The sequence below is a fragment of the Lepidochelys olivacea genome, assembly GCF_965140295.1.
Source record: "Lepidochelys olivacea isolate rLepOli2 genome assembly, chromosome: 19".
NCBI lineage: Eukaryota > Metazoa > Chordata > Testudines > Cheloniidae > Lepidochelys > Lepidochelys olivacea.
In genome coordinates this window covers 9,006,345-9,150,204 of record NC_140429.1, presented here as the reverse complement: position 1 = coordinate 9,150,204, position 143,860 = coordinate 9,006,345, and the positions used below count along the sequence as shown (strand labels likewise).

At 43.0% G+C, this 143,860-nt stretch overlaps 5 protein-coding genes across 10 annotated transcripts; 2 read left to right on the top strand and 3 right to left on the bottom strand.

Annotated features, from left to right (window-relative positions):
• Positions 1-33,054: 33,054 nt before the first annotated feature.
• Positions 33,055-85,116, bottom strand: MACO1 (macoilin 1). Of its 2 annotated transcripts, none has more exons than XM_084652236.1 (11): positions 84,984-85,116; positions 67,345-67,486; positions 65,146-65,272; positions 62,686-62,809; positions 59,191-59,369; positions 55,651-56,149; positions 43,473-43,631; positions 42,153-42,335; positions 38,676-38,796; positions 36,311-36,485; positions 33,055-34,939 (listed from the first exon to the last, which is right to left on the bottom strand). In XM_084652236.1, the coding sequence occupies exons 1-11, from the start codon at positions 85,094-85,096 to the stop codon at positions 34,737-34,739; spliced, it is 2,025 nt and encodes a 674-aa protein (XP_084508362.1). In that variant the 5' UTR covers positions 85,097-85,116; the 3' UTR covers positions 33,055-34,736. The 2 variants fall into 2 exon arrangements, with proteins under 2 accessions (XP_084508362.1, XP_084508363.1); XM_084652237.1 differs by lacking the exon at positions 84,984-85,116 and adding an exon at positions 84,299-84,497.
• A 35-nt stretch (positions 85,117-85,151) lies between these two features.
• On the top strand, positions 85,152-107,670 carry RHCE (Rh blood group CcEe antigens). Of its 4 annotated transcripts, none has more exons than XM_084652240.1 (11): positions 85,152-85,409; positions 86,295-86,448; positions 92,402-92,588; positions 96,049-96,199; positions 97,317-97,464; positions 102,198-102,364; positions 102,717-102,854; positions 103,075-103,205; positions 104,065-104,144; positions 105,982-106,055; positions 106,627-107,670. In XM_084652240.1, the coding sequence occupies exons 2-11, from the start codon at positions 86,436-86,438 to the stop codon at positions 106,651-106,653; spliced, it is 1,116 nt and encodes a 371-aa protein (XP_084508366.1). In that variant the 5' UTR covers positions 85,152-85,409; positions 86,295-86,435; the 3' UTR covers positions 106,654-107,670. The 4 variants fall into 4 exon arrangements, with proteins under 4 accessions (XP_084508366.1, XP_084508367.1, XP_084508365.1 ...); XM_084652241.1 differs by lacking the exon at positions 85,152-85,409 and adding an exon at positions 85,423-86,255 and having other exon boundaries at positions 86,346-86,448; XM_084652239.1 differs by lacking the exon at positions 85,152-85,409 and having other exon boundaries at positions 85,423-86,448.
• A 4,436-nt stretch (positions 107,671-112,106) lies between these two features.
• TMEM50A (transmembrane protein 50A) lies at positions 112,107-119,923 on the bottom strand. The gene is made up of 7 exons (XM_084652196.1): positions 119,626-119,923; positions 118,225-118,336; positions 117,293-117,405; positions 116,466-116,533; positions 115,345-115,437; positions 113,363-113,423; positions 112,107-112,529 (listed from the first exon to the last, which is right to left on the bottom strand). The coding sequence occupies exons 2-7, from the start codon at positions 118,315-118,317 to the stop codon at positions 112,484-112,486; spliced, it is 474 nt and encodes a 157-aa protein (XP_084508322.1). The 5' UTR covers positions 118,318-118,336; positions 119,626-119,923; the 3' UTR covers positions 112,107-112,483.
• Positions 119,924-120,151: 228 nt separating this feature from the next.
• Positions 120,152-127,713, top strand: RSRP1 (arginine and serine rich protein 1). The gene is given in 7 exon segments (XM_084652195.1): positions 120,152-120,470; positions 121,572-121,633; positions 123,301-123,924; positions 124,303-124,457; positions 125,692-125,775; positions 126,367-126,404; positions 126,406-127,713. Coding segments are annotated over 7 exon segments (1,155 nt in total). The 5' UTR covers positions 120,152-120,381; the 3' UTR covers positions 126,509-127,713.
• Positions 127,714-129,783: 2,070 nt separating this feature from the next.
• Positions 129,784-134,519, bottom strand: SYF2 (SYF2 pre-mRNA splicing factor). Of its 2 annotated transcripts, none has more exons than XM_084609707.1 (7): positions 134,416-134,519; positions 133,959-134,069; positions 132,836-132,961; positions 132,260-132,377; positions 132,026-132,116; positions 131,569-131,667; positions 129,784-130,335 (listed from the first exon to the last, which is right to left on the bottom strand). In XM_084609707.1, exons 1-7 carry the CDS (start codon positions 134,449-134,451, stop codon positions 130,170-130,172), a joined length of 747 nt encoding a protein of 248 aa, XP_084465833.1. In that variant the 5' UTR covers positions 134,452-134,519; the 3' UTR covers positions 129,784-130,169. The 2 variants fall into 2 exon arrangements, with proteins under 2 accessions (XP_084465833.1, XP_084465834.1); XM_084609708.1 differs by lacking the exon at positions 134,416-134,519 and adding an exon at positions 134,298-134,393.
• Positions 134,520-143,860: the final 9,341 nt, after the last annotated feature.

Here is a 143,860-nt window from a genome sequence, read left to right as displayed (position 1 = left end):
AGGTGCTGGAATAAGGGGCTTGGGGGGGGGCTGCCACACCCCCTGGCTTGAAGTGGTTTCCATCACATACAGGGTTTACAGAGCACTCTAGGTTTTACTGTAATATTAATACAGTTTGATTATACTTTAAGTAATAAATAAATGAGATAAAAGCAAACAATTAATTCATGTTCTAGGTGCAAAATAACAACAACAAAACAAAAAGACAGAGCCTTTTCCTACAGCCCTTACTCACAAAAGCAAATAGCCCAATTGATTTTATTCATTGCTTGCATGGGTAAGGATTTCTCATGGAAGGATTTGCAGAATCAAACCCTTATTTAAAAAAAAAAAAAAGGCTTTTATCCTCTTCTGATTTACTGAAATCAAGACCCAAAGCAGACCCTATCTCCCGCTCACCTCACATCCTTTACCACAAGTCAGTCCACAGCAAAATTTCGTTGCCAAGTTAGGGACCCTCTGAAAAATGGAATTTATGGCGCAACTGCGGATGGAGTTCATTTAAATAGTGTAAAAAGCCCCAGTTGCTCATTCTAATAATAGCTCCGAGGCCAATTCAATCCGTTCTTAATTATAACCATTTTTCATCGCTTCCTTAAGCAAACTCTCTCCCTTTTTGTCTGCCCAGCAAAACTGTCTCTGTCCTGTCATGTGTTCAATTGATACACTTCTTGGATGCTATTTCCACACCGGCACCACAGCCTGATTCATGGCAGTCAGTGACACGTTGCCGGGCTATCAGATTTCACTGCTGCTGTTGTTGTTTGTTATAAAGTTCAGATTGTACCAGAACTTCAAATGCAATGTGCAGTCAGGAACAAAACCTCAGAGGCTGTGTGGATGTAACAGAACAGATGGGCAGTGACTTGCTGCTCTAGTTGCTGAGACTTTGAAGCTAATAATAATTGTAACCATCCCTTTTCATCTCGTTTTAATCCTGGTAATCTCTTTACGCTGCATTCAGATTATTGTTTTCTTTGTGGGCTGGGATCACTCTGCCCAGCCAGGCGATGCGCTTTTCCCTTCGCAAAGGGGCCATCCAACGCCAAATTTTGTTATTAGAGCTTTATAACCAAACTAATTCCACCCCCCTCAACTAACGAGAGGCTGAGCTGGGTTCTGAGGGAAGATTTAGACCAGGGGTTCTCCAACTTCATTGCACGGTGACCCCCTTCTGACAACAAAAATTACTACATGACCCCAGGAGGGGGGACCGAAGCCTGAGCCCACCCAACCCTGCTGCCCAGGGAGGTGGAGGCAAAGCCGAAGCCCAAGGGCTTCAGCCCCAGTTGGGAGACCTGTAACCTGAGCCCCACCGCCCTGGACAGTGGATCTGGAGCTTTGGCTGAGGGTGGTAGGGCTCTGGTGTTGGCTTTGGCCCTGGGCCTCAGCAAGTCTAACGCCAGCTCTGGCAACCCATTAAAATAGGGTCGCGACCCACTCTGGGGTCCGGACCCACAGTTTGAGGACTGCTGATTTAGAGGGATGATGACAGGTTTAAAAAAAACCTCAGGATGGAAGCATTAGCTGGGGTTGCAACAGGAGAATGGGAAGCAGGAGTCTCTGATTCAGGCCCCAGCTCTGCAATGGATTTGGTTTGCAAATCTTGCATGGTTTGTGGTGTTCTACATAAAGCCCCTGCTCCCAGAGTCATGTTATTATGTGAGCTTTCAATGGAACTCCCCTACAAAATCAAGTTTCTGGCTCTCATTGTTGAAGATAAATGCTTGAAAATGTGGCCTCTAAAGGCTTACAAAACCAGCAGACCAGTACAAAGCCTCCTCCCGCCCCCCAATTTTGTTATTTTTAAAAATCTCATGATTTGGGTTCGGGGGGGGGGGCTGAGTCATGATATTGGATTGCTTGGTGTTAGTAATCCTGGAATTTGGTCAAGTGACTGAGGGCCAGGAGCTGCTGGGTGCTCAGTGCTTTTGAGAATCTGGCTGTTATTCCTCTTTGGGACTTGATTTTCCAAAGTGCGGAGCACTCCCTTCTGCAGATGAAGACAATGGGAGCTGCAGGCCCTAATCAGGCCCTCTGTGCATCCCCCACCTGGAAAATAATCCAGATCCTTTCCGGGTTGTTGTGAGGCCAAATTAATTCGTGGTTTTAAGGTGCTTTGAGATCCTTGGATGAGAGATGTTCTAGGACCAATTCTCATCACTGGTAATGAGCCAAATTCCCAGCGATTTCAGGGGGGTGTCAGGGTTGTAACAGAGAACAAACTCTACTCTTAAGGAAATCACTAGGAATTTTCACTGCATCAGGATTGCTGCACTAGCCCCTTGTTGGTTCCCACATTGAGCCATCCTTGGTGTGTCTAATAAACACGTTTGCTCCGAGTCTTCCTTTTTTTAATCCAGGTTCCCAGTCACCTGACCACATGGCAGTGCCCAGCATTCATCTGTGTCTCTGAATAACTCCTCCACAGGCTACAATACCTTTCAGACCCTCACCCCACCTGGCCACGGACAGCGTTTATCTAGTTTCTGACTTCACATTGTACATCATCCTGCCCGCAGTTATGCAGAATCAGGGGAATTTCTTTGGAAATCTGTTTACTTTGAACCCTACCAGGAGATGTAACGAGCCAGACTGAGGGGATGTTGACAGTTCAGGGTTAATAACTGTAGGATTAAAGATCACTGTCCTTGAGCAAACCGTTACCATGCAAGACCGGTGGTCTCTCAGGAACGGTCTCTTGCTTTGTGTGTGGACAGCACTTGGCAAAATGGGCTCTTGGTTCCGAGTGAGGCCTTTGGGGGCTCTGCTTGTACAAATAAATAAAAACAACCTCCAAACTTTGGGCCTGATCCTCCAGTCATTGAAATCAATAGGAGCTTTGCCACGGACTTCAGTGGGAACAGGACTGGGCCTCTGGGAGCAATGGGTCTTTTCTGCCCCTTTATATCTGTCACAAACCTGAGACACCAATAATTCATCTTACTGCTATTTCTGCAAATTCCCATTGCTATAAAAACCCCTGTTCCCATAGGCCTAGGGTTTCCTGTGGATCCCTGGGATCTGCCAGGACTGGGGGCAGGCCTCGTGGGGTTTTTCATGACACAGGAGTCTCAACCTTCCACATCCTAATGGGATCATGGGAGATCCCCTTCTCTGGAGCCCTCCCTGCCGTGAGCCATACTGAAGGTGGATGGGGGATGATCTGGACCATTGTAAGCTCTTTGGGGCAGCAGATGTCGGCATTATGTACCACTGACATTTACGGTGATGAATAGTAATCATATAATCCAGCAAGCGCGTGGTCACCCTAGCAGCCAATGTGTTTTTGATTTGCAACTTTAATTTGAGATAGCCTGTGCTTAGAGCAAGCCAATTTACATTCTGGTCCATAAGACTCTCTGCCGTCTGCCTTGGCTGGTTCAGAGTACTGTGTGCGAGTGCTGAGAGAGATTGATACACCCCTCCGGGCCCCATCCATGCCTTTCCCCACCCCAGCCCCGAGCCCAAACCTCTAAGGGAGTCTCTTATAGGAACTACGGCATGGAAACATCGTTCCAGCTGTGTCGGCTGCATGGTTCCTAATCTGCTGAAAACAGATTATTGCTGCTGAACGGTCTGCGGGAGCTGGCTGTGTATTTATAAACTCCATTATTTCTGTTATAGGGTATTTCCAGTCTCCCCTCTGCCACGTTTGTACATAAAAATAAGAGAACAAAGGGAGGTTATTGAAAAAGACAACAGCAACAACAAAAGCAGCTCATGAAAAGGGCAATCTTACAGCAACGGGAGGTTTTAATTAATCAGATGTAAATTGGGACACATCTTAATGTAAGAACTTCTCGCAGCAGTGGCATATCAGAGGGCTGATTCACATTTCTTAAGGGGAACAAGCATGTGATTTGTGACTTCTCTCTCCTGCTATGAACCTACTTTCTTTGGTGGGGTAAACAGGCCATGAGCCACCTTGCCTTTAAAGGAAAACGGCTTACTAATAGAATACACTGCTGTCATCCTTACGTTTGATTATAATGCAGAGTGAAGAACTGAATTGTAAGTTGCGTAGGGTATGTCTGCTGGAGGTGTGATTTCCAGCTAGGGTAGACATGCCTGCCCTACGCCTGACTGAGCTAGCGTGCTAAAAATAGCATGTCGCTATGGCTGCATAGGAGCTGGGATATGCTAGCAGCCCCGAGTACGTACTTAGGATCTCCGATGGGATCAGACTTGGGGCAGCTAGCCCATCCTGCCACTAGGGTTGCTAAGGCTCCAGGATTGGCCTGGAGTCTCCTGGAATCGGCATCGATCTTGAAAACCATCCAGGAGATTTGTAATAGGATATTTTAAGAAAATGACATTACGTCATGTTGGGGGGAAAAAAAATCTCCCCGAAAAGTTTCAGTCAAAGTTGGCAACTTTACCTACCACCCTGGTAACGCTGTTATTTTGAACACGGTAGCTCAATCAGAGCGAGTGCGGGGATATATAGCCGAGCTGCGAATTTCATGTCCAGCGCCAGTATGGACATACCCTGAGACCCCACAAATCAGACCACTCAGCAGAAGTGGCAATCTCAGGCATTTCAGGAATCCTGTGTCCGTCCCCGAGCCTCCCAAAGTGATTGTTTTTTAAATAATACATTTGATTTGCCTGCTGGTTTCTGAGCCTTTAAAGCTGCGCTCAGGCCACCTTTTCAGTCTTTTCTCCACAACCAGAAGGGCTGGAAACTTTGAAATGAAAGCTGCGATTCTCACGGGATCACGGGTCCCCAGTAACAGGGAGGTCAGCGAGAACACAAATCTAATGCAACTCTTGCTAAAGTTGTGCGAATTGGCTGCAGTTTCACAGCAGTCGGATTGTTAGTCACTTTGAGAGCCTGATGACGATCCAGTGGATTATGTCTCAGGAAATCAGGTGACTATTTAAATCTCAACAAACCAGGCAATGCCCAGAGCCAAATCTGAAATTGACAGGTACAAATTTCACACCATTTCAGCACCAGGATGATTGCCCTGTGCAAAATATCATTTGTGGCTGAAAAGGCAGCAGTTAAACCCCTAAGCACCTGGCTCGGGGGTGCTCACGTACGATGCATGCACAAAACCGAATGCTTGTCCAGGGACAGTTTGGCTGGGAGGAATTAAATGCTCAAAAAAAAAAAAAGAAAAAAAGGCAGTCTGCAAATTTATGCCTTCAGTTTGACAGGCTGGGTGAAGTCTCCTTGAGAATGTGGCTTTCATGGTTACTGCGAGGTAAGTTCGGCTCTTTTTACAGTGGCTGATCTATGATTAGGTCCCTACCAAATTCACGGCTGTCAAAAATGCGTCACAGACCATGAAATCTGGTCTTTTACCCTCTACTTTTACCCTCACTGATTTTACAGATTTCACAGGAGAAACCAGCATTCCTCAAAAGGGGGGTCCTGCCTCAAAAGAAGGTTGTGGGCGGATGGGTCGGAAGATTATCAAAGGGGTCTCACGGTATTGCCACCCTTACTTGTGCGCTGCCTTCGGAGCTGGGAGGCCGGAGGGTGGCAACTGCTGGTCAAGTGCCCAGCTCTGAAGGCAGCGTCCCGCCAGCTGCAGCGCAGAAGTAAAGGTGGCAACACGGTACCATGCCACCCTCACTTCTGAGCTCCTGCCTTCAGAGCTGGGTCAGGACTCTTACAGTTACACCACCATGAAATTTCAGATGTAAATATCTGAAATCATGAAATGTTTGATTTTTTTAAATCCTTTCACCATGAAATTGACCAAAATGGACCGTGAATTTGGTAGGGCCCTATTAATGATTATTTTTATTACCGTAGCCCCTAACACCCCTCGTCATGGACCAGGACCGCACTGCGCTAGGTGCTGTACAAACACAGAACAAAAAGACAGCCCCTGCCCCCAAGAATTTACAGTCAAGCTTGGGGAAAATGCTACAAAACAACAACTTGCCTTGTAACCAACCAGGAAGTCCTTGTTTCTCCTGCATTCAGATGGGGGCGGAGTTTCTGGTGTCCTACTCTGCAGCGTTAAATTGAGGGCTCATGCTGGGAATCATCAATACAACTCTCACTGGGAGGCCATTCACGGTGAAAGAGAAGGCAGCATTTGGCTATTGTGAGCTAATCACTGGAGCTTTGCTATAAGATCGGCGGCAGAGCCTGGAGCAGAGGTGTATGCTACCTTGTGGGTGGTTTGCTTCATGTCTTACAGCAAAATGGTTCTGAAGAGGGCCCTGCTGTGAGGAAATGGTTTCATTTCAGAAGCCCTTCCAGATCCTGCATCTTTCCAGTACTTTGCTACACTCGCTGTCTGTCACCAGTTCAAATCTGGTCTGGGTCCAAAAGTGATGGTTGTTTGAGGCCTTGGGTCAAGTGAGCGTGGTGGGTCTCACACCACAGCCCAGAAATCACCTCCGTGATGGGGCCTGCCTGTCCCTCTTGTTGGCAGTCCCATCAGAGAGGCCAAGGCCTGAATGGGCCATGAAGACCAGCCTCCCCTCTCCCTCCAGGGCAGGGCGGAAGGACGTTGGGCCTTGACTGCATTAACCACCTGAGGGGAGCTCTTTCCCTGTGGCAGTTCTCTCAGTGGTAGCAGCCGTGGGTGGCATAGCTCAGAGAAGGCTCAGGCATTTGCTCGGAATAGGACCAGATGTCACAGTGGTAAATATGCCTGTGCCCCCATCCCCTCTCCCTGCAGTGCTACCGACCGGTGGAGCTGCCCTAGGGATAGCGCTGCATTGGGAGATTTCCAGCAAAGGCCTGGAGGGAAAACACCTGTGGGCCGCTACGGTGCCTTTTCTGTGCACAGAGTGCTCCGGTCTCCAGAGCTGCCAGTCAGGCACCTTCCCCCAGCACTGAGTTAAAACAAAACCAGGCTCCCTTCTCGGCCCCGCAACTGAGTGACACTTCCTTTGCCGGTGGCCCAACACGCTGGCCCAGCACAGAGTGGGGGCCCAACGTCCTGCATCGGGACAGCAGAGAACGGCAGCGCTAACCGTCACTGCAGGCCCAAACCCTCTGTCATTTCCAAAGGTGCCTCTTTGGCTGGACAGGGGTGGGAAATTAGGCAGCTCAGCAATAGCGAGACCTCTGCATGTTGTCCACCCCCAGCCTACCTGCCTTCCTTTGCTCCTGGGCAAATCCATCTTCTGGGGAGAGCGTAGGCCTGGAGAAGGGTCGATTAATCGAGGTGAGTAAAGCAAAAGCTTTGAAATACATCGGCCTGGGTGGTTTAATTTAATGGGCAAGGAAATCCAGCAGCTGGGAAGAGGCCCCGGAAAACCAAGGAGGGACCAAGGCATGACAAAGTTGCAGAGCGCCCTGCTGCTTTCCAAGCAGGCCCAGACGGATTAGCCCCAGTCTACAAGCTCTTTACATTCAGTAAGATCCCTGGCATCAATTCCCTAATTGCTGCTTTGCACATAACCCAGGCTATGCGCAACACGGTGTCCTGTGCTCTCCAGGGGATGATGGCTCAGACCTAGCCCCAGACGCAAGAGAACACGCAGCTTCTTTCCCCAAATGGTTTATTTCTGACTCTGTGTGTGGTTTGTGTTCATCTGTTGTTCCTGCCAGACCTGGACCAGGCTGAAGATGTTGGGATCTGATCCTGAGTGGTGCTGAGTGCCTCTCTGCCCCAGCGTCAATGGGGACTTGGGGGTGTTCAGCACCCTGCTTAGCAATTTGAGACCAGTTTCTTGTCTAGACGGATTTTCAGGCTTTCCTTTCAAGATGCGTTAATAGCGGCAATGCACTTGGCGGGCTCCTTTCATCAGCAGAAATGGGCGCCAACCACCCCATCTAAACCCAAGCGGCTTGTCCAATGTCATGCAACATGTCAGCAGCGGATCGAGGAGCAGGACCGAGGTCTCCTGACCACTGTTCTCCTTCTCTAGTCACTGGCCATCTGTTCCTTCCCGTCTGTGGGCCTTTGCACTTGTGTAGGATCCACCCTGGTGCAAACGTCTGTGTAGAGAAATGTCGTGCTCTCTATCAGCATTACAAGAACCTCTCAAACAGCCTCCATCAGCTATAGTGCCGGTCCACTAGGTTGTCATTCTAGTCTTCTTAGAAGACCCACAGCCGCGTTGGGAGGCACACTGGCTCAGTAAAATCAGAAGAGGAATCCATGGTTCCAGAGGAAAGACACAAGTTATTCCCCACCGCCAAAAAAAATCGAGGAGAATCTAAAGAATTTCTAGACTCGCAAGGAGGAAAAACAAAAATCCAGGGGAACGAGGGTGAGGTTACAAAGCAATCTCAGAAAAAGGAGATGTTCGAAGGGTCTGAAAATAAGAGATTGCATCATGAGTTAACTCCCTTTTCATCTTCTAAGTAATGCAGCTCAGATAGCCTAAGAATGGCCTGTGGTGCCTGCAGACCTAAGCAATCCTCCTTTATTTGGAAACATGACAGCTTGTAACTTTCGCTACAAACAAAAGCGTGGCAGCAGTTGATGGAAATCCCAACTGGGGAGAAGATTTTTTTTTCCCCACTGAGGCCTTAATCTCAGGAGAACTGGCAGTGAGACAAGAGGAGAGGTGATACAGCGATGCACTGACATGTCTACCACTTGCTGCTTCCCATCAGTCCAGCTCCACTTCTCTGCTGTGCAACGTTTCAGCTGCAAATCTTCTGAGATCACTGCCAAAAAATGGGTTTCAGAGGAGCAGCCGTGTTAGTCTGTCTTCGCAAAAAGAAAAGGAGGACTTGTGACACCTTAGAGACTCACCAATTTATCTGAGCCAAAAAATGGAAACCCAGAATCCATGGCCAAGAGGAAATTGACTGTGCGGGAGAGCATGCTCCATGTCCAACTGCGGACGAGGGTTGCTCTGGGCTGTCAAGGTTGCCTCCCCACTTTGGAAGACACACATTTCTGAGCTTTGTGGAGGAAATGGGGCAAGGGGTGTTGATACCTGCCAGGTGCCAGTCTCCCATTGAGAAGTCCCTTAAACTCCTATCTATGCCTCAGAAAATCTCCCTCTAAACCATCTTCGGGGCTCATTGAATTATCCTCAATAGGCAGGAGGCTGTGAACTCTTGGTGGCCTATCAATCTGGAACCATTTATATTATTATTTGTATCACTTTACAGAGCCCCAGACCATGCCAGGCAATTCACAGAGCAAACAGTGGGATGCGAGCTCTGCCCCAAGAATCTCCCAACCTAATTTTAGAGTTGATATGATGCGTGTGGTTAGCAGTCTGTAAAGGAAGGTACAGGTGAAGATGAATGAGGTGATAACATGTCTGCATGCTTGCTTTGCTTAGGCAAGTGCACATACTGATGGTTCAGTTACCCTGTACTGTTAATATTGACTCAATTCTAATGAGCAACGAGGCAGAAGTGACTTGTAAGGAAGGGATTTTGGTGGGGAAAGGGTGAGGCAAATCACACTTTTCACCCAGAAAGATCCCACAGCACTTCAGGAAATCACTTCACCCCAGCCCTGAAATGCAGCTGCCTCTAGGGTGGAACATGGCAATCATTTGAGAATGAACAGCAACGATAGATGACAACTTGGGAAGGAAGTGAAAGAGACTGCTCTATTCCATTTGAAACGGCAGGGGGAATTTGGGTAAGCAGAATGTAATTAGCTGGGGCTGGAATTTAGTTACAGTTCTGGAATTAACACCACTGCGCCATGGAATCTTTAAGACGGCGACTGGTTGACCTTTCATCCAGCATACGGCATTTTCAGCCGTACAGGAACTCTAACGGACACTGTGCTGGGGTCAAGAATCAAACCTGGATCTCCTTCATGGTCATAAAGAACCAAGGGACCAGTGGTCCACAGTCAAGTGAAAAGAAATGAAGGGTTAAAGTTTGTTCTGCCATATGTCACACCCCGTGCACTTTGCTCATTGCAATACCTTCAGCGTCTACTTCCCTGCAAACTTAGTCACTAACACATTCAGTTTGTAAAATGTGGCTTCCTGACCGGAGAGATGACATTACCCATAAAACAGCTCAAATTATCCCTTGGATTTAACTACGGCCTGCTGCATAAACCATCTTTTATGAATTTCACTTAAGGCTGACAAGCGTCCCTCCCCCTGTTCCCCCCACATCCCTTTAATAACATCAGCGATCTGCACAAAGCCCTTAACTGCTCTCCTTCGGGAAGCAAATAGCCTTAAGTGCACTTTTGTCATTATTAGTTCTCACCAAGCAGTTTCATAGGGGATTGTACTGCCGAGTTCTCAGGCTCTTGATACGACCTGATCGTTTTTGGAAAGCGTCTCGGGGTTCTGTTTCCAGCAGGTTTGGCGGAAGGGCACCAACTCAGGAGACTTGTCCTTCAGATAGTGCTTGGGGCATCAGAGAGGACAATGACCTTTTTCATTCCACCCCAATGTCAACCTATGGTGAAATCCTTGCAGCAGCTGGGACAGAAATCTGCAAGTCGAGCTTTATCATGGGGAATTGAAGAAAAGCTCAGTGTAAGCTCAAGAGCTTGATTCTCTCACCAACAGAAGTTGGTCCAATAAAAAAAAAATGTTACCTCACCCAGCTTGTCAGGGTGACCACTGACATTTATAACATAGAAGAGTCAGCAGTGGAAGCTTCTCGCCTCCCACACACGGGGACCTCAACCTTGGAACTGCCCCTGGAGAACTGAGGGTGGGCAGGGAAGGGGGTTTACAGCCTAGGCAGAAACACCTCCCCCTACACACACCTGAGCCCAAAACAAACCAGAATCCAGCCATTCGGAGCCATTGGTTACATCAGTGGGTGCCAACCTCTTGCATAGAGTCATCAAAATTCCTTGCACTGGTAATTATCCCAGTTCAGCTCGCGTCGTGCTCTTTATGACGGGGCACGTTCAGTGACTTCTACCAGGGAAGATGCAGAGTGTAGAAGAGACCCGTGCAAAGTTTTGAAATGTGTTGGGTAATCATTTGTAGTAACTGTAATAACGCTAATGGCATACAGTGCCCGTCTCCAAATAGCGATCATCCCAAAGTGATTTACATTCAGGCGGATAAGCCGTAGAGAAATGGCTTCTCCCTGCCACAGAGATCCAACGACTCTGGTAGCTGTTTAGGACAGGAGGGGAAGAAGCTGACCGGAGCAATTTGAAACGGCAGGAGGAATTAAGGGAGACAAAATACAGTTACCCAAATTGGAGCCCGGACACCTTTAACAGCCAGCTCGTACAGAAAGAGCTTTGGCCTGGGACTCAGGAGACCCGGGTTACTTTTCTGGCTGTGCCTCTGGCCTGCTGGATGACCTTGGGCATGTCATTTCACAGCTCTGTGTCTCAGTTTCCCCGTCTGTAAAATGCAGATAATGCTATTTTGCAGCGCACTCTGAGGTCTACCGATGAAAGGCTTTCTGTAAGGGCTCGGTATTAGTAAGTCATCATACATAACACCGATTAACGCATCTCCCCCAGAAGACTTTACATTACCTCCAGTTGCACAGCACCATGCCGGGACATCGGTTTGGAACCAACTCAAAGGCAAAATGTGCGGCTAGTGTCTTGAGGGGGGAGGCGGCTCCTTTGGGAGTCTCCCTTCCAAGTACAGACCCAGCCTCACCTTGCGAGAGCTGACTTGAGCACAGCGTCAGCCGTACTGCCAGCAACAATAACTGCTGAGTTTATCGCCCAGTCGGGGCCTTGCACCCGCTCATGGCCAGCTCTGCAAACTTTCCCATCACCTGGCCACTCAGCGGAAGTTGGGTCTCACCAGTTGTTGCCGTGTGACGGGAGGAAATGATGGAAGGGGCAGGGAGCTTTTTTTGAAACACTCAAAACTCTTGGAGTTTTTACAAACCTCATTATTTTAACATTCCATCAACAGCCGTAGCAGGCAGTGCTTTCCTCCTGCTGCTCAGTTAAAAGGTTCCCATCTTGGCATTAGCTGCGAGAAGTTGTTTTATCAGAAAAATTTTGCAGCTGTAGAACAATCGCTTTCCTCTGAATGCCCCTGGGCTCTCAGCCAGACAGCCGGGAGCTTCGTCAGCGGGTGGCCATCTGTGCCCTCCCCCCGCCCCCGAGCATTAATATTTCCGGCAGCCCTTTCTCGAAGACGATTGTGAGGTTGCAGCCTTCAGCCCCCGAATGGGAGAAGTTGGGTTCTGAGATCCCAGCTGTGCTTCACCAGTTTGGAGCCTCAGGCCCCAGCCTTGCAGTTGCAACCACGGTCTGAGCTACCTTCAGCAGCAAAGCCAGGGAGAAACGTGGTTCTCTGGGCCCTACCTTCCTGCAAAGGTGCCGAGTCAATGGGACCTTGAAGTCAACGGGCGTTGTGGGTTTTGACACCTCCCAGGAGGAGGCCTAGAGGATACATACACTGCAGCTGGGTGGTGTGATTCCCGGCACGGGTAGACAGTTTCACCCTAGCTCAGCTGGACGCAGGGCACTGCAAAGAGCAGTGTGGCTGCTATGGCCCGGGTGATGGCTTGGGCTAGCCAGCCCAGTCCAAGCCCCCCTCACCCCCCGCTTCTGAGCTTGGGTGGCTAGTTGGAGCAGCTGCCAGCATCACAACTTCCATGCTGCTATTTTTAGCATGCTCGTTAGTGTGAGTCTGTCTACCCGACCTGGGAATCCCACCTCCCAGCTGCATTGTAGATGTACCCAGAATGACAGCCTGATTTGGTTTGATTGTTTTTTGTTCACTACCAGAAGCCCACCTGGCAGCTGTGCGGGGAGGAGGGATCTCTCCCCTGGAGGGAGGGAATTGGCTGGATGCTGGGTGCCAAGTATAGCTGTTAATTGGATACAGAGCATGACCCTACGAAGCTTTGAGGAGGGTAGCGGGTCAAGGTGATTTTGAGGTCTCGAGAGGATGAAAAGAGAGCCGAGCTGCAGGGGGAACGAAGGCAGATCCTTCTGGAATGGGAAAGGACTGGTGGAAGGGAGCCATGCCAGAGTTCAGACAGCTCTTTCCAGAGGGAGGCGACCCTTTTAAACTATGAGATCTCTGGCTATTGTCCCAGAGTCATAGAAGAACGATTCCATCAATATCTCCCGCCTCGTGCTCACTCTCCTCACCAGTGTCCTAGATGAGTGTGTTAGCCTGGCACAGATTGGACAAATCAGGGGTTACTGAACTGCTAGACGCAGGCAATGCAGTTTCAACATCCTGCCCACCAGTCACTGCTGGAAATGAAATACATTCACAATGAGAGGCCAGCGTGCTACGTCAGAGCTTTCTGCTTTTCGGATGGGGCTGCAGCTCTGTAGGAGGAGCAGGCCAGCCAATCAGTTCTCTGTTCTCATCCCCTTTTTAGGTAGAATTTTAATATCTCTGTAGGTCTTCTCTGCTATAGCCAATGTCAATCGGCGCCTCTCCAGTTTAAATTAGCACCCCCTGTTGATCACTCGGGAGGTGCAGATTCAACACATCAGGAGCAAGAGACAGACAGATGGAGGCTAGCACCAGCTGCACTGGCAAAATGGACAGATGGATGCTTTTAACAACCGCAAATGCTATTCTTGGTGCTGATGAGGTAGCGGTGAGAATAAGATAGAAGAGGAGTTAAAATGAAGCAGCGAGAGCACTTACCTCCCATCTATGCTTGCCTGCTGCCCCCTCGCTCTGATCACACTATTAACGCATAGCCGTATCCCTCTAACTGGAAGAATCGCTTGATTTAACAGCTGGACCGTTGTAGCACTCCTTTGTGGTTGCTCCCATTACGAGTCACTTAATTGCCAAGGGTTTAAACCTGGTAAAACAACAGCCAGCTCAGACACGATGGGCCTGCTAAAAACAGAGGATATTAGTTATGCTATTGGTGGCCTCAGTAAAAAAAAACAAAAAAAACTTTTAATGGCTCACATGGCATTTTAGAACAGCTCAAATAGAGAGAAGGTGAATTTTGCAAATGCAAAATCTTATTCCTGGGTTGGTATGTTCCTAGTCTTCTAAAAATCTGTATGTCAAATTTATAGCCATTTTGACAGATGCGGAAACTGAGGTATAGAGAGATGATGTAACTTGTTCAAGTTCACCCAGCTTGTGCAGGGCAGAATAGAATCAAGCTGATTGTTAAACATTTATATTATGGTAGCAACTAATCAGGATTAGGGCCCCATTGTGTTGGGTGCTGTACAGACAGAGAGAGACAGTCCCTGCATAGCAGGCTGACTATCTGAAAGCATCTCCAGCCTCTAGCTCCTAGACCATGACCCCGCCAATATATATAAACCTAGTTGGGTTGTCTATTATTCTTTAAGGTTCCAGCCAAAGCCCACTCAAATCAGTGGAAGAGATTGGATGGACAGGGGCTCAGGTCTTAGGAAAGGAGCTCTTCAATTTGCATTGAAAAGAGTAAGTCCAGCGCTCCATTTCCACCACAGCCTCCTCACTGCAGAACCAGCCATAAGGGCTTGTCTTCACAAGGGGAAAAAAGGCGTGTTTTACATGCATTAACTAAAGGATGTTAAATCCTGGCGTAGACAGGGCAAGTTGCGGTTGCAGTGGGTTCCCCCTGGGATTTGCCCGGACCAGCTAATGTGTTAAAATGACGAGTTGCCTGTTTGAACATTAGTTAATGTGTTAAAAATACACTTTTTCCACTAGTGTCGACACGGCCTTCTAGGGGACAGGCCAACTCAGACTTCCTGGCTCTTACCAGTCGGTGTGTCTCCGCTTTACAAGTGTGACAAAGTGGGGGTTTATTCATCTTGTTATGCTGCATGGGAGTCTGACTGTCCTATACAAATACTGTGTGTGCCTCGGTTTCCCTGTGTACTGCACCAATATTTTGGGGGTGGGAATTGGGTGTGTGATTTTTGCTGTGGCCCTTGGGGCAGGTGAGGCTGCCCAGCTGTCTGCACGGATGCTATGGCTGGTGCCCTTCGTAACCTGAGACCCAGGCGGGGGATGCGACCAGGTGACACCTTTTGCCCAGGAAGCAGGACAAAGAGGAGGAGAAGGAGGAGGAACGGGGGCGTCAGAGGTTGGGTCACTGGTAGCTTGGCAGTCTGCTTGGGGAGACTGGAAGACTGGGGAGTCCAGGCCGTCTGGCCCAGGACTCCCCAAGGTGGACTTGGCTGAAAGTCACTGATCTGTGTGATAGCAAGCTCTGTTCTACACTGTGTTCCTGTCAACTAATAAACCTTTGTTCTACACACTGCCTGAGTCACTGCTGAGTGCAGGGGATGGGGGGCAGGGCCCTCTGGCTTTCCCAGGAGCCCCACCTGGGCAGACTCCCTGCAGGAAGCACACCCTGTGGAAGGGGATGCTAAATGCTCTGAGGTCAGACCCCGGAAGGTGGAAGCTTCTTGCCCTGGAGACAGTCTGCTCAGAGAGAGGAGGCTCCCCCAGAGTCCTGCCTGGCTTCGCAGGGAGTCGTTCCAGAGCCCGGTAACTCCGTGACAACAAGCTTTTTCATATTTGCATTCACTCGGTCAGCACTGTCTATTCTTAAAACTACCACTTACCTCATTTCCTCTCTCTCACCTGAGCCTTATTTATTATATTCATCCCTCTAGCCAACCTTAGCTGTTGCTTCCTCTCTTCCTACTCTAACCCTTTTTGGGCGGGGACCTGCCCTCCTAGCACACCCAGAGCCCCCAGGGATCAGGAGCTGGGTGATGGGATTTGGGATCTGCTGCCCCACAGATCCAGAGGCACAGCAGTTGATAGGCTGGAGGGAAGGCTGCATGGTAGCTCTGGTCCCTTTCCCCAGCTTCATGTGTCAGTTTCATCCCCGCCTCACAGGTCTCCCACCCCCTGCCTGGCCCCTTGGTGTGGGTTTCAGCCAGGTGGCTGCGGAATGCAGCCCCCGAGGGCAGGGATCATTCACACGACCCACGTTGGGCGTGCGTGGAGCAGCCACGCCGGGGATTTACCTGGGTCACATGAAATAGTCACGCTAATGAATTAGCGAGCAAGAACTTTTTGGGTGGGTTCTGGCAGCTGTGACACGGCGGGGACACAGCCTGGGACAGGCCCATCCTAGCAGCCCAGCTGTCCCCAGGGTTTGTCACGTAGCCATGGACGCTAACTGGGTGCGTGGGTGCGACCCTATTTTATAACCGGGATTGGCAGATGGAACCCGGCAAAGCAACAAAAGCCCCACCCATGCAGGTGAGGGAGGGGGGCCGCAGAACCCAGAAATCAACCAATTACAGGGGGACAAAAGATGCGGAAATAGAGATGGGGGTGCAGGTCACAGGGTTGAAACAGGGGACGCACAGCCCAGGAGATGGAAATGCTGCGTTTTGCTGGTGAGCATTGAAGCGTGAGAAGAAACTGGTGTGTCCGCAACCCATTCATTACCGCGCCTCTCAGCTTGGACCGCCTGCAAAGGGGCCAACGAGGTGCAATAGGTACAGATGTCAGTGGGAACAGGCTAGAAACGTGACTGTTTCTAGAGGTGGGAGAATAATATGGAACAGATTTATAAAACAACCTCCCCCCCCCCCCAAAAAAAAAAGAAATCACAAAAACAAACCCCCATTTTTTCAATGGCAGATGGTATGTGCCTGGTTCCTGACTGGATGAGTCTAACTCTTAGAAGCAGGTGTCCCGATTGCAAATTCAAATATCGATATTTGTGTGAATATACAGCTACTCAGGAACTGTACCCAATGTGCCTCCGGACTGATGCTGCATTATATGAAAAAACTATCCTTATGGACAAACTCTGCCTTCATATATTCCTATTCAGGCTAGAATTTGGTCTATAATGATTAGGAAGAAGCATCAGAGAGATGACAAACTTCTTGTCAGTACTAGCCCCCTTATCTTAAAATGTGCCATTTGACTTTCAGTCGGGAACTCCTACTCAGAGGTCAGCAAAATTTGAACTTCACTAGCAGTAGAGGATGTTTTTCGTTCACAGGATTGGGCCCTACAGTAATTGTTTGTAACACTGGCCAGAAAGAAGCTGTCATGTTAATCTCCAAATGGGGATATGAGAGCATAACTATCACACTCAGGATCAGATTCCAAAACTGTTGTCTAGGGACAACAGATTTATTCTATATCCATTGCTTTGTTTTGGTCTAAGGCAGGACACAGAGAGTAACCTGCAAATCCGACCACCCACAGTCCCTTCCCCACCACCAGAGTCCGTCAGGGCCCAGTGTTCAACTTCTCCTGGGCGAAGTGGATCAAAGTACCAGCTGCCTTCTTGCTGCAATTGCAATGATAAAGGCAAAGCTATAATAAGAGCCTGCAGCCATACCACCTCGGGCTGTGATCCACTCAACTTTCATATGCTAAACAGGTTTCAGAGTAGCAGCCGTATTAGTCTGTATCCGCAAAAAGAAAAGGAGGACTTGTGGCACCTTAGAGACTAACCAATTTATTTGAGCATAAACTTTCGTGAGCTACAGCTCACTTCTGGTTAGTCTCTAAGGTGCCACAACAACTCCTTTTCTATATGCTAAACAGGAGCAGGCTTAGTCAATACTTGGATGGGAGATCACAGAGGAAAACCCGGATGCTGCAGGTTGCAGCGTTAAGAGAACATGGAGGTGGTGCTTTGCCTTCTGAACCATGGCCCTAGAGTAGGGCAAGGAGCATTGGCCTTTCAGAGGAGACAAAACCCAAGGATTAAACCCATTCCAGTCATTGACAATCCCATGGCACTTCTCACAAGAGAAGTGCGAGCCGCAGTCCCCTGGCCAAATTCCAATGTGGGTAATTATGTTCTGCCAACCTTGATTCCCCTGCTGTTTCAATTGGACATGGCCTTCAGAGGCAATTCTCTGCCTAGACATTTTTTTGGCCTTTTTTTCCCTGCTGACTAAACTCAGAAAAGAAAGCTGGCTGTGAAGAATGGCTCAGGATAAGCCTGAAAGGCCCCAGAAAAAGGAACCCTTCAGAAATAAACTCCAGCGGGCGGGAGCGTAGTCTTGTGGCTGAAGCACTCCAACGGGAGGCAGGAGTTCTGGGCTCTGTTTTGAGCTCTATCCCAGACTGAGTCGCCTTGGGCAAGCCACTGTGGCTCTTTGTGCCTCATTTCCCCATGTGTGAAGGATTGTGTGTTTATTTTATATTGCCTTTAGCATCTCCAGGTTGGCCCCCGTTGTGCTAGGCGCTGTATGAACCCATTACAAATGGTAAAGAGCGTACCATCCAAAATATTGACCTACTGCACGGAGTGTTGTAAAGTCCATTGAGATCCACAAAGGACAGGCCTCTCTGCAGCACAAAGAATTACTGAAGTGCAAGCCAAGAGCTCTGCCTCCCCTTCCTGACCTTGCTGCCTCACGCCGAGTGAAATAGTTGAGTTCAGGCTGCTGCATGATCAATGGCCAACGTAAATTAGATCAGAGAGAGGGGGGGAGAAAGAGACAAGAACCTGAAGCTGTGCCTAGGTAGTAATTTAAAGAGGGCTGATAGAGGCTAAAATCAAACCTAAGGAATGGACGGGACGGGCGTTATACTTGCTCCCAAGCTCATGGTATTTACAGCTATGAAAAAGAAACCCACTCCCCTCCAGCTCATGGAGGCAACTGATTTTCCAGTGCCTGGATAATGCCATTGCAACGGAACCATTCCCACATGCCTATGAATTATAGCAAGAAGAGTGCAGATAAATCTCAACCGGGCTGCTTTAACTGTGTGTATTTTTAATTAAAAACTGCCACGACTTCCATTTATGGTGTGCACAAGATCTTGCCACAGGGAGGATGCCTTTTGAGCTACTCCACCACACTGCCATGACCTTGCACACGCAGTGTGTGCAAGGGTCACACTATGGGGGAGGAGGCAGGGCGCACTTCAAAACGGTGTGGTCCTTGTGTAATACCGGGCAATGCCACATGTGATTTTGTCTCAGTACTGGACAGGGGACAAGCCATAGAAAAACAGGACTGTCTGGTTTAAAACCAGACGAGTGGCCTACATCCATTCTAGCTGCCAGAATCCATCTGGAAGTTTCTATTTAACTAAGACAGGGGCCTGTGCACCTTGGATTCTATGTGATTATTCTTTGCTGGCTAGGTTAAAGTCATGGAATGAGGAGGCCAAGTCAGAAGGGGTTAGAGCTGCCTGGTAGAGCCTTCTTATGAACAGCCAAAAGGTTAAACGAAGAGATCCCCAAAGGTTTTCCAACAATTTCACTGGCAATCCATCAAGGGCAGAAGCGTTCCTCGGCTGAAGGGAGTTTTCATTCTTTCCCTGCTGAATGATCTCTCCTGGATTGATGCAGCTTCTTCTAATGTCACATGTCAAAGGAGATGCATCAGGCAGCTTCATCTGCTGTCTCCTGGGGTGCACTGTTTCCATATTGAGAGCTTGGGAGAACCTTATTGGTTTTGACTGGTGGGATAACAGCATCACCATGCTTTTAGTGGAAGACTTCGTTGTCAGCAAAGCTGTCCCTTGTGCCCCTTTCTGATTCAGGCTCATACACGGATTATCCTGCTTAGGGCGAGAAAAGGATCAAAGCACTGAGTTCCTCCATGATGATTATTCATATTGCGATAGTGCCTAGGAGACCCGTTGTGCAAGGCGCTGTACAAAGACAGACAGCTCCTCCCCCAAAGAGCTTCCAATCTTATTTCATAATGATTATTTGCATTCCTCCGGCACCTCTCCTCCTACGCTCTCAATGTGCGTTACAAGCGTTGGTGGGTTAAACCTCAAACCACCTGTGTCTCTCACATTTTACATCCGGGGATATTGAGGCAGAGAGAGGCGAAGGGAACTGCCCAAAGTAACAGAAAATCTGTGCTCATGTGGAGACTTCTGGCTTCTAGGACAACAGCACCAGAGGTCCATAGCGCCGGGTGACCACACTGTACGGCTTTATACTGGGCGCCTTGGATTTATTACTGAGCTGGTGCAGCCAGGTGAATCTTGGGTGACTTCCGCCAGTACTTGACCGAGCAGCGTCCTCACCCGGCTTCACAGCTCGATGTGCAGGAGGCAACATAACTCAAAAGGTGCTGGCTGGCAGTGACCAGCGATGACGTCAGTGTTCTCGAGGCCAGATCTCACTAGCCTCCCGGGCTAGCGCGTTAAACCGCAAGACCAACCTTTCCACTGTAGGCAGTCATTCTCTGCAGCGTGGGTCATTCTTGCTCAGGAAAATGGAAACTTCAGTTGCTGAAATTTAGACCCTCTCCTTTGAATTCTTCCAGTGGGAGCAAAGTTTGTCCTTTATGGAAGCGGTTAAGCCTTCCCCACCTCCCCCATAACCCAGATATCCAGGCCTCAATTTGGAGGGCCCTTGCAATGCCACTCCTAGACAACATAGCTCCTCTAGGAGCTGAGCAATCTGTGGCTTCCCTGATCACAACTCTCTAGGGTCAGGTGACGGATTTTTTGGACGATGGAGAGGGAATTGGTTGATCTGCCTTAAATTTAGGCTGCTGATCTTGGTGCCTTTGCGGCTGGGGAGATGAGCAGAATCTGGTGGTGCCCAGCTGGTCCCCTCCTGGAGCTGGAACCCCATTTTCAGGTCCCCTTTTACCCAGAGCTGTGGCAAGGATCTGCATCTAGGCAGGTACATGCCCTTTTCCTTTCAGAAGCAGCTTCTCCCATCCCCTTACTGACAGCTCATTGCCAGCACACTCTCACCTCTTGAAGTCCATTCTATTATTAGACTTCCTCTCGCAAAACACACTGGCTTCATCTCTCAGCTAAAATCAACATAATTTGGGCTTGCAAGAGTTTGTAACATCATTAACACCTAAAACCAAGCAGTTCAATGCAACTCTCTGTTCTAATGTGATGAATCAGGGAGTTAAACAGCTGTTGTTGGGAGCAGGGGACCACCACCAGAACTTGGAAGCTTTAGAATAAAGCCTTTCCTGAAAGGACCTCAGAATGCTTTCCCCGTAGTCCCATATTACCACCCACCGTTTACACAGCAGACCGTTAAAGTAGGGAAAGTTAAGTGACTTGCCGGAAGCCAGGCAGTGAGTGAGTGGCAGAGGCAGGAATAGAACCCAGGTGACCATCCACCATGCTCTATCTGCTAGGGGCACCAGGTTTTGTCTCAAGAAAATCAAAACCTTGAGCTAGCTTCTTGCTAGGTCTAAAGGCCCTTTCAATTCACCTTCAAGAAAAGAAAACAGTCAAAGAAGAGTTTAAGATATTGAAGTACTATCATGAACTGACGGCTAGTCTGTATTTGCAACCTGCCCTTCACAGATGGAATCAGACCAGCTTAAACTACATGTTATCAGCCCCATAATGTTAACAGAGGAGATTCTGTTGTGAAGTGACAGCTGAAGTGACAGGCACCTGGACTTTTGGAGGAGGACTCCTGCTATTGCCAAGATGTTCTGAGTGGCCAGAGCATGCAGCATGGTGACAAACATCAAATTCCTAGGTGGGCAGATGTCGGCGTAGGTTTTTATACCATAAGCATCACCATAGCAGAGGAGGGCCTGGATTTGTTACAACAGCTAGAGAAAATTGCAAGGCATTTCGAAGCTTTGGCTGTTTCCGCACAGATCCTGGCTGCGAAACGCGACGTCTGCTTGTGTCTTCTTCACTTCTGCAGCCGAGGTCTTCTTAAACCGAGGTCTTTGGAAGTTGCCTGCTTCGCAGCCATTCGGGGACACGTCTGCAGCTGCCCTGAGCTTGCAGTTCATGTCCAGGTAGGAGTGCAGAATGAGGCTGCTCCCGCTGCTGGAGGCACATAAGCAGATGTAATTGCTCCCACCTAATTAAAAGGGTGACCTTTCGAGTTGCCGCTGGCTTGTGGCAAAACAGCTCTCTTTCGGAGAGATCATTGTTCCGGAAGGTGGATGATATTCAGGAGACTAGGGAACCCTGTGAGAGGAGCCAGCAGTCGGCAGGAGGAAAAGAAGATAACTGTGCTCTCACCTGCTATGCCAGAAACAGGTTTTTGCAAATGGACCTTCTCCAATCAAACATTAACTTTGCAGCAACACAATCCTGAGGGAGCATTTGCAGCCTTTAATAATTGACACTTTTATTAATCCACAAGCTCCATTTCCAATCACAAGTCTCTCAAATTAATTTCATTGCCATTTCTGCTCCGTCGGGGAGAAGCCATTTCAAGATGGAGAAGGGAAGGGAGGGGGGCAGCGACAGCCCACTGCGTTTCCTAAAGGGACTGGATTCGCTCCTAGAACTGTAATTGTGTAGCTCATTAACTGAGCCGCCAAACATAAGGGCAGGGATTTCTGAAGCAGAAACTCAGAGAAAGGAGCACGGGTAGCCACAAACTTTCAGAGATCCGAAGCTTCATCAGTCGCTTATTATCAGCAAAAGAAAGGGAGACAGAGGGGGACATCAGCACCTGGGGGACTAATGAGCTCCTCTAGGAAGAAGGGTAGAGTCTTTTTTTTACAGAGCAAACAGAGTGGAGAGAGAAACACCCAAATGTATTCTGTTCACGTGTGGCACAGGTAATTCCTACCTGCAGGGTGGCAGATAGCCTGAACTAAGCAAGAAAAGGATTTCACTACTTAGATTGCAAGTGTTTCCAAGCAGGGACTTTTTTGGTCTGTGTTCGTGCAGCGCCTGGCACGACGGGGTCCTGGTCCGTGACAAGGGGTTCTAAGGGCAGCTGCAATACAAATGTAAAAGCAGTTTAATGAGCTTGTAGAGAGGGAATCACTTAGCCCTCCCTTCTTGGAGCTGAGATTGGGCAACAAATCTCCACCAGTCATCCCTGCGCTAGACCCCTTCTTCACCTCCCTAGGGTAGCCCATAAAAGGCCCCTTCTTCTCCCACTAAGACAGACCAGCAGCAGGGACAAGTCACCTTCTCCCGGCCCATGGCAACAGGGCCACTAGCAGCCCCTCCAGGATCACAGTCGGGTGCACATCAATAGTTGCCAGGGGGTGGCCAATAACCGAGGTGAAGGGAGACGCAGCTGGCTGCGGCCCACCCCAGTGACGTCCACAGAACCTGCCTTCTCTGAACAGCTGCTGCACCTTTCGCAGTGGGCTTGGGAGCAGGCAAGACAAGCAAGGACCAGGCAGAACGCAGCGATGCTCATCTTCCCTGCCTACGGTTCTGACCTCACTGCACCACCCTGCTCTTCTAGAACCCCTCCACCGGCTCCCTGTTCTCTACTGCATCAGGCCCAACCTCCTTGACTCCCCCCACGCCCCCCGGAACTTCAAAATTCTGTCCCTCCCCACTTATCTACCCTTGTCTCTTATTATCACCCCCTCTTTCTGCCCAAGGAGCTTGGCTGCCCCATCATCCACTTCCACTTGACTCTTCTATGTTGCCCCCTGAATGTGGAACCCGCTGCTTGAACTGACCTGTAAGGCCGCTTGCCCCCGGCTCACTTTTTCCACGATGCCCACAAAAAATTGGGGAGTAGGTGGAGGGGCCTTGTTCTTTGAAGTGGAAACCTGTGGAGTGGGGAAGCCATCTGCTGAAAATTCTCCCTCTCATTTCCTGCTGCTGTCAGGCAGAGCTGAGGTGTGTTTAACAACAAATCAAAAAAAAAAATAGTGACTATAAAAACCGGGCACTATTCAATGTATCCACTTTCCCCACCTTGTCACCTAAAGATATGTCGACACAGCAGTCAACCAGAGGTCTGACTGCAGCACCTGTAGACACAGCAAGCTCAGAGCTAGATTGGCTAATCAAATAACCATAGCAGGGACAGCCCGGGCTAGCCCCTCCAGTGGATACCCAAAGGTCTTCTGCAGCCCTCGCTGCCATGGCTTCACTGCTATTGTTAACAGAGCCAGCTAGATCAAAGGTTTCAGAGTAGCAGCCGTGTTAGTTTGTATTCACAAAAAGAAAAGGAGTACTTGTGGCACCTTAGAGACTAACCAATTTATTTGAGCATAAGCTTTCTGAGCTACAGCTCACTTCATTGGCTATGTAGACTCCCTCCTCCGGCCCTACGCTACCAGCACTCCCAGCTATCTTCGAGACACCACTGACTTCCTGAGCAAACTACAATCCATGAAGTGAGCTGTAGCTCACGAAAGCTTATGCTCAAATAAATTTGTTAGTCTCTAAGGTGCCACAAGTACTCCTTTTCTTTTTGCGAATACAGACTAACACGGCTGCTACTCTGAAACCTACAGTCAATCGGTGATCTTCCTGAAAACACCATCCTGGCCACTATGGATGTAGAAGCCCTTTACACCAACATTCCACACAAAGATGGACTACAAGCTGTCAGGAACAGTATCCCCGATAATGTCACGGCAAACCTGCTGGCTGAACTTTGTCCTCACCCATAACTATTTCACATTTGGGGACAATGTATACCTTCAAATCAGCGGCACTGCTATGGGTACCCGTATGGCCCCACAGTATGCCAACCTTTTTATGGCTGACTTAAAACAACGCTTTGTCAGCTCTTGTCCCCTAATGCCCCTACTCTACTTGTGCTACATTGATGACATCTTCATCATCTGGACTCATAGAAACGAAGCCCTTGAGGAATTCCACCATGATTTCAACAATTTCCATCCCACCATCAACCTCAGCCTGGACTAGTCCACACAAGAGATCCACTTCCTGGACACCACGGTGCTAATAAGCGATGGTCACATAAACACCACCCTATACCGGAAACCTACTGACCGCTATTCCTACCTACATGCCTCCAGCTTTCATCCAGACCACACCACACGATCCATTGTCTACAACCAAGCTCTACGATACAACCGCATTTGCTCCAACCCCTCAGACAGAGACAAACACCTACAAGATCTCTATCAAGCATTCTTACAACTACAATACCCACCTGCTGAAGTGAAGAAACAGATTGAAAGAGCCAGAAGAGTACCCAGAAGTCACCTACTACAGGACAGGCCCAACAAAGAAAACAACAGAACGCCACTAGCCGTCACCTTCAGCCCCCAACTAAAACCTCTCCAACGCATCATCAAGGATCTACAACCTATCCTGAAGGATGACCCAACACTCTCACAGATCTTGGGAGACAGGCCCGTCCTTGCTTACAGACAGCCCCCCAACCTGAAGCAAATACTCACCAGCAACCACACACTACACAACAGAACCACTAACCCAGGAACCTTTCCTTGCAACAAAGCCCGTTGCCAAATGTGTCCACATATCTATTCAGGGGACACCATCATAGGGCCTAATCACATCAGCCACACCATCAGAGGCTCGTTCACCTTCACATCTACCAATGTGATATATGCCATCATGTGCCAGCAATGCTCCTCTGCCATGTCCATTGGGCAAACTGGACAGTCTCTACGTAAAAGAATAAATGGACACAAATCAGACGTCAAGAATTATAACATTCAAAAACCAGTTGGAGAACACTTCAGTCTCTCTGGTCAGTCGATTACAGACCTAAAAGTTGCAATACTTCAACAAAAAAAAACTTCAAAAACAGACTCCAACGAGACTGCTGAATTGGAATTAATTTGCAAAGTGGATACAATTAACTTAGGCTTGAATAGAGACTGGGAGTGCATGGATCATTACACAAAGTAAAACTATTTCCCCATGTTTATACCCCCCCACCCCCCACTGTTTCTCAGACGTTCTTGTCAACTGCTGGAAATGGCCCACCTTGATTATCACTACGAAAGGTTCCCCTCCCTCTCGCTGGTAAAAACTCACCTTAAGTGATCACTCTGGTTACAGTGTGTATGGTAACACCCATTGTTTCATGTTCTCTGTGTATATAAATCTCCCCGCTGTATTTTCCACTGAATGCATCTGATGAATTGAGCTGTAGCTCATGAAAGCTTATGCTCCAATACATTTGTTAGTCTTTAAGGTGCCAGAAGTAGGAATGGTACCTACATCGCAGGACTTTGCAGACCTATACTTTAGCCCCTAGATAATTCTGCGTTTTTAGTATGAAAGTTGATTGGGAACATGTCCGATAATTATTGAGCAGCGACTAACCTTTGCCTTTGTGTTGAGACACATTTTGTCTTTCTAAGTATTGTTGCCAGTTAGAATCATAGCATGAGAATCAGGATTGGTAATGCATTACTTCAAGTCATAAAACCAGAGTCAAACTCCTGGTTTCAATTTCTCCAGCTTCTCCCCTGTCAGTACCTAAGTGGGATTCCTGCTGTTCTCCATCACATTGCAGCATTTCCTTCCCTCCTTCTTTTGAGCTATCGTAAATCAAAAACAAATTAAAATAGAGGCACCAGAAGGCATCAAACTCTTTTGCTAATATATAAATTTAGGTTTTTTTTCTTCTCAGTAAATTTTTTGCTGCTGCCAAGTCACATCACATGGGAAAGCCAAGTAGTCTTCATCTTCAAGGGAGATAAATTCCCTCATGTAGACCAGTATACAATCCCTCGTGCCTGGTTTAGTAGAATACCACCTCATGAATACTTAGCACTTACCCAGGGTTCTGAACTTTTAAAGTGCTGGACAAAAACATTAACTGATCTTCCTAACATCCCCAGCATCACCTCTTCCCTCCCTGCCCCCCCCCCCAAAAGGCAGGAAAGTAAATAAGATTCCCTTTTTACAGATGGGGAAACAGATACAGAAAGGTTAAGTGATTTCCCTGAGGTCACCCAGTAGTCAGCGAGGGAGCTGGAATTAGACTTCAGAAATTCCTGGCTCCTAGATCTTATTAAATGTTGAATTCAACGCTCTGCAGCCCAATATGTAACCAAGGAATTATAACAAATCCAGAACAGATTGGACATCATAAAAATGGATTTTTAATTATAAGTCTATCGGATGAGATGACATAATGCTAAGGACGAGATTCCGGTTAGCTGAACCACGTATTTCAACAATTACAAAGGATTCTTTTAATATATATTTAAAAACAAGGCCCTATTTCAAACACCTGTGTTATGCAGATATGCACAATGCAGGCAGATCTCCTTTATCTATGTATTTGTAGTGCATCTGGATACCATGGTGACTGGCGCTCTAGAAATATATAGGTTTATATATACACAGACTAATGGCCCTTGACTGCATTCTGCATAGCTGAACGCCATGCACTTGAAAAATGTTCTCCCTGAAAATTAACAGAGCTGCTTGTATTTATCACACCAGCTTTGCTCAAATAGAATGAACTTTAAGGCCTCACCTTGCTGGTTCTATACAACACAAGGGTGGGGCTCAGAGATTTTTGCAAATATAAGTCAGTCAGTTTTTTACATATGCACACACACTGCTACACAGAACACTTCACAGCAGGACACACAGACGAATGGTGAAACATGCTACTAAACTCGGCTGTGAATTTAATTCCCAGCTCTGCCACGGACTTCCTGTGTGAATCTGAGCAAGCCACTTAAGGCCAGATTTTCAGAAGAACATCCAAGCACCCAAATAGATGCTGAAGCTCTTCTGACAATCAGACCACCATGGTAGCAATTTTGTGCGGAGCTCTTTAGAAAGATCTGGCAGTGTCTCAGCACCTCAATTCCCAATCTGTCAAATGGGAATAACTATTGCTTCTTTTGTGTGTCTTTTCAGACTGTTTTACTTTTCAATGCACTTTCTCTCTCTGTGTACACATACACCACTTGGCACAAAAGAGCCCCAGTTTTGGTTGAGTCCTAATCAGACATGCACGGCTGTGTTGGTGTTGCACTGAAAAGGTTTTGAAGGCATGAGTTGTGCACGATTGCAGTAAGAAGCCAGGAGTGAGCAGATGTAGATCACTCCCACAAATGCCAATAAAACCATCATACAAGAACTGTGTGTATTTTTAATGCTTTCGTTGGAGACTATTTTTGAATTGTTTTTAAAAAAAATCTGTACTTTTTGTCTGCTCCACCTTGAAAGCTGATTATCTTCATTAGCATGAGTCCAACTGTACAGATCTTGAAGGAAGAAAATTAATTAACCATGACAAATGTTTGAAATGGGTCTAAAATAGCTTTTCTGTATAAGTAAATATGATTAAACTCAATTATCCCTCAAAGCTAGAGAAAGTGCTGTATCCCATTGCAAATGGAGGAGATTCCCAGCTCCTTTCCTCCTGTTTCTAGCCCTCAAGATGCATGAGCTATTGGGCCTTTAAACTAGTCACTGATGCTGGATTAAATATTGTCCATTTGCACTTCTGAACAGTAACTTCCTTCTGGGGAGGGGGCCACATTTTTATTGAAACAGCATTAAGGCTGGCGGGTTTCAACATAGCAGCAGCTCCTTGAAAGCTGCCTATGATTAGGGGTTTGTAATGCTACAAGTTGTCCTGAGGGCGATAGATAATGGGCAGAATGCAGCTGAAAAGGGCAGAGGTGCAAAATAAATGTAATTTATCATATGGATACTACCACTATATATGGGAGACACGTTTGAAATTCGTCATGCACATATGCAGCAACATATAGTTACCTGCATCGATAGTAAGCTTCAAACAAGAGAGTCTACATTTGCTTCCGTTGCTTTAAAAGAAAGCTTCTGAATATACCGTGGGAAGCAGTTTTTAAATAAGTATATAGCCGCATTCATAAAGGAAAATGTACTTATAACAAAAATATAATCCATACACAAATCAAGGCACGTGTGCATGCCTGTACTGAATTTGACACTCCATCACATCAAAAGTTTCCGAGAAATAAAATTTTGAGATGCCTGTTTAAAAAAAGAAGGGAGTTTTAAAAATATTTTAGCTATTGAATAAATGTTCATGTTTCACATTTTAATCAGAGTGTCTCGTCTACCATAGGTGTCATGGGCCCTCTTGTGGTTATTTCTGCAAAAAGTACATTTCCTTTCTGCAAAAAGTACATTTCCAGTAAAATCCCAGGTTGTTTTCATGATAATCAGAGATAGATACGAACTGCTAGATTTAGATCCCAGATCCAAATTTACTCCAAGTTCAGAGATGTTCAGATCTGGGGTTTTGGTTTGCGCTAATCTCAGATAGCCAACTACTACTGCTGAGCGCTTCTCTAACATTTTTCATCGGAAAATCTCAGTGTTTTACAGACAACTAAGCCTCACAATACCCCAATAAGGTAGAGCAGTGTTAGACTCATTTTACAGATAGGGAAACTGAAGCAGAGAGTTTAAGTGACCTGACCTAGGACTCACAGGGAGTCAGAACGGAACACAGGAGTCCTGAATCCCCACAGTTGGCTATAACCACTAGGCAAACAGTCCTTTAGTATCAAGATCAGTTTCAACTTTTCCCAAAAGCAGTGACTCTCTAAAACACAGAGTACAAAACCAAACATTAAAAAGACGTCTCCTTTTCCTCCTTCCGTCTTCGAAAATGTGTGTGGGTCCAACTGGACAGGAGAGCTCACTGAAGCGAAATCTACAGGTAAATTTATCCTGCTCTTACTTCTGCTTAGTCTTGACCCTTCAAGATTGGGTAAGCAATTAGATATTGGTTGGGATTAAGTCCAAGTAGAATACCCTTCCTTCCCACTGAAATAATCTACCAAATCCCACAGAAGAAACAGTTTGAGTAAAAGTATTAGAGTTCCATACTGTAGCTGTATGCTCTAAATGTTAAATGTTCACTGGATGTATCAACATTTTCTGAAAGCAGAAATCTTTCTTTACTAATGGGAATAAGTCTCTGTAAGGTGTCCTACCTAGTCAATTTGGTAAATTCTTTGATATCTGCAATTACAAGCAGACTTTAAAAGTCTTTTAATGCTAAAATTGCGTGCAACCATTCTATATTGCATTAATTCTTTTGGAGGAGAATCTAAGCAGAAACAAAGCTATTTAGAAGGAATTATAGATCAGCAAATGCTTGGAAAATTAAGATGCACCTGAAGAGTCTAAAAAAAATTAGGAAGACTGCCTGAAAAGAGCATAAAGAGATCGATTGTTTAATTAAGATTATTGAAAATTAGGACACAGTAGCAAATATGGCAGAAAATACAGTCCAGTTTAAGCCAGCAATTATAAAAAGAATGGGAGGTTTTGAAAGTGCTAATTAATGTACTTGTAAGAATCCCTTTGCTTCATTATGGTGTCGAAGGAGATGATCTGGTGAATTTGAAAGACTTCCCAGACATTTGCCATAGGAAACATAATCACTGGATTTTGTCCCAATGGCCTGCCAGACATTTTCCATAAGAACCACCAGAATTGGACTTTGTCCCAATAGACAGATACTCAGGAGAAAGCACAAGAGAATTAATCTGGATCTTTCTGTGAGACCAAGGCAGTTGATCATGTCAAAGTTGGTTTGTTGGGTAAGAAAGAGATGTTTATTAGACAACAGAGGCTTAGGTTTATACTTCAGGGCTACTACATGAAAACCTGAATTCATGGTAAAAAACAAATTAATATTCTTGGAGCATTTCCAGATACCTAAAGGGAAAAGAAAGCATCTATCTCCCTGAAACTTTTATTTTGTGTAACAGAGCCATCATTATCCAAACCCAGATAAATTCTAAGGGAAATAACTGCATTTTAATTATACAAGGATCGTAGACCCAATTTAAAGAGAAAAGGAATTTTCTGTAAGCAGTAATGAGGATTTACTGAACATGACAACATGCCCCTATAACTGAGTCCAAGTGCCACACACACGGAAAATTATATATAAATGAGCCACTTAACTTCCAATTTGATTGGATAGAGTTCTCTCCTTCCCCCCCTCCTTTATGAGAAATGATTTGCTTGAATGCTTTTGCGGTATTGCTACAGCATATTATAGCAGCTCTGATTCAATTAAGATATAAGACATCTCAGATTCCCTTTTTGTAATCTATTATACATTAATTCGTATTGCAATTTGCGTAAGTTCTCTCTCTCTCTTTTTTTGGCTTTGATTCTAGAAATACTAATAAAAAGCAAGTGCAGTCAAAGGAAAAGAGCCGCTTTCTCTCCCACGCACTAGGCAAGAAGCACTTCTATGTGATAAACTCTGACACCGTTTTGATAATGAACTTCATGACTATGACTAGCAGGTATGAACCTACTGCTGAAGGTATGAAGCTACGTGCTGCCAGACTATGCCACTGGAATGCTGGCAGTATGCAAGCCCCCATGGGCGATGTCAAATGAGGTGGGTTTTTTGGGTGTAAGAACCTCTTCCACCCCATAGTGGCTCTCTATAAAGTTTAAGGGTCTTAGTCCTCATCTTGGAAAGTCTCATTCTCCATGGCAATCAAAATAAATAATAAAAGATGCTACAGTATTGGGTACAGGAACCTTGGATTAAACTCTGAGGCCAGTGGAAGGCCTTCTGTGGAACTCCTTACTAATTGAGATCTGAATGAGCCCAACTCTCGTCACCTTGAAGCGAAAAGCCCCATCTCTGCAAACACCTTTCACCAACAGTGGCAAATATAGGACAGCCAGCTGCCAGAGATGGCCAACTACAATCCCATTGAAGAAAGCAGTTTAATGAGGAATGGTTGGAAAGTATGGTCCTTTTGGCTTTAAAAACTGTCTTATACCTAGATATTAATGTGATTGGCCCCTTAGAATTGCCCAGATCAAGTGTCAGAGACTAAGCAACTTTCCAACCTGCTCTGACCATCAGAAGAAACATCAGTTTTTTAACATTAAATATTTTCATGAGGTACCGACATTAAGTTGGGTAGAAGTTTGCTTACAGCCACACATGGAAGTTCCATACTGCCGGGTTCACAAATTAAGTCCCATTTTCAGCGGCCCATAAATGGTGGCTCAGCTGAATCAACAGCTTTTATTCCTCAAACTCCTCAAGGTTAGCTGTTTAAGGCAGTAAGCCGGAATTCATTATGTCTGGCTCCAGAAAAAGAGTTTTAAAAAGGGAGCTATAATTTATCCTAATAAAATTAGTGCAATGGCATCTATGAATCAAGGAGGATAATTTCTTTCAATATGCAGTATAAAATTATGTATTTTGTTCAGATTTCATTTAAAAATTCAATCAATGAGGTGCTCATCCAGTCCTGAAGTACTTAATTAAATGTTACAAATAAGGTTGATAGTGATTCTTTCTTCACATGATTTGGTTTCCAAGTACAGGTAAAGTTTTGTTTGGAAGTGGTTAGTGGTTTCAGGAGAAATATTACATTTTACTTTAGTAGATCTCTTTAGATTTATTTACCAAGTGCTATTTCCAACTGATTTGTTAGAATCTAAGCCCCTTCTCTAGTCTTAGTTTCTTAAATCCACTGCACATTAGTCTTACAAATACCATTTATGATCAACCATTAAGATATTCTCCATTTCAAGCAGTTAAATATTTACAGCTCAAAGGTTGGTCAATATAAGTTTTGACGGTTTAAAATGAACTCATTCCACTCATACCACTTATCTTGGTTAAATGATATAGCTGGCAGACTTCCGCAAACAATTTCACCTTTAAGTAATTATTTTAAATTGGAACAACGCAAATTATCCTTCCCAATCATCCAGAGGGAGATAGTGGAGAATCCATCTTCCACTGCAGCGCAATGTGATTTTTATCACCACAAGTTTACCTAAAGTATATTTATAAACTTCTTTTCTTTGCACACTTTCACAGAAAAAGCCCTAAAGGAATGAGACATCCCCTGTCATATGAAAAGGAAAATGGATCAGAATCTCCTCCAGGAATAAGGGGGGTATATTGGCATTGCAGAATGTAAAGGACCAAGGCAAGTCTCTCTGAGGAGACCTAACTGCTGAGAATCAAAATGGGACCAAGAGCGGGAGCTCAAAGTTTGAGGGGCCTAAAAAGAATTTCCAAACTAGGATCACCTACCACAGCAGCCAAAACGAGAAGATGTACTAGACAGACAGCTGGCTTTCCTAAAAGAAACTAACAAAGGCAGATGAAGAGGTCTCAATATAGAAGAAGCGAGCCTATGGGTGAAAGCAACTGAAGATCCAGTAGCAAAGGACTCCCCTCAAGCAGATATAGCCAGAAGCTGGGGGGTTGGTTCTCTTTCATATCTTGTCCTAGACAAGGACGATGATTATACTTCAAAGTTTTCTCCATGTGTCTGATGTCAGAGAAGGAAAAGGACTATAACAGCAATGGGTTGGATCTGCCACCCAACCTCACAGAACATGTTGTTTTGATTCTAAAGAGATAATGGTAAAAAAGCCTCCACACACAGAAACGATATGCTGGGTTTATATGGCCTATCAGGATATAAGAAACTTATGCTCTTCTTTCTGCTTTATAACAGTGAAGTCATACTGCACAGATGAATTCTTACCTGGAGTAGCAGAGAAATAATGTGCAAAAAGATTAGTTACCAATTTTAGATAACTCTTTAAACAAAATGAACCTGTCATATCCGGCTAATCAGGTCAGTCAAAAAGGCAAAGTTTGTTTGTTTTTTTTATCTGCAAGAAAATGTTTATTCTTTGTAAACCCCACAGAAAAAATAATGCAGCCAAGACCAAGTATTTAACGAAAGTAGTGCCAGAAAGGCAGCAAAATGGGGGAACCTCAACACAAAAAGTCAGTGACAATATTTCATGTTTTGCACAAAGATGAAAAACCTATGACATTTCTGAGTAACACTTTCATGGTGACAATTACACAAGATGATTCAAAAATGCAAATGACAGCAACATGCACACCTGGCTAAAGCTAGAAGTTTTATCCCAAAAGAATAACTGTGATTAAAATGATGAATCTTTAATACTTCTATTTGATTGATTTTCTTGTCCTACTTCATTTTTTAAATGAGGCATACATGCCAATTAACACGAAACCTTTAATTTTTTTTTTTAAAAGAAGAACTTTGTCCTTCCAGAGTCCACTGCAGGTTTGCAAAATCATAATGTTTGGTTTGTAATTTTGCTAGTTTCCAATACAATTTTGCTTCCCCCCTTCCCCACCCCAATCTTAAACCCTTCAGAAGTTGCCAGTGCAAGCACTTTCTACCAATGTATAATATACATTTTTACTGAAATCTTTGTGCAATTTATGAGTTGCTTTTAAAAACTCTTTAAAACTCCTTGGCACAACAGCTGAGAAATATTCAACTCCATTTAAATTGTCAAATACAAGATGTTGTAAATATAAATCACAGCTGAATAAAATTAAAAAAACCCCCAGAACTGCAGATTTATTAGCCAGCTTTGCAGTCTCTTGTATACAATACATTGCACAATTCTGCCTTCACAATAACGCTTCCTGTATTAATATTGTGCCTTCTCAGATGTATTATAATCAAGGCAAGTTACAGAACACTGCTGATTTTGTATCAAAATAAACAGGAGATGTAGCCATGGTTTTTAATGAACATCCAAATTACCATGAACAATTTGCAGTAGACTCTGTAATGAGCTTGATATATATATATGCTAGATGACAGTGAAGGGGGAAAAAATAGTTTAACTATCAAGTTTCCTCTTGAAATGTCTTCTCCCAAGGCACTGTGAACAAGACTGTTAGCAATTCTCAATGACTAGAAACACCAATGGGAATATTTATATTTCACACAACAACCACCGTCACATCATCTATTCTCATTACTTATTCTTTCCCTTAAATGATGCCCCTTAAATGTGTTTGGTCCTTTGAGGGGTAATCAAATTATTTTCTGCAACATGACATACCTTTATTTAATACATCTATAAATCAAAGCTTTGTTAGATTATTTAACCCTTTCACTCTAAAAACTAAAGAATTTTCATCATTATCCCTTCTGACTCTGATTTGCAATTTTAGCTTGATTATTAAAAAAAAAGAAAGGGTTCAGAATCAAGCAAAGCCCTGTGTTTTTCAAGAGGAAACCATGCAAGAGTACATAAAAAGGCAAAATCGGCTACTTGAAAACCAAGAGTTGTTTTTAATGCATTGGCCAAGAAAAATAAATTGCAAAGTTCTGTGAGGTTTTCTAAAAATTTACAAGAAAAAACAATGGGCAGTTCTAGTCAAATATTGATGTTCTTTTTTCCCCCTTTCTGTTTTAAATGACAAATACAGTCTCACACAATACAATTTCATCTTGACTGCAAGAGATACTCCTGTGCGATGCCTTCAGTTTGACAAAATTGTTGGGCAAAAAGAAAGTTGGCATTCATTTTTTCAAGGGTTGATAAACGGAGGCATTGGGATCAAGTCCAGAAGGGCTGGTCTCCACAAATTTGGAAGAGTAATGTGGGGAAACAGGACTCAGGGTGCTGGTGGCTGCATTGTATGTTATGCTGGGCATCACTGCCATAACTTCTGCTATCCTCTGTTTTAGGTCCTTGATTTCCTGGTCTTTTTGAATGATTTGCCCTGGAACAGCAAAGAGTGTCACTTAGAACAAGCAGCACATTTTCATCCACCACTGGCAGCCCGCAGACGATAGTTTGAGAAAAGCGGAGAGAGAAACTGACCAAGCAAAACAGCCAAAGGAAATTCAGGGTTCTAACAGCATCTTGGCAATCCACACAAAGACTGGTTTATTAAAATTGAACAAAAGTTAATGTCGATTTGTACTCCTCCATAACGACGGTCAGAGTTTAAACTATTAGAATTCAGTAGCAGAAACAATCTTTCAGCACAACGTTATCATCTGGATGTCCACACTTCCTCAGTTTGCCCTTCACTAGCACCCAGATGGAGCAAGAAACGTGAAGGGACTGGTTTTTTCTATTTTAAGTGTAGAATATGTTTATGCATCCTTGCAAGACCATTCTGACTATAAGCCCAGGCAAAAAATAACCCCACAATGACTGAAACCTAACAAGTATCTACCTTACTAGTATTAAAAAATAAAAAAAAAAAAAAATGCAGCAGGCAAGTAAACTTCCACAAGGCTGCTCTGATGAATATTAAATGGAAAATCCAATGCATTTTTCTTCTTTGTTTGCACAGCAGAGACAAGTAGCTATTAACACAGGTCTGGGAATGGGCTGGTTAGTTAATGTTTTGCTCCCTCTTCTGGCTGCAGTGGCAGACTACAACAGTGCACGCATCCTAAAAACAGTCTCTGTTCTTTCCCACTCCTCGAAGATATCATGGTGGGTTTTTTTCTTCTTTTTAAATAACTAGAGAATATTTGCCACAGTTATTAAAATATTATGGTAATTAAGATGTGAGAACTGGGTATTAAAGTATTTGACAAAATTCCTTTTGCACTTTCTAATTTTTTTTATGAGAGACAAGGTGGGTGAGCTATCTTTTATCGGACCATCTTCCGTTCTTGAGAGAGACATGCTTTCGAGCCACAACGAGCTCTTCATCAGGTTTGGGTAATGACTTCTTTCCCAGACCTGAAGAAGAGCTCTGTGTGGCTCGAAAGCTCGTCTCTCTCCCCAATGGAAGTTGCTCCAATAAAAGATATGAGCTCACCCACCTTGTCTCTCTAGTATCCTGGGACTGACACGATTACGACTACAACTACAGTGCAAATAACATTCTTTGAAGCTTTTTGTTGCTCTGGTTAGAGAGAGAATTCTGCAGTATGAGGAACATATGCATTCAGATATAACTAACACACGCCAACAGAGGACTTTATTGTCTTTGATTCAACAGTAGGGGGAAATGAGGTGAATCCTCTAGGCCATCTAATTCATCCCTACAGATAGGACAGAGTAATCCCTACAGTATATTTTCTACTGTTTCAGTTAATAGTAGTAGGTGAATAAAACTACTGTACTTTACCTTGGGCTATCTCAAGCTGCCGTTTTGCATCTCCTAATGCAGAGAACAGATCCAACTTAATTCTTGTCTCTGCACTCAGGCTGTTCTCTAAGTGCTGTGTTTTATCTTGCATGGCTGAAAGTGCTGACATTAACACCTCAGTATCCTTCTCATTTTCCTTGTATTTCCGCAGTTCCTGAAGAAGTAATTAAGACAAAAACGTAAGTCATGTGGACTTTAAGCATGAGATGTATAGACAGATCTTTCTTTTTTCCCCCTTAGCACACCACTGGGCCTAATATGCTGTCAAATGGTAGTTAATTATTGCATGTGATATTATAGTACCCTTAATTACACGTGGCTTTGTACAAGTGAATAAGAATACTGTACAAACATAATGCAATGATGTGAGAAAAACCCATTTACTCTCCCCACCCAACCCCTCAGCTCTATGTTACTGCAACCTTTGCTCTCTCTGGAGCTCATCACCAGCCTTGGAGTGCCAGCTGGGGAAGTAGGAGTTGCTCACTGTGGAACATGAACTACTGCGGTTTGGGATGAGGAAACAGAACCCCCAAAATTGAATTTTATATAAAGAACTTTAGATTGCTAGCTGAACTGATGTAGATAAATGGACAACAAAAGATCTGCTCCCACTGTATACCGTTTAAAACGGTAGTTCTCAACCAGGGATACATGTACCCCTGAGGGCACAAAGAGGTCTTCCAGGGGGTACATCAACTAGCCATTTGCCTAGTTTTAAAACTGACTAGCAAAGTCAGTACAAACTAAAATTGTATACAGACAATAACTTATTTATACTGCTCTGTATACTATACACTGAAATGTAAGTACAATATTTATATTCCAATTGGTTTATTTTATAATTATATGGTAAAAATAAGAAGGTAAGCAATTTTTCCATAATAGCGTGCTATGACACTTTTGTATTTTTACGTCTGATTTTGTAAGTAGGTTGTTTTTAAGCGAGGTGAAATTTTGGGGTATAAGACAAATCAGACTCCTGAAAGGGGTACAGTAGTCTGAAAAGGTTGAAACCTATGGTTTAAAGTGACAATGAGTAAATGTGACACACTGAGCTATTACAGTTGCTCAGGAAGAACCAAGAGGTAACCACACTTCTAAATTCACCTGGGAACTGTTCTGGGCTTTCTAACTATTTCACAAATCCAGAACTCCATCAAAAGAAAAAAATAATTACTTTGCACAGAGACAACCAACCAATAAGGCTGGAAATACAAATATAAATATTTCACAATTAAAAAAAAGAAATATTAAAAACTAGTATTTTTAAACAGAGAAATGTGTAAAACAAAATATGGAGAAAGGCTCTGCAGAAAAGGTATTAATGCGACAACAAAACTTACATAAAAGTAACAGTTTGAAAAACGCAAAAAAAAACCCAAACCCCAGTCATGATTGGTAATGACTGCTTATTTTTCAAAACAAACATTCTTGTAAAACAGACTGTGCTTGGTTTTCAGAATACCTATTTTGGCAATCCGATGGAAAGCTGGGATGTATGTGCTATTTGTAAAAAGTTCACAGTCAGATCATGAAGATTAAAAAACATGTCAGAAGACAGTACACAGTAAAAAAAATATCCCCATCTCAAAGTTAAGGATCTGACAAACAAATTCTCAGTTCAATATCTGACTGTGCCCTTAGAAGCATGTGTTTTAAAGGGGAAAAAAAAATCTCACTCATTTGAACTTTTTTACCCACTTTTGTTACAAGCAAGATAAGTGTGTGTAACAAAAATTAAAGAAAACAATATTATTTCAGTTTTACTTCGGCTGTACTGTGTCTAATCAGTTTCTGTTTGTGTGGGACTTTCAAGCAGCAACAGGGGAGAGGAAAACATAAATAATGGGAAACCATTGACTGCAAAACAACAGAAATACCAGGTAGGTTCAGGGAGAGATGTAGCCTCAGACTCTGCTTTCAAAGTTTTTTAAAGCTGAGTTGATTTCAATCTGTTCCTTCCAACTTTTCCACTTTTACCAAACATTATTTAATCGTAGTAAGAACCTTATTCCTTATCAGGGAAGAGGAATCTTACAAGGGCTTCTGGGCTGGCAACGTGTTCCTAGATAGGGGCATGCAGGGTTAGAATTTTGAGTTAACTTATCTGGATCAGCTGGTTTAGGGGGAAAAAAACCTACAAGTAAACAACAAGGTGGTGAGGAGGTAAGAAACTATTAATTTTCCTCACCCCAAAACCCTAATGTTAGACGTGCACAACACATCTGAAGGGCTCAATTGTGCAAGATGCCGAAAGTCTCCTAGGAAGGTCCACCAATTTAACTGAGGGTGGAAGCACTCAACAGATTGCAGGTCTGAGCCCTGAGTGCCTTCTTATTACCTGAACTTTCATTTCTAGTTCTCGTATCTGGTCTTCTTTCAGCTTTATATCAATTGTTAGCTTCTTGCATTCGGTCTCCAGCTCTCTGATACGATTCCGTAAAGTTTCAGTGCATTCTCCTCTGTGAAGAAAGTGTTATCAGAAAAGAGAGTGAAACAAAAATGACTTCTATTATTGTCCCTGAAAGGTTCAGATCAGCCAAGTTACTATGAATATTCCTGAATAAAATGAGAAAGGAGAATAATATTTTTTTTAAATGAGAGAATTTCCCTTGTGAAGTTAAGACAAAAGGATGCAAAAACATTACCCAAGGTTATGCCTTAAACATTAGGAAGTTTGGGACATTTGTGAGCCATGTATAAATGAAAAAGCAGGAATTAGTATTTCAGATATTTGGGGGCTCAATGGATTAAAGCCATCCTATGTTTATGCAGTGCCTTTCATTTTGAAGAATCCCAAAATGCTTTCCAACTATTTATCTGTAGCATCACCAAAATGCAGCCACCTCTGGAATGGAGAGTGGTAACCAGCCAGAGCATGGCACCTTGGGTACAACAGTGGAGGTCTGAGATAGAGAAGAAATTTTTGTCAAGGTTGCTGGATCAAACCTTGATTCATAGAAAAAGAACTCTAGTGTCTTTAATATCCATGCAGAACAACAGGTAGGGCCTTTGTTTTTTAGGTATGCACATAACGCAAATAGTACAATGACTCTGCATGAACCTGATCAATGTAAAGCATATACATTACCAGGATTCACCATCTTGTGAATTTACTATAGCTGGGTGCTAAGACTCAACACCCAGAACTACATGAGGAAACATTTCCTACTTCCTCCCACTGCTTTTATGCAAAAAAATTACATAAACTAAGATTCGATACCATGACAGATATTTGATTCCCCTCCCACCAAAAAACCGAAGTCAGCTCCCTGGAAATTCCCCCTTTATGTAGAAAAGAAGAAAGGCACGTCAGTGGCAATAGCTATAACTCAGCTATAGTCTACAATATCTTTAACAGGGCTCGTTTTCAAGCCTTAGATATTTTGATTAATTCTCTAGAATCATGAAAAATGTAGACTTTAAAAGTTGTTTCCTAGTATGGGTGAAGAAAAATTACACAGAGGATGCTAATATAACTGCTTTGTCTTCAAATTTTATTTCACCCATTAAAACGTTAGCTTTGTGTTAGGGATGAAACTCTAAGTTACTGTGAGAAAGATTTTTATTATACCCATTTTCATATGCTTATTCAGCACACAAAGTAATTTATTTCTAGACACTTGAATTCACTAAGACATGTCTACTGGATAGTTACCAGAATGATAAAAAACACAGTTGCTGAAATTTATGATTCTGTTTTATGGTACAAACTAATAATTTTGTACTAATGGGTCATGTCAGTACCAGACATTTAAATTAAAGCAAAATTCCCCTTGTGGAGTTCCCCAGATTTGCCTTTTGCCTCTAAAAAGTCTCTTGTATCAATGATCTTTCAGGTATACCTAGTTGCCCTGAAGCACTTCATTAACTTCAAGATTCTCCTTGCAGGTAGTCTGGTAGACCAGGTGGCTGCTCTCAGAGATGCTATCAATACCATTTCATGGCAGCAAATGGTTATATGATACTGTCAGCATCTCCCTTGACAACATAATCCAGTGCTGAGCACATAAATCTTCAGTGGGCCCTACAGGATTTGACCCTTAGGGACTAAGTGCGATATCTCAGTGACTCACTCAATTGTCTTCAACCCAGAGACCAGAAGTCCCAAGTGATCAAAGATTTACTTTTAGCTCATCTCAAAGAATCTGCCAATATACTACCACTTCTTTCCTCCCCCTCATCCATTCCTACATGATAGATTACAACAACACATTTTCTATATTTTAAGTGAAGATGGAGTAGGCCATGCAATTACAGTCAATTGCTTTGGCAATTACCCTATTCACACCAAACTTTTCTTGGACATTTAGCAAGCTAGAGGCCAGCTTCAATTTAGCAAGATAGTTCTTCAAAAAACGAATGAGAGCACAAGTAGAGCACCACTGAACCTCTGACCAACGGTGCTTTCTTGAATGTGTGCAACGATTCCCTTTGTGGTTTTTTTACCTTCAGAAAAAAAGCAATTTCCCATTAAATACTCTATTAACATATGCCAAAGGTCAATATGTAAATTACTTTTTACATACAAACCAAGCTCATGTAAGAGTTATAGTATGATAGTACTCTGCACACCTAAGATCAAAATAAGTGAAAACACAGTGGGATTTACGTAAAATATTTTAATTATTTTCAGAATCAATTTACAAAAACAAATATTCTTCCTTTCATAAACTATATAAATCCTAAAACAAAAGAAGTTCTCTTCAAACAAAGAAAATATAGTGATAAGCTAGCAAGTTTGTTATGGTTTGCAACTTAAAGGGGCACCACCAACAAGAAATCTGGTCTATTTAATAATAGCTAAAAAAGTCAGTTTTTACATCCGTCATCACACATCCCATGCCAAGTCCCCTGGCCATTTTCTCTCACATCACATTTTCCTATTTTTAATCATGTATTTCTCTTCCCTTTTGCTTTGTGAAAGGGCCCACAACTGACAGGGCAAACTGTATATTCAGAGGAAACTGTAAAAATGCTCACACGGAAGTGCAGTTTAATGCACCATATAAACAAAATGAATAAATCAGGGAAAATATTTTGCCCTTTCATCTTGCAACTGTAGGAATCTTTGGCCCCAATCTTGCAAGTTGCTCTACATGGGTGGACCCCTGTGCCTACATAGGGGCTCACTGATTTTATGCTCCATGTATTTGCAGGGATCTGCTGTGCAAACCAGTTGCAGGACTGGGGCCTTAGACATTACTTTTAACTTTAGCCACTGCTGAAAAAAAAAGCACACGAAGTGAGATCTTTAAGTTGATGGTGTCCCTTTAATATCTGACTCTCTCTCTCTATCAAAGGACATCTTGCTTTTGTGCGTAGAATAATCTAAAGCCTTTTCAGTTTCTTCAATCCCAAAGAAAAGCCTATTAAAGCAAAAGGTAGGGCAGGTCTACACTACGAGGCTAAGTCAACCTAAGTTACACAACTCCAGCTACGTGAATAACGTAGTTGGATTTGACGTACCTTAGGTTGAACTATTGTGGTGTCTACATTGCGCTGGGTCGACGGGAGAAACTCTCCCATTGATAGGCTGACCAGATAGCAAGTGTCAAAAATCGGGACAGGAGGTAGAGGGTAATAGGTGCCTATGTGAGAAAAAGACCCAAAAATCGGGACATCTGGTCACCCTACCCATTGATTTAACTATGCTTCTCGTTCCGGTGGAGTATCGGAGTTGACGGGAGAGCAATCTGCAGTCGATTCAGCGGGTCTTCACTAGACCCACTAAAATTGACCCCCGATGGATCAATCGCTGCAGCGTCGATCCACAGTAAGCGGAGACAAGCCCAGAGAATAAAATAGAGGTAAGTACCTGGTAGCAGCAGCAAATGCAACAGCACGTGCAGCAGTTGCTTCTTCCAACTTCTTTCTTTTCTTTTCCTCCATCAACTGTTTTTCTACAAAGGCTCGTGCCTCTTGCTCTGCTTTCAGTTTTTTCTCCAACTGGCTGATGGTTTGCTTGTCTTTTTGTTTCATTTGTACAGCATTATGTAATCTGAGGAATAATAGGTATATGCTTTGTTAATAGCTTCTGATACTGAAGATTCACAAGGCAACAGCACAATGCTGAGAACTGTCTCCATAGTCTCTGCAGCAGTATACATTGGGCCCTATCTTAGGAGGTGCTGTGTGTCTATTGGCAATCCTGCGCATTCTAAACTCCTATTGGCAGGAGTGCTGGAATAATTTTAATAGTGGGTGTGCTGAAAGCAGAAACCATGTACTTGGTTGTTATTACTACTTCAATAAAAGGGGTGCTGCCACCATTCTTGTCAATGACAAAACTCCCATTGGCTTGAATAGATGCATGATTGGCCCCAATGATACCAGTACGAAAAGGTACTGTGTTTGATTTCATCACCACTGGAAAAAACAGGAGAATTCTTATTTGACAAATAAAGATAATATCTGTATGGAAAAGCTTTCAGACTTCTACGAGGCTACTACAAAAGAGGAAGTAAAATGAGTTGTATGACCTTTAAAGCAATCTCTTAAGACATTTCTGTACATATATTTTCAATGTCACTTCAAAAGTGTAAATGGTGAAGGCAAAATAAAGCTCTTTAATTCTTTGGAAAACTCATGTAACCTATGTTGCTTGCAAAGAGCTTCAAATACCTTTAAGATGAGGGCAAGAAATGTTTATATGATGGCCAATTTTGAACAGTATAAAACCTTAACTTCTTGGTTGAGCGTATTTGTTTTTTTAAACTTACTTTATGCTGAAAGACTATTCTAACATGAGAGGGCACAGCAGGGAAGACAGGTTACCAATTTCACTGAGGAAAACATTTTGATAGAGAGTTTATAGGAGTTTTAGAAATGTGTCATCTTCAACTAGAATTGAAAATGATAAGGCTACATTTCGAAAGCCACATTTCCACTTTCAAATAAAATTGCCCTATGATTAAATAAATCAGATGCCTTGAAGATAAAATGGACAAATCCTGCTTGCCTTATTCTGATAAGGTTATGCTGACTCATATATGAACCCTGGGAGCACCAGTGAGAAAGTAAGGTAAATAGGATTTGCCCCGGTATCCAGGTTAGTATGCTGCCAGCCTTTAACAAAGCAGAACATGCTGCATTTGCTTGGTTCATAGTCTGTACACAGTTCTGTAGCAAAACATACTTGTTCTGAAGCAGCTCATTTTCTTGTCGGAGCTGTCCGATTTCAGATCGAATTCCCCGCTCCGTGCTAGTCAGAGAACTGATCTGACTCCGCAGCTCCTGTTCAGTTTGCCTGCTTGCCTGCAGGTCAGCCTTTAACTTTTTAATATCTTGTTCCAACCTAAGATAAGGAAAAGCATTAAAAAAAAAAAAAAAGAATTTCAACTGTAACTCCCCAACCTTCCCAAGGCCCAATTTTTTATATTAAGTTTACAATTTAAAAAATAAAATAAAACACAGTAAACATCCCTCCTGATATTCCATTGTGTGTAACCCTTGTCCCGCCATACCCTCTCTTCCCTATCCTTTGTCATCCTTTGCTATTTTATGTGCAATTTAGGTTGCAAGCAAAAATCTGTCAATTTTATTTTCCTATAAACCACCACTGCACAACTATGATACCGAACAAAAACATAAGTATCCTTATTAAGTACAGCCCATATACAACATTACAGGGGTATTGTATGACATTTTTACATTGACAGATACAGAGTACCATCCTCAGGAATTACATCTTTAAAATGCACGGTAATAAAGATCCCTATTTTTTTCAACAAACAGATAAATCTCCTTTTCCCTTCTCAAACAGTATAAACATTCATAACTTTTTCAATTTTATATTTATCCTGACAAAAAGTAGCATGTGTATTCTAGTTTCCTCACACAAAGTACCGTGACGCTGTAACACAAATCCTACGGAATTAGTCTCTAAGGTGCCACTATTCCAAATATGGTAACTTTAGAGACATTATGTCATTCCTGTTAGTTTCCTAAAACCATATGCATTGAGAATGCATGTATTAAGTTTTACTGTGTTTACTATAGTTGCTTAGAAGGTGAAAACATCCAAAAATAAACGTGCTGCACTGATTACTTGATAAAACCGTATTACGAAGTCCCTTCCGTCACTCTCCCGTAATTTGTTAAACTACAAAATGCAAACAAGTTAGTTTTAACCAATGAAAAGAGTAAATTAGAAGTTAAAAGACATTTCAAGACTTCCATCCTATTTTCTCAGCTGATGTTTTGATGCCTATACTAAACTAGATATCTAAATACAGTATATTCAGAATTTTTAACAGAAGATGTGAAATGAATGATGCAGACAAATTAACGGTTGGGTAAATTTGGTAAATCCTATTTGGAAAACACCTTAATGATTGAAGAATTATTTGAGCAGAAAAAAAAATCAGTAAAAATTCTGATCAGCTACCTTCCTCTTTTACTGCTTTGAAGTTATTAGAGGAACAGAATGGTATGCAATACACCAGCCTCTAAAAGCTGCAATTATGAACCCTGAAAGAATCTCACTCTTTACTTTGTATACATTTGTAAGCAAATTTGTTCATTATACCAGAACAACATTACGAGTTCATCTTAACCACAACTGTATAAAAATCGAGAAATTCATAGCAAATACTGAAATCCCATCTTTAACACCTCTTGGGCTAGTAATAGGGTATACCAGCTCTCCCCAAGAACTGATGATCTAGCACTTTATCTATTCAAAGCACTACCATTAAGGTTCACAATGCCCTCATAAGGTGAAGCATTAATACACACCATTTTACAGACAGCTTTGTTGTGAAAGGTTAACTGACTCCTCCAATGACACAAATGGAATCAATTTCACAACTGGGATTAGAACTTGGAGTTTTTAACTTCCTGTTTGGTGCTCAGACCATGTCTTAAATCTGGAATGCCTTCTTAACTGTGGAGTTCTTGGTTTTTGTATGCTTTTTTTGGGGGGGGGGAGGGATGGGGGTACTTCATCCATCAACTGTTCCAAATACCCAAGGAGTGTGTCTTTAACCTTGATTCCCAGGTAGATAGGACTGGTCTGGTTACGTGTGAATGAACAAGAGGTCACAGTACAAGTAGTTTTACAGCAACAGAAGTATTGACATTGACATTAGGCCCAATTCCTAAAGCTGCCTGTATATGGAAAGCCACCTGGCTGCAATGGAAGTTCCACATTTGGAGAGTTGCAGGGCTGGGTCCAAATAAAGCTGAAAAGAAAGCAGTAAGCTGCAAGACCAGTACAGAACATATACAAAGTGGGCCAAAAAGAAGGAAGGGAAGATCTGTTTACATTCCTGAGGACTTCCTGCTCAGGAGATGGTGAGCGTGTCAGTTTTTCAAGCCCCATGACCATTAATATCTAAAGCTATTAACTGGAACCTATTATTGAAGGAGGCTGGAGTGTCCATCCACAGATGGAACCACATTCATGGACTCTCGTGGGAATGTATTTTTTTAAACTGAGAGTATGAACCAGAGTTCCACCTTTAAATACCCGAGTCAAGCTCTCACTTAAAACTGGACACAAGGACATACCCATAAAGCTCTCATCACTACTTTGTGTTTCATGTGGAGGGTGTTTGTAGCATAAGCTTTTTGGAGCCAAGGACTTGGCAGTTAAGTTTACAAGGGGGCTCCAAAGGCTCAAACACAGTTCCTTTTATACTAAAGGAGCTTAAAGGGCTTGGGGTAATTCTTCTTGAGATCTGACAGAAGTCTGCCCTTCATTAAGTTATTCATTACCAGCCAACAAGCTGGTGAGATTAAGCTTCAGAGAAACAAAATTTTGATCCAACTCTGGGAGTCCCTATTGCCTAAGAAAGGTCTGTAAGGCCCACTGAGGTGAAACATAGTCCAATGAACTATGTTCCAGCAGAATATTAGTGTTTAAAAGCTGATGGTGCTGCTTGGATTCACTATACTTAAAACACTGAGTTTCTTACTCTGCAAAATTGTTTCCTCTCTCAGCAATCACAAAACGCAGCCTACTCGGAAACCTTACTATTAAGCCACTGAGAATCTGAAGGAGCCAAGAACTTTTGACCATGAAACCTTTCTATATGAACACTCAAACCATTAGTGATGTGTCAATGGATAGGATTAAATCTTTCAACAGAAGGGTGCCCAAATAATTAGATTAGATGACTGACCTCCCCCACTCTCATGGACTCATATTAAAATATTTTTATATTGTCTTGAGTGTCCACCATCTGAGATTCAAACATTTTAACAACTAAGTCCTGTAAATTCCATGTAAGCCAATTAGATTATTAAACCCATTTTACAGTTGGAAAGTTGAAGCACAAAGGGTTCAGTGACTTGCCAGACATAGCACATTGAGCCTATGGTATTGTCAGGAATAGAATCTAAGAGTCCTTAACTCTCAGTTCCTGCTCTAACTGAGAGACTTAAAATGCTTCTGAAAAACTTCGTCATTATGTGTTTTTAATGTAATGGATTGCCATGTAATGGAAACCTCCAAGCACAAATTAGGAATTCCAGAAAGTTATGGAGAGTATTCATGCATGAAACAGAATTATCAATATTAAAAACATTACTATGACCAAAGCGTCCAAAGGTCATGGCCACAGACTTGAAAGATGGTAGATAAAAATCAGTAGTGCAGGAACCTGGAATGGTTAGAACAAAACAGTATAAAGAGGAACGCAAGCTTCTTTAAAGTCAATGGCTGATAAAATCCCAGGGGAATGCATCAATTACAAAAGAATTGACTGAAAAACTATTTTAAAAAATAATCTGGGCAACATTTTAAAAAACAGATTACAACTATCCCCTTTCATTATACTGTATTTTATTGTAACCTCAGCTCTAGGTTTAAGCACTATTAATGCAATTTACAGAGAAAATAAAAACTTGCTATAGCAGTCACAAGAGCATCTAAAATGTACAATTAAAAATCTCATTATAATGGAAAGTTAATATCTTGTCACAATGTGAGAAAACCACCATACTAAGAAACCTGGATACCACATTTCCTGAAATATTAAACCCAACATCAGCACAAAAGAAAAACAGTTTCATTTCAAACCCTCCCCCTTTCCCCCCATTTCTTGTTTTCCCTAGCACCAACTGAGGGCCCATCCATCTTACAAAGTCTAATCAAACAAACATTTCTAGCTTAGACATTTTCTCACGTAGAGAGCCAGTATATAAAGTTCTTCCCTATGTACAGGGGGAATAAATCATTTCCAAGGGGAATACAAGATTTTTAAAATTCTCCCTCTCCCCAAAACAAAACACATTATCAAGGTAAACCAGGGCAATAGCAGAGAGGTATTTTTGCTGTTAGAGACAGGCTTGTGCTCTGTCTCTATGCCCCACAGTACTTTGTACTATTGTTGCAATGATGAATGACCCAATCAGACAGCATTATTTTTTCCACTACACTAGTTTCTGCTTAGGTCCCCTGCACGTTTTTTCCCTACTGTGTTTTCCCAGTAAACCAGGAAACCAACAAGGAAAAAAAATGACTTATAGAGCACAATTCCTTTTGTTGCTGTACAAGCAGCAAATCATCTTGAAACATAATTACTTTTAAAATAAGGGCTTAACTGCAGATTGGTTACCACTCTGGGTTCCTTGTCTGAGGCCTGATCCTGCAAGATACAATTTCTTGATCCCAGATACTAAAACAGTTCATCAGCCCATCACCCCAAGATTGGATGTCTTTCCATACTTATTTCAAATAAAAGAGGATGATCTGAAAAATAACTCTGTTTCAGACAAAGACTCCTGGATATTTACACCCATTTAGTGCATAAAATCCCTTGTTGCTTAGTTTATTTACTCACTTTACACATAACCAAAATCTCTAAGCACCTGGGCATCTTACACTCATTAACACGATGTAAAAATAAAGTCCCCCCAAAAAACAAAACAAAATAAAAAGACTCAGTTACAAACTCTGAAATGCTCTTCTACATAGTGTTATGAGACTTTTTATTATGTTCCTTTTCTTGCCTAACCTGCTGTCATAAATATTCCCTGCAGTAATGCTATCACTTTAAAACAATCAATATGATTACACTAAGTTGAAGTTTCCCCACTACAAGTAATATGCTGTCATAAGTGGTTTCCTTGAGCATTTTCTATATACCAAACAGTTACAGACAGAATTGAGACAGAAACCTTAGTTCTGTTTAGAACAAAAGGTAGAGTCAGAATTGCTCTAAGTGGTCAGCAATTCAAAAGGTTGTGCTGTTTTTGAATAGTCCATGGTTTGGCAGAAGGAGGGTCAAGGAAGTTATATAAAAGGATCCTAGGAATACCTTTAATTAAAAAAAAAACACCTCAGCTCGTGAGCCAGGCTAAAGTATTCTGCATAAAATGTAACCCAAAACTGAAATTTGTTACCAAACCATCTTAGGACTGTTCAATGGATTTTTTAATTAAATATTTGAATGTAATATTTATGAACAGATACAAACACATTTTTAACTGTGTTGTATGTTATCCAAAAGGTTGAAATTACTGTCAAGAATCTGTCAGGTTTCTTGATGTGGAACAGCCTACTAGGATTCGTCTTCCTTTCCCAAGTGGTACATGCTAACCCCCCCATCCTGCCCCCCAAAAAAGTACAAATATTGTACCTGGGAGAAATATCAGAAAGAAAATCTTAAACTTCATTATGGGTTATTCCCTGCCTAAATCTCTGAGACTGACAAATCCGGAGTAAGTGCAAATGATCAAGTATTCAAAATGTCAGGCAAGAATGACAACACTTCAGCACTAAACTGTGTATTTAATATAAGAAGATGTGGAAAGAAGTTCCCTCATGCCTTCCTATCTACCTACTCCCTCCCACCCCTACTCTTTTCTGCCTCTGTATGAACTCACACAGCTGTCTCCCATTCCCACATTTGTCTTCTCAAAATGTGGAAGAACTCTATTTCTGATCTAACACAGACCATCCCACTAGCACTGAACCCATCTTTTCCCCAAACCTACAAAACCTAAAGTCTTTTTGTAAATCTATTTGTTAAATTCAGGTTCCTAGTCTGCAACGGAATCTTCTTCAGGATTTGTCACAACTGAGAATCTGTACTATCAGTAAAAGCGCCACTCCAACACTAGTTGGAGTAAAGGAGGTCATATTAAAAAAAAAAAAAAAAAAAAAAAGCAAGAGGCAAAGATAGCCCTCTTCCTTTACCTATGGCAGGAGTTCTCAAACTGTGGGTCAGGACCCCAAAGTGGCCCAGGACCCCATTTTAATGCAGTCGCCAAGGCTGGTGTTGGCCTTGGGCCCCAGCAAGTCTGAAGCCCAAGCTCCCGGGGCTGAAGCCAAAACCTGAGTCCCACCACCCAGGGCTAAGGTTCATGCCCCCGCCCAAGGCAGAAGCCCTTGGGCTTCAGCTTTGGCCCCCGCCCGGGGTGCTGGGGCTTAGTCTTCAATCCCTCCTACTGGGGTTGTGTTATAAATTTTGTTGTCGGAAGGGGGCCACGGTGCAATGAAGTTTGAGAACTGCGGACCTATGGCATTGTTAGACGTTTTTGACCTCTTTTATTTACATGTTAGGACAGTCCACTCCCAAATATAAAGAGACTACAGGACCCAAGTGGGTCAAATCCCATTTTGGGGGAAGAAACTGTGCATATTGCAGTAGCTTGTAAAAATGGAAAGGCAGGAAGGCAATGTTAGGTGGATACATACAGTTTTAGGCCAATCACAGGATCCAAACCATCCCTCTGGCTACAACATTTGAACATATGGGAGTTGAAAGGAAAGGGTGACACAGCAGTAAACAACTTGCGTGTCAGCCAGCACCTGGCTCCACAAATGCTGCTACCTAACACTTAGACCCCTTCTTTATGTTGACCCCAACTCTACTCCCAGCTATAAACTCTTCACTTTATTCCTGATCGAATTACCTCCTTCCATTCCCCGATTTCCAATGTATGTTCCCAGAGCTCCTGAGCCGGTTTATTTTTCTTGCCTGCCTTAGTCCTATTATACCTCAGTAGGCTTTGAGGATGTCCCCTACTGTAACGGACGGGATAAAAGCCTTCTGGGGTATGTTAAAGCTACTTCAGACAGACAGGCAGCAGTGTGGAAAAAATAAGCTCAGAAGCTCTGGGGACATTAGTGTGCTATAGAAAATGGGGAAAAAATCTAGAGCTAAAATACAGGAAAATATATTTACCTTAACACCTTCAAGTTTTGCTCTAAGGGTAACCCCAAGTCTTGTGAGAGCAGGGAGGAAGAAAGGGCATGAGCCATGCCCTGCTCCACAAATATTCCCCTATGTACAAATGTAGCCCAATTACCTGAAGAATTCAAAGATACCCACAAGGATAACTAATGCAAGAGTAAGCTGCTTCTCTGGGTTCAGTACTTCATAAGCCAGGAGACAGCACTTCAGTGGATGTCAACACTTTTGTCAAGCTGTGCTTTTAGAGGCTCTCTTTTTGCATGCAAATAGCCAGCAGCAAGTTGTGATCATTACAAAGAGGCATCTTGTTGTGGCAAACCCCAGCTTTTCTGGTCCTTTTTGCACTACAGAAGAACGAAAGCTTTAGCTATGATCATGATTTGTACTTGTAACACAGTCCAAATCCATAAAATGGAGGGAAAACTTGCCTGTCCCCTAGAATGGATAGTGAGAAGATACAGGATGCTAAACTAGCTTGCTCTGGTAGCCATTAGGAAATTATCTGAGTCTATGATGTGTAAAGAGGTACCAGATTCTGTCTCTCCATTGGCCTGATTAATAGAACGATGTAAAATGAACAGTTTGGATGAAAGTTGCTACAGAAATACAAAGATTTCAAGTTCTTTTACAAACATAAAACAGGTCTCACAAGAGATTGGGAATATCTCCATTTTACTGATGGAGGCAGAGAGAAGTTGGTGTCGCAGACCTGACAAATGCCACTGCCAGGATTAAACCCCCAGAATCCCTCTGCTGTAGCTAGCTGAACCACAACCATTCCCTTTCATTAGCCAAAGAAATGTTAATTGCAACACCTAATGACACATTTTTAAGAAAAGGGAACTATAACTCCTTATCCAGAAAAGTACAAGTACTAAAATAGTTAACAGTGAAGACTATCTCTGTAGTTTCATACAATAAGTTTCACATACATAAATTAAAATTGAAAACCTTCTTTATCAGAATAAAATACAACCCCCATTTTTGAAAGATGGCGATTAGGTTCTACATTTCAGTATCGTATTTGAGCTTTGGTTTGCTTATGTACCAAAGTGAACTATTTGAAATCAAGTGGTTTCTTTGGGAACAAAAACTGAAGCGTTAACAAACTAGTTAGTTATTTTTTGTCAGTTTTCAGAGAAGTTCAGGCAAACTGTCTTCACATAAACAAGGAAAGTTTCACTTCTCTTAATGTGACACTTTCAGTTCCATGTCAACATTTGACCTACTTAAACATTTTAACTAGATAAAATCTTCCGAATTTATTAATTGCTTTCCCTGCTTCTTTTTATTAACTTAATACACCACAGAACAAAAAAATGTCCTGCCTTCAGAGAGGGCTAACAATATGCATAAAAAAATTAAGCTACTAAAAAAAATTACTTGATACTGCCCTTTTAAATATTGTAGCATACCATGCAATATCAACTTAGAGAAAATATTATAGAGCATGTAGTTTTACTCTGAAAAGTAAATTAAAAATGGCATTTTAGGGATTCATATTTATTGTATCTGAAGAACCAGCAATAATCTTGTTTCAACAGCCACCATAAGGGGAACTTTAACTACATCTAATACGGCTCAGTTAGTTTAGGGCCATATTTGTGAACAAAAAAAGAACACAACTTGGCTTGGAGATCCTAGAGTGAGTTTGAATGTTATGAAAAGCATCTTTTTATTTGAAAACAGAACAGATTTGATCAGCAATCACTGAGACAAACATGGAACCTCACACTGCATTTTTTTATAGTTGCTTTTTAGACTAGAGTCACAATTTAACCACACAAGTTAGAAGTTCAGTAATTAATGCCACTTAAAGTGGAGAAAACAATGAATAAATGCTTTACAATATAGGAACAAGGGCAGTGACAAGTGAAAATAAACAGCTTGAGTTTAATTTAAATTAAACTCTATCCCTCCACATGGAAAATTTTTTCAAAACACCAATTTTTGTATGTATCTAAAGACACATTAGTCAGAGACCCAATGTAAACTAGGAGTTACACTGATAGTCTAAATAGAAGCAATAACTGATGCATTGTTCCAGTTATTTACATTGGTAATAATAATATCAAGCAGCAGCAAACAGAAAATTAGTATTTTAAAATCTCAATGTAATCACAATGACAACTTGATGCAAACTAACATCTGTGGCCCAGTATATAAGAATCTCAACATATATTTAGACACATTAAAATATTTTGTATCTTAAATCTGGTCCCTCATGGACACATACAGAATAAAAATATTTTCATACACAGGCTGGCAGGCCAAACTATAATGTGGAGAATTGGTACCGCTCTTCTCTTTTCTTGGTCCCTATGATCAGTTCATTGGTAAATAGTGGAATTGTGACTAGAACCAGGCAACATTTTTTTCAGCAAATAATAAATCCCCCCCCCCCCAAAAAGGCATTTTTGTGGCACTGAAATTATTTCAAATTTGGGTTGAATTTTTGCCAACCTCTCTCTCCCAGCAAACAACAATTTCAGAAGCGTCAAAGTGAAATGTTTCAAAAGAGTTCAAATCAACATCTGAAATGTTTCATTTGACCCTAGCAAATTTTTTTCAGTGTTTTTGTTTCAGAAAAAAAAAAAAAGATAAAGAAAATTATTCACTCAGCTCTAATTGTGACATTAGGGACATTGACCAGCTCTCTTCTTTTCCTCAGCGAGCAGAAGAGTTATCTGATCTTTGTCTGGACTATATAGGCACAACTTCTACTGATGGCATTGCCATCTGCATCCCATTAACACAGGGCTGAATTTGGTTCCCAAGTAAGTTTAAGCAAGCCAGAAGCTAGCTAATTCATGCAGTTATTCTGCAGATACTGTAAGTGAGAATTGATCTGAATATTTCAAGAAGAGAAATGAGAAGAAGCCATATGAATCAGCAGAAGGTATGCCAATTAGTGGATATAATCATTATCAGAAGTGAAAAGGGTACTTTCATAGAAGTAATTGTATCCACATACTGTGAATCTTCAGAGATAAACTAGAGTCAAAATTCCAATTACCTAAAGGTTCCTGCAGGGAAAGTGTGAGCCTGACTTGCCAATTAAATTACCCAACAAGGACTTGCTGAAGTTAGACCAATGAGCATGCAACACTACAGAAAAGAAAAAGGAGATGCTAACAGTGAGATGTGGTGGGGGGAGGAAGAGAGAGGCAAGGGAGAAGGCATAAAGGTGCTACAGACTTATTCTAACAGGTCCCTATATCCCTGTTCCATCCAATTACATGCTGTTTTCTTTTCTTCAGATGGATCTGCAGTGGCACACAGAGCTCACACAAAGAACTTTGATTTTCTATTTGCTAACAAGGCAGCAACAATAAGATATTTAGATGGATTTCCACAGAAGCTACACAGAGGGTCTTCTGGTACTAATCTTTTACCACAGAGCATTCAGTGTTTGAAGAGGAGTCACTTACTACTCTTTTGCCTACTACATGATACCAAATTTGCTGCTCTCTGCTCCTTTTGGCTTAATTACAACTGACAGTTATTCTAGGCATCAGTGCTTACACATAATATGTAAAGGGCTTGCAGCAGGTGTTATCCTTACATTAGGTTTTGGTCTTTTTTGTTTGTTTACTTTTTTAAGGGGAAGAAGGTCTTTGTTGTTCAATAGCAGGATATCACTTTTTACAGATCAACAGCAAACATGGCCCTCTTGCTGTTTTTTCCCCTAGAAGTGTTCTGATAAACAGTGCAACAGAAGTAATTGATATGTCTGCAAATATAGCAACAACATGACTCAGCTATGGTTGATATCAAATAGGCAGTGTGTGTAGCAATGGGACCCAACTGTAGCAGTTCACATTTTTTAACATTTACTTTTTCCATTATATTTTACAGCAGCGATTCCTGAACTGCGCTCCATGGATTACCAGTGGTTTGCAAGGCACTTGTGGTCTTTCCTTGTTCCAGCTGTTAAATAGCATTAAAAATTAAAAATACATTAAAATGCTCTCCTAATATTACTTTTCCATGTTGACACCTGCCAGAGAGATGTTATCTGACTGCAAATCGGAGGTAAGAAACAAATGAACAGACTATCCATGAGACAATTACTGTATTAAAATATACTGCATGCTATGAAAGTTGGAGAACCCCTGTAGTATGGTTAGACTTAGTTATTTCCCCAGACTGTTAGTCGGGGGGTGGAAAAAAGAAACATCAGTGAAAACATACACACAGGCAAAATACAACTTCAGTTCTGTTATTAGCTTGTATCACTGTGTAGTAAAATAGAATCTTTGATCAAAGACAGCATTATACCATTTACCATGCACATTCTTGAAAGGTACACAGAGGTACTCTAGTAGAAAATACCGCCACCAGGCTGCACAATGTTCACTGCTGAAGAGCTGTTTTTCCCCTTTGGGGCAGGAATTTGAGAGGTTCACGTTCATTTTCTATGAGAAGTTTGCAACTTCCCATTTCTACCCCAACTAATAGCACTGTAAGTACCCAACAGCTTTCCATCTTTATTTAACTCTCAGATTAGCAACCATAAGGACATGTGACTTTTCAAATCATTACAGTCCATAAGACAGTGAAATTAAATTTCTGTGTACTATATCCAGACCAACAAGGTAAAACAGACTTGCAGGTGGAGTGTGAATATATTCCTTTGATAACGTAGCAGCTCATGACTTGCATTCAGTCCTGTGAACTGAAGATTTTTTATTTTTTTTTAAAGCAAGCCTTTCCAACATTAGACTTTCAAGTACCATGCCACCCTTTCTGCACTGGAGAAGTAAAAGACATATAGGGCAGAACTTGATTAAAAGCGTTCAATAAATTTGTAATGTGACTTTGTACTTCTATAGTGCCTTTAATCAAAGGATTGGTAAAACACTTTATTATGCCTCACAACAACCCTGTGAGGTAGGTGAGTATACCCATTTTACAGATGGATAAACTGAGGCATGGCACAGTAAAGTGATTTGCTTACGCTCACATAGGAAATCAATAGCAGAGTTAGCAACAGAAACAAGATACCCACCTCCCAGTCCATTTGTCTAATCACTAGGCCATGGGGCCTTTCAAACAAAGCCATAAATTGATTGGTTAATGGTTTCCTAAAACAGGGATTTCTAATCTACTGAAAAAGAAGCATGATGAAAGAAAGAGGTTGTTAGGCAATGAACATATCAAACTTACCTTACCAGTGCATCTGGTTTGCTTAGCTGGTTATTAGGAATACAGTTTTCCATTAAGTCCTTGTGTGTGCTTGGGCTCTTGCTAGTGCATTTCTGTTTTTTCTCAGTTTTAGTAGATGAGGAAGGGATGCTCCCATTAGTTGCACTGTGACTGCGAGGTGAGGAGTTCACAACTCCACTGGCATTTTTGTAATTTTTGGATGAGGCAGTGCATGAGTCCTCTTTTAAGAGATTTTCTGTACTTCCAACAAGATCATTATTTAATCTTTTACTATTGATATGGTTTTCCATATATTCAATTTCTTGTATTTTAGAGTCTACTGGTTGTAAAATATTGTTATTTATTCCAAGGTTGTGTTTCTTGGCATCCTTGTCCTTTTCTTTCCCCTTTTCTCTATATTCTAGCTCTGGCAATGTTGTGGATAATTTTTTATTGGCTGGAATGCCTCCATTGTGTTGCAAAAGTACTGAGGAATCCATATCAGATAATCCTTTGGCTGCTGCAATAGTAAGAAACCGAGATTATTAAATCAATCTGTTCTGTGGCTTTAATAAACTGTGTATCTATTTTTTAAATAAATAAATCATTAAGTAAATGGCAATCCTTTTTAGTGACAACCACCATCAAGGTTATATTTAGGAAAAAACATATCAAATACACGTAGATATTTAAAAAACTAATTTTAACAAACTCGGTAATTTTTCGGTACAGACATAATTCTATAAGAACAAGTTCAGTTGTAGATACTTACTCTAAAGGGTAAAGAATAAATACTACTAACTGACCAAATTACAAAAGTTGCTACTAAATTGATGAAAATTTAGAGACAATTAACTTAAAATCTAATCAATTTTAAAAGACCTGTGCTATCTAAAACTACTTTTAATTCCTCTGCCTCAAGTCCCCTCCAACCCCTGCCATTTTGTGTGGTTTTATAAAATTTTTAAAGTATTTCTCTCTTTTGTTACTAAGTGCAAGACCTCAGCAGGGGAAACTGTGAAACTGACTACACATAAAGTGCTGTCAAAGGCAGAAAGATCCACCCCCGCAATTTTACTTGTTACTAGTAATGATGCTAGGTAAAAAAAGTCAGACAGGAGTCTGAAAGTTCATAGACTTGTTTTTTTAAAAAGAGGACAAGATTTTATCTTTATCTGGAGAAAAGGGGGATTTTACCAACATATCTTAATTAAGAATATGAAATGACTACAGATCTCCAGAGGTTTAAGATGAATGTTCATGTTCATATCCAAGTCTAACATTCCCAGTAAGTATAATTGATCTCCATTTTATTACAGCAGTTAGACAGCCCAGGAAGTGTATGATAGTTATTCCTGGTGGTTAGAAACTCTGTTCTGCTTCATACCCAATACCATCAACAGAGTCAGGCAATGGATACTCACTAATGTAATACACCTTTTCTACATGAAGCTTCTAGACCAATATACAAAACAAAAAGGTGAAACTTCATATGGAGGCTTTTCTAAAAAAAGATGTGTTATAAAATTGGTTTTTCCATTTTGTAAAATTAGTTTCACACTGTTTTTGGTAAAGGTTAGGGCCCTACCAAATTCATGGCCATGAAAAGCGCATCAGGAACCGTGAAATCTGACCTTTTGTGTACTTTTACACTATACTATACAGATTTACAGGGGGACACCAGTGTTTCTTAAAACTGGGGGTTCTGACCCAAAAGGGAATTGCAGGGCGGTTGAAAGGATATATGGGGGGGTCACAATATTGCCACCCTTACTTCTGCACTGCCTTCAGAGCTGGGTGGCTGGAGAGTGCTCCCAGCTCTGAAGGCAGCACCCCGCTAGCAGCAGTGCAGAAGTAAGGGTGGCAATCCCATACCAGGCCATCCTTACTCCTGCGCTGCTGCTGGCAGCAACTTTGGCTTCAGAGCTGGGATCCCGGCCAGCAGCCGCCGCTCTCCACCTGCCCAGCTCTGAAGGCAGCACCCCGCTAGCAGCAGCACAGAAGTAAGGGTAGAGGTACCGCAACCCCCCCCACAGTAACCTTCTGACCCCTCCACAACTTCTTTTTGGGTCAAGACCCTTACAATTTCAACACCGTGACATTTCAGATTTAAGTAGCTGAAATCATAAAAATTTATGATTTTTAAAATCCTACGACCATGAAATTGACCAATATGGACCATGAATTTGGTACATTTCACCTGCTGTTTTGTCATGAACATTTGTTTAAAAACATAATAAAAAAGTAACTAACTGTTGCCATTGTAAAGTTATTCTAAGCAAGCTAATCAGAGAGGAAAGGCCAAGTTTTAAACTTCTACATTTATCAGAACAGAAAAGACCAGGTATATGAGAAATATTATTTAACTATTTCTAAAACTGAGACCCCTTTTTTCCTCTACAAGGCAATGATGCAAGTGTTTTCAATAAACACAGAAAGACTTTGCTAGTTCTTATTAATGTCTGAGAGACCTGTTTAAAAAAAACAACTCTCTTTGGGGAAATAGCAAGTAAATTAAAAAAAAGCAAGGATAATTGTCACAAAATGTACTTTATTTCACCTTTTTTCAATTGTAATTAATAGTTCTTCATATTGTACTAGTATTTGTATTATAGTCTCTTTGGTAAAAATAATGAAATCTGAGTAATACACTCACTACAGCATATTGTTATTAAATCTGAAGTGGGAAGAGTCTGGAATTTTTGGTGTTAATTATAGAAACGATGTGGATTAGTGAAGGTCTGCTTTAGCATGCACAGTGGAATAGAAAGAAAGCGTTAGACATGAGGGGCCTGGTATAAGGCTTAAGGCCCAAACTAAAATCAGGCCCTGCTCAAACAAAGCAGAATCAGCAAGAATCAGGCTATGAGCAAGAATCAGGCCCTGTTACAAAACAAATGCCGGCTTGCAGGTTCACTGTCTGGTATATAAACTTGGCAAGAACATGCTGGTGTTGCAAAAACACAGACACTCATAACAGGTACTAGGCATTATGTATTCATGTAAGCAGATCCAGAAGGGTAATACCAGAACACCCCGATACAAAGTTATGGTATAAACACACTCCCCAAAGATGATATAGGGACACACTGATCCCTCCTAAAGATAACGTCAGGAAAACAGGGTAATGGATGGAGATGTTTTGATCGAACAAGCAGGTGCAAGCTATAGGGTGGTAACTAACCATGTCAGAGGGGCAATACGTAACTTGTTTGTTTCAGTGTATAAAAGAGGAGTAAGCGGGACAAGTGTCCTTTTCTGGCCCTGGGGTGGGGGGCGGAGGGAAGGAACAGAAAGTCCCACCACTCACTGAGCTGATCCATTGTCACAGGCATACCTGTAGCACACACAGAGGACTAATCCTGTGCTTTGTTGGCAATAAACCTGGCCAAGTGCCTTCCCCACTAAACTGAGTCTGTGGTCTTCTTGGGAAGTTTGATTGAAGCTGAGCCAGTGCAACATACAGAGAGCACACACACGCAGCCAACAACCGACAACACACAGCATTTCTTTTAATTACTGACGGTGGCAGCAAAATACTATGTAGTCAGTATAACCTACCTTCCTCTGCCTCTCTCTCTTGCCTTTGTAGCATCTGTTGCTCTGGGGGGAGAGCTTGCTGGAGAAGCTGCATGTAAAATTCATTCTCTTTCTGCACTTCTTTTTGTTTTCTTAATCGCATTTTGTAGCTGACATAACTTTTGAAGCCAAAGCCCAAAGTCACAACAGGATAGCCAATACTAGAAAGAAGACCATATTACCAAGTTAATAAGATGGACAGCATGCTATAAATATATCTGGTTACAAAAGACATGGTCTACAGCGGTAAAAGGTCTTTTGTTATACTGATATTCATCATTAAAGATGTAGTGACTTATTTATTTTGGTAAGCAAAGGCAGCTTTTAACTGTCAGACTGGGCAACATACATCACCTAAGGAGATAACAGAGACAACATGGCCTATAGATTTGAGCCTGGGGCTATGAGCCAGGAACTACAGATTTCTAAACCTAGCTCTCCACTTACTTTATATATGGGCTTTGGCAAATTATTTCACGCTTCAGTGCACACATCAGTAAAATGGGGATACTACTACTTACATATCCTTGGGGTAAAGCATGTAAGACCTACATATTGTTATTAGTAACAGGAATTTGAGCAATACAGAATGCTAGCAGATCATGCCATTAATTGTGCTAACAAGGACACTTAACCAGTGGGAAACTGTCCCTTGATAAGAGTATGTCAAATGTGTTTATTTTAATTTGAGAATGGAAAGAAGTCTCATCCACTAGCAAAAAAAGAAACCTGCTAGCAAATAAAACCATATTAAATTGATTTAGGCTAATAATCTGCCAAACAGAGGTCTTGAAGAATGCGCAGAGGCATGCCCGTATCTATAGCTTTGCTTCCAGAAAGTATAACTCTGCTGATCAAGGCTGATAAACTAGATTCATGCAAGTTTTTATATTTATAGGATTTATAATATTTGTTTTAGGCTTCCCATCAGTTTCTTTATCCCAATATAAGTACTTAACAGACCCTAAAATAAAGCTACAGCAATGATATGGCACTGATGACTTTCTAGGATTAAACATACATTCACTAGGAACTCAGCTTTTTACATACTTCAGGTGTCCTAGATCAGAAACAAACTCAGTTGCAGCAGGTTAACCATTATACAATATTTTTATTTTCTGTTTAGTAATGATATACTATGTAAATAAATTTGAGTTGCAAACATACTGCCAGATGCAAAGATTATTTGCATAAATATCTGATGTTATCTTTGCGACACTGTGTAAAGCTACCTGTAGCTACAGTTCTAAAACTCTGATGACATGCTGGAATGTTTTAATCCAATTTACAAGGCAAAAAACCTCTCAAGAGCTTCTGTAACCCAGAAGTGGTGGAAGCTCCCTAAAAGTGTGTGTGTGTGGGGAGAGGGGGGCCACCAGCACCTGAATCATGGCCCCCACCCCCATGCTGCCCCTTCCTCCCGAGGCCCTGCCCCCTGCTCGCTCCTCTCTGCCCCCTAACACCTGTTGCTCACCCTTATGGCTGGCAAAAAGTGATGGGACCATGGGCCCCTTGTTCCAGCACCCCTGAAATTTATTGCAGAGTGTGGACAATATATAGTTAGGGCTTGTCTTCATGGGGACACTCAGGAAAATTAATCCAAATCAACTAAAGGTGTGAATTTAAAGTAGATTAAACTGCATTAAATCTGTGTGTGGAAACTCATTCTGAATTAAAGGGGCCTTAATTTGGTTTAATTTAAATTTACTTCCTTGTTCCTGGAAGAAGCTGAAGACCTTATTTGTGCACAAAGATACTTCAGGATATTCACAAAGGGAAAAATGTATTAATTAACCAAGTAACACCAATAAACTTTTGCCCATATCAAGCTAAAATTTCCGTACAAATTTTTCCAATATGCTCTTTCTGTAAATATGTATATTGTATGTGTTATAAATATAAAGGGAAGGGTAACCACCTTTCTGTATACAGTGCTATAAAATCCCTCCTGGCCAGAAGCAAAACCCTTTCACCTGTAAAGGGTTAAGAAGCTAAGATAACCTTGCTGCCACCTGACCCAAAATGACCTATGAGGGGACAAGATACTTTCAAATCTGAAGCGGGGGAGAGAACAAAGGGTTTGTCTGTCTGTGTGATGCTTTTGCCAGGAACAGATCAGGAATGCAGCCTTACAACTCCTGTTAAGTTAGTAAGTAATCTAGCTAGAAATGCGTTAGATTTCCTTTTGTTTAATGGCTGGTAAAATAAGATGTGCGGGATGGAATGTATATTCCTGTTTTTGTGTCTTTTTGTAACTTAAGGTTTTGCCTAGAGGGATTCTCCATGTTTTGAATTGGATTACCCTGTAAGGTATTTACCATCCTGATTTTACAGAGGTGATTCTTTTACCTTTTCTTTAATTAAAATTCTTCTTTTAAGAACCTGATTGATTTTTCATTGTTCTTAAGATCCAAGGGTTTGGGTCTGTGTTCACCTGTACAAATTGGTGAGGATTCGTATCAAGCCTTCCCCAGGAAAGGGGGCGTAGGGCTTGGGGGGATATTTTCAGGGAAGACATCTCCAAGTGGGCTCTTTCCCAGGTCTTTGTTTAAAACGCTTGGTGGTGGCAGCTTACAGTTCAAGGACAAGGCAAAGTTTGTACATTGGGGAAGTTTTTAACCTAAGCTGGTAAGAATAAGCTTAGGGGGTCTTTCATGCAGGTCCCCACATCTGTACCCTAGAGTTCAGAGTGGGGAAGGAACCTTAACGGTACGTTTATGAAAAAGTTTCAAGAAATGGTATAGATCTCTTTGAAATATTGTAATTCTCTCCATCTCACAAGCAAACTGTCTCCAAATGTGTTTGTTGCATCTGGATAAAGTTTCATCTCACTTCATGTCTAAAATATTTAATGACAGTTAATGGTGAGAAATTTTACCATGAATTTGTACGATGGCACCAAGTTTACTACTAAGAGAAGGATCTTCTGGTGCTGTCTCCCCTCCCCTTCTTCTCTCATCTGAGCACACCTACTGGATTGGGCCACATCGACAAGTTAGACAGCCAAATGCCTACATTGCCCTGGTTCAGGCACTACACTGCGGCTTAGGCATCCTGATGCTTGGAGAGGGGCTGCAGTGCACATACTGAGAGAAGGAAACCATCAGTCGCCTAGGGAGCTTTCATTGGAAAAAAATTAGGTGCTGAGCAAGTTTAGGTACCTACAAGGTTGAGTGGCAGCTGAGCAGGGTCTTTGTGAATCCCAGTGGGACCTGATTCTGAGATTCAGGTGCCGAAAGTGACAGTTAGGTGTCTAAGTCCTAGAGTGAATCCAGTCCTCTGTTTATTTCCTGCATCTGCTTATTCTCTATTTTTATTGCCTTTTAAGTCATCGGTACTTCATCTCTGTGTCGTTAACGTGCTTGATAGTTTTTTCCTCTTGATGGTAATTTTGGCTGTAACATTTAGCTAGTTTTATTAATATTGTGCAGTTATATAAAAATTCATTACAAATAAGAGAAGGGAAGGAACACTTACCAGTGTGCAGCAAAAGGACGACAAAGGTCTACATGAAAGTTTTTGAGATCTTTAAATCTAATTGCTGCTTCAATATAAACAAAAAGTATCCACAGCGATACTGTTGGCAAACACACACCCCTCTCTACGGAGAAAAGAGGAATGCAAGCATCAGCAATACATTAAAGACAGCCAGTACTTTTAAGTTATTCTTTTAGAAGACTCAAATAAAAGGAAGTTAGTCAAGCCAGATGTAAATATGGAATTAAATAAAGACTAGCTCTTGCAAAACAAAAAACTAAAAAGATGTTTTAATTAAGATTTTAGCTCTAAAGCTCTGCTTTATCATCTAGACTCAAATGTTAGGTATCTCAGAAAAATAAAACAGAAAGACATATCTGATGAGATACCTTTGCCCAAACCCCTACAATATGGGTGAGCCCAAATGAGAAACACTGCAGAACTTTGGGGCCATGTTATAGTTTATGATCTTCATATCAAGGTTATTAAATTAGACTGAATACCCATTTAGGTACCTCTTAGTACCTGATGTAAATATGGCTAAAATAATACATGTGAGCAAATTTGGTTGCTGAGAAGACATGAGTGGGTAAGCAGAACACTGGTTACCCAATAGACCAAGCTCCTTCCCCAAATGCAGGCAGCAGTCTCCTTGACACACATTTCAGACTGGCTGAGCATTTGGGAGCCCATGATGACTTTTTTCTGCACTACTCTCACATTTTACTCTTTCATTAGTGCAATTAGGAGTCATACAAAGTGAGGGAGATAACTTTCCTTGGCCAGTAGAAAACAGAATTTGCCACTTGTAAATGTTATTAATCTGATATATAGCGATTATACTATAGGCCAATTTAAATTGTAATCTGTTACCTTAAATACGCTTTGTTCTTTGTCGACCATCCATATCCTCCAGCAGTAGTTTACTACACAGCTTTCCATCTACATGGATGCAACTTTAGAGCATGGATTCTCAACCTGGAGGTCATGAACTTCCAGGGGAGTTGTCACCATCCTCCCTGCCCACAACTGCTAAATGGGAAGGGAGTTCCAGCTAGATTTCAACAGGGAAGAGCCACTACTTTAGGGTTATCCCGACATGCTGAATACAGCAATATTTGATGGACAGTCTGACTCAGCAATCACCAGTAAGAATTTGCATTTAACCACAGAACCGCTATTGACTTTGCAAGTGTTTTATGGATTAATTCCATGCAACTCTTGGAACATTTTAAATGATCTCAATAGGGAAAGCTCACGCTATCCTTTAAGTTACTGCTTTAGGGTTCCCAAGTCTACTGGCAGAGGCAACCATCTTCCTGAAAACGGACATCATTTGACGAGAAAAACTTTGGGCAATCATTTTAAATATTTTTTTTAAATCCTAGAGTTATTTTAGGATTGTTTAAAACACTATTAAAAATGGGCAGCAACTGGTTCTCAGTTTCTTCCACTGCGCTCCCACATGCTATTATTACAAATGATTAAAATTGTTGGCAAGATGCTGCCTCCACCAGTGGGCTGAGAAATGACCACTGCAGTGTTGCTAACTCTTGTGATTTTCTGACATCTTGTGCTATTTGATGTTTTTCTTAAAGCCCCAGCTTTTTGAGGTACTGTATGTGATTAGGTGAGAATCTCCACTTTCATTAAAAAAAGTTTCTAGCCCTCATGGTTGTAGAGAAAATTTTGAAAACTTTAGAGTGCACCCTAAAGGCTTAGAAGCCAAATAACCCCCCCCCAAATATATTTTTAAAATATTCAGAGGATTTTTAAACCAATCATGATTTTTTGCACTCTGACTCTTTTTTTAAATGCTTGGAGTCAGCAACACTATCCTTGCAATAAAAATAGTTATTGCGACAAGTGCTTTAACCTGCAAATATCCATGATGCTAGCTAAAGTAATCTTTTAAATAAAAAGGTACACAGCATGTTCTGGTAAGCATTTTATATTTACCAGTGAAGGGGGGGGGGAAAGAAACAACATTTGCTTCATCGTTAATCTCTCAGTTAAACAGCTCTAATCCAAATAGCAAGAACAGTGCTAGTATTGTTTCACTAAACTCCAGTTTGTTTGTTTTTTATTAGTGCTCCAAATTTCTTGAGTTCAAACAGTTATGCAGCAAGGTCAGGCATTCACAGCTAGTTTTTGCTGTTCTGGGGACTCCTCTAGATACACTTTTCAAGCCCCTAGTTAAGGTGTCTTACTATTTACAAAAAAAAGTGCATACAAAGAAATCTTAAACACAAGTCACTGGGTTAAGGTTCTTTTGAAACTAAATTAATTCATTCCCATAAAAAAGGGACACAAAACAGATCTGTGAAACAAGTGGAAGGCACAACTCTAGCTGAAAAAATAAGTTTAATAAATCACAGAAACTATATTTCTGAACTTTGCAATGCAATGGTAAGATTTATATTTAACTAATAAGTTGTAACTAAAAGAATGTTGACCTACCTGTGTGCCAGACATACTGTACCCATACATACGTGCTGGCAGCAAAAAATAGCCATTGTATTGGTATGAAGAGCAGACATATTATATTTGATGTGAATGCTACACAAACAAAAAATACTGAAAAGGCCTGAGAAAAGGGAAAAAAGAAAGCATCTTAATGGTTCAATTATAATCCAGAGAAAACTACTGCTTTATATGCTAAATATGAAGTACAGCGTAGATGACATCCGGGTTATTTCAACATTAAAAGGTTACTACTATTTATAACGTGGGACAGAGCAATCTGATTGGCTAATGAAGGTTCTAACTGATACATTTATGTGACAAACAGCACACAACTCAGAACCGTGTACGTCCTATCCACTCTGCCAGCAGGTCTTCAAACAAAATCAGTGTGTGTGAACACAGCTGCAGGTAGGACTTCAACTGTGCTGTTGACAGGCCTTGGCATTACTATATTATCCTCTTGATGTCAACAATGCCATTTTGTGATACCACACTTACAAAAAAGGATTAGGTATGTAAACGGATGAGAACATCCAGATTATATTAATGGGATAAAAATATATAAGGATATAAATCCTGATGCTTCAGCACATAAGCCAAATCACTAACAGCAGTTCTGAAAAAACTTTCCTTGTTTCCACTGCTAGATAGGACACTCGCCTAGATGGACCACTAGTCTAATATGGTATGATGCTTCCCAGGTTCTGGAGCTCAGAATTGTGAGATCATTCCTATTCTGAGATGCTGGAGACACTTGGCTTTTGACTTCATGCCTCATTACAGTTGAGGTGTGCAGTTATTTGACTACAACTGAAAGGCCAGCAAGATTTTGTTTCTCACATGAACCAGCAAAAACCCTTCTTAGCACTTTGGGAAATAAAAATGTTAAAGCCATTAAGTGATTTATAAATACCAAATTATAATTTAAAGGAATATATTCTCTTCCCATGGGCATAACTGCCCCTTTAACAGGTGCTGTGGGCATTTAAAACGGTGAAATATACTCCTAAGGTTTTTGAGATAAAGATTAACCAGTGTTGAGTAACAATTTGCATTAAAAGAATAGTTTTCAGCTACTTTTAAAATATATAATCCTCAGTAAAAAAAAAGCCACCAACCTTTATAACTTTTGTTCACATAAAAACAAATTATACTTTATAATTATTTCCCTTACTTTCAACTATGAGTTAATATTAGTGGATGGCTATTATTTATTTTTAATAATTGTGATTAAAATCCTACATATTGTTATCCTTTTCCTGTTAGGGAAGGTCAAGTAAAGTAAAACGTGGATTTTGAGCCAATTTAACTTAAAGGGACAGTGTCAAGTTAGGAGCCATGACTGGGATTTCCCAGGGAGTTAGAGCCCAAATTTTATTGGAATTCATTAGAGCTGGGCACTTAACTCCCTAAGGCATCTTGTAAAACCCTAGCCCATATTTTTAAACACCACATTCCTTACACATGTAAGGAACATCACAGATTATTTAAACACAGAATTTAGATTTCACTATTTATTTTCAATTTTTAAAGGGCTGCCAGATTCCTACAACAAAGGAATCAACTTGAGGCAATTGCAGCACAATTACAAGGCCTGCAACTTTTCAAGTAGGGGATAGGGAGGAGAGAGACAGACAGACACACACAGAAAGTACAAAACAAAAGACTAGCCACACATTCAATCTAAATATCATTTTAACACAAAGCTAACTTTCAATCTACTACCAGGACCTAAAAGCTATTCCCAAAAGACTAAGCTTTTTAAAAGACAAGAGGATAACAACAGTTTATTTTTTTGGTACTTACATGGCCCCCATTGCCATGGTACCGGAGGGCCTCACGATCTTTATAATGCATTTATAATCGCAACACCCCTGTGTGGTAGGAAAGCACTATTATTCCCATTGTACTGATGGGAAACTGAGGCACAGAGAGGCTAAATGATTTGCCCAAGGCAAAATACAAAGTCTGTGGCAAAGAAGGAACTTGAACCCAGGTCTCTGAAGTCTTATGCTAGTGCCCTCCCTGCTAGACCACTGTTTCTCTCAAGAGCAATGATCAGTAAACACATGCTGAGTTGGTTGTATGAGGGTTCATGGAACTTTTCCATTGCTATGAGACCTAGAACTCCTCCACTGTTACAAGGTATTTGCTATCACAACCAGAAAAATCAGTTTTTTCTTTTATACTTACCAAACCCTGGTATCTGAACGAATCGTAAACGCTCCGGATGAAAAGCCAAAAGGGCCACAGATATTCAAATCTGAACTCCAGGACAAAGTCTGCCAGCAATACTAGTGCCCACACCACCAGGAATTTCAGGTACAGAAACGTACTGTAAAGAAAAAAGACAACTGATATTAATTTCAACACTTCTGGTGAAGAGTGGGATGCCAACAAGAGAACATTGTTCTGACCAAAAGAAATGTACCATATGCTTTTTTCTTATAATGGTTTTCTTGTAATGAGATTGATCACCTATAACACAAAATAGAGGTTTGTTCAAACACAAGCTGGCCTGGGCTAATGGAATCTTTAAAATTACAAAAAATGCTTTTGAATTTTTGTTTTTACAAAGTGGTGGAAAAGGAAACTTTTATTGCTGTTACAAAATGCTTTAGGCCAACGTCTTTCTTTACCACTCTATCATTTTTTTTATAAAAGTGAAGTTCTGTAAGCAGCTGGATATCATTCAAATGAATGCTGTCATGGCTGAAAGGCTCCACATTTTTTCTATTTCTCTCTCTCATATTTGCTTGCAAAGGACATGTAGTTTTCTGTGTTTTCCCCAAGAAAGTGCTGCAGAAGTTTGATCCTCTCTTTCTCTCATGTGTGCACACACAGTTACAATGTTAACAACTTAGAACTCACATGGCATCATACGAATTAAAGACAGGCAACCAATAAGGAATTCTGTTGCAATTTCAAACTGCCAAAGTATTGTTTTTCATAATACTCTTTAAAGTAAAGATGTCTATTTAAAAAATGGGAATATGGAGGCACAATCACACAGGCTTTGAAAGAGCCAGAAAAAGAAACCATATTTCCTGACTCTCAGTCCAACACTTTAACCACTGGACAATACAGGTCTCAAGATATTGAGACAAACACTGAGTGGTCTCTCAAGTGCTTATTTAGGTCATTCTTACAAGTGTTACCATATTAATTAATATGTTCTGCTACATCAATGAAGCTGGCAGAAGGAAAGGTGAAGAGTACCAGAGGCAATGAAAATCAGAGCTCCATTATCTTGCTTCATTACCTCAAAATTGACCTCTTACTGCATTATGTTAACTTGTATAATAAGTTGTTTGTATAAATATACATAAAATAAATAATTTTTTTAAACAGAGAGCTGCTCTACCATGATATCCTCAAGCAGCCACTTTCTCTGTATCACACTGTCAGGAAGCTCAATGGGACTTTGCCCTGGGATGTCTACTGAAAAACAGCCAAGAATTAACACATGCGATGTTGTGTAGGACTGTCTGTCTCAAGTTTCTGTACTGTGCATAGCCATTCATATTATCTGGGAAGTTACATAAGTCTTGATAAAAGATACAGAGAAGAAATCTTCTGTGAAGAACAAATTTACACATAAGCAGTGGGTTACAAGCAACTGAATACCGGTTAGCCCTGAAGAGCTAGTGGTGGAAATTACTGAGCTTGTTGCCTATCAGGTAGATCACTTCATTCCATTTCATTAAAATTCAACAGTGTTCTTATCTCAGGGTGATGAAGCAAATCATCACAGAAAGAGAAGCCATTATTGCTTACCAGGTCTCTGAGAACTATTCTTTTCTAGAGCAAGGCACCACCTACAGGTTTCAGAGTAGCAGCCATGTTAGTTTGTATCCGCAAAAAAAAAAAAAAAAAAAAAAGAGGAGGACTTGTGGCACCTTAGAGACTAAAATTTGTTTGAGCATAAGCTTTTGAGCGCTACAGCTCACTTCATCGGATGCATGTGTCCGATGAAGTGAGCTGTAGCTCACGAAAGTTTATGCTCAAATAAATTTGTTAGTCTCTAAGGTGCCACAAGTGCACCACCTACAGTTTTTACTGGGCTAATTACTGAGCAATTGCCCATCTTTTTGCTATGTACATCAAAGATGATGACGCCCTGGAGAGCCTCTATTAGCAACTATTTTAAACAAGACAACCCTCCGTGCATCTCAGAAACCTACAACCTGTAACCATTTCAGCAATTCTTTAAATAGCAACGCTGAAGTTTCAAATGTATGCAGCCATGGAATGACTGTGGTGTGGAGGAAGAGTGGCACTTTCTTTTTAATCTACTAACCACAACAAAAATGCTAAAGTATTTTGGAAGTGATTATAGTGGTGTCAGTAGGAAATGCAAGCTTGCACACAGGTATACAGTAATCAGATTCCCACACCCATACACGCACACTTGTCTGTAAAGTGCCTAGTAGTCAGCTGGTACTATACGAAGAAATACATTATGTAATTCATCCCCTTTCATATGAATGAAGAGATGGATTCTCTGCACTATGAATGAGCGTGAAGATACTCCAGTAGTAAGTTAGTTAAGTTACAAGAGGAATATTCCCTTTGAACACCATGGGTGCATCTGAGTTAAAGCAGGGGTGGGCAAACTACAGCCCATGGGCCACATCCAACCCATCAGACCTTTTAATCTGGCCCTCAAGCTCCATTGCCCTTCTCCGGTGCTCTCGCCGGGGAGCAGGGTTGGGGGCTTGCCCCGCTCCACCTGGCGCTCCCACGTGTTCAGGACCTGCGTGATGGGCGTGAGGGCACGCATGTTACTCCAGCTGCATAACCCAAATGCACCTCACACCCTGAAACATCCAAGTGTGGAAAGGGGGCTAATTTGATGTAATTATTGTAATACTTACTATTATAAATATACCTTCATAACAATGTAAGGTTTTATGTTTATTTCCACTAAAATGTATCTTTATTAAATATGTTTTATTTGAATATCTCTGAATTGTTAATTATGTGAGCATGTATGGCCTGCCATACAATGTCCATGTCCAGATGTGGCCCTCAGGCCAAAAAGTTTGCCCACTTCTGAGCTAAAGTGAAAGGTGTCAGGCATGGATAGGTACATTGTGCATTCCTGTGATGCATCATACAATTTATCTCTACAATTAGGTCAGCTTCCAAGATTTAAGACTAGGAAAACACCATACTTCCTCCACCTTAATTTCTTGTAATGGTTGGGTTCATATGGTTAAATCAAATTACTATATGGGATGCGAAAGTGACATTTTTGAACCCTCATGGTCTTTTCTGTTTCACTCCACTGTCCTTGGAGAGCAGAGGAACTGTGGATATTCCCTTCTCACCTAATAGGTTATTAGATTACCTACTAAAGGCCCAGTTCTGCAACTCTTACTCACTGCGACTAGTCCCATTCAAATGAATTAACAAGAGATTTATAAACAAGATATATAAGAAATCTAATAGGCAATGAGGTAAGAAGCTTCATGACCCGAAACATTGTCTACCCCTGGACTAAGTCAATTTGCAATGCAACTTTTTACTATAAAAACAATATTTTAAAAGCAATTTCAAAAACATTTTCCTGTATCTATGGTTGAAGCGTTTACACAACAGAATGAAAATATTTCCATACATTTTAAATACAACTATAAAATGACCCTAATAAAGTAATCAGAAATGCTAGGGCATTAACCTAGGAGATTAACATTTCTTAGGTGACTGCAGCATTGCTAATAGCGTTGCACTCAAATAATGCCCTCAGAGGATAGCAGAGCAGCAGCATGACTGTAAAAATCTCATAACTTCAACTTTTTTCTTTTAAAAAAGTGTCTAAGGTGGGTTTTGGCTGTACACTATGTTGTATTCTTTTGGGGTTAAATTCAGCCTTTGACATAGGACCTATACAAAGGCCCTCCATGACACGGAACCTCTGCAATACTCAGGTACGAGGGGAGACAGGTGTTGTGGTTTTGTAGTAGAACCTCGAAACTTTATGTGCCAGGGAAGCAGATACCATCCATGGCAGTTCTGAATACATCACTGGATTTGCACGTAAGCAGATCCAACAGCCAGGAACCCTCATGCAGATGCTATTATAGCTACTAGGCTGGAAAAAACAGCTGTGGAGGGCATGCACTGCACTTGGGGTTAGGCTGGGGGGGGGTGACCTGAATGTGCAGGGTGGACACAAGCGTAATTGCTCAGGTTAGGTGTGTTATTTGAGAATTCCATTCCTAGATACTTTAATGTTTCAGTCAAGAAAGAGAATGACATACAAAAATATCCTTTGCCAATCCAAATGTACCTGACTGCCCCATCATAGCACTGTTTGGGAAACAAAGACATTTGAAACAGTGCACACTTTTCAGCAGCTGAAGTCCATAATAATGGACATGTTCTCTAACAAATTAGTTTTGCCAAATGTAATGCAAATCTACTAATTATTTAGTGTCTCTGAGTTAAAACTCTTTCTGATGCAGAGCTTTGGACTACAGCCATTAAAACTCATTTAACTCTTGAAAGTCATGCTGACTTTCCCCATCTTTTTAAGAGGACCTCTTACAATGTAACATATACAATAAGGTTGCTCACACCAATATTAAAAAGTCTATTTTTTCAGATGTATATTGTTGTTCAAGGACTCAAGATAATTAAGAGCTTCATCAAATAAGACTGGAATGCAAAGGGGTTATTCTTTTAAAAAGGGGATGCTATACACTTGTATGGGCCTCAAGAAATACCTGCCTTTGAAAGCAGAAGTATCATTGTACAATATATTCTAAATATGCATGACACACACACAATATACATTAGAGGCATACATGCACATTCTGATGATCCTACCTGGGGGTTAAAAAGAGTGACAGAAAACTAATCCTGTTTTTGATACTGGTGATTTCTTCCAGTTAGTAGGTCAGATGGTAGTGATCCTTAGGAGTAAAAAGAGAGTACCTGAACCCTTGCATGCCCTTGTTCCACCCAGATATGGTGTACCTATGTTTGCTATTCCTGACAAATTGTATTGTCTACTTAACAGTTTTTGTCACCCAAATCAGAGGGGCTAAGTAGACAAACAGTGCTCTCCCCTATGCTGGTGTGCCCGTACGCTTTAAATGTCTCAAATAGCTATGGATGTACATGTAAAATTAAGCTCTGTTAGAAAAAAATATGCTATGACCTCTTGTTCTGGTAGGCGAATCACAATTTTGTTAGCTTTATGACAAAAATGCAAAAATAATATTCCATTATGGCGTTATTAACAATATTTCTCAATTGCTGCTTTCCTTTCCTTGGCTTTGTACTATTTCCCTCTACTGCCTTAACGTTTGTACTCTTCAAGCTCTGATATTTTCTGGACACTATTCTTCTTTACATTCTCTCACTGTTTTAGTCACTATCCCTACTGTGCCTCATCTCCAATATGCACATCCTGCAAGTCAAACAGCTGGTATTCCTTTGGTGTCTAGCATCAGCCATTTATTATCTATGACCCTCTCATATTCATTGATCTTTCTAAGCACATCCACACGTCTCTCCAATTTTGATAGCTGCTGTGTCAGTATCCTCGCTTACAGATATTTATCACATAGAAAAATGCTCTCTAACCTTAGACTCAAATGCATCACCCTGCACCCATTTTAATTCCCCAAGTAGTTTTTTCTCTTCTATATTAAGAACTCTCATGCTCAAGTTGGTTGTAGATAATTACCCTGCATTTTAGATATTCAATTTTCTGGTCTGTTACATCATACAAAAAGCTGAAATCAGCGATCTGCCCAAGAACTGACAAGAGCAGGGCTTTCCCTATAAAAGTGACATAGGGTCTAATTATACAATGGAAGGCCGGAGGGGGTAAAGACAAAAGATGGAAGTGTTGACCATAAAGGACCAGTGACTTGATCCAGTATAGCAAACCCAGTAAAAAGGTTGATTACTAGTATACTCATACAATGAACATGCAGTTTTACTCCAAACCCCACATTAATTGTCTCTCTCCCTTTAGATTTTCGAAAGGTTAATTCTTCTGAATTTTTTCCTAAGTGCCGGAGCTGCTCCCTTATTTGCTCATTCTTCATTTTCTCCTGACTATTCTACACCACTGCATTGTGTGGGTGCTGCAAGGTAAAAAAATGTCCAAAATAATTGGTGAGAACTATATTACAATCTGCAGTGCACACAAAATCCAAAGCAATAGCAAGCTACACTGGTCCACTCTATTCCTTCATGATCTGTGAGTCCCCAAGGCGGCAAAGTGAATCTTACCAGAATTGATGGCATGTTTCATTTTGCAGTCTGACTCACACATCACAATGGACTGGAAGGCATCTTGAAACTGGCAAAATGCCAAATGCAGAGGTAGGCTTCAGAGAGGTGAAGTGCAGCACCTATGCAGAATTACTACAGAGATCACAGAGTCAGTCAGCAAGATCTCAAGCCTGTCTAGCCGAGTCTAGCCAAAATACTTTGCATAGTTAGAAAATATGAATGGAGATTCTCAGATGAAAAAGATGCTTTATATGTGCAAAGGTGATTTGGGGAGAGAAGGGATACAGAATGGGGAGGGACAAGATGCGTATAAGGAGAACAGCAGGTAAACAAGAATACAGGATAGAATACATACAAATGGCATGAAGTAAACAGAATGAGGCTAATATGGCAATGTGTAAGGAAAATGTTTTACAATACGGAAGAGGTATTTGAAGAATCCAGAGAGGGATCTGCCCTGGTACTAAATCAGTGCATCAGATGGAGAAAATCTGTGTATAAGAAGAATGAGAGTAAGGGAAGATGAAATGGAAAAGTTACATCTCTTTTACAGAAATTCTGGAAGCAAATGTTATACGATGGCTGAACTGGAGGAATGCATTCAGCAATGAGTATGATATTATTGGAAAAATAGACACACCCAGACCCACAAAATAACTTAGCTGAAAATATCAAAGTACAGAACAGGTAAAAGTAAAGCAGGTAGAGGAACTGCAATGTGTGCAGAATGAGACACATATGCAGAGGGAAGCATTACCACCTGTAATACTGGGGACGACATAGTAGAACATTTAAATTTAAGCCCAATTGTATTTGAGATCTGGATTTAAGTTAAGGTCAAAAAACGTAGTCCTGTTGGCTTGTTACAGACCTCCAGGGCAGTTTGAGAAGGGTGAGCGGGAAATGTTTTTCCTGTTAAAGGATGATTATTAAAAAGTGCCAGATTAAATCATCATTGGGAAGAATCTTTATGTATTAAAAAAAGCCTAAAATGAGACCATATTCCTTGAGTTAGAACGTACCGTTTTTCCTTACAGTTTATTGAGCTGCCAGCATAGTCAAAGGCTTAACACTTGGATATAAGCCAAATTAGAAGTTAGGCAGAACACAGAATATAGTGAATATTTTATCAAAAAGTGCCACCAAGAAAAGCAGCACAAAAGTATTGGACAATCAGAGGCACATATTGTCCCCTCTTCACATGTGGCGCTCTCACTACCCACTTGAAGATTTCAGACATATACACATCCTCCTAAACATTCCTGTGGCTGGCAGCCCAGGGAAATGCCTGTGATTGAGGGCAATATATGGTATTAAAAAAAAACAACATTGAATGCATACAAAATGCTTTAGGGAAAGTTGTTTGGAATTCCACGATATATAAGGAAAGTCAGCTGAAGAGGAAGTTAAACCAGTTGTAGAGTACATTCGGAATTCATCTCAAATCTTAACCAGCTATAAAACTGGCATCGAGCGTCAACATGATTAAGTAGGGATATAATGAGCAGTATCAGCAACAAAGCTGAAAGATTTTAAACAGATCAAGAAAGAATGAGGCTTGGGAGGACTACTAAAAACCAAGAAACAGCAAGCTAACAGAAAAAAAACTTGAGAGGTAAAAAGAGTTAGTGTCAAATTGCAATGAGTACTTTGATTAATAAAGAAGATTTTAATATATGTGCGGTACAAATGGTAAAAGACCTGATCCATTCAAGAAAGATTGTGGAATAGGGAATAGGTAATTAAAGAATGGAAATGCAGACTTTTGACTGTATTTCATAGAAAAATAAAAGAGCAAGTGCTTGTCTAGAAAGTTGACCGGAAGATTTAGGGGAACACAGTATGCTTAAATTGTAGTGAAGTTCTTTTCAAATGTACAGTAAATCCTGCAATACAGCACAGAACTATCACATTTGCACATAGTATTGATGGAGTTTTAGCCTGTCCAGATTATCACAATACTTCAGAAGCAATGATCATTTTAAACTGTGAGATTGCACCACTGGCATCTGAAGCTTCCGTTGCAGTACACAAGCACAAAGCTGTCAGCAACTGTGCCAGCATACCATGCTACACAGCACTTAATCATGGCCCGAAGTAGCTTCAAATCGGACATGAAGAACCAGAGTAAATGGGGAAAAAAAGGAAAAGAAAGGACAGTAGAAAGGAAGAAGCAGGAGAGCAACTGCTGAAAATTGCAGAGAGGGAAAAAAACAAGAGGAGACCAGCCCAAAGACTGAGAGTTTAATGGCCCTTTCTTGAAGGCCTGAGGCATAAATAGCTGATTTAATGTATGGAATGAACAATAGAAAAAGCACTGTATGTAGTACAGTTACATATCGCTAATTCCATATTTTAAAGGCCTTAAACATTTAAACTAATTAGTTAAGTAAAAATATTGCACAAGTGTTAGTGTGCAAATATAGTATTCAGTCAATGAGACAGGAAGTTCACATTTTCACATGTAAATTACGATTAGACAATTCTGAGGGTCTGTTCTACAAGGTATTTATGCAGAAATAAATTCCTTTTCTGTTGCCGAAAATATATTGATTGTGGGGCTCCACAACATCCGTAAAACTGAAAAACAGTCACTGCAGAGAGATGAGAGAATCACCAAATTTTATTTGTTCCAACTGTCTAGCATGTACTCACTAAACTATACAGCTTCCAATGAGTACCTTAAACTACCTGAAATTTAGGTACGTATAAGTACTAACCACCATGTCCTCTTCAGAAATTTGGAAAGATAAATAGTATAATTTCATGTTAAATTTTTAACAAAAATTCAAATGCATTCCAGATTAAATTTCATATTGAAATCTAATACCTGTCTGAGTGTTATCATAAAGGTTGGGTTTATCTGAATATCTTTATAAAAACAAACATAGGGACCATTGTACCCATCTCCTCAAAACTATCTTACAGTCCTTTCCATTTGACCATTACTTAATTTTAGTTTTCTCTTCTCCAATTTCATCCCAGATATTTAACAATTAGATATTATTATTAGTGTTCAGCCACCAAATCCAAGAATAACCATAGGCTATCATTGTTTGTTTTTGGTAATATCTAGCACCAAGGGATCCTGACCCTGGTTGGGAGCCTTCAGATGCCACTGGTATAATAAATTAAAATATTAATAATAGTGTAAGGCACATTCCAAACAACCAAGACGACAGAATCCTGTCTCAAAGAACTCAGTCTACCAGATACAGACAGTGGTTAGTGGAAGGGGAAAAACAAATAGAGATTCTTAATAAAAGTCAACTAGATTCTGCATAGGCAGCAGGGCAGAAGTGTCTTTAAGGGGAACTTAAGTGTGAACACAGTAAGGGGTCTTGCCAATGAGCTCAGAGAGGTTAAACCATGAACAGGAGCCAAATGGAGAAATATTCGTAGTATGCAACAATTGCTAAATTCATTAATAATTTTGCAAAATCTTGGGTTGCTGAAATGGTGTAGACATAGTCATACATAGATTAAAAGCAACAATTTGCCTTTTGAACAAGAATGGCCCCTCTTCTTCCTTTGTGTGAGTATGTTCTTTTTGCATACAAGGGTAAACTTCACTTTACCAAAATCGCTGCTTTGAGCACTTGGGTGAGCAGGAGTCTTATAAATGACACTTGGTTGCTGTACAAAATCGAGGAGACAACATTGCGTTATGGAGGTTTTTTGTTTTTAATAGAGTCAGGATGTATTCAATGGTCTGTTTGTTTTACTTATCAGCTTTGGGGGCTCCATTTCACCAAACACAAAACCTATTAAGAAAAGGAGTACTTGTGGCACCTTAGAGACTAACAAATGCATGCATGCATGCATCCGATGAAGTGAGCTGTAGCTCACGAAAGCTTATGCTCAAATAAATTTGTTAGTCTCTAAGGTGCCACAAGTCCTCCTTTTCTTCTTGCGGATACAGACTAACATGGCTGCTACTCTAAAACCTATTAAGTTATCATCCGGATATTATAAAATGATTATTGCCATTTTTTAGGCGGGTCACAGATACTGCTTACCAATCTTGAAAGTTAAAGAACTCTGTCAAGTCACATCAGAGACTACTTACATAATATCAGGATATACTGAACTATGAGTGAAAATGGTAAGAGGGAAGGGAAACAAGAGAAGGGATGAGGAAAAAGGAAAGAACATTCCATATAAAGCACTTCTTGCTGATTAGGTTACCAAAGCAGCAAATCCTCCATACTAGCTTAGCCTACTATTCTTCCTGGAATAGTACTTTGAAGCTGTCTGAATTTTCAGAACAGAAGATATCAATATGAAATGAAAACACTAAGTGTAAAACAAAGAATTCCACGAGAAACAATTATTACAAGAAATGTGATGCTCTGTATTGGAGATACACCTACAGCTAGCATAGTTGTGTATGATTCTTTTAAAAAAGCAACCACCCACCCAATATTCCATCCCACCTCCCTGCCTCCCAAATCTGTTCCGATGTAAGAGAAGGTATATAATGTTGATTCTCTGTTTAAAAGCAACTGATCGTAGGATTCTAGAAGGGTCTGCCTATATATAAACTATTTTCCAATTGACGGTGCTCCCTAAATATTATCTATAAACAGAAGATGAAATTACTTTGTAACTTCCAAATGGTATTTTGCTCAAGAATAGACACTCTGAAACAATTAATAAAGTATTTTGTTATTCTACTACATTTAACATTGTCCTTAGATTTTCAGTCAATTTGACCTCAACAAGAGACTAAACAGAGAATGGATCAAAAGAATCCAATGAAGTAAGCAGTAAAAAATCTATATTTTTCTGAAAAATGTGTTTAAGAAATTCTTAAACTAGCAAACAAGTGCCAGTATATTATTTGTAAATAAGATTTATAGATAAGGGATTTCAGATATCAGCCAAATATAGAAATACAAAGGAACCCTTTTATAGTGACGCTATTTCTCACAGAACGACTTTCTTTTAAGCAGAGGGTCACTATAACCAGAATAATCACAATTTGCATACTGAAGTGAAGCAAAACTCTGTGGGAATTTCATGATATCAGAGTTCACTTTGAATTGGTTCCCTTTTGTAAAGCTAATGTTGATATTATGCACATTTGCTCAGATCTTCAACCTACTGCACATACAGACCTCAACTGAACTATAAATAGAAATGAGATATTATCACAGCTCATGATTTTCAACAATAAGTGTTTCAAGACGATCATTTTCTCTCTTAGTCAAGAATTATATAATTGCTGTGTACCTGAATTTGACATCCCTCTCTCACTAGCTCAAAAATGTTGTTTTCTCCTAATTGTTTAGGGCTTTAGTTGACAGTGTCTTGTCCACTTAAGAAAGCTACCAAGTTTAATACGCAAATAAAGTATAACTTAAATTAACTGTGCTCTTTAAAATACTCTTAAGATTAAAACATGTTTTTACAAAACAGCTGTTCAAAAAAACGTTCTATGGTTTTTTGATGTGTATTATATATGGAACATGTCAGTTCCATGCAGTTATTTCACACCACATAAGAGTCAGGTGCCTTTTGCCATCTAAGTAGTACAGATATTCTTGTAATTTCCATCTTTACAAATGAATTATTATTTAAAGTTAAAGTTTAAAATAAAACTAGTGCTATTTATTTAACAAGTCAAGACTCATGCCATTATACGGAATGCAAGCATATTCAGAACTGTTCTTGACCAAATTATCTACCTTATTTGTCTAGCAAGTCTTGTTTCTTAAAGTTTCTCACTGTTTCAGCTCCACAGCCAAAAGTTCTAACGTGGACAAGGTGCTGGCAGCTGCTGGCATTTTTTACCACCAAGTCATCTAGATTTACTCTGAGCAGTAATGACATATGACTTCATATGAAAAACGTTCCAATGTTTTCTACTAGTGGTGCAGCTCCACAATTTTAATAAAAATGTTAATAAAAAAGTTCTGTGCAGACACAGCTCTTTAGTATATTAGGATTATGACAAAGGAGGGCAAATACACCCTTATCAGGGAGGAAGGGGGAAGTATCATGTGCAAAAAATACCTCCTGACAATCCCCTCACCCTCAAAAGAGAGTGTCATCAGTCACTCCCAAGCACCAAAATATCTAATACTCTAACCAAATTCTATGGTCATTCAGTTTTTGCCCAAATATATTGGTAGTACTTGACTCTACCTCAAGGGGAAACCCATTCTACCTATTCACCATTCTCTCTGTAAAAATCATATTTCTAGCACACACACACACACACACACACACACACTAATGAACACAAGCCAAAATATGTTACTGTTTACAGTAAAGCACCGTCAACAGGTCTCTCGATCTGAGATTTTCTTACTCTAGTTTTAATGTATGACTCATGTTTATCACCAAAAAACTCTACAAGTTTAAAAGGGACACATGAACTTGTAATCTAGTAAAAAAAATTTAAAATGAGTTAAGTCAGTTTCATGGACTGCACCTGAGGCTGCTACCATTTTTTTTTTATTTACCCAATCATACCTTCTTATATTTTAAAAATGTCCATCTCCTCTGTTGTTAAAAAATCCCCACACAAACAGGAGAAACAGTGAAACTGACTATAAAAGCTTGTCAAAAGCACAAAATAAATAAACTGAAAAAGAAACAAGTATTCCTCTCATCTTTTTCAGGTACACTAAACTTAGATGTTTCTTATAAGATTTTATATAGAATTATGTTTTTAAATTGACAGTCCCTTTAAAGAAAACAATTTGCACTAATTCTGATTAAAGTAAGCCAATTTACTCTTCAAAATGCTTCTTTATAAGTCCTATAAACTTCTCTGAGTATAAGATCATCATAGTAAGTGATATGTCAATTTCACTTCTTTCTAGCAGAGGTTTTATACCCTACAGAAAAACAATAACTCCTTAACCTTGCTAACATGTTAGATGCTGCCGTCCGTCAAAACTTTGCATCCACAATGCCACTCATGCAAATTCATGCTGTCAAACCACTATGGAAAGTTATCTACAACATTACACCTCTTGAAGTCACATTATTCTGCTCTGTTTGAGGTATGTGGACAACTCTACCCAATTGTCAGTTTTGAACCGGACAGCCCCCCGAAATATGCACATTATACTAAACCCCTCACTACACCATGTAATGCAGGTGTTCTCAAACTGGGGGGCAGGACCCCTCAGGGGATCATGAGGTTATTACATGGGGGGTTGCGAACTGTCAGCCTCCACTCCAAACCCCGCTTTGCCTCCAGCATTTATAATGGTGTTAAATATATAAAAATGTGTTTAATTTATAAGGGGGAGTCACACTCAGAGGCTTGCTATGTGAAAGGGTTCACCAGTACAAAAGTTTGAGAACCACAGATGTAATGGTCCAGAAGGATAAATGTGGGGGAAAGGAGTGCAAAAACTCTGAACAAATCCCCTTCCCCAAGTTGCTTCCTTCAATTAGCACCAACAGGACCCTAGCCAGCAGCTCCCACCCACCGCAATCACCCTCACCCCGGTTCATATAAAAAGGATAGGGTGGGGGAAAACCACTACATAGAAACAAAACAGCGTCCCAACTAAGTCTGTAAAAAGGACAGGAGGAGGGTAAAGGTCTCGGGCAGTTGTTGAGGAAGGGAAAGGGGGTCAGGCCCTGAGCAGGAAGACGAGGCAATGCGAGGGGAAGGGAACGTTTGAGAGGAGGCACTGGGGGTGCTCTAAGAAGGGTCTATGTGTGGGGGTGGGGGGGGGAGTTATGAGAGGCAAGGGGACAATTGAATAGAGAGTGGGGTCCTGAAGGGAGGAGTGTGGCTCTGAGAGGAGACAATGTGTGAAGGAGGTGGGCATGAGGAGACAATGTGCATGTGTGGGAGCTGGGAGGAGGCTAAGTATGGGAACCCCTGCAGGGAGGTGATGGGGGAGGGCTGCGAGAAGGGAGGGGGGCGCAGCCCTGAAGAGAGGCAATGGGGGAGGGCTGGGAGAAGATGGGGGGAGAGAAGAAGTATGGGAGCCCCTGAAAGGAGGGGGGGTCTAAAGGGAGACGATGGGGGAGGGCTGGGAGGAGGCAGTGGGGGGGGGGTGGGGAGGAAGTATGGTTGCACCTGAAAGGAAGTGGGGAGGGCCTAAAGGGAGGTGATGGGGGAGGGCTGGGAGAAGACCTGGGGGGGGCCTAAAGGGAGGTGATGGGGGAGGGCTGGGAGAAGGGAGTGGCGGGGCTAAAGGGAGGTGATGGGGAAGGGCTGGGAGGAGGCTGAAGAGAGGCGATGGGGGAGGAGGCAGTTGGGGGAGTGGGGGGCCTGAAGGGAGGCGATGGGGAAGGGCTGGGAGAAGACCGGGGGCTGAAGGGAGGTGATGGGAAAGGGCTGGGAGGAGGCTGAAGGGAGGTGATGGGAGAGGAGGCTGAAGGGAGGAGGCGATGGCTGGAAGGAGGTGATGGATGGGGGGGCTGAAGGGAGGGGATGCGGGGCTGGAAAGGGGCTGAAGGGAGGGGATGCGGGGCTGGAAAGGGGCTGAAGGGAGGCAGTGGAGGGGAACTAGGAGGAGGCTGAAGGGAGGCGATGGGGGGCTGGGGGGAGGCTGAAGGGAGGCAATGGGGGGCTGGGGGTGGAGAGCTGGGAGGAGGCTGAAGGGAGGCCATGGAGGCTGGGAGCCTGAAGGCAGTAGGGGGGGCTGGGGGAAGGTGGTGGTGGAGGGCTGGGAGGAGGCTGAAGAGAGGTGATGGGAGGCTGAAGGCAGTAGGGGGGAGGGAAGCTGAAGGGAGGTGATGGGAGGCTGAAAGCAGTAGGGGGGGCTCGGAGGAGGTGGTGATGGAGGGCTGGGAGAAGGCTGAAGGGAGGCGATGGAGGCTGGGAGGCTGAAGGCAGTAGGGGGGCTGGGGGGAGGTGGTGATGGAGGGCTGGGGGGAGGCTGAAGGGAGGCGATGGAGGCTGGGAGTAGGTGGTGGTGCAGGGCTGGGAGGAGGCTGAAGGGAGGTGATGGGAGGCTGAAGGCAGTAGGGGGGGCTGGGGGGAGGTGGTGACGGAGGACTGGGGGGAGGCTGAAGGGAGGCGGTGATGGAGGACTGGGGGGAGGCTGAAGGGAGGCGGTGATGGAGGGCTGGGGGGAGGCTGAAGGGAGGCGGTGATGGAGGGCTGGGGGGAGGCTGAAGGGAGGTGATGGGAGGCTGAAGGCAGTAGGGGGGGCTGGGAGGAGGTGGTGATGGAGGGCTGGGGGGAGGCTGAAGGGAGGCGATGATGAGGGCTGGGGGGAGGCTGAAGGGAGGCGGTGATGAGGGCTGGGGGGAGGCTGAAGGGAGGCGGTGATGAGGGCTGGGGGGAGGCTGAAGGGAGGCGGTGATGGAGGGCTGGGGGGAGGCTGAAGGGAGGCGGTGATGGAGGGCTGGGGGGAGGCTGAAGGGAGGCAATGGGAGGCTGGGGGGAGGTGGTGATGGAGGGCTGGGGGAGGCTGAAGGGAGGTGATGGGAGGCTGAAGGCAGTAGGGGGGGCTGGGAGGAGGCGGTGATGGAGGGCTGGGGGGAGGCTGAAGGGAGGCGGTGATGGAGGGCTGGGGGGAGGTGGTGGTGGTGCAGGGCTGGGGGGAGGCTGAAGGGAGGCAATGGGAGGCTGGGGGGAGGTGGTGATGGAGGGCTGGGGGAGGCTGAAGGGAGGTGATGGGAGACTGAAGGCAGTAGGGGGGGCTGGGAGGAGGCGGTGATGGAGGCTGGGGGGAGGTGGTGGTGGTGTAGGGCTAGGGGGAGGCTGAAGGGAGGCAATGGGAGGCTGGGGGGAGGCTGAAGGGAGGCGGTGATGGAGGCTGGGGGGAGGTGGTGGTGGTGCAGGGCTGGGGGGAGGCTGAAGGGAGGCGGTGATGGAGAGCTGGGGGAGGCGATGGAGGCTGGGAGGCTGAAGGCAGTAGGGGGGGCTGGGGGGAGGTGGTGATGGAGGGCTGGGGGGAGGCTGAAGGGAGGCGATGGAGGCTGGGAGGAGGTGGTGGTGCAGGGCTGGGAGGAGGCTGAAGGGAGGTGATGGGAGGCTGAAGGCAGTAGGGGGGGCTGGGGGGAGGTGGTGACGGAGGACTGGGGGGAGGCTGAAGGGAGGCGATGGAGGCTGGGGGAGGCTGAAGGGAGGCGGTGATGGAGGGCTGGAGGGAGGCTGAAGGGAGGTGATGGGAGGCTGAAGGCAGTAGGGGGGGCTGGGAGGAGGTGGTGATGGAGGGCTGGGGGGAAGCTGAAGGGAGGCGATGGAGGCTGGGAGGAGGTGGTGGTGCAGGGCTGGGGGGAGGCTGAAGGGAGGCAATGGGAGGCTGGGGGGAGGCGGTGATGGAGGGCTGGGGGGAGGCTGAAGGGAGGCGGTGATGGAGGGCTGGGGGGAGGCTGAAGGGAGGCAGTGATGGAGGGCTGGGGGGAGGCTGAAGGGAGGCGGTAGGGAGGCGATGGGGGGCTCGCAGGAGACACGGGGCAGGAGGGCTCAGCGCTGGGGCGCGAGGCGGCGCCGTTCGGGCTCGGCCCCGGGCAGGAGCGCCGGGGAGCCGACCCGCCCGGGCCCAGAGTGCGGCCTAGCGGCGGTTGCCGAGCCGGCCGGGACCCCGCTGCCCGCGGTGAGGCCGGGGAGGGGGGCGCGAGGCGCCGCGAGCCGGGCTGCGGGCGGGGGTGCTGCGCCCTGACAGGCCGCGTCCCTCGGGTGGGGAGCGAGCTGCCGGGGGGAGGGGCGGCCACTGACAGGCCGGGAATGGGGAGCCCGAGGCGGGGCACGGGGAGGGGGGGCGAGCGGCGCTGGGGCCGGAGGCAGCCGGGCCGGGGGAAGGGTCCTGCCGGGGCAAGCGCAGGGGCCAGCCGGAGCGGAGCGGAGCCGAGCCGGCGCCCGGCGGGAGGGGGCGGGGAGGGACGGCGGGTAGGAGGACCCGCGGCAGGGGGAGGGGACGAGGGGCCGGCCGAGGCAGGGCGGCGGGGGCCCGGCCGGTACCTGCCGTAGATGCCCTCGGTGATGCGGTTCCGCTTTAGCGGCCGCCGGAGTTTGCTGCAGTCCGCGCTCCGCCGCTTCATCCTCCCGGCCCCGCGCTGGCTCGGACCCGCCCGGCTCACGGCGCCACCAGTCGAGGCCGGGCAGATTTTTTTTTTTTCCGCTTTTCTCTCCCCCCCCCTCTTGGAAACAAAGAAATAAAAATAATTTCAGGTCCGTCCCTCCCCGCCGCGTCCCCGCGCGCAGACGCCGCGCCCCCGCCCCGCCTCGGCGGACGACACCCAATCCGAGGCTGACAGAATGGGATCGACGGGAGGTCAAACCAATCAACGACAGCGAGGGTCGGACGGACGGGCCACAGAGCCAATCAAAAGGTTTGTCCCGCCCCTTATATGACGTTCAGGTCACAGGCCCGCCCCACACTGAGTGACGTCTCGAAGAGAGAAAGAAAGGTGAATTGACAGCACACCCTCCAATTCCTTGAAGGGATTTTGTTCTCACCCCACCCACCCGGGCGTTCGCACCAGGCACGCGCCCCACATTATGAGTGATAGCAAGGTTGACCAATCAGAGAGAAAAGCAAGAGTGGGCGGGACTTTACCATTCGGAAACGGACAAAAAGAGGCCTTATTCTATCTTTGACTGACAGATTCCCACCCCCCAAGTTTTGATTGACAGCCTCACTGACCAATAGGCTATCAGGAACGCGAGAGCGCAAACCCAGTGTCCAAAAGTAAGAGGACAGAAGGTCCTTTGTCCCGCTCCGTGTCTCTCATAACGCAGCCGCCCAGGACGCCGCATAGCTCTGCCTCTACAGTGACTGACGGACAGCTTGACCAATCAGCGAGAAGAGAAATCACTGGAGAATGGCAGCTGAGCCGCCCAATCCCTGAACAGGGAAGGGGGCGCATCCCGCCCTTTCCAAGCGTCGGACCAGAGAGGAGACCGTGGCCTATACTAGGCCAATCAAAAAGGGACGGGGACCAGGGCCTGGCCAATCAGAGGCTACCTCCCTTGGCTTGTTGGGCTATAGGACGAGCCGTGAAAGGGTGGCAATTGCTTGGCCAATGGGAGGTCGGCAGGAGGGGCCCGGCCCGGCCCGGCCCGCCGCCAGGTAGTGGGCGGCGGAGCCCGGTGCTAGCCGGGCGTTAGCGTCGCTCCGGGGACCCTGCTGAGGGGAGGGCAGTCACCGCCGTCAGCCCGCCCTGCAGGACCCCTTCCCCGGGGGCGGGGCGGGCCGGTCCGCTGTGTGGGGGGGGCGCCAGTCGGGAAGCGGGTCACTCGCGGCGGCTCTGCCCGAAGCCCTGAGATCTGCCCGGGCAGGCGGCTCTCTGTCCGGCGCCTCTTGCGGGACTGGGGCCGCACGGCGCCTTTGGGGCGACGCTGTGAAATGCCGCGCCTCCGCCGCCGACCCGGGGCTGAGGGAGACGGGTCCCGGAGCGCTCGGGCGGGCTGACGTTCACCTCCTCGCAAGAGAGGGACGCGCAGAGCTTCACCTTCCCCGGCAGCCTGCCCCACGCTCCGTGACCGCGACCCGCAGAGAGACTGTAACCCCCTTCCCCTCTGAGCTGGGAACACTGCCTCGGGACAGCCAAATCCGTCTTAAATCGCGCGTTCAAAGTGTTGCCCTCCCTCCCCCCGGCTCGTCTTTCCCTTCCTGTTCCTCGCTTTTACATTCTAGATGCTTTTCTTTCCTGATTTGACACCCCCCCCCCCATCTTTTCCTCTTCGCTGTTTGTTTTTGTGTGTGTCTTCGTCGGCCTTTCTTCTCTGGTCTCTCCCTGCTGCCACTTCTGCTCCCGTTCTGTTTTGGTGGGTCTAGAGTGAGCATGGATCCTCTGTCCTGCTAAAGGTGGCCGAGGGGAGCGCTTTGGGAGGATTTGTGGATGTCAGTGAATTTGTCTGAATTCCTTTGTGGGTCAGGCGGTGCTCTACCCTGCTATTTCCTAGAATTTACAAGGTACACATGCCTGCCTGATAATTTTTTTTTCTTTGCCAGTAGGTGGCTTTCTCGCCATTCATATACACTGCTTCGGTCTCTTGGGCATAGGTATGCATCACCTGCCCCAATTTCACCAAAGAAGGACTTTACGCACCTCCGAAATAGCCTCAAGCTGTACGCTACCACTGCCCTTTGGAGATGCTATTCAAAGGTGATCTCAGAAACTTTGCAGATGCCATTTTTGTGCTGCTTTTCAGTCTCTTTCAGCACATCATGTGTAGCACAGAGTCTGATCTTGCAAGGTTCTGAGTGCTCTCAGTTGCTGTTAAAGTCTCGTTTCTCTGATCGCTACTTCTCAATGAATTGGGTCAATTATTAATTAAATTGTAAGGCCTTTGTGGCAGGGACCATGTTTTTGTTCTGGGTTTGTACAATAAGGTCCTAGTCTGATCATCTTAATTATGTGGCTAAGATGCATTGTCTGTTTAACTTTGATTGTAAACTCCTTGAGGCAGGGTCCATCTCGTCTACCTCCTTGTAGAATACTGAGCGCACTGGTGGTACTCAGTACATAATGGTGCTACCCTGTTTGACCTGAGCAGTTAGCCAATGTTCGGGGTCTTGCAGGTTGTATCTGTTGGGAGAAGAAATTGATGACAGAGTTAGCTATTTTTTTGATGCACTTCCTGATTATTTGCAAAGACTGTACACGAAGTCTTATTTTCCTGCTCCTGGTAAGAATCAAACAACAGGGGACCATTTCTTTGCTCACAGTTCCAAGCCCCTTTTCAGCAAGCACTTAACCTCAAAGATCTCTCTTAGCTTTATCTCAGGGTCATGCTACAAGTGCGTCCCTGCTGCTTTCTGTGGTGTTTCAGCTGCCTCTGCCACTCTCACTCGCAAACCTCTCTAGCAAACAATATCCAGTCCCCAGTGGAAAAACTTCCACTCAGATCATTCACGTTCCTCACTGGCCTTGCAGGTCATCCTGTTGTTTCAACTATTCCACATGGGAGCTTAATTAATTAATTGTTGCTGCCCACCAGCTTCAACATGGTGTTGGCTGAGCTAACACCCAGCATAATGGGTGTTAGCTCAGCCAAACTCCAACTTGGATAATTATCATCTTAAGTCTCCTTACATTCCCCTGTAGCACCATTGACTACTAGTATTGTTCTTTGCTTCCCACCCTAAGCTCTTGTGTAACATTGCTGTGCTCTGTTCAACAGTTGCCATGTTTCTCCCTAGAAGTGGCTGCATTTTAGGGTGGGAGAATTGATTTGCGTATGTGTGCCACTAGATTGTTAAGCAGTTTGTAAACCAATGGTGGGATCATTTAGGATGGATGACAGTCAATGGACACATCTTTGGAGGTCGTTATTTCACGGTGCATTATTACTATTGGCTCTTGGACTAGTTGTGCATAATAAGGTGCAGGTTACTGAAAGATGAGAAAAGCATGTTCCGATTACAGACTAATCAATTTGTCCTTCCATCACACCCAAACAGTCTTTAAGCAAGCAAGGTACAGTGCTCCTTTGTGAAAAGGAAGATATTTAAAGTCCATCAAGAGCGTATAGAAATTTTATTTCTAAAATCGACAGTAATGACCCTCATTTCTAAAGTATTCCTCTTTCCAATACTAACAGTGGCTTGTTGGTCCAGGGAAGGCAGTAAGCAAGTCCCTGGATGGAATCCGATCACAAAGCATAAGCATTTATTTTACAGTTAGCCAGCTGGTCGTGAAATGTCCTGCCTTTCAGCCAGCTGGGAAACACATCAATCAGGAGTGGTGTTTCGGGAGCAGAGACTGAACAGATCTCGACATCTGGAGTCTGGCAGTCTTCATCATTCTGCTTATCTGAGCTAAACTGTAGTGGGCAGAGAGAGCGCACAATAGTATGTTGCTTTTGGAATGCCCTAGATTGCATTAAGTGCTGTCTGCTAACCCTGGTGTTCTCCACCTGGGGACCACTTTTCCTTGATATATTGCTGAAAGTGAAGGGGGTCCCAGCTAGATGGGAATGCAGGGGCTCTGAGGTGGTCCCACTATGGAAAAGCAGTTGCATTATGAAAAATATTACTCGGGTTGTAAGCATTTGGGGGAAGCAACCCTCTTTTTGTTCTGTTCGTACTGTGCCTTGCACAGTGAGGTCCTGGTCCGTGACAGGGGCACCTAGGCACAATGGTAATAAAATAATAATCATAACAAAGGCTGAGAACTGCTGTATTAGGCCATCTTTTTCCCAGGATAGGACTTTATATCCCCTGTGAATGCAGGGTGCATTTCATCCTTTCCTAACTGTATTTTTTAATGGTCTAATTTTTGTAAAGTTTCATTTAAACCTTTGTATGTGTGACTTTAGCAGTCGAGCCCTGAAGTCCTTCATGTATCTATCCCCAGAGAGGGTACTTCATAAACAACATCAGGGGAATCTTCCCACGCACTGCCCTGCCAATATGCCTTTAATGACCCCACTCTGCTTCTAAGGACAAAAAGGGAGCTTAGAGGCCTCTTTTCTGAGACTACAAGAGGCCCAATCCTGCAGGGCATTAAACACTCCTGCCTCCAGTCATATTTAAGCTAATCCACAACTAGAGATGCATCCAGACTGAATCTGAATTTCCAAAAGATCCATAGTGTTTGGATCTAGATCTGAGGTCAGATTCTCAGCTACACCCAAGATGTCTCAGCTACAGGCCATGTCAGGGGTAGTTCGGGGCTGGCCCAGTTCCTGGCATAGATTTAGGGCAGCCATGTGTCTCTGTAATGATGCTAGCTCTGCCAAAGGGCTCCCAGCAACTGGGGATCACCAGGGCTTAGAGATGCTCCAGCCATGTCCCCATTTCCATAGCCACACTCTGTACAGGCCGGGAGAGGGGGATGGTATAAGAGGCACTATGGTAGCTCTGCACCACCAGAGATTCCCATACGCTGGCTAGATCCACCAGCTTTTAAGGAGGCTGTTTGCTGGGATATTGGCACAAAGCAACCCTAACTGACTCACGAATTAGGCCCCTGGATCAGAATACTTCCTTCCTCAATATGGGGAGGGGTTCAGATTCACGGTGACATCCTGGCGCCACTGAAATCAATGGCAAAACTCCCACGTTCCAGTTCATGCCTGTCTTTAATTATAACCCAGCTAACTGATAAGGCCCACCAGCAGTTGGGGTAGCTGGTGAAGATGGCTCTGACACATCAGAATTTTACCATTTAAATGTACATACTCTTGAACGTCACAGATCTACTTGAGTCAACCAATGTTCGTTGCTGCGGGCTTGCACTCCTGACCTGCCTTAGATAAGGAGCTATTCCTTGCTAACGCCTCTTGGGCTTTCTTATCACATCAAAGCTTTTATTCCCTCCTCACCTCCCACCTTCTGTTGGTTTGAGGTTGGTGGAACGTTTTTTATAGAAGAAAAATATTCATGTGTGTTTTTAACACCAGAGCTAACGTACAATGGGTTCTGACTATCCTCCCAGTCTCCGATGTGGTCTCCCTGGGCTCATACTCTTTTTGGAAACTGCCTTTATCCTCATATTTTGGTTTTGCTTTTCAAAGGAAAGTCAAAGCACATCAGAAGACCTTGAAATCTATCCTGGTAAGTTTGCAAGCCTGTTAGGGTTCAGTGTGTGCTTTCATTGGGTTACATTTGAGCTTGTTTTGAACAGGGCTGTACTTCTGACAGCTGTAACTGCAAATACAGTGTGGGTACTTCCCTTTAAATACTCTGTTGCCTTGCACCTTCTGCAGTCATTTGCACCAGGCCAAAGTGGGTGTCAAATACTACTAAATTGTGTTCTTGTGCTCCCTCACTGTTCTGTATCCACCTGTTGTCTCTCATTTTATACGTACATTGTAAGCTCTTTGTGGGGGAAAGACCATCTTGTTCTGTGTTAGTACAGTGCCTAGCACAATGGGTTCAGGTCCAAGACTGGGGATCTTGGAACTGTGATAATACAAAATAATCAGGATGGATGAAAGCCTGGTGCAAGTGAATGCACAATGTGCAGGGCCACAAAGAATCAAGCTTAAGGACTGAAAGAGTGTGACAGCTAGTGGGAATGGATAACATTAGGGCGAGTCTGAGCAGTGAAGTTCAGAACCTGGATCCAACCTTCCCCAAGGATCTTGGGCTGTTCTGAGCTGGGTCTTGGTTTCTGTCCCTTCTAGGGTGACCAGATGTCCCGATTTTATAGGGACAATCCTGATTTTGGGGGCTTTTTCTTATATAGGCACCTATTACCCCCCACCCCCGTCCCAATTTTTTACACTTGCTATCTGGCCACCCTAGCCCCTTCCTAGGTGAAACTATTAAATAGTGGGCTCTGTATTAGGCCTTATATTTATCATCAAATGTGTACTGTCAGGCAAAAGTAGCCCTTTTTCTTATTTAATAATATGCTGGTGATTGTCTTATGGTACCAAACTTTGCTTCTATGTTGTAAGTATTGAATCTTTTGCACACAATCCTGCATCTGAGAAATGTGTTTTCTACATTTACTGAAGATTTATATTAACAATTATGATAAAACATATACCGCGTGTAACCTGTCTAAAGTGCTGTGCAAATATTAACCAATTAATCCTCATGACTTCCTTGTAAGGTAGGTAGGTAAGTCTCTATTACTCCCATTTTACAGATGGGGAAAAACTGAAATGCAGAAAGGGGATGTGACTTGCCCATGGTCATGCACTGAGTTGGGTTCATTTAATAATTTGTATGTGAATTACTCAAAAGCCACAAACTTGCATTCCCCTCCCCGCCCCCCACAATCATTTGCTTTAATCCTCGCTATGAAGCGTAGAAACCTGCACGTTGACATAAGAATATACCTCTTAACACACATGTTGGGGCTACCGGCCTTGGGAAAGAGCAATTTAAGGCCTGATGCAGCAAACATTTTGTGTCTGAGTAACTCGATGCATTGGGAGTAGTCCCAGGGGCTTTGATGAAACTACTCATGTGTAAGTGTCTGCAGAATCAAGGGTTTCAGATCTTTTTGTGAGGACGTTTCACCAGTATATTACAAACTCTATGGCATAATACGTTTGGCCCCTTTTAATAGTCGCTTTGAATTTGTACATCATAAAACAGGCTTGAGATGTTTCAGGCAAGACGTAGGAGGCTGGGTGTGTGTAGTTGGTGTGTGAATGTGTAAGGTGGGGTTTAAAATCAACAAGGAGCAGAGACGCCGCCTGTGCCTTGATAAGGGGACTCTGTTACAAAGAAACATTTCTTAGCAGACAGAGTTGCCGTAGAGAGCAGTTCTGCTTAGCTAAATATTATCTCAAATACAGCACTCCTCCTGTAACGGTGAAAATAGGGCTAGTGGCCCACTTTGAAAAGGAGGGTGTCAGTGTTTTTAAAATGAAGCAAGACAAGACTCTCTACAGATCTTGGCTGAAATTGGTTCTCCGTTACTTCTGTGCCAATCCTGCTCATTTTGGTTTAGTGTAACGGAGAACAGAATGGGGTCTTTTGTTTTTACTGACTGACTGCAAGGGATCATTTTAAAGCAATCACCAGTGCTCTCATAAACATATTATTGCCTCTGTCTTTCATTGTGCTTATAAACATGTTCACATTTTTGTAACACTTAGTTTGCAATCTAAATAGAGAAGACAGAGAGAAGATTGGAGGGGAAACAGGGGCACAAAATGAGGAAGTGGAAGCCTAAGGTCACACAGCAGGTCAAAGACAGAGTCAGGAGTAAAACCCAGAACTCCAGAGTCCCAGTCCAGTGCCTCACTGTCTAGACTGTACTACTGCCCAACCTCTGTTCCCAGCTCTTCTGATCTTGGGCTAGACACTAAACCCTCTTGTGCCTCACCTCATCTTGGAAATTAGGATAATAAGTCCTCCCTCACAGAGGGTGGGGGGCAGTATGGATTAATATAAAAGGCTTTGCCCCCTGATAAATAGTGCTCTTGAAATGCACTGTTATATCTCCTTTCCTGTCCCAACTTTATGGTCTCTCCTCCACCCTTCAGTCCAGCATGGTCTTGCACCACCCTCCTTTTCCACCAGAATGTATGAGGATTACTCTGAGACAGTTATTAATTTTCAGCAGGTTTATTGATCACTGCTGTGATGTTAACCTGGAGTCTGGTGTGCACTGATAACTTGACTGATTTCTTGGTTCCTCTGCCATGCAGCATTTCAAGATGTCAACGTCCTGGTGATTTTTGGATTTGGCTTCCTCCTGGCTTCCTTCAAAAGATATGGATTTAGCAGCATCGGATTCAACCTGCTAATTGCCACACTTGGAGTTCAGTGGGCTGTGCTCGTGGAAGGATTTTTGTTTGCTTCCTCAGCAGGAAAAGTGAAAATCGGCCTGCACAGGTAATTCATACATCCTAGAATGGATCATTTACTCTTAATGTAGCATTTCTGAACGCTGGGGCTAAGGTAACTTTTCCCTGTTTTTTGGTATATTTACCCAGCAGCGCAGTTGTACTGGCAGGACTTTTTGTTATTGCGTTGTTGGCTTTGTAATTTTAACTGAATTTTGCCATCTACTGATCTAATTACTTTCCTTCTATGGCCCCATTACCATAGTACCTGAGTGCCTCAGAGTCTTTACCCTCACACACCCCTGTGAGGTAGAGAGGTGTGGCCATATCCCCATTTTATGTATGGGGAACTGAAGCACAGAGTGATTGCATCAAATCCACTGGTCCATCTGGCCTGATATCCTACTTCCTGTCCTACCCATAAGCAATCACACAGCTTGTCCTATACTCCACTGTCTTACTTCTAGCAGTGGCCAATATCATACTGTACATTCAAGGGAAATAATCCTTTCAGTTCCTTGAGGAGATCATCTTATATCATGAGACATGGTGTTTACTAACTGTATATCACTGTTGTAGCTACATATGTTGTTAATGGTCTTAGAATTCATGACCTCTGCTCTTTTCTTGATGGATATCCTCTACCTTTTCCTCACCCTCCCCCAAACAAAAGAAAACCCTTTATCCATTAGCTAGTTATCAAACATTGATTGAATTATGGAATATGTGACGAAGCTGGGATTTTCTCTTGTTATGTTGTATTTGAGTCTTACTGTTTTCAATGAATGCTGTGTGTGCCTCAGTTTCCCTGCGTATTGCACCAATGTCTAGGTAGTGGGAATAAGCATGTGTGACTTTTCTGCGGGCTGCTCCAGCTGCCTCCATGGATGCTATGGTCGCCCCTTCGTAACCTGAGACCCAGGAGGGGGATGTGACCAGGTGACTCTTGGCCCGGGAAGTGAGACAAAGGCTGGAGAAGGAACAATGGGCAGAGCCCTGGCTCTGGTCTCCCCTCCCCCCAAGATGGACTTGGCTGAAAGTCACTGATTTCTGTGCTAACAAGTTCTGCCCTACGCTGTGTTCCTGTTGACTAATAAACTTTCTGTCTTACTGGCTGACTGAGAGTCACATCTGACTGGAGTTGGGGGGCAGGGCCCTCTGGCTTCCCTAGGAGCCTCGCCCAGGCAGACTCACTGCGAGAAGTGCGTGGTGGGGCAGGGGATGCTGAATGCTCTGAGGTCCAACCCAGGAAGGTCAGAGCTATGTAAGCTTCTTGCTCTGGAGACCATATACTCAGAGAGAGGAGGCTCCCCCAGAGTCCTGGCTGGCTTCATATGGAATATTCCAGAGCATTGGTCCGTGACCGAATACCACTGCTGTTTACACAAAGGCATTTACAGTTCCAACATCTCATCTACTTTTAAGTGTAAGAAGACTCCATTGGCAGTCACAACACATGGCCAGGATACAAGCAAAATATCAGTTACTAACTGGTACTGATTGGGTAGTATAACTATGGAACTACAGGTAGCTCCCTCCTTCCCTCTTTCCTAGACAGGAAAGGAATGGTTTCGTGCCTGAGTCACCCAATTGGGAGTCAGGAGATTTGTGGTTCATCCCCATTTCTGCCCCAACCGTTCTGTGTGATCCCGAGCAAGTCATTTACCCCTCCGCGCCTCAGTTTCCCCATCTATACCCAACTCAGTTGGGAGGTTTAATTCATGAATGTTTGTAAAATGCTTTGAGGTCTTAGGATGGAATGTGCTGTAGAAGAGGCAAGCATAAATGTTTTCCTTCTGCTGCTGCTGCAGTTGTTAGGCCATCAGAGGTAAATCACCACCTTCATTCTGCTTTTTAAATGCCTTTAGGCGTTCTTGTCATATATGAATTTCTTGTTCTCTCATTTATGGCCCTAATGATTTTGTTGTGTCTCTAAAAATGTGAAGGCCTTGGGAGCAGCGCAACAAACAGCTGAGACCTTTCCTAACTGTTCTCATTTGCTCAATGCCTTCCTCTTGATTTTTGGCTTTGCTGAGTAAATTACTGCCCCATCGTTAGATATGTAGCAATAACTACTGTGGCAGTACAGCAAGAGTTTCTGACGGACGCTAACTAAAGGTGGGATTTTGCGGGCTGTGACCTGCTGGAAGATCTTGCAGAAAGTTGGCCAAAAGGTGTCATCACAAGACTCATGTGGATGGCTCGGGGGATTGGCTCACAAGATAAGGAACCCTGAAGTGCTAGGCTGGTGGGGAATTTTTCAACAATTTTGGGCGTTTTTGTGTGTGAAAAATGCAGATTTGTCAAAAACAAAGCTCTTTGCAAAATAGGGCTAAGTTGGATGAATTTTCTGACTGAAAAAATGTTGGAATCTTTTTTCCTAAATCATCAACATTTTAAAATTCCAGGTTTTCGGTCTGAAATGACTTTTTTCATTTAGAAATTCAAGCTAATTAGAGTGAAGAAAAAAGAGCCCAAGACCACAGAGACAGAACTCCGCTTTGCCCCTACAGGTGACCTCTTCTGGTCAGGGTTAAGATACATTGGCAGGGTGATGTGAGAGCAACTGGATTGATAGACAGAGTCTGATCTCCACAGCTCTCAGGCCAGAACCTTTCAGAAGCACTATGTTTCCTTAAATAAAAATCTCCTGTCCCAGCTGTGCATGCTGCACACACAAGAAAACTGTCTGCAGCTGCAGAGTAATATGCTCTTAGATCTATTTCCTATCAGAAGTAAGACAAAATCTTTACCTTCGCAGGGACAATTTTTAGGATTTTCAGCATGTTCTTTCTCATCAAGAGGCAGGAGAAGCAGCTAATTGAAATTCCAGAATATTGTAAAGGTCAAGAACAGCCCAGAACACATCTATAAATTACAGTGTGTCCGAGTCCTTAACATCCCTTGTTTCCTTGATTAAAAACTGCAAGGAGGAAAAAATGGTGGACAGCCTTTTGCGAAGTGGGGAAAGGGAAAGGAATCATTCTGTGTGAGGACTGTAGGAACCTCAGAATGCCTTGTGCAGCGAGACCGGTTTGATCTAGTGGTTGGGTCTCGGGATGGGGAGCCAGAAATCCCAGAGCTCCAATCCTAGCTCTGACATTAGCTCCCTCTGTGGCTTTCAACAAGCTACTAAGGCCACATCTTCCAAAAGTGACTTCTGATTTAGGGCATCTCAGTTCAGCTTGAGGCACCTTGGGGTTGGTGGTCAATAGTGCTGAGCACCTGCGACTTCTGTTGGCTTCAGTCAGAGTTATGTGTGCTTTGTACTTTTGAAAATTGGGGCCCAAAGTATCTCATGTTGGCACCCCAAATGGGAGGCCACTTTTGAAAATGCTGCCTTTAAATCTCTGTGTCTTGGTTCACCCAACTGTGAAATGGGGATCTACCTCACAAGCATGAAAATTCCATAATGAATGTCTGGACCAGTGCTGACTACTAATGACTCTCATTTTTTGATTCAATTAGTTTCACAATTAACTCCCCCCCCCCCCCCTTTTTTTTTAAAGTGTATTAAAGGCCACTATAAGTGTAACTGCTGTTCTAATCTCAGCTGGAGCTCTTCTGGGCAAGGCTAACCCTATTCAGTTGATTTGGATGGCGATGGTGGAGGTGGCAGCTTTCAGTACGAGCAGATGGATCAATGTCAGATTCCTGAAGGTAGGTAACCACATTTCCATATATGCGGGAAAAGACTTTGGAGGTTTTAAACAAACCTTTGTTTTCCTTTGGAAATGTTCCCTGTTTGCTGGTCTGATATTGACGCTATTACTGATAGTCAGATCTAAGCTGGTTCGCTCTGGGCCTGATCTGGCAGTTTATTGCATGCATGTAGCTGCCACTGAAATGAATGGGAGTTTTGCACATGGAAGGGCTACGTGGCTGGGGATTCTACTTGTGTGTCACTCTGTTTACAGCATCTTCTCTCTGGCCTGCTGCACCTCACCTCTTCTCCTCTCTATCCCAGCCAACATGCTACTGCTTCCTTTCCTGCTGCTCTGATCACATCTTCTTCCAGTCTCTTCAGTGGCTTCTTTCCTTTTGCATTAAGTTAAAACTTAGAATCATAGAATCCTAGAATCTCAGGGTTGGAAGGGACCTCAGGAGGTCATCTAGTCCAACCCCCTGCTCAAAGCAGGACCAATCCCCAATTTTTGCCCCATATCCCTAAATGGCCCCCTTAAGGATTGAACTCACAACCCTGGGTTTAGCAGGCCAGTGCTCAAACCACTGAGCTATCCCTCCCCCCTTCTTGTCCTCCCCTTCAAGGCTCTGCCCCAACTTACACGTGGCCCCTTCTTACTCCCACTGTAGGTTCCTGCCTAGCCCTCCCTTTGGTTCCTTCACCCATTGAATAAATAATAGCAATCATAATAACGAATTGTCCCCTTTGCTCCCTCATTCATGCTGCCCACCATGCTTGGAGCAGCCTTCTACACCCCATCCACCAGGCCCTTCTTCCTTCAAACCACCTTCTTCTGGGAAGCATTTCTCCAGCCTGAGGGTATCTACACATCTCCTTGCACTAGAACTGCTACCAGTGTACTTTATTTGTCTGAATTAGACTGCAGGATCCTTGGAGCAGGGACCCTGTCTTTTTCTGAGCCGCAAAAAGTAGCGTGTGCACTGAGTGCTCATGAACATTATATAGGAGAGGGTGCCTAAGAAGGACACTATATAAGTAACTGAGCTACAAGTCTCTGCATACATCAAGGGGACCTGATGACATCCTGAATGGATATGACATCCAGGAATGGAATATCTTTGTTGCCTGCAGATTGAGGAACACACAAGCTTGATGCACGTTCACATATTTGGAACCTACTTTGGCTTGGCAGTCTCCTGGTGGCTGTACCATTCTTCACTGAGTAAAAGGATTGAAAAGGAAACATCTAATCCGATATCTGATTTGTTTTCAATGCTGGGTAAGGCATTTACTTGAACATCTCAGTATATGGTGGGCAGTGGGATGAATGACTTTGGGGATTGGGAATGGGGCACAGAATCTTTTACTGCAAAGCTGAAGGTTCAAATACAGCCCAGTGACTAAAAGTTGTTACCGTCCGATGGTAACGAGTGGGTGAGTCTCCGCTCCTCATGTAAACCACCACTGCAGCGTCCCTTCTTGACAGACGCAGCAGGACGGCCAAGGCAGGTAAACTGTCCTCTCACCGCTACAGGTGGCCCCTTTGCACTGATTTACCCATATTGGCGGGGGCAGTGTCGTCATTAATATTTGTATTGCTGTAGGGCCCAGAGGCCCCAAGCAGGATCAAGGCCGCATTGTCCTAGGTGCTGTATAAACGCTTACAAAGACAAGAATCAAAAGAGAACAAGCAGATAAAGGGTGGGGGGGAAGATACATATCACATGCAAAACACTCAGGGTAAGGATAGGCTGTGGCATGGACATTCCAAGTTTTTTTTTAAGAAATGATATTTGTTTCCATATTATTTTGATTTATATTACAAAGCTGGTACTGCCATGATCTGTCCTAGGCCCTTGTCTCCACAGAGAATGTAAGTTCCCAGGTCTGTCAATTTGGCACTTTGTGCCAGCACAGAATTAATGTAATATTTAAAAGAAATGACATCGAAATAGAGGCATGGATTTCTGTGGCTAAAATCAAGTGAATACTTATCTAACCTATCACTGTGGCATGTGAGCGCTCGAGTCCTTTATTAGGAGCTATGTTCTGCCCGAATGGAGTGAATGATCTATGCCGAATGTCCCCTCTCATCCTAGTAGAGGGCACTGGTTATAGCACTTGCTTGCCTTGCTACTTTTGGCTGTACATCCCAAGATCTGCTGTCAGTGGGAGGGGCTGATTCTGGGTGTTTGCTGGAACCTCACCAGGGCTCATTGGCACATGTCTAATGAAACCTGGCAGCCTTCACCCAATGTAAAAAAGGGAAAAATTAAATGCTCATCTTGCTGAGTTCCCAGAGCTCTTGCTCTGCTGTATAATTCAAAGCAATTGGTATTTTAATCTAACTCATCAAGACACTGTTAAGTCTTCATTATAATTTTAGTGCCAGCTCGCTACCCCCAAGTGCTCGCTATCTAAAGTAATTAGGTCTTCATGAATAATTCCTGAAAGCAACACAGAGGCAGTGCAGACGCTCACGAATGACCAAAGAAGCAATTTCATAATGTGTCCAAACCTACCCAGGGCCGGGTCCCCTCAGAAATTCAGGGCCAGATTATGAACACTTGTAATTCATTAGAATAGCCTCATTGCAGTTACTGGGATTACTCTCGCAAGTAACTACTTTGCCAGTGGGAATAAGGGATTCGCAATCTGGATCCTTCTTTCCAGCCCCCCTCCTGCCATAGACCATGAAGTGCCATAGTGGGGAATACTAGTGGGACCTCTAGTCCTGTGTCTTGGCTATGACAGTGATCAGTGCTAGATCCTTCTGAGGAAGATGTAAAACTTCCTATTGTACAACATTGTGCCGTGCTGGAAAAGGATGTTTTTCTTTCTGAGCCCCAGCTGGTGGTTAATTTTACCCTGAAGCTTGAAGACTGATAATCTTTTTCCTTGTCAATGTATCTGCAGATATGATTCTTATTCATATATGAATGAAATTCAACCCTGCACAAGACCTGTACACCACATAAGTTTCACTTAAGATTTCAAAATAGAGCTTAACTGGGACATAAACATTGTAGGTTGTATGCTGCACCAGGGTGAATTTCACACACATGTGGTTTGCTTCTGTAATAATACAGCACTTTATGTTTTCAAAGCACTGTAGAAATATTAACCAATCTCCTGCAGTTGTGAGTTCCACAGGTAAATTATGAGTATTGCCACCTAGAGTGGCATGGGGAGAACAGAGAGGGCAGCCTTGAGCGCATAAGAGCCCTCTAAACATTTACAATATTTACTGTTGCCTGGAGAACAAAAGTGGGAAGGGGGAAAGATACAAATGGGAGGAGGGAGGTAATGAGAGGAGGAGGAGAGGGGATAAATAGTTGGGATGGGGGAACTTGGCACCTTTTGGACGCAGAATATCCAACAGCAACCTTGAGCAAGACTCTAGTTATTTCTTGGGCATAAGGGTGATACTGTTGCCTAGTCTCTGCTGACTTCACTTCAGAGATAATCTTGCCAGTCTTCTGCATGCAGGCTGCAGCAGATTGTAAGTGCCCCAGCACCTGTCGTCTCAGAGAAATAGAGTACTGGGATGTGAGATAAAATAAGGCATCCACTTGACTACAAATATTAGTTACCAGTGGGTGATTGACAGCGTCCCAAATGTGTTTTTAGGGATGTGCTCAAAGCACAGACTGTAACAAACTGCAACCATCATCTGCCTTGCTGCTTGTACAAGGGGAAGGTTCCAGGGCTCAAGATTAAGGGCAAAAAGTCATCCTGCAACTGACAGCCGTGCTAAAGAAAATGAAAGAAATATGTCCTGACTATACAGAGTAGAATAGACAAGGAGGTCTCAGTAGGGATGAACTCAGTGATAAGTGCAGCTTATGTCAGTTTCCGCAGGGATATGCCAAATGGAAATTATACTGCGCTTATGGAAAAGAATCAGCTTGGAACATGATCTGCCCAGATAATATCACTTTGTTGGGAAGCCTGTTAGTTTTTCAGAGCATATCAAGGTCACTGTGCCTGAAATCCTCTGTGTGCACTAGACATTCAACAGGCAGGAGGGCCTAAAGTGAGCAGCAGAAGCATCTAGGGACTTGAAAGAGCCTAAGCACTGGAGACCCAAGCTCATGGAAAGGTGACCGCGGTCAGTGTTGCTGGGAGCAGAGACTAACCAGTGTGTTTTTATAGTGACATACTGCACCCTGGAAACCTGCGTGTTTTAGTTATTAATTTTAATGAGAGCACTTGAAGTTTTGCTATGAGGTAAATAGCATGTGGAATTAAGTCTATGCAATTCAAGCACACAGTAGAACATTAATTATCGAGTCTGCCTCGGTGTCCCCTCTGCAGTAGAGGTGGGGGAAGAGAAGATAAATCATAGCTTACCTTTAATACAGCCTATATCCCTAAATAGTCCAGCATAGATACAAAACTCCTGGGAGCAAAGCTGTGCCCTGAAATGATCAGTATATAAACTAGTGTGAACGCACCTGCTGCTCTCTGCTGGATGGATTCAGATCCGCATGTGTATGAGAGAGAGGTTATGTTGTCCTCTGGTGGGGCTGGCCCAAGAGGGTAAGAACCCTATTTGCTGGTGATTGGGGCCTGTGTTGTTTACTCCTAGGGGAATTCTGCACTAAAATTTAAAAATCTTGCACACAATATTTGAAAATTCTGCAACATTCAGCATATTCTGTCAAAATGGCACAATATAATCATGCTCCCACTGACAGTCCCAGCTGCCCGGGGCTGACAGTGGAAGCCCCAGCTGCCCATGCCAGGCGTCTGCAGGAGTGCTGGGGGAAATCAGAAATTCTGCAGGGAAAAAAATAAAATTCTGTGGGAAACATTAATTCTGTGCAAATTCTGCATTGCGCACCAGCACAGAATTCCCGCAGGAGTAGTTTATTGGAGCAGAAGGACCCAACGTCTAGCCTCACTATTTACTGAAAAGTCTATGTGGCCCTGGACTTTTTACAGGATATGGCCCAACTGTTTAACAGGAATTCTAATTGCTCTACTAGATCCACTTACTAGAATGGTGGAATATTAAAAAAAAAAAAAAAAAGTCTTTTATTTAAAACAAGACAAACCCCATTTAGCCACCAAGCAGGCAAAGCATGACACCAGAAGTGCAAGCTTCTCTGTGCTACCCTGGAAGAACCACCACTGGGGTGAGAGGGGAGTTCACGCTCCATGGTTCAGGTAGTTCTCAGCATTTCTGCTGAATCTGTCAGGAAGGGAGCCAGCTAGTATCAGTTGTGCTGGTGTTTTGATACCCCTAAATGGAAGACATTCTGAACATAGCCATGTTTTTTATTTTGGTCAGTACCACATCAGCTGTGTGACCAGCACGCGGTACAACAGTAAGAGGATGTGGGAGATTTTGGCCAAGGACATCAGTGCAAATCCCTGCTGTTTCAGCAAAAGCCCTGGACCCTTTCGGGCCTCATGTTCAGAGGTGCTGAATGCTCCCACTGTAGTTGTGGTTACTGTGTACTTCAGAAACCAGGCCCCTAATGCCCATGCAAAGCAGACAGTGTGTTGGTTTTAAAGGTCTCGACTGAAAGGACCACGCACAGTAAATTGCCTGCTGCACAAAAATATTTCTTAGGGATGAAAGGCAGAGTCGTGCCCATTGAGATTTGAATATGTGTTTCCAGGGAGCACAGGTATTGCAAAGCTGATGCTTAAGGACCTGACCATGAAAGATGATGAGCATCTCCTGCATTGAGGGCCCTCAGCTTTTCTCAGGAGGCTCTTGGCTCTTTGAAGGATCAGGCCCTTCCCAGCTAAGTCACCCTTCTGGGTGCATGTTTATACCATGGTTACTGTTGAGATGTGCAGTGCAGGACTGCTAGGGAGGCTCCAAATGTAGTGACCGTTAGGGGCTGTCAGAATGATGCAGTCCCATCAACTTGTTCACAATGTGGGCATTGCAATGGATGCACTCTGTGTGACTTAGAACCTGCCAGCAGAAACAGCATGGGATGGACCCACTGGATTTACGAGCATTCTAATGATGACTGCTTCTTTGTCTACAAGGCACGCTCTTTCTGTGGATGTTCTGGCCAAGCTTCAACTCTGTGCTAATCGTGGATGTGATGGAAAAGAGGAACGCCATCTGCAACACTTACTATGCCATCGCTGTGAGTGCTGTGGCTGCTTTTGCACTGTCATCCTTGAGCAGCAGGAATGGAAAAATCAGGATGGTAAGAGGAGAGCAAAGGTCGCTTTGAAGACAGACCTAGATTTTCGTTAATCTCTTTAGCAATACATTGAAAGTAAAATGGCTAATAAGCTAAAACAACACTAGCACCTCAACGGGATGATTATCTCTTGTCCCTGAGCAAACAGTTTTGAAGATGTTAACTGGCTATAGTGCTGCAAGGGTGAAATTCACCCCCTATGTAGAGGGCCAGTTATACTCCAATTAGATCCCACTTAAGCCCTCAAAATAGGTTTAAGTGGTACTTAGGTGTGGTGCTGCAACAGGGTGAGTTTAATCCAATGGGTGCCCAATCACTGCGTGTGTGAATTGACTTCGGTGATGTTAATCCACAGATCCACATCCACCATGCAGCACTAGCAGGAGGGGTTGCTCTTGGTTTCTCAGCTCCCGTTATTCCACATCCTTGGATTGCCATGATTTTGGGTCTGCTTGCCAGCATGGTCGCTGTACTGGGATCTCACTGTTTACAGGTAATGTCCAAAACCCTGTCATACATATTTGTGAGAGGTTTTAAATACTAAGAAATAGCACATGTAGAGAGTTTACAGCCAAGATTTCTGGGTTCTGTTGCCTGGTATGTGGGACTGAGGGTGAGGAGACTTGCATTCTATTTTGGGATGTGTGCCTGAAGAACTTTTCTGCTCAGTAAATATGTTCATCTCTGTATTTATTAAATGTTTCTCTCCCCAGACCTATTTGAATTCGGTGCTCAAGATTCATGACACCTGTGGCGTCCATTACACGTTTGGGTTGCCTGGATTGCTTGGAGCAATAGTCAATGTCGTTCTCTTCATAATAATCAAGTGGGCCAGTTTATCAACGTAGGTTGATCCTTTTAAATAAGTATCGTGGTCAGCTAATCATTAATATATTGTGCTAGAACTCAGTTTTAGAACACACGTGCAGTATGCAGGTAGCTTTGCATGGCCACTGCAGATTAATCCTCTTAATAACAATCAAGAATCAGATCTAAAGCCCTTTAAAGTCAATGGAAAGGCTCTCATTGACTTCAGTGGGCTTTGGATCAGGCCCTCAAAAATTAATTTTTAGTGCTGGATTGCTAGGGGGGTGACGTAGACAGCATTGTGGGAGCAGCCATGTGAGATGGCGGAAATGAGAGCGGAGATTAAGTGGGAGTGAGACTGAACTGGGATCTGAAGGTGAGCTGTGAGCAGCTTTGAACTGATGATAAAGACAGGAAGCCATTGAAGAGGTCTGAGGGTTCAGGTGATGTGGATCCTTCCAAATGGTGACTTTTGATTGACACTACGTGTGTCAGGGAATCTTACATATAAAAACTGGCAGTAACAGGCAAACTATTTTTTAAATAAGTAATACATATATGTGGGTGCTCAACACCTCTCAGGATCAGGCTCTGACTGCAGCGTAGTAGACCCACATCAGAGGAGAGTGTGCCAATTCGGGGTAAAACTAGACAGGACAGGGTCCTGGAGAATGTACTTGATGGACCATTTTGCACTAGCAGGGGGAGTGAGGGAAGGACTAAATGTCCCAGTAGCTCTTTTATATCTGATCCACAATTGATCCAGTCAGACAGACCTTTATTCCTTCAGAGTCCACTGACTTCTTTAGGACGCTGTGTGGGTAGATCGGATTATAGGATTGGAGCTGTACATGGGTCAAATTCTGCACTCTAATGTATGCATTTTTCATTTTCAGACTGGGTTATCTAGCCTTGATTGAAGTTGGCTCTTTCATGTTGACCACTGCTATAGGTTTGGGAACAGGTTTCATTACAGGTCAGTATGGGAAAGCTCTTTGCAATAGCTTCGTTCTGATCTTTTTAAGAGTAGGTGGTATGCGATTATATTACATCAGCTGTCACGTCAGTGTTCACTGGCTTATTGCATCTCTTGGCACCTAGATACTCTGGTGATTCATGCACTAAAAATATACCTGTAGGTAGATGACTTGCTACTGTTGGAAAAACTGTAGGTAATGCTGAGTGATGAGGCTTCTTTCAGTCGCAGAACTGGAGAAAAGGGTATGTTCAGCAGGGCCAAAACAATACCATCATTCCTATGCTTGACAAAGTTATTTTTAACTGATGCTTCACCAGCAGCCTCTAGGTTTCCCATAGGAGAAAGGACAGGATGGACATCTTTTTAGTGACAGTAAAAATATATTGAGACTGTTTTCCACTCACTGGGTAAGATCCTCAGCTGCTGTAAATCAGCATAGCTCCCCTGAAGGCAATGGTAGATTTTACACCAGTTGAGGATCTAGTCATCTGGTTCTAGATCTTGGATTCTCTCTCTCTCTGGTGGGATTATGGCAGTTGCAATATTTTATACTGCTATTTGCTCCTGCTTCAGTTCAGTGAAAGAAACTGCAATACCATTCTCTAAAATGAATGTTACAGCCTATAATGAATATGTAACCCCTGTGCTTGCTCAAATGTAATTAAGAGGTTGGGCTCATCAAGCAGACTTTTAAGTATCTACTTCATCTGACTGAAAGATATGGAAAAAAATAAACAGCAAAAATAAACAAACATTCTGTGTTGATCCAATCATTTAATGAGCTGGGTGTTTACATCTGAAATCTCAAGTTAACAGTGCTCATAAGCCTGTTTGCTTAATGTGTCTGGGTAGCTTTTTCATATGAAAAGTTAATGATCATTTAGTTTATCTGGAAAATCTGGCAGGCCGTTCTCTTGGCTTTAAAACATAAGTGTTAATTTTTAATAATTAAGGCCTCACTCCTGCAGGCAGAATCTTTTGCCCACCTGGAGGCCGCCTGAAATTCAAAGGGGCTCAGCATTTATAGGGTTGGCCCAGACTAATCAGCATGCAGGATCGGGACCTAGGACATTTTTTACATGCTTTTTACATGCTTTGCTTTGGATCTCATGCGTTCACTGTTTGAAGATGACTGAAGGCTGGGGAAGGGTCCAGGTAATCCTGGAAGTCCAGAGAGAAAATAATAGCTGGCTTTTCTGGAAACATGGTTTTCTCCCTAAATTATGTCAATTCTAAAGCATCTGCTGGCTGAACCACAATGCTGCATGATGGATTTAGAATCAAATATATTGCTTGTGAGGAACATTGCTTCACCTCCATGTGCTAAAGAGCGAAAAATATTCGGGGAACGTTTTACAATAATTTTTACAGGATTAGGAAATCTTTTCTAGATTGTTTGGAATTGTGTATCAAATTATTCTAAACCAGGTATGTCATGTATAGAGATGCACATGAACCCCATATTCAAATCCAGACCTGAGTATCTCCAAAGTTTGTGGGTTGGTTTTCAACCCAAGGTTTTGGTTAGGCCCATTATACATATTAGAGACAGCAGCAAGGCTGGAGGACAATCCAGATCATTCTATTTTGCCAATATATTTTAGTCTAGTAATTAGCACCATAAAGGGGTTCAAAAACGTTTAAAAATAAGACAAGTGGTATTATTTTTATCTGACATTCACCCCTGCAGAAAGATTTCCACACAGGAAAGATCTGTGGGGGGCATGGCTGTGATTCTGATTTCATATTTAGCTCTGCATTATATTGTGGTATGTGGCTAATAAATATAATATTTACAAACAGCTCCTTCCATCCACATCATTTTTAAACACAGGTTTCATTTTAACTTTCAAACTATGGAAGACACTGCCTGCATCAAAGTACTTTGATGACCAAGCTTATTGGGAGGTAAGTTTCAATTTAAAGGGGTGTGTGTGTGTGTGTGTGTGTGTGTGTGGCCTATGCCACCATGAAGCCCTGATCTTGGAATGGATTTCTAGGTGCTAAAATAATACAAAGACTAACCATATTTCATGATAGTTCTTGAATGTCCTGGTCTAAACAGATTAACCATTTTGAGACTGGACAGTATAAATATATACCGACTTTGGATAGAATTTTGAAGTTCCAAAGGAAACTGGGTGTCCAAATAGCCTAGATGGATTTGAAAATCCTAACCTTTGCTTATGTGCAGAACTCCCACAGAGTTCAGTGAGAGCAGGGTCAGCTCCTATATGCGTTCAGCATTAAATAAGAAAAGCTCTTAAGCATATGCTTAAATTAATCCCTATTCAGGACAGCACCTAAACATATGACCAACTTTAAGCATGTGCTTAAATGCTCTCTGGAATAAAAATGCTTTCCTGAATCTGGATCCTAAAGACAGACTGCTAGAATATATTTTAACATTGTTTTATATAGCTTTTGATTTTTTTTTTGAGTAAGATGTTATGTTACAGAAATATTTCTGCATTCACAGTTTCCCCATTTGGCTTATGGATTTTGAACAGAGGGACCGGACCCAAATTACAGAAGATTAGACCAAGATGAGGAAAACATTTCCTATCCTCTGCTACAGAAAATTAATTGGGAGGGAGAAGAAAAGGTTAAATATGACTCCTGAATTTCAGAATGTAGAAACATCATTGCAATAGGCTGCTTTCAATTCTTATTAAATGATACAGTATGCAAAGTCACAGATAATAGTTCATTCAGCTTTTCTGCCTTGATAAAGTCTTGCCTTCAACATCTTCTTTTGTGAATTACATACAATAGATCCATCCAGCTTTAATAGCTTATCCTTTTAAGATGCTTTCAGATTTTAATGAAGGAAGATATTTGAAACTCCTTTTCTGAAAGTCAAAAAATAATCATGAACATTAAGGACTTGATTCTGAGGTGCTGAGCATGCTGGTTCTGATCCAGCAAAACACTTCAGCATGTGCGTATTTTTAAGTACAAGTAATCCCACTGAGGTTCCTGTTAAGGAGATGCTTGAGTGCTTTGCTGGATTGGGGCCAGTGAGCTCAGCACCTTGTAGGATCAAACCCTAAATTAGTTGATTAGTTAAAGGAAATCTGTAACTGTTTTGGTTTAGGCCAGCTGCTCTGAAAGTTCAAAGGGTAAGAAACTAAAGTGTGAAGTGGAATTGAAAATAAAAGGCTTGAGCCTGCAACTCTTACTCATGTGAGCAGTCCCCCTGAAGTCAATGGCATTACTTGTGCAAGGGTTGCAGTAGCTGACCCAGAGTTCTCAATCCTGAGAAGTGGGGAGTACCTGGGAGTTATAAGTATTCAGCTCTTCAAAGGGTCAGGTCCACACTGGATATCTGAACAGCACTCTTTACTGTACTGAATTGACTGAAGTGCCTCTTGCTCATGTTAGTGGTCCTCACACATGTAATCCTATTGACCTGAATGGGGCTAATTATGTGACTAATTAGGGGCTTGAAGCATAGGGCCCATAATGTGTAACACAGACAGTATTGGTCACAGGGTTAATTAATTATAAACCAGTTTCTAAATGGCTTTATCCTGGTTTAATGTTGTTTAAATCTTAATATTTAAATAGTGTTTTACCTTTAAACAAGTGTTTAAAGAAACAATGTAAAAAACCTGGTGCTGTGGGAGTGAATATTAATGAACAAACTTTATTTTGTATTTTAAAGGGACACAGTCAATATGAAAAAATCAATTGGTCTGAAAATGTTGTATATACACAATAGTTTAAAAGTAATGCTTATCAGTATTGCCATCTGATGGCATTTAAAGCCCCAATTCTGCATAGACTTCAAAAGGTCACCACAAGGGCCTGCCTGCATGGAACTCAGGATCAGGGTCTTAGTATATAGTTAGCCCTAATGCTGTAATGGACTCTGAGAAAGAAAACTCTTATACCCACATGGAGCTCCTTGTAGGATTGAGGCCTTAATCATGGAGTTCCAGATCCTCAAAAGGTGTTTAGGCATGTGCCCACCCTGGATTTCAATGAGTTACGCAACTAGATACCTTTTGAGCATCTGGGTCAGAGTTTCTCCTTCATTTCAGACTGTTTGTCTCACTCCCAGCTTTTCAATTGCCTACATTAAGAAATTGCAAGTATTGGTTGTCTTTAATCAGTACACTTGCTTGAAAATAAAGCAAACTGGCAATCTGCCATAACAGATGATATTCTTTGATACAACAAGAAACCTATACTGTCCTTGATCCATTAGCTCTAAAGGGAAATGGAGTGTTATTTAGTGGCTAACTTCTCATAACTTCATTGGCAGTAATGAAAGAGTTTCTGGTAGAGGAAATGCTATTGTTCTATGTTTGAGTCACGAGATGATCACTGACCTGCTTATTTCTAGAGCCCGGCACGCCTACAAAAATTTGGATCTGCATCCGAGCTGCAATCTGCAAAGACGGTAAACAATACAACCACATCTCTGCATGTAGATTTGCAGGGCTCTCCTTATTCCATCAAATGTTCACAGAACTCCCATCAAAACAGATAGTAGCTGAGTCTATGCAATTACTTGAGTCCAGGAAGCTTAGTATGAGAACAACATAGAGTATGTATAGATCATAACCACTATAGTTGCCTCATCTCAGTTATACTTCTACTTATTTCCCTCCTACTAACAGCATTGCAAGAGTCCAGTTTAAGTGCAATCTGTTTTTAATTTTCCAGCAGTTTGTTGCATCTGGTGCAGTTAGTATTAATTTTTTTTAAAGGGACACTTTTGAAAATGTTACTTCACACCTTACACTAACCCAGATTTTTCAGATGTCTTTTGCTCAATCAGTAGTCCTAACCTTAAACACTGAAGGGAAAAGGGCTGCTTGTATATCCACATGCATTATCACTTGAGCCATGAGTAGTTATGGAATAAAAGTTCTACATGTGGTCCACTGTTCCAAGAGTAGAGAAAGCATAGCCAGAGAGCTATGGGCTGCATTCTACTTACAGCTATGCCCCACTCAGTACTGCTCATCCAGTTTGTATCGACTGTCCCAGGACCACAGAAATGGTTCATCAGTTGGAGGCAGAATTCTCCAGCTCCTTCCCAGGGAATCTGCAGGGACACTTGAAAGGAAGAGGAGCCATTTCTTAAGTGGCTTCTGCTATGCAGTAAGTCCTGGGAGGAATCACTTAAGCTAGTTCTGTACTGCAAAAGGTAGCACAGGGGCCACAGCAGTAAGTGGGGGGAAATAGGCAAAATTTGCAGCCTAGCCCTCAAAGGATTTTGCACAACCCCAGCTAAAGGCACATTCAAGCCAAAATTACTTCAGACTGCCCTGTCCTGATTTATGCAGAGGGCTCAGCTAGTTCCCCCATATGTATATGCTTCTGGTGGACAGGAGAGAAAATAGAGCTCACGCAACTGAAGAGTAGAATTTAGGAACTGTGGAAAATACAGAGTGGCCAAATTCATCCTTACTACAGCTACATGAACTTTAAAGCTTGGCCTGTTGTCTTTAATTGTTCAATAATCCAAAGCTTTTAAAGAGCCCTTAGAGTATAAGATTGAGCAGTTATTTTCTTACAAGATAAATACCTTAGTTCACCATTTCAATGATAATCTTTATTCTCGATTACATTTGGATTATAAACTAAATCCCTTTTATAGGTGTTTTTCATTTGAGGGAATTAAAGTTAACAGACTTTGTCCTCTACAGACAGGGCATTTAATTCTATCAGTGCTTCTAATAGATATTAGGAGCCATAGAAGGTATTGAGGAACTGCCATGAGAAGTTAGCTTAGTGACAAATTAACAGTCTTTGTACAGTAGAGTTAGGGGAGAGAACTATATACACTCTTACTCAATATGCCCTACATGGAGTAATTTAACTGAGCACAATTTTGTTAGTGGATGGAGAACTGTTAAGGCTTCCTTTTGCACCATACAGAAAAACGTGGCAGTTTCTTTCCTTGAAAGCCTGTTAGTGTTGCCTATTTCTTCCAGCCTCCCTCCTCTTCAACCTCATACTACACTAGATCAGTATTTTTCAGTTATTCCTTGGGGCATTGATTCTGTTTGGTTTATGGATAGTGGATTAAGAATACATGAATACTAATGGCTCAAAGCATTTCACTGCCTCCATCCTGATTACAATGTTCCAGGGTCAAAGTGTAATGGTATGCCAACAAAAAATAAAATCAAGGCTTTATGTCAAGGTACGGTCTGGCCAGTTGAAGTAAATGCAGACTTGAGTGAATGGTTTAACAAACTCATGTTAAACAAGAATGCATTCTCTCCCCTCTGTTTGGCATTGTAATTATGAGGAAAAAGTATTATACCACATGATGCCTGTCTATAGCAGTACACTAGAAGAAATCGATTTTGCTGATGATATTGCATGTCAGTTGAGCTGTAAAAAATCTCCAAACTCAGGCATTACATTAGAAGGCAAAGGAATACAAGAGGTGAGTCAGTTCACATACCTTGGCAGTATCATGCATATATCCAGAAGGAACGAAGACTCAAACTGGCAAGGCAGCATGTACGTTTACCAATTTAAACAAGATTTGGTCATCAAAAACTATGATTAAAGATCCAACAATGTGAATATTCAACTGAAATGTTATTTTCAACTTCACATATATATGTGAAAGCTAGAAAACCACCAGAGCTATAGGCAGATGTCTAAATGCCTTTGACTCAGGAAATACTAGGTATTAAATAGAATGAATTTATAACAAATGCTGAGATTCATCACAACGTTCAACAACCTGTTATCCCAGAATTATATAGAAAGAAAGATGGAAGTATCTGGTAGAGGTGGTAAAAATCAAGCCACAGCATTTGCCACTGCAGGCTTGCTTCTGGGCAGCTGGAGGAACATGTCATAGGACCAGCCACTAGAATCCTTTGATCAAACAATATTTAAAGGGAGAATTTATGCTACTTAACAGAAAAAACAAACCCCAAAAGTAGCTGAGGATAGCCAGGGATGGTGGAGCCTTAAACAACATATGAGGGCACCAGAAGGATTCAGAGACACCTCCACAACCTAAGGGGACCATAAAGCAAGAATTGGGTCAGATAATGGGTTCCCTGCTGCTTGACAAACCTCCCCCTGAAGGATGTGCTGGGGCTGTTTGAAGAGCTATTGTGTTTGAGAGTACTATTAGGCATTTTACTCTACTTCCTTGCATTGTAAATTGCATCATTTAATAGCGCTAGGTAAAATTTCAGGCAAATAGTTTATTTGCCAAAAAATGCAGTTTGTAGCCCTCAAACTATTTGTGAATTTGGCACAAGTTTGCCAAATAAATAGTTTTGGCCAAAAGAAAATTTGAGGAGGTGATAGCTGCCTCCCTTATAACTTGCCCAAGTATTAGGATACTAACCTGGAATGTCGGAGATGCAGGTTCATTTCCCCCTTAGGTGGAGCAGGGATTTGAACTAGTCTCCCACCTATAAGGAGAATGCCCTGGCCAAGCCCCTGGATAGCGATATCCTAGGGCAAGTCTCTCCTGTTGGAACTGTTACACTTTTTATAAATAAATAGGTCATAGGAACAGGGACTTAAACTTAGGTCTCTCCAGTCCGAGGTGCCTGTCCTAACCACCTGGATATGGAGTCACTCACTCTCTTCTTTCCCTATCCCAAAGACATTCTGATTTTTCAGAAATGACCTTGACCCCCACCCCGCCCCTGCAATTATTGGTCCAGCTCCTGTTTAACACGAGGACTTAAAAAGCAAGTATCAATATTAACTATAACAGCACAGAAGGTACTGCTGCTAGAATAATGTGCATCTCTATGAACTCTTAACAGCAATAACTATTTTTATTGTAAATTTTTGAACAGTCTCAGTACGACTAGTCCAGTATTTTCATATAAAAACAATGAGGCAGTATAATATACATTGTGAAAAAGTGCCACACAGGTTCTGAAATCCAGGATATGTTTATATTGTTCAGTATCAGATACAGGTATACCATATTGTAATAAATAAGTATTAAAATTGTTTAAGAGTACTTTTAATTGCAGTTTTAGACCTCAGATACAGTGCAGAACACTTGGTTAAATACACCCATTATTCCTCTATATTATTTATTTGTAAAACATACCACAGGAGTGTCTTTCATTGTTACGCTTTCCCTATGAGTTTTACATTTCAGTCAAATACAACAGAACACAAAATCCACATCTAAGAAGACTAAAAAAAAAGTTATTTTAAACAGAACAGAAAATGGAAATTTTATTGCCTCATGATTTTAGTTTTTATCCTCAGAAATAATTCAAGAGCTAGAATTTACAAAATTATTACAAAAAAACCCCCAAAACACAGGTGTGTGCAGTAAAAAAATCATAGAGCTTGACTCACTTCTGCAGACACATTCACTGCCACAAGTCTTCAGTTCGGCCAAATTTAAAGACCAGCCCTCTGTTTAAAAATAAAACAAAACAGGAAAAAACACATAAGCTTATTGCAAAGAATACAAGGGCCATCAACTTCAAAGGAAGCAGGCTCAGATTTCCCGGTTTTGGGAGATAAAATTTCAGATAAAAGACTTTTATAGTCAGTAAATTTTGATTCTGATCCTCCAAGCAGATCCATATGGGCAGATCCCTGACTTCACTGGAGGTTTGTCCAAATGTGTATCATTAAAAGATTTGAGGGTGGAGGTTGTCTTAGAAATAACAGTAACAGGGAATCATGAATAGATTAATTTTATATCTAATGTTCAATGTCAGCCATTAAAACTAACTAAATTTAGTTTAGAGCAGTGGTTTTCAAACTTTTTAGGCTGCATGCCCCTTTCCAAATAATGTAGTTTACTGAATACCTCCATGTGAGATAGGCGGCACATGAGGGATGGGGTGCATATGGGGTCACGTCACTCTCTCCTCCCCGCCCCCGATTTCTGCCCTCCATTTAGCAACAGCTTCTAGATTTTCAAACTGCGGGGTGCAGAGGAACTTTCAGGGGGGAGAGTGGCAGCAGGCTCAGAAAGGGAGTACCACCTCCACTCCCACTGCATGGGGATGGCATCAGCGCTCACCCCCCAAACGTTCCTGTGCGCCCCAGTTTGAAAACCTCGGATTCACACAACAGAACGGAAATGTATACCAATGTAGCTGCAGTTTTAATTGAAAGATTATAAATCGATTAGGTTGCTAAATAGAATGCATTGTCCACCATTACAGGATTGTTCTCACGTACCACAGTTTGAAAACCACTCGTTTAGAAGGATAAACAAAGGAAAACAGGCTTACCCAAAAAAGATAAATGCATTCTGGAAAAAAACAGCTATTCCTGGGTACACTAGTGGTTTTTCTGACAAAGGAAAAGAATTTCCATTACATTTTCAGAACTCTATTTTCTCAACAAAATCCTGTTTCTCTCGGATATTTCAGAAACACTCAACTCCAGTATCATGTTCACAAAGACTATCAGTTCAGTGCAGGAAAAGCATGTTTGGAGAGACTTGGATTAGGTTTTGTCAAATAACTTTAAAGAACTAGTGGAGTTTGATAGGAAAGCACTAATCAGAACTGAACACTAATACACACTAGATGATGCAAACTAACAGGAAAAGAAATCTACTTGGGGGAAAATTAATAAGGACTGCAAAATTATAATGCTGCAGTTAACATTGCAAATACCTGGCAAAATAGTTGAAAAAAACGGTGTAGAAAATATTGCATAACTTTAATAGCAGTAAGATGAACAGGATTCCATATCCAAGCCAACTGTGCACAGTGTGGTCTTTAGGGCATTGTTGTCATTGCAGTTTCATTTAGGCAGGTTTGCTATTATCTCATGACATTAGATGGAAGTTTGTCTCACTATATCCCTTTCTATCTTTGCTAACATGATGAACCTCCACCCACCATCTGTCAGTTGCATGCAACAGAAGAGAAAGCATAAGGTCCAACCCACTGGAAACTTCACACAAGATATACAATAGCCTTCTGTTCAGAAAAAACGTTTAGTTTACCAGCTCAGATGTACCTCACTTTCTACACCAAAACATGTATCACAAATGGAATGACCCCATGGGACTATCATCAACTGACTATATAACACCTTAAATGTATACAGTGGCATACAAAAATGGCACTGTGCTGAACAAATAACACTGTCCCTGCCTCAAGTACCTTAGAGGAATAAGTCAGTACAATATACAGAAATACACAACAGAACCAAAAGAGTTAGGTATAGTCTTATAGCTTAAGGCTGAGTTTTCAAACATGCTTAAGGAGGTTGATTAGCTAACTCCCCTGGGCTCCTTCAGAAATCCCAGCCTAAATGATTCATGGAGCAGATGGGTGACTAATACCAGAGAAGAGAATGTAAAGGTTCACTTTTAACAGAATATCACTCACCTGTTGTTACTCTATAACTGCTGTGATGCTGAAGTTTGGAATTACCCTCACCTCTGCTATTCCTGCCTGGAACTGGCTCATGGTTTTGTTTATATTTTATATAATGATCTTTTTCCATATAAGACCCAAATAGTATCATTTTCCAGTTCCCTCAGGTTTCTCCAGGCTTCTCTACATGAGAAGTTATATCAAGTAACGTGTAAATTTAGAACGACCATAGTTATACCGATATAACTTCATGTGTGGACACACCTATTCTGGCATAAGAGTGCCTTTTTCTAGTTTCATTTATGTCACTCTGGAAGTGGTTTAAGCTATACTGGAAAAAGCAAGTCTTACACCGAAATAAGAGAGTCCACACAGGGAGTTATACCAGCATGATACAACAGTATAACTTCCTTTGTAGACATACCCTCAGTCCTTAATGATGCCAACTGAAGGCTTAATAACACAGAAGACAGATTAACAGTAACATACACTTTAAAAAAAAAATTGGAACTGACTCTGAAAAGGTTATCTCCTAAAATATTACCACTGGGAAAAAGTTGAGCGAAAGAGAAATAGAGTTGCTGGAGGAAAAAGGAATTTAGAAAAGAGAAAAAACAGAACAGGATAAATACTGAAAGAAAAAATGGATGATAAGGAGGAGAACAGGAAAAGAGAAGCCAGAAAGAGGATAAAGTACAGATAGTATGGGATGGGGCCTGTTCCAATTAGTCTGATTAGGGCACCAAAAATATTTTAAAAATAGACCTTCTTGGAGCTGATCCAGAAAGAAGTCACTCACTCATTCATTCAATATCCATTTAAAACATTATTACAGTAAACCATCAAAACAGGATGATGATAAGATCTGTATTGTATCTTACCTTTAACAACATAGCCTCCAAAGAGGATCCACATGGAAGCAATCAGAGATCCAAAAGCCATCATAAAACCAATGAACAGCCAGATGCGGGCACCTTAAAAATACACATATATATATATATTATGTCACTTTCAATCTGCTCTTGTTTCAAAACAACACTTTATACAATATACCACATCTTTCAAGACTGGGACTAGTATTGTGTACAATATACATCTTAAATCCATATTAAAGGAGAGATTGCAGGCAACAATTTTATCTGCTCTCATGCATGAGATAGCATAAATTATTACCAATGACATTTCAAAGAGCTATTAACATTACCCATGAAGATCTCATCTCTAAACTAAACTCTAATAGCAAGATACTTCCACCAGTGTACAACCTGACCGAACAGGCTTTGTGACAGAGAGGTCCTAGTTACTCAGGATTGGCGATGTAATGATACTCTCCCTGCAGACTAGCAGTGGAATCACACTGAGGCCATATGAGTGCTGTGCTGCGCTCCCTTCCACAGGAAATATTTGGTCAGTGGTGTCAGGGCCTTGTGCTTATCCTCTACAATGGGTGAAATTCACTCACAATGTATATACAGAATGTTAGAAGAGCTATTTATGGCATCGAGAGTATTTCAATTTGGATGCCACGTAAACTTGCACTAAAGTCCTAGGTGGCAGGAGTCAGAGTTAGACAGTGACCATTTGGAAAAGAGAACAGCCAATTATTAACTTGTACACAAGAGCCAAAATAATTACTGTTTGGCTATAAATGATTATTGGATTGTATCAGCTGGCAGAAGAATGAAACCAAACACTATTACCATTCTTGCAAATTGTGTGGTAAAGATACAATTATGTGAGTGACAGGCAAAATCAGTTGTGGAAACCAAGAGGTCTGATTTAACAGGATCGTGTAAAAAGGCTAGTTGTTCTCACACATCTGAAAAAATAAGTTCACTGAAGTTTACACCTGGTAAAAATGCTTAGCAGTAGCAAAACAAGAAACGTACAAATGTCACACTTTTATATTCACATTATAAATTAAACTACATCAATGCATTGTACTGTAGGACAGACTATACAGCTATAGCTCTATTTATAATACCATTTATAACATTTTTACCTGTTTGCCCAAGACAGCCTTCACTGTAACTGTCACCACGGACTTGTCCATTGGACACTGCATTGATCCTGCATGAATAAAACAGAATCCAATTGACAAATACAGGTGAAACTATACAGGAAATTCACACTTCCGAGTAATTTCTTCTATTTTCATGTACAAAAATGGTGACATCTTATTACTCTATAAATATTTTCTCCAACTGTTGCTCTGAAAAGGAGGGATAGTTAATTTAGCAGCTCAAACTTGAAAAAAAAAAATTAAAGCATTTTTCAAAATATGACGAATAATTAAATCTACACAATTAAAAACAGCCATACAATTTAAAAAGAGGTCAACAGGGTCCCATGTGAATATAGGGGTCTTCCTATGTGTAAATTTATATCTGTGTAGTTCTCAATGCTGATTTGTGACCTAACTCTCTTGAAATGGCTATAAAATACCCCACTGTAGTCCGTAACAACCTCTCACCCTTCAACACAGCAGAAATAATGTTCATTTAACTGCTGAACATAGGCCTATGACTATAAAATAGGACTGTGGCAGTTTAGAATAAAAGTCTGCACTTAATTTTTTTTTTTTTTAACTTTCCTTTTGGGGCAGGAGGGATAGCTCAGTGGTTTGAGCATTGGCCTGCTAAACCCAGGGTTGTGAGTTCAATCCCTGAGGGGGCTATTTAGGGATCTGGGGAAAAAATTGGGCATTGGTCCTGCTTTGAGCAGGGGGTTGGACTAGATGACCTCTTGAGGTCCCTTCCAACCCTGATATTCTAGGATTCTAAGTTCTATAAAGTATGTTGGTTGTACTGGTAAAGAAATCACACCTACATTAGGAATGCAATAGTGGCTATAACTCCACAAGCATGGTATGAATGATTGAAGTCTTCCATCTGAGGATATTTAACAGCTGCATCTATGATAATCCACCAGCCTGTAAAAAACTATTTAAAATACAAAACTTAAAATACAGACATGATTAAGTGCAACATCATTACAATGTTGTCTAGCAAAAATTAACATTAGTACCCTATATGAAAACGATATGGGGCCAATTTAGTTTTCATTGAAGTCAGTGGGGATCGTCTTATTATACATGCAGCACTAAATTGGAAGAAACTGAAAAAAACTGAAGTAGCACATGCTTACAATTTCAATAGAAAGATCATTTTACAACAACCTCTTAAAAATGTGGAGTAGTCTGATATATCAGCTAGTCTATACTTTTAAAGAACGTCATTGTAATTCACTTAAATAAAGCCCTGCTATAAACTAGCTTTGTGGTGCACCAGAAGTTCCTTGCATGGGGTAGAATAAAGGATGAAGTGTGACATGGTAGTGACTGAAGACCAGGCAAATTGTGATATGGTATAAATGTGCTAAGTGATCAGCTTTCTACAGTAGGGCTTTCTACAGTACCGAGAACTACCGAAAAATTGTGTTTTATACTGTCTGATGGTGATATAAAATGGTCTTACATATGTAGATTAGACCAAACTGAATTTTAGCATTGATCCTCACAGGACTAACATTATTTGGTCCTGCAGACCATTTTCTTAAGTAAACGAATCCTCTTCAGGATAACTTACTTTGAAGACAACCACACAATAGCCAATATGAGCTGCCAGTGTGTAATAAATTCACAATGTGCCATAACAGGTTGTTCCTTTTGTGGCCCAAGCAGTGATTTTCAGTGCAGTACTGACTTGTTGCATACAGGCCAACAGCACATATAAAATATAAAAATGGTTAGTTATACACACCAGCACACCAGCAGCAACTGATGCAATTGTATTGCGCTTTTCTCCCCAGTCAACACACTCTGAGCATCTCATGGTCTCAAGAAATCCAGACATTTTTCAGCTCTCTGAAAAACTAGAAGATGAAGCAATTTTTATTCCCCCCCCCACAAAGAGCATCTTCTCATACTTCTATGAAACAAGTGCAAGGTGACATGGAGTTGCTATAAAGATTATGAAGATTGTTAAAAAAGCTAGAAATCATCAGCATGTCAAAAACTGTCTTCTCACTAACTACGGCAATGGACCTATGCACAGCTGAACAAGGCAGGAGACAAAACGCAACTCTTCACGGCAAAAGAGCAATTGCCCAAAATTGCTCTCTAGGGTCTTTCTGAGGGATAAGAATGAAACCACTATCAGGCAGACCAGTCTACTCCCTCAAGGGTTTGCAGTCAGGTTAACAAAACCTAACAATCAACAGTATCAGAGACAGCTGACAGCATGGATCCCTGGTCCTTATCCATTGACAGAAGATCATCTGTTAATACAAACATGCACTGATAGAAGACAGGGGATCTGACACACCCAGATAGCGAGGCATGGCTTGCCACACATTCTTAGATGCTGGATGGGAAGATCATCAGCAATTACTTTAGATTATCAGCGACAAGTGATGTTTTTCCGAGTGATGAGTGGGCTTCACCTTCCTTTGTTCACTGCCCAGGAAACACATGCCTCCCAAGCATGGGGCTGCAGCCTGGAGCTTTCTGCATCCTGTGGATGCCCGTCGCTTTAGGAACTGCGGCGGGACTGTGCGTAGACAGTGCTCTCACCATCCTTCTGCAGCTGTGGTAGGGCCTGCTGGCTCTCCTCTCCTTGCCTTGCCCAGCTGGGGAGAGGTGGCAGGGCCTCGGCCCACATGGCCACACAGCTCTGAGCCACAATGGCAATCCTCCCCCGCCTCCCCAAGTTAATGTAGAGAATCATGCCAGTGTCAGACAGCTGCCCCAGGCAGACCCGGGGTCCCTCAGCCTAGCTCCTGATGCAGCCAATGGATGACAGTACACGAGGCCAGGGCCTGGGGACATAATATCCCCCCCCCACCACCTTGGTGTGCCAACCATTAGCTGCACGGGGATGACCAATGGCCAGCGCCCCTCTGGTGGCCAATAGGATGAGAAGGCCAGTGACACACAACCCCCAGGGAGCCAATGGCCAGCAGCGTGGCCCCTGGGGCAGCCAATGGCTGCTAGCAATGGCCAGTGGCTTCTCCCCCCAAGCGGTCAATGGCCGGCAGCCAGTGGAGAGGAAGCAGCCTGTGGGCACCCCCCAATCAGCACCCTGGCTGCCCGCCCAGCCATGGCCCACAGCCCAGCCCCGGGGTCAAGGGTGTCTATGGGGCTGCCCGCGGGCCCCACTTACCCCAGCGCGCGGGCAGGAAGAAGGTGCAGCCGTTGGCTTAGTGGCGGGCCGCGCGCGCGCGCTCTTTCCTCCCTCGGCGGAGACCCGCCGCCGCCCCCCTCAACGCAGCGAACAAACAACCTGAGGCCTAGGGACCCGGATGGAGGAGAGCCTAGAAAGACGTCACGGATCGCCGTCTACCACATCGCGCATGCGCACCCGCCAGCCGTTCTCAGGCGTGTGACCATCACAAACTCAGCGGGAGGAGGAATGGGAACTACATATGCTGCACCGCCCTCCACCCAGCGCATGCGCTGTAAAAACTAGCAACGAGAAGGGAAGATGTTTCTTGCGCATGCGCCCCCAGGGCATGGTAGAAGGGTCGCGGGGGCCGCCCTTTCAATGCGCGGGCGTTTCTAGTTGGCGCATGCGCTTCAGGTTCTTCTGGCCTGGGTGGGGGAGAAAGGTCTCGTCCCGCCCGCGCGTGCACGCTACTCTCCAGGTTGCATAACCGGCTGGCGGCGGCTCTCGAACGTTCTCGGTGCGGCTTAGTCTGGTAGTTGCGGTTGGAGTGAGTGCGCGCGCGCGCGCGCGCTGCCTGGTCCCGAGCGGCTCGCTCGCGCTCTGTCCGAGTCGCGAGCGGATCGGGCTTGCGCTCCTGCCCCCCCCGCGAGGGGAAGCCGCGGCGCTAACAGCCGTTCGGGTGCCCAGCTCTCGCTGTGGGGGAGGCGGCTCGGTGGCTGCTGTGCCGGTCCGGCGACCTCTCTGCCCCCCGCTATGGCGGTGACCCATGGAACAGGGCTGTCCCCCCAGGCGCCGCCACAGGCCCAGGGTCCGTGTGCGGGAGACCCGGCCAACTGGAGACGGTGCGTTGCCGCGGGGGGAGGGGGCTCTAAGGGATTTTCATGCCGGGGTGTGGTGATGGGGGACGGCGGGTGTGGTGGTGGAAGGAGGGGTCAGCTCGCGCCGGAGGGGGGGGACGACGAGACGGGGGAAGGAGGGGTCGGCTCGCGCCGGGGGGGGCGACGAGACGGGGGAAGGAGGGATCGGCTCGCGCCGGGGGGGGGGCGCGCGCGCGCGACGAGACGGGGGAAGGAGGGATCGGCTCGCGCCGGGGGGGGGGCGCGCGCGCGCGACGAGACGGGGGAAGGAGGGGTCGGCTCGCGCCGGGGGGGGGGCGCGCGCGACGAGACGGGGGAAGGAGGGGTCGGCTCGCGCCGGGGGGGGGGGGCGCGCGCGACGAGACGGGGGAAGGAGGGGTCGGCTCGCGCCGGGGGGGGGCGCGCGCGACGAGACGGGGGAAGGAGGGGTCGGCTCGCGCCGGGGGGGGGCGCGCGCGACGAGACGGGGGAAGGAGGGGTCGGCTCGCGCCGGGGGGGGGGGCGCGCGCGACGAGACGGGGGAAGGAGGGGTCGGCTCGCGCCGGGGGGGGGGGCGCGCGCGACGAGACGGGGGAAGGAGGGGTCGGCTCGCGCCGGGGGGGGGGGCGCGCGCGACGAGACGGGGGAAGGAGGGGTCGGCTCGCGCCGGGGGGGGGGGCGCGCGCGCGACGAGACGGGGGAAGGAGGGGTCGGCTCGCGCCGGGGGGGGGGGCGCGCGCGACGAGACGGGGGAAGGAGGGGTCGGCTCGCGCCGGGGGGGGGGGCGCGCGACGAGACGGGGGAAGGAGGGGTCGGCTCGCGCCGGGGGGGGGGCGCGCGACGAGACGGGGGAAGGAGGGGTCGGCTCGCGCGGGGGGGGGGGGGGCGACGAGACGGGGGAAGGAGGGGTCGGCTCGCGCGGGGGGGGGGGGGCGACGAGACGGGGGAAGGAGGGGTCGGCTCGCGCCGGGGGGGGGGGGGGGGCGACGAGACGGGGGAAGGAGGGGTCGGCTCGCGCCGGGGGGGGGGCGGAGGCGACGGGGGCGGCTCGCGCCGGGGGGGGGCGGCGATTGTTCGTGTGTTGGCTGACGCTCGCGTCTCTTGCAGGAGCCCCCAGGTGGTGTCCCACGGGAGCCAGGAGCAGCAGGGGCGTCCCGCGGCCCCCAACGGTAAGTGCCTATGGACCTCGTCTTCAGGAAATCCTCTCCTTTCATCTCGCAGTTAGGTAGGCTTGTTTCCGGGTCCCTAATGCCTTTGTTCTCTGCGCCCCAGCGTCCGACAGTGACTGTGCCCAGTTTGGGACAGCGCTGGTACCTTGCTCCCTGCCAATGGATGCACCCAAGTCCGGCAGTGGAGTAGGTCAGCTTTCCTGGCCGGTGGACTGAGCCTGTGTTTTGTACAACACTGAAGATTTGTTGGTACTTGGAGATATGCCGTTCTCTGTAGACAGCACAGTGAGCTTAGCTGTCATTGCTCGGCTTCCTGTTTTAGGTGTGCGCTGTTTTGGAACTTGTGAGCTTGGCATTTATTTAAAGATAAGGTGGGATATGCCAACTGAATTTTTCATCTGTATATTAATAGTAAAGGAAATAAATGTAATTGACATTAAAGGTTTCATGCTTATCAGTAGTGTGTCTGAGAAAGTCTGAAGATTTGTTGGATAACTTTATGTATTCAGTGAACACTAAATGCAAATGCCAGGCTTGAATGGAGTTCCTTTAATCAGAAGACGGTGGCACAGTCACAGCAAAGCCAAGAGGGGATGTGAAAGGTGGAGATAGAGAAGTATTTATTCCCTAGAATGCAGTACCATTTTAATAACTCTAGAGATGAATAGAGACTGGGAGTGGATGGGTCATTACACAAAGTAAAACTATTTACCCATGTTTATCCCCCCCCCCCCCCCCGAAGTTCTTGTCAACTGCTGGAAATAGCCCACCTTGATTACCACTACAAAAAGTCCGTCGTCTCCCTCCCCCCCGCCGCTGGTATTAACTCATCTTAAGTGATCACCTCTCCTTACAGTGTGTATGATAACACCCATTGTTTCACATTCTCTGTGTATATAAATCTCCCCACTGTATTTTTCACTAAATGCATCCAATGAAGTGAGCTGTCGCTCACGAAAGCTTATGCTCAAATAAATGTGTTAGTCTCTAAGGTGCCACAAGTACTCCTTTTCTTTTTGCGGATACATGCTAACACGGCTGCTACTCTGAAACCTGTAGAACTAAAATGGCTGCTGGTATATAATGGCAGCCATCTTAGCCATTCATATTTAGTATTTTAAAATTACAAATACTATAAAATTTCTGGTATTTGCATACAAATTGATCTGTTCACGGGCATTACATTCATGGCAGTACAATTCACTGTAGTCAACTTTCTTTGAGGAAATGGCTATTTTGCAACAGAAATGCTTTTCTTTAGTTTAAAATGGTCCCCTGTAAACTGAAAATAGTTTGTTGGAACATCTGCACAAGTCATACTATGAAAATCTGCACTTCATTAACCTTAATGCCATGTAATTGTCTGCATGAGCAAATATATCTGCATATTAGCAGTGTGCTTTTGAGAGAGACTTTGGCCGCATTCTGAAACTATTAATTTATGAGAAGTATGTGTGATAAAGCTAGGAAGAAATTAACTAAAGGGAGAAAGCTGAAGCAGTAGATTAAACTGTCTAGGGCAGAAGGTAAAACTGCAAAATAGCTCTTGAACTTTTCACTTGTAGTTATTCTTAGTTTTGTGAATATAGTGGACACAAGTTTCAAGTTGGCCTTGGTTTGTGTTAGCAAAGAATAAATCTTAAATCAGTTTTTTTTTTTCTGAACAGGAACCGAGACTGGATGTTCTAGAACATCAGTCAAAACAGATACAATCTCCAAAGGCACTCTCACAGAAAAACGGCAGGCAAACAAAAAGACAGAGGATATGACAAATTACATGGATGATTTAACTCTAAGCTCACCAAAAGAGAGAGATTCTCGCTCAAAGTCCAAAACTAGTCAGGGCAGATCATCTTTAAAATCATCTAGCAGATCATCTTGTAGTTCACAATCTAGTTCAAGCACTTCAGCTTCCTCAAGGAGTTGGAGCAGGTCTCGAAGCAGATCAATATCACGAGCTAGTAGAAATGTTTCCAGAAGGTGTAGAAGATACTCAAGATCGTATTCCAGAAGTCGATCAAGATCACGCAGCCTTCAATACAGAGGAAGGTACCATCCTAGAACCTACAGGAGATGCTACCGTTCTCCTCCAAGGTATAGATCACGCAGCAGGTCCTGGTCTCATGGAAGACCATATTATAGAAGAGCTTTTTCAAGAAGCAGATCACGATCAAGAGGACGAAGATACTATGGATTTGGGAGAACCATATATCCTGAGGCTTACAGAAGTTGGAGAAGCAGATCACGAACAAGATCTCGAAGCGGAACACCTCTGCGCTTAAGTGAAAAAGGTATTTGCATTCTGTGAGTAGCAGCATATCTGCTTTGGAACATGGGTGGGAAGGAATAGAACTCAAGACTGACTTATTTGTAGACTTTTCCTATTGCTAGATTTATAGAGAATTTTAAAACTTGGGGGTGTAGTTCTGTCCTAAACTTCAACTGAAATCTGATTTGGATTGCTTATCCCTGTTTTATGTTCATTTTGGAATTGCCAATTTTATAAACTACAATTTAAAGTGGGTGGTATCTCCATAAATTTAAACTAGTTTGGGAACATAGTTTTTCCAAGGTATACTCACTTTGCACTGGACTCAGGGTTTATATTTTTGGGTTAGTCAGTACGCCATGATTACCCATACAGAAGATGTTTCTTCTTTTTTATGTAGAGAAGAGGGAACTCTTAGAAATTGCAAAGGCTAATGCTGCAAAAGCCCTGGGAACAGATAACATAGTCTTGCCAGCTAGCTTGAGAGTCTACAGCCTATCCAAAGAGACAAATGGTGGAAAATGCGGAAGTGAAGATTCTGCTGAGTCCACTGAGGTAATTATGAACGGGAGTAATCTTGATTTTTAAAGGTAAACTTTTTTCAGAACTACACTACTGATGCATGAAAAGCTGTGCTAGCCTTAATTTCTCATTGCGAAGTATCTTTAAATTTTTGTATACTAATTTTATTATGAAACAAAACATCCAAGTTTTTAAACTTATCAAAATGCCAAAAACCTTTCTCGATCTGCTAAAGCTGGAAGAATACCTTGGAATCTTAGTTGGTTGCTCTCCTGATTTGCCTACAGACTTTCCACTAGTCGTATGTTAGGAAGGAGAGAGAATTTCCAAGCCTAGTAGGGAAGTGCCAGTTACATTGGCTGATGTGTGTTTTGCCCGAAAACAATTAGGCTCTTATTTGCCATAGCCTATTTAATAGGCTTTTGTAAAGATTAAACTCTGCTTGATAACCGTCATATAGTCTTTTCATATGCATCAAATTGTTCCCAGAAATTCCATGCCCGGACCCCAAATGCATTTTACATGCTGTATTTCTGTCTTATAGAAATCATGAATATGGTCTCCAGACATTGATGAAGAAAATCTGGTGGTAATTAAGGAACTTGTGGGCTCTAGCTTCTGTGAATTAGGGGAGGGAAAAGAGAGAACTTAATCAGGTTATCAAATTCGTTTTGCACTAGAAAGCTGTTTAATGTTTGTTACATCTGGTCAGATGCACACCTACAATAGTAACTACATAGCAATAGCTTATACCAAACTTGTATTTCAAAATTAAAGAAAGTAAACTTAGTAAGGGTTTCTTGGACAACTAAATAAATGGCACAGGTGTCCCTTTCATAATGTATGTAATATATTCCAGATGTTGAGAGATTACAGAAGAAGAGGCCTGCATCATTTGCAGATAAGTTTATTGTCCTTCTCCAAAGCTCTGCAGGGTGGATATGCAGAGTTTATATACAACTGGCTGTAACGTTCCATTTCACTTTATGAAGTCCATGCTTACAATAAATTCCCTAGTTAAAGCTAAAACATGGGCATGGATATAAGGTTGTACATTGGGAAATGTTTAGTATTTCTGTCAATATAATTGTCAATTTGAGTTTTCAACACTGATCTGTATGTGCATTCTATACTTTACAGTTTAAAGCCACTATTGATCTAAATAGTTGAGGCAAAACTTACACTAGAATATTCACATACTCAAGTGAGTTTCCTTAATTCACATGGAATGTGAGAACCTGTTTAAACTGTGCGCCTTCTCCTGTAGCAATCCAGAAGACTAACAGAAGACTTAACCAAAAGTGGAACTGAGGGATCTCCTGCAGTGAAAGGCTTATCTTTCAGCCCTAATGTAAGTGTACATTTCTAAGATAGGAAATATTGATTTCCAACTTATTCTTCCACATTTGTAGTATATTCTACCTAACCTTGGAATTAAATTGGGTTCAATTTACTGCCCTCTTTAATAGTCCTCCATGTATAATATAGTTAGTTAATTCAAGAGAAATGTGCAGTGTAGGGATATATAGTCACTGAGTTTAGGCTCTCTGGAGGCAAGAGCACTTAAAAGTAAGCAATAGATTTGGGAGCTGTAGTGTTGTGGATCTTCCAATGTGTACGGCTGGTCACTCAGGTAATCAGAAGTTAATGAAAAGCAAGTTTGGCTTTAAATCTGGATTATGTAGCAAGCATCATTCTCATCTTCATAAATACAAAGTTGTGCTATGGCAATTTAAAATTAAAAATGCAAGCTTTCAGTGAAGCTTTTTATTTCTAATTTCTTTACCTGTGTGTACTGATTCCAGTGTTCCTGAATTCATTCTAAAAAATCTGGCTTTCATAAACTACAGATAGTGTCTTCTTGTTTTTTTTAAAGCTGTAGGTAAAAATTGTGGACACTTCTCATATTTCATTCTTTAAAAAAAGTAAATTCTTTTTCCAGGACACAATGGCAAAGCCAATACTCCAGAAACCAGCAAGTCTCTGTTAAAGAGACAGCAGTATCCTTGGGGAAAAGAAGATACAAAGAGAAATCCTTATGGGCAATTGGCTCCTATGAAGGAGGAAAACAGCTTATTTTTTAACTTTTCACTTAAAAGTGCACCCTTCCGAGCACGCTAGCACCTTTCACTTACTGTGCTGTGAACTATTGGCATTATGCATTACTTACTTCAGTGAGGTCTGAAATCCTCTTATCAGGTTGAGTATTTTTGTAAATAAGTATTTAAAGATGTTAATTCTGACCTGTTAGATTTCTTTTCCAGATATGAAAATACAGCACAATGGCCCAGAAACTACAAGTGGGAATCTTAGGTATATATTTGTAAATGCTTTTGTGTGTCACTATAATGGAGTAGAAATTACAGGTGGGTAACTTTTTCTCAGTGTTACTTTAGCAGCCACTGGTCTGAACATTTGTAATGCATTGATTTGTTTAAAACCTGTTTTGTACTTGTTTCAAATAGTTGAACTATGGTAGCAAGTTCTTTAAGGCCCTATGTAATAATTCAGTTGAACTGTGAAGTTGTCCTCTTGGCTTCTAGTCTGAGCCTGTAGGTGTAAATTGGCACATTTAGCTGTAAGTGAATGATGAAGTACTAAAGAACAAATATGAAACAATCAGATGCTAACAATAGACTTCAGATGTTGGAGCAACTTGATTTCAAGTTGAAAATGTTAAATGCTTATCCTAATCTGAGTGATTCTCTGAAATAGGCTTTCTTAAACCTCTGTGCAGATGTTTGCAGTATGATTGTATGATTGCCATGCAGGAATCCTTGCTCAATTATGGCTCAGTCATGCATGCTAATCTTAAGGAAACAGAGTTCTACTATATGTTGCTTTCTATTTGGTCTTCTTAAATTCTGACACTTAAATTAAGCGCAGTTCTTCTTGTTGGTGATGTATTTAAAACAGGCCTTGAACTAAATCACCACCACTAAAATCTAAAATGGTAATCATAAAACTTGCTCAGATCCCCTGGACTTCAAAGCAGTGAGGATAGTTAAGAAGTTTACGTTATCCTAATTTGTTTCCAGTCCTGGTCCTATACCAGTGATCTACACATGCCAGCTTGACACTTGAAACATTGATGTATAAAGTGTACAGTAACTTCACGTTATGCCCCTCAGCAGTTCTCAATTTCCACTGCTTGAAGATAAGTGTGTGATTAAGTAATACATTTCTTAGAGCTTATGGGTATTTCATAACTGGGATTGTTTTGGTGGGGGAGACTTACTAAACTGGAATTCATGTAAATGGTTTGCACAATAAAACTTGTACTGAATAACTTTGGTGTAGAATTTTTTTTTTTTTTTTACAGTTTAACATGTACTCTTTCCCTACCCTAATAGTAGCTGTTGCTTTATCTAGGCAGTGCAAACAAGCGGTCGTCTGTTGCTTTTCCCTTGGCTGACCAATGCTTAGGCTATGGAAAGACTAGTGTTCTACAAGGAGAAATATCCCACTGCTGTTGTCTTGGTTGGGGGAAGAAATATCTTGGAACAAAACAATATGCCTTCACTCACATTCTACAATGAGTAGCCAGAAGAAAGAATACTTAACTTCTACATACGGTGTAGGAGGAGCAGCTCTAGTGTACCTCCCACCTGTGGAAGCCACAGAAATAAAAGCAATTCATAATGTAGAACAATGGCAAAATCAGTCATTGCTTTAAAGTATTACAACTTAATACAGGCTGTAATATTTTCTAGGTTAGACTAGGTGATGATTCCTTTTGGCCTCCAGTCTGGCTTTTTAAAACAAGTGAAGTAGTAAGGTGAATGGCAAAAAGCAGGTTCACTTGGTGTTCAGCTTACCTACTGCTCTGAAGGCAAAACTAGTAATTCATTTAATAATAATAAAAAAAGCATGTTTAGGCCACACTGTAGCACTAGCTAAAGGGGTGTGAGTAGTAGTGCTCCCTAAAGTGCTGCACTGTAACCATGTCTGTATTGTTTGCACAGGGGCAACTTTTAAAGTTCACATCTTTAGTGTCCACAGGGGGATTTCAGCATGGTACTGGTGAGCAGTGTTCTTCATACAGCTGTTAAGCCACACTCTAGTGCTCACTAAAGTGCTGAACTGTAATTCCCCCTGTGAGCACTCAAGATGTGAACTTAAAGGGACCTTTAAATTCATACCGCCATTGTTTGTGCAGGGTGATTTAGTGCAGCAGTTTGGGGAACACTGCTAGTCACACCCCTTAGACCAGGGGTAGTCTATTTTTTGTCAAGGTCCAAACACGAGAGAAACAAAAAAATCCACCAATAAGTAAACCTTTTAGAGTCCAATCAAAAGCAACTGGCTGTCTGAACTTGGCTCATGGCCATGCTGCAGCATGGTGTAGATGTACCCAGGGCCTGCTCTCGCTGCCAAAAGAAGCGATGAGACCTCAAGAGCAACACTTAAACAGAGGCTCCTGGTGTCTAGGTGTACATTCTGTCACCATCAAGTTTTAAGGGTTCTTCCTTCTCAGGTGGAAACTTACTGGTCAGCAGCTTTTGACAACCACTCTAGAATAGTGAAAAGAAACAAAGGGTGGAAAAAAGGGCTGTCAGGGTGGGCTGATTGTTATAAACATGCTACTATACAGCAGCAGTAGAGCAATGATGCAGCTTGTGGAAACAAAGTCCAGTTCCACAACAGTGAGTGTAAATCAGCAGTATCTCAGTTTAGACCACCTGAGACAGGCCTGAACTAACAGTTAAACCTGCAGCATGGTTGAAACAAAAGTATTACTGTACAATTGCTTTCATACAATACAAACTTAAAAATGAATTTTCTGTCTGAAACAGCCACTATGTCAAGTAGCATAGATTTCCAATATCTTGTTGCAGAGCACACACGGTCTTATGTCCAGAGCCACCCTCCCCTCCCATCATCAAACCCTTTCCAAGGGGAAAAAGACAAGTTCTGCTTCTGTTGAGCCAACAAGTCAAAAGAAACAGCCACCTCCCCCATGAGGATGTTAAGTCTTGCTGCTTTGGCAGTCTGCAGAGCTGGTATAGGTTTAGGCCTAGCTGAAGAGCTTTTTTATATACACAGCACCTGCTCATTTTAATCCTAGCATGGTAGGGGAGAAGATACAAGTCTAATGAGCTTAAGGGAGGCAGTATTTTTGCCCTTATGCAACATAGGAAAACTGGGAACATCTCAATTTTAATTGCATAAAAGACTAGCAAAATCCAAGGTTACATATTTGCTACACACTAAGGATATCTCAATCTGATTTTTACTCTCTCCTGCCCTCTCCCCCCCCCCCAAAAAAAAAAAAAAAAGAGAAACTATGGGTTAAGTTTGACCTTGAAGGATCCTACACATTAGCATGGAAGAAACACCAAACATGTCAGGCATGGAGTTCCGTTTAGTTCATTTTTTTTAATGGTCACAACCACTTACAAAATCAATCAAAACAAAAACTGCATTTCTGTAACTGCAGGGTATGATCTGAGTAACAACCCCTTTGAGGTTTGCTAAATTGACACAAACCAGCCACCTTTGGAAGGGCAAGCTATGTACAGCTATGATAGCTACTATCATTCAAACATTTATGCAATACCCACTATTGGATTTTAAAAAAAAGTCTCTTCCCCAAGTTGTCATTTTAATATTAAAAGTCTCTGGCAAAGTTTATATTTGCACAATTAGCATGTTGATACAGTTTTTAGGCCTTTCTGCAAAATATGCCAAGCTTATACTGAACAATTTCTTTGTAGAACTGTGCCTCTCTTGGGATGTGAAAGTTTAGACAGCTGTTCCTCTCTCCAAGTTCTGTTTAATTTCTGCTGTATATTTCCCATAGAACCTTTCCGCCTTCTTATTGAATTTGGCATTTCTCTCATTAATGTAATCAATATCCGCATCATCATTATAAGCACGTCGCCGACTGTATTTTTCACGTTTTTCAATTCTATAAGAGAATTACATTAACATTTTCAGACCCCTGATGTATAAACAACTTTTAGTTCTTAGAATGAATACACTCCTATATCTACAGTAAAAGTCATCGCTATTAAAACTAAGTGGAAATTACATACACCGCTGGATGTATTTCCTCTGTGAAAATGATTGGTATTTGTATTACTTGCCTGTTTTGCTCCCACTGGAAACTGCCAGTTAATAGCAGAAAGGGGGTTAGATGTTGCTTACGCCTGTAAATGTAATTTTTCCCCTTTGGGTCCTAATCCTGCAGGATGCTGAACACCCTCAACTCCTATTGTTGATGGCATTAAAGCACCTAACAGAATTGGGCCATGAATATCCTATCCTTGAATTTTTACACTTGGAAGGCTATATACCCACACAAAATGTGAAATCAAAGCATAAGTACTCAGAAAAAAATTAAGGCTTAAATTGTAGTTCTTAAAGTGAAATGAAGAGGAGAGTGCCTACACTTTAGTCAATCTCACAAGAAAATGAATAATTAAGTGAACACAAATTTTTCCTATTTTAGAGGGTATCTTCAGATGAATTTTAGGTACTTGGTCAGAGAATATTAAAGTTGCTGTAGTTTTAAAGGAAATAAGTGGGGATACTGCTTTTTTCTATGCTTAAGAGATGACAGGAGAAGAAAAGTTGATGGGGAATAGCACTATTTTTTGTTCCCATTAGGATGAGAAAACACATTTTCATTACATTTTATTAGAATCTGATGTCCAGTGACCATGCCCATTATATTCATCATGAACAGTTAAAGCAAGACTACTAATTATGATTTAACAAATGTACGTTAGGATAAATATACCAAGGCATTCCACTATCTTTTTAGTCTTCTAACATGATTGTTGGACATCACCAATATTTTCTAAATCGCTACGGACTGGTGCCAGGATTTTGCTTCAAAATACTTTCTGATGTGCCTAATGAAAATCAACATGTAAAATAAAATAGGCATGGAAGAATGTGTTGCTGCACAATAGATGCCTAATACATACAGAATAGCATAAAAATCCTGGAGAGAGAGACTAGTGTACAGATTCATAAATAGGGCAGGCTATACTGACTGTATATTTAAATACACATCTTTATGTAGAAGTTACCAGACACCACAAGTTATGCTCACACGACAGCAAACAAAATAGTAAAAGCACCACGTGTTATGAATGCAATGGTTTGAGATAATTAGGACCATTTTATTACTTACTGTTTTTCAAGATCTGTAACCATTCTATCAACCCCTTCTTTACATGGTACATGAGTTCCATGAAGAAGACTGTTTGCTGTTGGATACAATTCTTCTCCGCTGAATGAGAAAGAGGTAAACAGTAGAAAAACAAACTTTGATTTGTCAAATTACTGATTTTCTGTACGTAACAACTGTTTTATCAAAATAGAACTGGGACATGATAGAGAACATGAACTAGCATATTACAAGTTACACATCTACAGCATCACCCAGGATATGACTGTTATGGGACCTTGACAGAAGATCATTTGTATTGCAATGCACATAAAAGAACAGATAAGATGAAATATGTTTGAATTACATGAATTGAAAAGAATTTTCAGCCATTTTAGACACTAGTTCATCAAAACAATTCATATTTACAGGTAATGTCATTAAAAAAAAGAACGTGGGTCTGCCAAAAAGAGAAACTTACTTTTCTTCTCTTAGCTTTTCATATTTTTCCATGTCAGGTTTGATCTGCTTAGTTAACCTCTGATACTGGCGCAACTGAGCAGCTGCATAATCTTTAGAATAAAATGGACTGCAATTAACAGAAGACCTTTTCTGTGTGGCTCAAGTTTTAGTGAAAACATATGAAAGAAAAAGATTAAAAATTTGTATCCCGCTACCCAAGCCCTGAAAAAATAAATAAAATTAAATTGTTTACCTGAAAATCCTAGATCCGGATTTTTTCTCTTCTTTTTCCTTTCCCATCTTTCTGCATCCTCAGCACTGATTTCTAACAACTTCACCCGGTCATAATCTTCTCCTTTAGCAGCACATTCCTATATAAATACAAGCAATTCTTAAGATTTTAAAACATAACAAAAAAGCAGCAGACAATTAAACAAGTTTAGTAGATTACAGATATTTTTCTAATTTTATTTACACTGTAAATTTGATATTAGACAATCTCACCAAGGATCCCAGTCTGATGCTTGATGATTTAAAAAAGTTTTTATATACACCTATATCAATATCAGTAGCTCTCAAAAGCCCTGATTTCGGATCAGAGTCCTATTGTGGTAGGCACTGTACACACATCCAAGAAGAGTCAGTCCCTACCCAGAGGTACTAAACTCCGGATCCTGCAGAGATTTATGCTCATGCTTAACGTAATGCACTACTTGTAGTTGTACTGAAGTCAATGCGACTATTCACAGCACATAGTGTTAAAATCTTTGCAGGATAGTGTCCTAAAATGGAAGGTTATGATTGCAATCAACGTTTACACGTGTTATACCTTCTTCTTTTCCTCAACTTTCAGTTCCCATTCCAGTCGAGCCTTTTTTGCCTCCCAGTTTGCCGGCAACTTAAGTCTTTTATCTTCTTCCACAACTTCCTGGTGATTTAGCTTGCGAGCTTCATTCTAGGAAGAAAAGTTTGTCACTGAACTCACAGAAAATGGCAATATACAATCATAAAAGTTAGAAAGCAGAAGAAGCCTATTAAATAATTGAGTCCACCCACTTGCAGCAGCAGGTTCTCATATTCCCCTGCCCCCCACAAAAGCATCAGTTATTAAAAACAGATTAATTTTTTTAAATAAAGTTAATGTTTAAAATCAAATTTACACAAGTTAAGAGGGAAGGTACTGTACATCTGGGGTCAGGCTTGGGTTATGGGGCATTGCAAGTATCAGTTACAAGGTATTTAAAAAGAAAAGAAGTACTTATGGCACCTTAGAGACTAACAAATTTATTTGAGCCTAAGCTTTCGTGAGCTACAGCTCACTTCATCAGATGCATCCGCTGAAGTGAGCTGTAGCTCACGAAAGTTTATGCTCAAATAAATTTGTTAGTCTCTAAGGTGCCACAAGTACTCCTTTTCTTTTTGCGAATACAGACTAACACGGCTGCTACTCTGAAACAAGATATTTAAAGATATTTAAATTAACGCAGTTACTTTAGAGGAGTTTGACATTACTTTCATCCCCCCCACATGAATTTTGTGTAACAGAGAGTGACAAGATAAGTGTCCCATTGACCTTCTTGGCACACAGAAAAGGAACGTTCAGAACATTTTGTAAAACTGTTTTAGGTTCTCCGATAAAAGCATTTTTGTCTAACCCTGAGAAAAACCTTATTGTCTCCCCCAGTATATGATTTTCCAGGTGAGAATTCAGAGGAATTAAATATTAGAATTTATTTTTGTTTGTGGAATTTTGCATGGTGATGATTAGGATCCCACCCCCAGTTTTAATTTAGAACTTTAAGGACCTGTTACAGTTTTGGTTTTAAAGGTACCTTCAGATAATTGCTGCAAAAAGAAGCCTGTGGCTCAGTTACCCCAAACTGCAAACAAAACCCGGCTATGAGCACGACTGGTCTACCGTCATGGCCGTTTGGCAGCCCAGGCTGTATTACCCTTTTCATATGGAGCTCTCTGAACTTCCTCAACCTCTCCTCCCTCTTCTGGGCAGCCAGCTCCTCAGCTGCAGTGGGCGCCGATTCTTCGTCGGAGCTGGCAGAAGAGGCCTAGAACGTCAAACGCGAATTATTTGATTTTATTTTAAAAAGGGAGGTTTGACTGCATGGCTGGAGCGCACAATGTTTTGAACCAAGGTATTAGAGAGACACTTCCACCGTCTCCCTCCACACCCCCCCCCCCACAACCATGACCTCCAACCTACCCCCCTACTCTATCCCATACCTACCCCACCCCTCACCATCCCACTCATTCCCCCGATACAGCCCCTGACCTACAGCAGCCTCCATCCCCAGCGATATCCGCCCTCTCCAGGCGCGACGCCTCCCCTCTGCCCCCCCCCGCCAGCGGCCTTCTCGATCCCTCGCCCTTAGGAAGCGCTGTCCGGCCCCTCACCCCTCCGCGCGGGGCTGCAGCCCCCTCCGCCGCCATCCGCTCTGCGTAGCCAATACAAGCGGCCAGTCCCTGCTTGACTTCCGGCTTTCTCAAGTCGCATCCGGCCCACGGAGGAAGTGACGTTGATGCCCCGGCCTGCGTGAGACTCTAGAGCCCCCTGTCCTCGGTCAGAGCGCCCTCTGCAGCCAGGAGGAAGCAGGGGCAGGGGCTAGAAGGGCAGGTCCTGAAGCTGGGGATGGGGTGGGAAGGGGGGACAACACACAGAGAAGAAGAGGGGGCAGAGCAGGAAAGAGCCTAGGGACAGGGGGGCCGGGGAGAATCCCTCCCATTGCGTTCATAGTGGCTGGAAGAGCCGTCCCCTGTTGGAGGGGGTGACCCTGGAACTCCCAGACCAACCAGGGAGAGCCCCCCACAGGTATGGGGGAAACCCACGGCCATCCAATCCCATGGCGCCCTGCACTGCCCTTTCAAGCTGGGCGCACCTCAACGGCGGCCATCAGAACCGCAGGCCACGCTTGGAAGTTTGGGCCTGGGAGACTTGTCCAAGGCCGCACAGCAAGTGAATGGGAGAGTCAGGGTCAGAACGTGGCAATTCCTGCTTCAGCCCATTAGAGATGGAGTCTTGCTCGCAGTGGGCAGCTGATTGCGCCTAGACACGTCACACCTGTGGTCCTGCTTCCCTCTTTGGGAGCAGTGACTTTTGCATCTCATCAGTGGGTTTCTTCTTGCGGCCAGGTCCCTGTAGGAGATGGCAAATGGGATGTAGGGCTGCACATACCTATCATACAGCCTGCTTTGAATATGCAAGACAAGCACAGTTGGGTAACACTTTACAAACAAACAAGATGACCAGCCTTCTCTTCTGTGCAAGCTTTATCCAGGACAAATGACTTGAAACAACCTAAGTGACCTAATGAAAAAGTACTATTAGAATAGAATTGAATTCCACTTTGAACCATAAAAATGTCATTTCCAATAGTACCAGGAAAGCATCCATCTTTATAACTGCCTGCCTGATATTTTGAAGAGACTTTAAGTCCTGTAGCTTTTAAGGCTATCCATCTGCAAGCTTCCCCTTGACAGTACTCTACCAGGTATTAGTGACTAATTGATGTATTACAACTATTGACTTGCCCCCAGGGGACAGCTGAGCAAACTGGTTGCATGGGATGAATTCTCTGCACATCTCTGGAAACTTATGGATTTAGAGAAGGAGAATCAAGAGCCAGTTTATGGAAATGACATGTTTATTCAGGTTGATGAACATACAGATGTGCGTAATATTATGGAGAAACCAGTGGTGTTGGTTTTCCAACTTAAGGATTTTGCTGGAGACTGAAATCGATTATTAAACATTTTTTTCCATGTGAATTTTAATGCTCCTAATGGTGCTGGCTGAAAGTCTTGGAGAATGCTTACCCAGGGAACAGATACAGCAATAATGCAAGTTTTCCCTGTCCTGCCTTTGTGCCTTATCCTAACTATAGAAGTATCACATCTAAAGGTAAGAGCTTCGTTCAGTCTTCACAGCACATTCACTCACTGGCCTTTCCCCTAAGAGTGCTAACAAGGGCACTAATCAATGCCAGTAGCAGAGGTGGATTTTGTGGCATAGACACTTGTCTGCCTGAGACTAGGCTGAAGCTCATCAACTCATTAGACCCACAAAATAGCCACCACATAGTACCTACTTTTGTACCAGCAGCCTCCAGATGAAAGCATCTGTATCTCATTACAAATACTGCCTGACCCATCCAGTCTGTAAACATAAGAAACAGTTGATATAGTTACTTTGGCTTGTTCAGCTTGCAACTCCTCTAAAATATAAACATCCTTAAAAAACATAGGGCCAGATCCTCAACTGGTGGAGATCAAGGTAGCTTCATTCATTTATAGCAGCTGAGACTCTGGCCCATAAATGCAAGACACTTTATGATACGTAGTCAATAACTTAGAGAACTGTGCAAGTTTATAGAAAACAGAGAATAACCAGCACAAAGTTAGAGAGGAGAGAATGGTAGCCTAGATATGACAGTGATCAGCACAGTGATAAGAACCTAGACAGATAAATGGCCCATGTGAAAAACTATAATATTCATAGTAATTGTTCCAGATTCTTATAGTTGCTATAACAATACTTAGTTCTTACAACAGTACTGTGAACTGTAGTGCTTATTTGCAATCTGTAGATTAGCTTTATCAGGGAGGGGAGAAATGGAACCTAAAGGCAACGTACAGGGTGAAGGAGGGAGAAGATGGGGCATGGCAGTAGAAAGATGACAAAGCTGGGTCCTGGAAAGCAAAGAGAAATCCTTCAATTTCCCACTGGTTTCAACAGAATTATATTACTATTTAACAGCTGTTTTAGGTCCCTGTAGTGGTGCTTAGGGGAAAGAGCCACTTTCCAAGTCCCTAGTGGGGGAAAATGACAAAAACTCCCAACAGCTTTTAATACTGTTTTTTATACAATGGCCTGACCTCCGCTATTCTAGAAGTGTTTGCTTTTTGTTAGTCTCCAAGTGCTGGCAATATTTTAACTCTGAAAATACAGCCCCAAAGAGATGTATTAACTCCTCTAAGGAAAGGTTCTGCCCCAAAGAAACCTATACAAAAAGCTTTTCAAAATCAGATGGCTTGTGCAAACAGCTCCACCTTCCTAAGGACTAGCAGCAACCCGGTGCTGTATCAGCAGGATCCATGCCCATGATATGCTCAGCAGACAATCGCATGGGCTTCAAACCAGCGGAACCAGTTAATACCTAGCTACTCTTTATCTTTAGATAAGCATTCATGGTCAGCAGCCAAGGCAACCCCTTAACAGGCCAGCATGCCAACTCCAGCACCTGCAAACAGCAATCCAATAAATCAGCATGTGCTGTCCAGCATACTAAAGAGTCACCAGTCAATGAGTGCATGCAGCTCACAAAGAACTCTACAAAAGCCCAACATGTACAGCCCAGCGTTCAGGAGTAACCCTACAAAAACAAACGAGTATTACCCAACCAAAGGAGGGAAATGCTCAGCAGAGAAATAAGTTTCTGTTTAAAAATTCCCAAGGCAACACATAAAGCTATCTAAAAAAGCCACCTCTCCCTGGGGAGTGATCAGTCACTGGGATTTTGTTAAAAGTTGTGTGACAGGGAAGACTTTTCTCTCCATCATGTACAGCTCAGCTAAGCTCTTAGGAAAATAACTGAGTTTTAATAACTCACCTCACAGCAGGGAAGGCTTAAAAATACATTTCAATACTACTTTGCTTAGGTATAGTGCTTTACAACCACTCCATTAAACCCCTACTGCACTTGCTGGTGTGGGAAGCAAGCAATAGTATTTATCTCCACTTTACAGGTGGGGAAAGTCCAGGTACAGGTAGGTGAAAGGCCAGTTTTTCAAAGGTATTTAGACACCTAAAGATGCAGAGTGATACCTAGTGGGATTTACAGAACTGTTTGAGCACCTAAATCCCATTGGTTCTAATAGGAATTAGGCATCTACCCTCCTTAGGTGGATTTGAAAATCCAACTAGGCACCTGAATACCTTTGAACATCTGGCCCAAAGTGCCCAGCCCAAGGCCACACATCAAGTTAGCCCCAGAGCTAGTCCTTCACAAATCCTGTTAAATGAGCTGTGTGATGAGCTCTCCCATGCAGTAAATCACACAAGACCTGCACGGTGCCAGAAAACCAGTACAGCAGCTGCATTTCTTCCTGGAATAATCCCCAAAGCCCCCTTGGAAAGTAAGTGATTGCAGCACGATGTAGGCCTGAGGAGAGAGAAAATGAGGGATTTGCTCCAGGTGATTCCTGTTTGAGATGGATTGCTTTGGTCATGCTGCATTCAGAGAGCCACGCATCTCCTGGAAGATAACCACCAAGAATCATTCTCATGGAGGTGAGTAGCATAAAACAAGGGCTGGATAGAGAGGCTGGGCCTTACTGGTTAGAAATATTAGTTTGCTTAATTGTGGTGATAGACTTGTTAGGAATGCATAGCTAGACTGGGGGTAGATCTTCAGCTAGTGTAAATTGTTATTGCTTTATTGTCTTCAGTAGGTCTGAACAGCTCCACAGTGCCAGGGGAAGGTGTTCCCATATGTGGGTCCAGTTTAGCCTGTTATAGAGACCAGTCTGAGAAGAGAAGTTTAGACTGATCTGAACATTGGTCAGGTTTGGGCCCCTTTCTGTTCAAACCAGGACAATGCTGTCTGCCCCCGCCCCTAGATATGGTGAAACTTACTTAATGCTTGTCAAGTGCTTTGTGATCCTTTGATGAAAAGTGCCAGTTAATTTGTGAAAAACAGGGCATGTTTTCACTGCAGAGTGTACGTGGGTGTGAGTTCCTGGGTTAGCCTAGCCTGCATGTGAGTGTCCCTATTGCAAAGCCCTACCTGCATTACTGTGACCTCACAATTTCTGTATGCCTCTGTGTGTGTCTGGGAGTATATCCCATGGTTCTTTGGGCTGAGAGGCTCTAGGATTCTTTCTCAGTCAGTTGTGGGGAAAAACTCACTGGTCTTTGGGGGAGTGGGAAGGTATTGGAGGTCTGAGTCCTCCCTCACTGCAAAGGTGGTGGGTCCCAGCCCAAGTTAAAGCAGACCCTGGGTTCTAACCCAGATTCCCAGCTGGGTAAACTAGCCTAGGCTTAAAACACTTTCAACTGAGGTTAAAGGTTTTTGTGTGTGGACAGAAGAGGGTGTGGGTAAGAGCCCAGCTTAACTTTTGCAGTGAAGACATGCCCTAATTATATACACATTTAATTAAGCCTCACAACACCCCAGTGTTCAGAGTGGTAGCTGTGTTAGTTTGTATCAGCAAAAAGAACAAGGAGTACTTGTGGCACCTTAGAGACTAACAAATATATTTGAGCATAAGCTTTTGTGGGCTAAAACCCACTTCATCAGATGCATGCAGTGGAAAATACAGTGGGAAGATATATATACACACACAGAGAGAACATGAAAAAATGGGTGTTGCCATGCACACTATAATGAGAGTGATCAATTAAGGTGAGCTATTATCAGCAGGAGAAAAAAACCTTTTGTAGTGATGATCAGGATGGCTCATTTCCAACAGTTGACAAGAAGGTGAGAGTAACAGTGGCGGGCGGGGGGGGGGGGGGAAGCACGGGGAAATAGTTTTACTTTGTGTAATGACCCATCCACTCCTAGTCTTTATTCAAACCTAATTTAATGGTGTCCAGTTTGCAAATTAATTCCAATTCAGCAGTCTCTTGTTGGAGTCTGTTTTTGAAGTTTTTTTTGTTGTAATATTGCAACTTTTAGGTCTGTAATTGAGTGACCAGGGAGATTGAAGTATTCTCCGACTGGTTTTTGAATGTTATAATTCTTGACGTCTGATTTGTGTCCATTTATTCTTTTATGTAGAGACTGTCTGGTTTGGCCAATGTACATGGCAGAGGGGCATTGCTGTCACATGATGGCATATATCACATTGGTAGATGTGCAGGTGAACAAGCCTGTGATAGTGTGGCTGATGTGATTAGGTCCTATGATGGTGTCCCCTGAATAGATATGTGGACACAGTTGGCAACAGGCTTTGTTGCAAGGATAGGTTCCTGGGTTAGTGGTTCTGTTGTGTGGTGTATCGTTGCTGGTGAGTATGTGCTTCAGGTTGGGGGGCTGTCTGTAAGCAAGGACTGGCCTGTCTCCCAAGGTCTGTGAGAGTGATGGGTCGTCCTTCAGGATAGGTTGTAGATCCTTTATGATGCGCTGGAGAGGTTTTAGCTGGGGACAGAAGGTGACAGCTAGTGGCGTTCTGTTACTTTCTTTGTTGGGCCTGTCCTGTAGTAGGTGACTTCTGGGTACTCTTCTGCTCTGTCAATCTGTTTCTTCACTTCAGCAGGTGGGTATTGTAGTTGTAAGAACGCTTGGTAGAGATCTTGTAGGTGTTTGTCTCTGTCTGAGGGGTTGGAGCAAATGCGGTTGTATCTCAGAGCTTGGCTGTAGACAATGGATCATGTGGTGTGGTCTGCATGAAAGCTGGAGGCATGTAGGTAAGTATAGCGGTGGTGACTCTCCCTTAGCAGGCTAAGCGGAGCAATTCTGAGTCTGTCCAATAGTGGGCAGTGTAACACATCCACAATGGCCAGTCCTGAACAGAAAACGGTGTATATAATATGGGGATTCTGGATGTTTGGATGCAAACTCCTAGCTTATTGGGAGCTAGAAATTTATGCCACATGGTATGTCACTGTTTGGCTTGCTGGCTGGGGAGCCCCCTCTCCTCTGAGCATGCTACAAAGGGTGACCACATTTCTAAATACCTCGCCTCTTTTTGGCGTAGTTCTTGTGTACGTACTCGGTGTGAAAGCTTTTCCATTACAAGGACAGTCCATATTTTACTGTACCACAATTCCAGAGGAGTCACTGTCACATATTTCCAGTAACGCACAAAGCGAAGTCTAGCTACTGACAATACAAAGTAAATTAATTTGTTGCTCCATTTAAAATGTAGATCATTTGCTGAAGCATTAAATCAGCGGGTCAGGGAGATCTCTAGGAAGCTGGCATTTTGTCATCAAATGAATGTCTTAAATGATTTCCTCTCAAAACCATCTAATTCCTGGACACAACCACCACGTGTACAAGTATGTCTCCTCTTCCCTTCAACTCCTCCAGCAGAGCACCTCCCTAGCAGCAAAAATACGATGGATCTTAACAGGAGTCAAAAGCCATCTATCCAGTAATTTATAAAAAATGTCTTTGATCTACACAAACTGAAGATGTATAGTCCCTTTCCTGTATAGAGACCCACTGATCCAGTTCAATTCATTTGTCCAAATCCCTCTCCCATCTTTTAATCTGGGTTGTTTTCTGATCAACATCTTTTTCAGTCACAATTGTACATATCGGAGAAATCTTTTGTTCGAGCTTGCTCCTGGGTCAACTCCTCACATGTGGTTAAATGTCTAGCTAGAGCTGCCTTGTATCCAGCTTTCATAATCAAATGTTTGACTTGTAAATACTGAAAATATGAGAGCATGATGTTGTTTACATCAGTGGCTCTCAACCAGGGGTACACATAGGTCTTCCAGGGGGTACATCAACTCATCTAGATATTTGCCTAGTTTTATAACAAGCTACATAAAAAGCACTAGCAAAGTTAGTACAAGCTACAAGTTCATACAGACAATGACTTGTTTATACTGCTCTCTATACTGTACACTGAAATGTAAGTACAATATTTATATTTCAATTTAATTATTTTATGATTATATGGTAAAAATGAGAAAGTCAGCAATGCGGTAATAGTGTGCTGTGACACGTGTGTTGTTTTATGTCTGATTTTGTAAGCAAGTAGTTTTTAAGTGAGGGGAAACTTGGGAGTACGGAAGACAAATCAGACTCCTGAAAGGGGTATAGTAGTCTAGAAAGTTGAGAGCCACAGTTTTATATTGTTTCATAGCTCTTGGCACAATTTCAAATCAAGATCCAGGAACGACTGTCTAAATTGAGTAATCACAGCTCTCACCCACAACAAATAGCCACTTTGATATTTCCTAGGGATAAGCTCCTGATTATTAATGGAAGTAGCTAAGGGAGAGGGCCTAGGTGTGAGGAATTTACAAAACATGCCCAAAGCTGCTAAGTTGACCATTCATCCAGACCAATGTTTATTTTTGGTGACCTAAATTTCTTTCATTTACCCTGAATAGCTATTTTTGGGCTCCAGACTTGCTGGCGTTTTACCCAGTGTTTGGATGGTCTATTGTTAATCCAGTTGATCACATCTTTTAATTGTGATGCATAATAATAATAAGTCAAATTAGGGAAAGCTAGGCCACCCCATGTTGCAGCCTTGCACAGAACTTTAGAACTCGCCCTTTGTCGCAAAGGAGATTCTGCAGCAGAACCCTGGTTATCCAAAAGTCTCGGGGAGACTTGAAACCTTCATTAATCAGGAGCAGCCAGCCTGCAGCCTCTCTCCACCCCTTCCCTGCTGGTGGCTGGACACAGGGACACCAGGGTGTGGTGAAGCCTTGGGGAATATAACCAGGGATTGGTTCGAGAGGTTGCACCATCTACTTGCCTTCAAAAAAGCACTGCTCACAACCAGCAGGCCCAGTTTCGCTGGTGTCTGAGTAGCTGAATAATTCTATGCTGACCATTTGATTATCAGCTCTTGTTAGTATTTGGTCTCTTACTGGAACACATGGTTGGATTGACGTGGGAGAGGAGTTGTGTTTGAGGGACACCCATGCAGCCTGGCGTGAGGGAACTTCTGTGTGTGTGTGCGGGGGGAGGGGGTGTTGACTCGGCGGTTCTTGTGGGCATATCCAGCTCCATCGGTGCCGTTGCCCATACCCCTAATGCGCTGCATACGTTCCAGATGTTCCAGATGTGCTGGGAGCCAAGAGAGGCAGATCCCAGTGTGGAGATTGGATTACTGCACACAAATCACATTTTCTAAAGTCTGCTGCTTGCATGGAAAATAAATAGGGCACATGAACCGTGGATGCTGTGCCCAGGGGCAACGTCACGGGGAGAACGGGGATGGGATTGTTCGCCTCAGACACTGTTCAAGGTTTTTGAACCAGCCCAGTGCGTTCTACCCTGGGATCAAATGGATTAAAGGAGGGTTGAGGGGGGATCTACCCCACAAAAAATGGTGCAGCTTGGAAGGGCATCAGCATATCCGTCATCCCCTCCCTTTGACACCCCATCAATGACTAGCATGCCAGGATCAGTGGCCTACTGCACTATAACTGCATCTCCAGTACCAGCCTCAGAGTTCATCGTCTGTACAGTGTCTAAGCATGAAGTTCTAAAGCTGATCAGAGTCTTGTGCACAGCAAAGAAAAAGAGAGAAATCCAGATGGCTCCCCTTTAATTATTAGAGACTAGTGTGGGGTTCACTGATTTTAGTAAGAGGCACTATTTCACAAGCCAGTTAAAGAATATTCAGTCATTTCAGCAGGGCCACATGTTGGTTGATTAGGGGAGATTCCCTGGCTGGGGACTAAAGAGATGCATTTTTGAACCACAGCATAGACTATCAGAGGAGAAAAAAGACAGACTAATTAGCTCTCAGCTGCATCGCATCTGGAGATCAAATGTAAAATGCTAGTTTATAAAATAATTCCATTTCCTTAATTACGATGCCTGTCACTCCCATTTTCCAGTCACAAAGTCGTTAATGATAATAACGTGCACTTATAGGCCACCTTTGATTCCAAAGGACCCTCAAGTACTTTACAATCTGTGCGGGGCTAGGATCTTTTCGCCCCACTCGAGCAGTGCAGCCACCTCTGGGGTTAAGCACAGTAGATGTTGAATGTAGTATATTGGAAGAATCACACACTAAATCCCTGCATCCTCAGGGCTTGTGAATCTGCTCAGGGAATCTAGGCAGAAAGGGGATGTCCTTTTAAGGAGAACACATCTTAGTCTTTAAATAATGACCACGCAGCAATATTTGCTCATTA

Bases quoted from the DNA above. Each gene is read 5' to 3' on its own strand.
- RHCE (XM_084652238.1), top strand. From the start codon at position 89,702: ATGGGTTCTGACTATCCTCCCAGTCTCCGATGTGGTCTCCCTGGGCTC. The intron at 96,200-97,316 runs GTAGGTAACCAC...TGTTGCCTGCAG, and splicing joins TCAATGTCAGATTCCTGAAG to ATTGAGGAACACACAAGCTT. The intron at 103,206-104,064 runs GTAGGTTGATCC...TTTCATTTTCAG, and splicing joins AAGTGGGCCAGTTTATCAAC to ACTGGGTTATCTAGCCTTGA.
- TMEM50A (XM_084652196.1), bottom strand. From the start codon at position 118,317: ATGTCTGGATTTCTTGAGACCATGAGATGCTCAGAGTGTGTTGACTGG. The intron at 113,424-115,344 runs GTAAGATACAAT...TTCCTTTGTCAG, and splicing joins TGGAGGCTATGTTGTTAAAG to AAAAACCACTAGTGTACCCA. The intron at 112,530-113,362 runs GTAAGCCTGTTT...ATTTTTAAACAG, and splicing joins AATGCATTTATCTTTTTTGG to AGGGCTGGTCTTTAAATTTG.
- SYF2 (XM_084609707.1), bottom strand. From the start codon at position 134,451: ATGGCGGCGGAGGGGGCTGCAGCCCCGCGCGGAGGG. The intron at 134,070-134,415 runs GTGAGGGGCCGG...TTGACGTTCTAG, and splicing joins CTGCAGCCCCGCGCGGAGGG to GCCTCTTCTGCCAGCTCCGA. The intron at 132,962-133,958 runs GTAATACAGCCT...TTTTCTTCCTAG, and splicing joins GAGAGCTCCATATGAAAAGG to AATGAAGCTCGCAAGCTAAA.
- MACO1 (XM_084652236.1), bottom strand. From the start codon at position 85,096: ATGCGGCGTCCTGGGCGGCTGCGTTATGAGAGACACGGAGCGGGACAA. The intron at 59,370-62,685 runs GTAAGTGTTCCT...TCTTCTTTCTAG, and splicing joins CGTCCTTTTGCTGCACACTG to TATTGGCTATCCTGTTGTGA. The intron at 36,486-38,675 runs GTAATAAGAAGG...TTACTTCTTCAG, and splicing joins AACTAGAAATGAAAGTTCAG to GAACTGCGGAAATACAAGGA.